Genomic DNA, 144,179 nt, shown 5'->3' with positions numbered 1-144,179 from the left:
GCAAATAATAGGTAGTAAATAAATGTTCCTCAGTTCCCTTTCCTTTCTCTTATAGAGAAATATAGTTGGGTTGAGAAATGAAGAAATCAAAAAAAAAAAAAAAAAAAAAAAGAAATGAAGAAATCAGAAGCTTGCAGACTACATCTGCCATTATTGCCATACAGGACAGGAAAAATAAATGAGTCAAGATTCAAAATTAGTATTGATAATCAAAAGTTCTGAGCCAAAACTACTAGAATGGAATAAAACAGGGTCAATGTAAAGACCTACATTTAAGTTTGGAAAATTAATCCTATTTGGTTAATGTAAACTTAGGAGAAAACTTGACTAGACAGTAAGTCATATCAAACAGATCTGGGGTTAACTACAAGCTTAATATGAGCCAAAGTGATGCAAGGATCCTAGAGAAATAATTACCTTGTTCTTGGTCTTCATTAACTCAAGAATAGTTTACCAGTAGTGATCTAAGAATAAAGATATCCCGGTGTACACCGCAATGGTCAAAGCACACTTGAAGAATCAGAACTAGATCTGGGCTCCATGTTTTAAGGGAAAATTGACAAACGAGAGTTCATCAGATCCAGGTGACCAGAATGGTGAGAAATTTGCACTATGCCACCCAATGACTGAAGGAATGGAGCTATCTCCCCAAACACTGATCCAGCCCATCCCCACTGCTCACTCACCAATGTCTACTCCACTAGCAGAACTCACAGTGTTGTCCTACAGTCCACCACACCTACTGAGGAGTAGGGTCATCTCTGAGAATCAGAGGGCTGAGATGCTGGTATCAGCTCCCCACTAATGAGGGTACAACCTCTTAACCTCTCTGGGCCTTAGTTCCTGGACCTATAAGATGATCTTAGTCCTTGGACTAAGATCTCTATGAATTATCTGGGCTGAAAAGTGAAATGATTCTGTGCCTGATAATGGCCCAGTCTCACAGATCAGATTATTGATAGCATGGTCACACAGCCCCTGAATTCTCTTTACAACACAGCTTACAACTTCTATCTCACCTGGATCAGTGTGACCCAAGGGTTTTCCATAGGGCATTCTTTTCATGAGCCTCTCACTTAGCAACAGGTCTTGGAATCAAAGTTTGAAAATGCTGCCTGGTCTCGTCTCCTCTTAAAGACTCACAACGTCACCATATCAAGAACCTGAAAAGTCCTGCAACCAAGAGACCCGTATCATTTTGTTCAGATTAACATTTTTTTTAACTTGCCATAAACCCTGTATTAAATATCTGTCAACAGCCTTACTTTGTCCAGCAATGACTTGGATTAATGACAACCAGTTCCTTCATCAGCATCATCAGCACAGAATAGTAGCCATTAGATAGTCAATACTTAGGTTACTCATGTTTCCAAAGGCTTATGACTTTCAGAATCACCCCATCCACCACCCACAATTCTAGACACACAGGGGCATCTACCCACTTAAAATTTCAACCACGAGCATACAACAGAGTCAGATTTCAGATTTCAGTCCTATCTAACATGCACAGTTATTCTCAGGTTAACAGTCTCTAAAAATCAGTTCTTTAAGAAGCTGTCTCACAAGAAATTTTTTAATGCTCTTTCCAAAAGTAATTCCTTACATTTCAAAAAGTTAGCCAAAGCCTCAGTTATCATTGTCTGTAGTAGTATTTAAAGTCAAAAACAAGAACAATAGATACAAATGAAATAAAGTATGAAGAAATTATTTTTAAATCAGCAGTTCACATCAGCACTGCTCTGTTGTCCATTATAGCAAGAAATTAATTGTAAGGGCAAACTTCAGGATACCCTATAGCAATAATCTATGCTGTCTTTATAACCCTTAAAATGGCTTAATAAAGACAAATTTAAGTCTTGAAAGGTTTCATTACTATTAAAAGAGTGGCCCATTCACAGTCTCTTTCAAAATGTTAAAGTGGTCTCCCTAGCCATAAAATTTAACTACTGAGAGACGTAATAGATTGCCTAGGGACCCACCTCGGATGGGGAATTGATGGAACCGCCATGTCTTTTCTCCTGTTGCTCCCCCTCCACTCATGTTTATTTCCTGTTTATCTTTAAATCCAAGTTCTAGCTCTGTCTCTCTTGCTTGAAATATTGCTCTTTCAATGATTTTTTCATGCTTGAACTCCTAGTGCTTCAGAGTGAGCCTAAAAGCATAAGTCAGACCAGTATGAATGAGAGGATATAAGGAGGCCAGCCTAATGAAGAACTATATGTTACAGACTGCTGGGGAAATGTTGGATAGATGGGTAAGGGGTGAGAGGCAGAGTTAAAGGAGCTCTAAAAACCAACTAAACAACTAAGTAATTTGGCTTGGTATATATAATACAGCAGTTCCCTTATACCAAATATCTTTCATTTAGTCATTATTATATAATTGTAAAACATTAGATTCAACTCTTTGCTTCTTATTACACATAGTACCTTAGGCAAATTATATAATTGTTCTGAGCCTTAATATATAGTTAGGATTAAATTTGACTGCAGATTTTAGGAGGAAATTTTTTTTTAATAAATAACAGTAGACTTTAACAGTATAGAAGTGTATTCCTTTCCAGTATAGGAGGTCCAGAGATATGCAGTCCAAGGCCGGTATGAAGGTCTGGCCTAAAAGTCCTCAGGGACATAACTCCATCCATTCTCAATTTGTCTTAGAGTGTAGCCTCATCATTATGGTCCTAAGCAGTACACATCTCTAAGCAGCAGGATGGAAGAACAGATAAGCAGCAGGAGTAAAAGGTATATATTAGCTGTCTCTTAGGGAAATTTTCCATAAGCTGCCATCTGATACCTACTCTAAGTCCCATTGGCCAGAACTTAGTGATAGCCACAGGGATAGATATAGGGAAGGATAGAAAATGTCATCTTAAGGCTGAGCACTAAGATACCCAGCAAAAAAGGAGTATCCATGGCTATTAAAGAATGGGGAAATAATAGGAGACAACCATATACAATTTACCTTAAAATAATGATAATACCTACTACATGGAATTTATTTGGGAGGGGGTCAGAATTAAATGAGAACATATGTACAAAGCACTTTACACAAAGCTTCATAAATGAGAATCCCAATCCTCCTTCTCCTCTATATTCACAAAAACCAACTTATCCACATGTACCTACTGTCTACCTTGCATCTTCAGACCCAGATACAATCATTAACCTTTCCAAGTAATAAATATACCACAATTTCTCCCTATTTTGACTTGTAGGTATAAGCAACCAAATACAAAACACTGCCTACTGCACATCTCAGCTTTGCACAACCATTCACACTATACATTGCAAAAGTGTCCTTAGAACAATGGGATACTAGCTGTAAGGGCCTGAACTTACATTCTCCTCTGGGATGTAAGCACCACAAGGGTGCTGATCTTGTCTGATCCATTCACACTGAAGCCCTAGAGGAATGCCTAGCACATGGTCAAGATCAATCAGTATTTTAAAGGAATTGACTTTGGAACTGTCAAATATAGACTACAATATAAAGCGTTGAATATTTAAGAGAGAAAGAGAAGGAAAGAGTGAGCTGGATACATCATTGTTGCGCAATAACATTGGATCAGTGGCAACATTGTGGATCAAGTGTTTAGAGAAAACCCTTCCAGTACAATACACTAAAAAATAGTTGAATCCATAAAAAATAAAATAAAAACTTTTTAAACATATGAATGAGAACTAGCAAGGTAGTAATAGTATTCTCTGGAGGTCAGAAAATTAAGGAAGCTCAAATCAGAAAAGTAAATAGTTGTGATGCTAGGGCCTGCTTTTGGGGTCTAAGAAGATAAAGCCCATGGCCTTATCAGGGTGCAAGTTTGAATCGATATTTCAAAGCAGGAGTCCATGAGGGTAAATACCCTTTTCTAAGTGGATGACCTAGGAAGAACCACCCCACAGTGGGTGTCAGTAGGATACATTATTATCTCAATCTCGGGTCTAGGTGAAGCTGAAGAAAGAAGGAAAAGAAGAAAGAAAGGAAGGGAGGGAGGGAAAGAGGGAAGAGGGAGGGAAGCGAAGGGAAAGAAAGGGAAAGGAAATGAGAAAAGAAATGAGTTAAAAGGAAGAGAGAATTTACCCATAAGAATTCCTAACTGTAAATCTGTATACTTAAGGGAGTTTGGAGTCAGAATTCAAACAACCTATATAACTCATAAAATCTCAAGCCAAAAATGGAATTTAAAGCAGTCTCAGGGAAGTAGTATCCTCAGCCACCTGATAGACCCAAATGCATTTCTCTTATGTGAAGGAATGTATTTTTAACCAGGCCTCAAATAAGTCTTACGAATAAAACAACCAAAAGTCACTAAAAGCAACAGGAAAGAAACCACAGTGAGTAAGTGTTGGCAGAAACAACAAACCACAAAGGATGGCAAAGACAACATTATCAGAATGATAATTTTGGAATTATCAAATGTAAACTATAAAATAAGAATACTCAATTTAAAGAAGAGATGGATAAAGAAAAATTGGAAGATTAATAGAGAATCAGAGACTATCAAAGTTGGCCAAGCAGATTTATAAAGAAACCAAATAATTTACTTTATAGGAATGCAAGTAAAATTATTGAAATTAGAAACTTAATGAAAAGTAAATAGCAGATTAGACCAGCTGAAAAGAGAATTAGTGAACTAGAAGACATACCTTGGAGTTCCTCTTCAATTAGTCCCTGAGAGACAAGGATTTGAGTACAAAGAGTTTATTTAAGAGGTGAAAGAAGACCAGTAAAGACATAAGTAGGGCACCTGGGTGGCTCAGTGTTTGAGCATCTGCCTTTGGCTCCAGTCATGATCCTGGGGTCCCAGAATTGAGTCCCACATCAGGCTCCCCACAGGGAGCCTGCTTCTCCCTCTGCCTGTGTCTCTGTCTCTCTCTGTGTCTCTTATGAAAATAAATAAAATCTTTTTTAAAAAGCCACAGGTAACTAAATGAAACAGGAAAGGTGAAGTAGCCAAATAAGGATATATCATCAAGCCAGTTACCACTATGGACAAGTGGAGCTTATTAATCATTGGAAGCTCTGGAAGCCAATCTAGAACACAGACCTCAGAGTTATTCCACCCAATGGCAAGGGAGCTGAGGTATTTCATTCATCTATCAATCATTGTTCCCATGAAGACATTGTCAGACATGTCAGACCTGCCATATGGGTGGTAAAGTGGGTTCTGGAAACCAGAGCAAAGAAATTCAGATGCTAGAAGTTAGAAGCTAGGCAGATATGCCCTGATGTGGTAACAATAAGGGGACATACAGAGATGGGGTATTGACATCTGCTATAGTTGTTTGGAAGATGTTGACTCAGAAGTGTATTGAGAGGTTTTAATGAAATAATAATAATAATAATAATAATAATAATAAAAGTAGCACAGCACCTAGTTTACAGTAAAACCAAGAAAAGTTGGTATAGCTATTTTTAGGGATCTTTGCCCCCTTTACTTGCCTTTTCTTCACTGTTTTTAAATATTTATTTATTTATATTAGAGAAAGAGAGAGCAAGAGTGCAAGTGTGGGGGATGGGCAGAAGGAGAAGGAGAGAGAGAATCTCAAGCAGACTCTCCACTGAGCACAGAGCCCGACCTGGGGCTCAATCCCAGGACCCTGAGATTATGACCTGAGCTGAAATCAAGAGTCAGTCACTCAACCAACTAACCCACCCAAGCATCCCATGCCTTCCCCTCATATTTTAATTTAGAGCAACCCCTCCTGCTCAGAAGGAGTTGACCCACTCCCCTCTTGAAAGAGCTTATAACCCAGGGTAGGATAATGAGAATTATCCCTATGCCTTTGGATGGTGTTACAGAGAAACAGGTGCCATCTTTCTCTGACATCACTAGTTCTAAAGTTGTAAACATAAAGCTGGCCTAGAACCTGTTAAGTGAGTAAATAAATAAATTCCTTTGCTTAAATTAATTTGAATTGAGGGCATCTGGGTGGCTCAGTCAGTTAAGAGTCCAATGCTTGATATAGGCTCAGGTCATGATCTCAGGGTCAGGGGACCAAGCCTGGCATCAGGCTCTATGCTCAGCACACTGTCTGCTTGTCCCTCTCTGCTCCTCTCCCAGCTCATGCTCACTCTCTCTCTCTCTCTCTCAAATAAATAAATAATAAAATCTAAAAATTTTTGAATTGCTTCTGTCACTTACAATCTGAAAATCCCATAAATTGATGCATTAAAAGCAGCTAGATCGATATAAATCAGCTATTATACCATCAAAACATCACTTCTTTTTCCTACACTTTCTAAGTTTAGCTAGCATGTGTTTTTATTACTTATTTTCCCATTATATAAATCTCATCATTTCTTAAATTCTTAACCATATGGATTATTTCTTTCAAAGGTATTTTTATTTTTTTTAAAGATTTTATTTATTTATTCATGATAGACATAGAGGGAGAAAGAGGCAGAGACACAGGCAGAGGGAAAAGCAGGCTCCATGCAGGGAGCCTGATGTGGGACTTGATCCCGGGACTCCAGGATCGCGCCCTGGGCCAAAGGCAGGCGCTAAACCGCTGAGCCACCCAGGGATCCCCTCAAAGGTATTTTTAAATTAATGTTTACATTTTTTATCTCTATATGTTTAACTTTTTCCATGCTCACTCTTAAGATTTTGCCAGTATGCTTGTTGAATAATTTATTAATTTAGAACTTTACCTGTAGATTACTGCTGCCCCAATTGACAGCCTGACTAATCTTAGAATCAACAAGTAAGTCACTCCCAGATTCCTTACCTTAACAAACTAAGTGAATGATGAATGTTTGTTGTTTTAAGATGCTAAATATGGGAGTAATATGTTAAACAGCAACAGATAATTAATATGATCTCTTGTTATAAATTTTGTTCCATTTTTAAACTAAAACTTTCCATTGAATAAAGGTATTTTTCCGCTTTATTTCTGATTACACTGTTGTCTTTTTCTTGTTTCCCTTTTCCTTCAGAAACAATTATTATTCAAAGAATTTGGATCTCTATGACATGCCATCCAACCTTTAGCTTTCCATTTATAATCTTTTATTCTTCGAAGCTATGTTTTTGAACTAGTTCTCAAATTTGCCCTCTACTAGGAGTCCATTTTCCACAGCTCCGGGTATTCTATTCACTCCTTCCACCCTGACATCTTTTAGCTGCTACATTTATTTTTACTGCAGTATTTTCTTGCTTTGGATTTTTCACATTATCTTTCCATAATAGCCTACTCTCCATTCTCAGAGGCAACGTTCCCTTATATATTTTTGTGCGAACTGAGCAGTTATTTTCTAAAATTGTCCTCTGTTTCTTATAGTAAATCTATTTTGGATGCAGGGAATATTCCTGAATCATCAGGAAGGAATAGCATCATGGTTAAAAGTGTGAATCTGAAAACGGTCTGCCCAGATTCAAATCCCAACTCTGTCACCCATCAGCTCTGAGACCTCAGATAAGTTTCTTTAAATCTCTGTGCTCCAGTTTGCCTATCTGAAAAATTGGGGCAAAGTAGTACCTGCCTCGTAGAGGTACTAAGCTAACATGTCAAGTGCTTAGAACCACCTCAGCACATGGTATGCGCTCAAAATGATTAGCTATGATTATCAGGACAATATTTGATTTGTGCTACAGGACATTATTGCCACCCAACCACTTCTTCCTAGAGTTTTCTCTGGCTACTCATCTTCTCACAAACCTGACACAGAGTTTTACCCTGGGCTCAGTAAGAGATTGATGAGACCGTATCCTAATATTTGATGAAAAACTAAGATTATTGTATACCTGCAACTAACATAACACTGGATGTTTAACTATACTGAAATTTTTTTTTAATTTTTTTCCATTTATTTATGATAGTCACACAGAGAAAGAGAGAGAGGCAGAGACACAGGCAGAGGGAGAAGCAGGCTCCATGCACCGGGAGCCCAATGTGGGACTCGATCCCGGGTCTCCAGGATCGCGCCCTGGGCCAAAGGCAGGCGCTAAACCGCTGCGCCACCCAGGGATCCCTATACTGGAATTAAAATTTAAAAAAAGATATATTTCATAATAACCATTAAAAAAACCTAATGTCACTCTTTGGTTGAGACTGAGATTTATAAAATGAAAGTTAACAAATTTTTTTGTATATTTTTGGGGGGGAGTTCAATTTACCAACATATAGCATAACACCCAGTGCTCATCCTGTCAAGTGCCCCCTTTAGTGCCCGACACCCAGTCACCCCGTCCCCCTGCCCACCTCCCCTTCCACTACCCCTTGTTCGTTTCCCAGAGTTAGGAGTCTCTCATGTTCTGTCTCCCTCACTAATATTTCCCACTCATTTTCTCTCCTTTCCCCTTTATTCTTTTTCACTATTTTTTATATTCCCCAAATGAATGAGACCATATAATCTTTGTCCTTCTCCAATTGACTTACTTCACTCAGCATAATACCCTCCAGTTCCATCCACGTTGAAGCAAATGGTGGGTATTTGTCATTTGTAACAGCTGAGTAATATTCCATTGTATACATAGACCACATCTTCTTTATCTATTCGTCTTTTGATGGACACCGAGGCTCCTTCCACAGTTTGGCTATAACGGACATTGGGGCTAGAAACATTGGGGTGCAGGTGTCCTGCCGTTTCACTGCATCTGTGTCTTTGGGGTAAATCCCCAGCAGTGCAATTGCTGGGTCGTAGGGCAGTTCTATTTTTAACTCCTTGAGGAACCTCCACACAGTTTTCCAGAGTGGCTGTACCAGTTCACATTCCCACCAACAGTGCAAGAGGCTTCCCCTTTCTCCACATCCTCTCCAACATTTGTTGTTTCCTGTCTTGTTGATTTTCACCATTCTCACTGGCGTGAGGTGATATCTCATTGTGGTTTTGATTTGTATTTCCCTGATGGCCAGTGATGTGGAGCATTTTCTCATGTGCGTGTTGGCCATGTCTGTGTCTTCCTCTGTGAGATTTCTGTTCATGTCTTTTGCCCATTTCATGATTGGATTGTTTGTTTCTTTGCTGTTGAGTTGAATAAGTTCTTTATAGATCTTGGATACTAGCCTTTTATCTGATAGGTCATTTGCAAATACCTTCTCCCATTCTGTAGGTTGTCTTTTAGTTTTGTTGACTGTTTCTTTTGCTGTGCAGAAGCTCTTTTCTTGATTAAGTCCCAATAGTTCATTTTTGCTTTTATTTCCCTTGCCTTCATAGATGTATCTTGCAAGAAGTTGCTGTGGCCAAGTTCAAAAAGGGTGTTGCCTGTGTTCTCTAGGATTTTGATGGATTCTTGTCTCACATTTAGATCTTTCATCCATTTTGAGTTTATCTTTGTGGATGGTGTAAGAGAATGGTCTAGTTTCATTCTTCTGCACGTGGCTGTCCAATTTTCCCAGCACCATTTATGGAAGAGACTGTCTTTTTTCCAGTGAATAGTCTTTCCTGCTTTGTCGAATATTAGTTGACCATAGAGTTGAGGGCCCATTTCTGGGTTCTCTATTCTGTTCCATTGATCTATGTGTCCGTTTTTGTGCCAGGACCACACTGTCTTGATGATCACAGCTTTGTAGTACAACCTGAAATCTGGCATTGTGATGCCCCCGGCTCTGGTTTTCTTTTTCAATATTCCCCTGGGTATTCGGGGTCTTTTCTGATTCCACACAAATCTTAAGATGATTTGTTCCAACTCGCTGAAGAAAGTCCACAGTATTTTGATAGGGATTGCATTAAATGTGTAAATTGCCCTGGGTAGCATTGACATTTTCATAATATTAATTCTTCCAACCCATGAGCATGCAATATTTTTCCATCTCTTTGTGTCTTCCTCAATTTCTTTCAGAAGTGTTCTGTAGTTTTTAGGGTACAGATCTTTACCTCTTTGGTTAGGTTTATTCCTAGGTATCTTATGCTTTTGGGTGCAATTGTAAATGGGATTGACTCTGTTAACAATATTTTTATTTTATTTTTTTTTTTTTGTTAACAATATTTTTAATCAGCAAATTACCTGTTTGGGCATCAGGCAAATATAGACTAGGGATAGTATTACTATTGCTTACAATTCTTCCCCAGCACAAATACTAGAAGGATGGGACTCTAGGAAAATGATCTCCTTTTCTATTATGTTCACATAATAGAAAAAATAGACTCAAGATAGATGCAGTTTCCTACAATGTTAAATAATACTCTTTGGGGATCCCTGGGTGGCTCAGCCATTTAGTGCCTGCCTTCAGCCCAGGGTGTGATCCTGGAGTCCCGGGATGGAGTCTGACATCAGGCTCCCTCCATGGAGCCTGCTTCTCCCTCTGCCTGTGTCTCTGCGTCTCTCTCTCTTTCTCTCTCTCTCTCTGTCTCTCATGAATAAATAAATAAATAATCTTTAAAAATAAATAAATATTATTCTTTATTCAAACTCCTTTCTCTTTTTTTATTAAACAATTTGATGACTTTGATGACTAGTTAAATAATATATGTGTATGTGTACTCATGTGTGTGCACAGAATACAAGGGACTTTGTGTAAGACAATGTTCAAACATTGACCATGTTCAATGTCTGAAAAAACTCTACACATTCTATAAAAGTTAACAGTCTTAATTATCTAGACACAATGTAATAAAATCTCAAATAACAAAAGGATACATGGACTTATCTATTCCTTTGCAAAATCAACCACTCTTGTGAAAATCATTATACTCTGTCTAAATGTAAAAGTGCAGCTACACAGAGGGAGGAGAATAAAATACAAATTCACCAAACTTCTTTTTCTCATCTCAAAAGCCTCAAAGTCTCATCCTACCATGGCTTCAGGCTTCAAGTCCAGAATCTTGTATCTATCTCAAGTTTGAATGTGACTCCTCTTGATTTGGAAACTTAGGGACTAAAAAATTATGTTAGCTATCTTACTACTCCCAACATAGAATAATGAAACAGGGTAACTGCAATTCACCTTTCCTTCTAAAATAGTGAAGAACTGTAGGCACACAGCAGTCACATTGAAATCCCCTGGCCACATGTTACCAGGTTCTCCCTATTCTGGGGGTGGGGAATATTCCTTCTTCATCCTAGTTCTGCCCCCTGAAGTAACTCCTGATCAAGTACACTCCATGCTGTTGGTTTTGCCCTCTGCCAGTCCTTCCTTTGCCCATCGTTTCATGGGCACTTCCAAAGAGGACATGGAAAATACACTACTTTTAGTGACTTAGCAAATTTTTCATCCTATCTCCTGTTTACGAAATGTTAAGATGGAGGTAGCATATTTTGCAGGTGAAGGAGGAATGGGAATCACTGTGGCCACGAGGACACACTGGTATGGCTCCATGATCAGTCTCAATTTTCATCCCTCCCTGAATCCACACCCTTTGCTAGGTAACTCTGCAGTCCTATAAAAGCAAAATCTATTTTCCCACACCTTGACTTTGGGCTTAGCCATATGGTTTGCTTTGACTAGTGGGATGTTAGTAGGTGAGTCCCAGGCAGTGATGACTCTCCCCTCACCACAAACAGAACAAGCCTGGGCTAGCCTGCTAGCCCCAGGAGGAGGATGAGAGGCATCTGGAGTTGAGCTTCCCCACCTGCCTGAAAGCATACTGAGGAGCAGACCAGCTGAACCCCAGCTGACACACAGACATATGAAAGCTAATAAATTATTATTGTTTTAAGCACTGAGTTAGGGAGTAGTTATCATGCAGTAATAGCAAACCAATGTGTCTGGTAAAAGAAATTACTGACATATAAGCCAGTCTAAATTTGGGAGGCTTAGCTAGTGTCATGAACTAAATTGTGTCCCCCAACATTCATATGTTGAAGCCTAACCCCCTATGTGACTGGATCTAGAGATAAGGGTGGAGCTCTAATCTGATAGGACTGGTGTTCTGAGAAACACCAGAGATGACTCTCTCCTCATCATGCACAGCAGAGAGGCCACGTGAGGACACAACGAGAAAACATCCATCTGCCAGCCAGGAAAAGAGGTTCACCAGAAATGAACCCTGCCAGCACCTTGATCTAGGACTTCCAGCCTCTAGAACCATGAGACAATAAATTCCATTAGTGAAGCCCAGCCCCAGATATTTTGTCACGGCAGCCAGAGCCAACTAGTACAGACTAGGTTGAAACAATATGTTAATTGTTATCAATATCCTATATCTGAGGAGGGAGGTTGGCGTTTGCTCCTGAGTGCTTCCAATTCTATTGAACTTCTCATTTGTAGGAACAAGGACTGACTCAGGTCATGCTGAGAGACTCTGAGTGCAAACTGGGAGAACTGACAAATAAGAGCAGGTAAGAAAGTCTTCAAGTGGCAATTAGTGGAAAAGGAAAGTTAATTTATTGACCAACCCAAGGGTAGATGAGGTACACTGTGTGCAAATCTGGAGACAGAACCTCTTAGTCAGCAAGTTGAGATGAGGATCCAAATTTGAAGTTGAGCTATTCGTCCGCATTTCTCTTAGTCTATTATACACGGATCCCTAAGTGAATTAAAGTTCAGCTACTTTAGGTAATTACAGTAACAGTTTTCCTCTTAGCCAGAAAGGTCAGGGAGAAGGAGAGGAGACCCACCACGTCCCTTTTATATGAAGCCATCCTTCTTCCCTTCGATCTCATTTGTCTGATAAACAGCTGCATTAAATTTAATCTTGAGCTGCTCTGCCACAGCTTCTCTTCGAGAAAAGATCCTCTGGGACTTTTTGCTCATTAAGCTAGTAGCCAACAGGAAGGAAAGAGGTGAGTTTGCCCTCCCTGGTCAAACTTACATCAACCTAGAGACAAGACCAGTAATCAAACAGCAACATTTGTTGAGTGTGTATCATAGGTCAGGCACTGTGCTAAGAATTTAACACACATCAATCTCTACTGTCTTGGGGCAAGTCCTCTTCCTCCCTAATAGTGGCATCTCCCTTCCTGTATTTGGGGGGAGAATGTGTCACCTCCATTTCCACGTAGGTGATTCTCAGATAGCCCTGATGAGAGCAAGAGATAGGTGTGGAGTGCAGAGTGGGAAGCACCCTGCATGCTCTGTCCCCTCCTGACCAAACGGTGTCCTATTAATGTTAACAGCAGCTTGGAAGACAGGAGGATGGGAGATGAGATGCTAAAAATAAAGGAAGTATTAGTGTTTTGTGGGCATGTTAATGGGGGTGGAATGGGGCAAATGAACATATAGGCCTAAAAGAGGGTCTCTCACATTGTGTATATCCAATAAATATACCCAATAAATCTTCATTACCTGCATGCATGAGCAAATGATTTTATATATAAAAATATATTTCAACATAAAATAGTATCTCCCCACTTGCTACAGAATCAGAGCCACTAGAACCCAAAATTTCAGTACCATAGCCCAGAAATCATCTTTACTAAGGGAATTTCCAATTTTTTAAATCCTGTTAAGCATGTTTCAGAGTTCTATATGCCTGCCATTGAATCTGAATTTATCAATCAGAATTCGAAAAAGTTTATTATAGTTACCTGTGTCTGATATTAAGAGCATCTACCCCATATTAAGGTTGAATTTGGCCAATTATCCCCATCCCCTCCCCCCCCAGAGGTCATGCTAGAATGACTCAAATATTCTGAGTACTACAATCACCAAGTTGTTCTCCTAACTCTTGACCAAAAGTGGAGCCTAGAGAAGACCATTAGAGGTGATCTCCCTGTTTCCCTGAGGATGGTCCAGAGAAATCCAATGTCTTATGGGATGCCTTGAGGTGCTGCCACTTACACAAGTTTTTTCCATGGACTCAGGTCCTGGGTCAGCATTCCAGATAAAATGCATGAACTTATCAAGGGTCCTAGCTAACAACTGGCCAAATGCATCCTGGGCAGGCCGACATTTCTCAATTTAGAAATACCAACACTCAGAACTGCCAAGCAAAAATTTAGTAGTTGTAGAAAACCATTCACACAAGGGGCTTAACCTCTTACCAAGGAAGCCCAGAGGGTGTAATGTTCCCAGTAGTATGGCATTCTTCTTCTCTGGGCTGGGAAAGCCCTTAAAGGCCAGTCATCTCAGTGCTGGGAATGCAAAAAGCAGGACTGGATGTGGATTTAAATCCCCTTGGGGGAGAGGCCTGGGTGGTAATGCCCCATTGGAGCATTCCTCAAAGTAACAAACAAACATACCATAAAAGGGACAAGAAAATGCCATTTGAACACAAATGACACATTTGTCAATTATGACACAGCCATACAAAATAATTGCAAGCAGTGGCGCCTGGGTGGCTCAGTCAGTTAAGTATCTGACTTCCACTCAGGTCATGATCACAGGGTGCTGGGATGGGCCCTGCATTAAGCTCCATGCTTAGCTGGGAGTCCGCTTCTCCCTCTCCCTTTACCCCTCCCCTCCTCCCATTCTACTCCTGCGTGCACTCACACACACACATGCACAAACTCTTTTCTCTCTCTCTTTCTGTCTCTCTCTCTCTCTCCCAAAATAAATAAATAGTAAAATCTTTAAAAATAATTATTATTATTGCAAGCAAATATTCAAAAGAATTAGTTTGGTGTAAATGCAGTGATCTGGAAATATCTCTGATATATACAATTAAACAAACAAAAACCAGCCAAAGTGCAGAAAGGTGAATATTGACCCCATGAGTATTTTTGCAAAGGATAGACAAATGACATATCATCTTACTAGTGGTGTGATCTTTCCTTCTGATATTTCCTCTCACTCTGTGACCTTTCCACCGTTTAGGCAGCAGTTAGAATCCCCTACACAGGGATCCCTGGGTGGTGCAGTGGTTTAGCGCCTGCCTTTGGCCCAGGGTGTGATCCTGGAGACCTGGGATAGAGTCCCACGTCGGGCTCCCGGTGCATGGAGCCTGCTTCTCCCTCTGCCTATGTCTCTGCCTCTCTCTCACTGTGTGACTATCATAAATAAATAAATAAAAATTTTAAAAAAAAATCCCCTACACAGAACAAAGATGTCAATTCCTTGCTTTTGAGTTTTTAAGTAGGCTTTTGATACTCCTGGCAGAAATAGCTCTGAGGGGTTCAAAAGCAAAGGCCTTTGAGTCTGAAGAAGATGAGTTTGTGTGATGCACATCATTTTATGCCACAAACTACAGATTTGGAGGAAACGTATGATCAGTTGGCAAGTTGGTACCGTTTTTGCTTACCCCTAGACTAAATGAAGGTTCCATGGACAACTTGAGAACAGAGAATTAAATGCTATCAAGTCTCTAAAAAAGGACCCTGTGCCCTGCCACTGCTGCCCTTCCCCATCATGCATCAGTCCAGGAAGGTCATGAAATCCCAGAGAAGCTGAGAGATCTGAGAGCAAATACTTGCTGGGCCTTGCTTCTGGAAAGGGGGCACCCAGAGAGGTGGCAAGCAAGCCAGAGTCCTGCATGACTTGGAGGCAGAAGAGCAGAGATAGCCACGTGGGGTAGCCCTGAGACATGGCAAATTTCCCCTTGTGTAACACCCACAAAGGAATGGGAAGAATCACATGTTTTCTGAATTATTCAAAAGGGACTGAGAAGTAGCTGAGAGGACAGGCCTCAGACATCTGGAAGCCAGAATGAGAAGGGCCGCCACATGCAGGGTTCAGCAACTAGACACTGAGCAGGAACAAGAACTGCAAGATGCAGGGTGGTAGGTGACACCAAGGGACACATGCATCATCCACCCCATACCTTGGCTTTTCCACCACCAAACCCGCAAAACTTAGTCACAGCTCCAGAAAAGGGAAGGGTAAACCCTGAAATGTCAGTACCCTAAGTTCATACCTCTCAATAGCAACTTAAAAATAGAATGACTTTCTGTTGTAGAAAAAAAACATTAATTACATTTCCTACCACCTGTTTTGGCCTGAAGTTTGCCACCACTTATACTCATCTATATGTAGACAAGTGTGTTAAAATTTTCTGAAATGGCTGACAGCAATAGAATGGAACTAGAAAAAGAGGATGGCCATCTGTATTTTTGCTTTTCCTCCCTCTCTACAATTAGTTTTTCAACCAGGTGCAATACACATAAATAACCCCATTTTGGGGGGGGCAAGGGTAGTGGGGCTGGGAACCACATCCAAGGAATTTGGAACATTGACTCCTTAACAGTTCACAAGGTTTTTGTGGCATCACCTAGGTAGGATGTGTCCCCAGAATTGTCCATTGGCAGTCACAGATTATTCCCTTCAAATCCTCTGAAGTCAAAACAGGCCTTTCTCCAAACTGACCAGTTTCTCTTGTTCTCTTGACCTCCATTCATTCAATTGCCACCAATCATTCCCAAGTTGTCATCATTTTTATGATGTCATTCCTAATACCAAAGGATGTCTACCAATCCTTGTTTACTGAATTTACCCCTGCTTCCTCAATTATATGCCTGAATAAACTCCAGGCACCACAGAACTCAAACTTTAACATCAGCCGTGACACTCTCATTTTGTTCATGGTGGGCCAGCACCATCACTACTTCCCCTTGGATAACTGTTATGGATCAAGACAATTCATCAGAATACAAAATAATTGGCAGAGAGACCAAGTAAACAACATGTATTGCAAAATACATTTGACTCAAGACAGAGTGACAGAGCAGCCATTGGATGAAAATATTTGCAGAGTAATGCATTAATGACCTTTGGCCTAAAACATAAAAACTGATGTATAGGGACACCTGGGTGGCTCAGCGATTTAGCTTCTGCCCTTGGCTGAGGGCGTGATCCCAGGGTCCTGGGGATGAAGTTCTGCATTGGGCTCCCTGGGGAGGCTACTTCTCCCTCTGCCTGTGTCTCTGCCTCTCTCTCTCTCTGTATGTCTCTCATTAATAAATAAATAAAATCTTAAAAAAAAAAAACTTGTATATAGAGAAGAAAGTAGAGCTGGAGAGTTAGCTCTCATTGGCAGAGAGCATATTGTGTCAGAATGAAAGTCTGCACCATGTTTGGGTCAAAATTCACAGAAGGGGCGGCTAGGGTGGCTCAGCGGTTTAGCGCCGCCTTCCACCCAGGGTGTGATCCTGGAGACCGGGGATCGAGTCCCGCGTTGGGCTCCCTGCATGGAGTCTGCTTCTCCCTCTGCCTGTGTCTCTGCCTCTCTTTCTCTCTCTCTCTCTCTTTCTGTATGTCTCTCATTAATAAATAAATAAAATCCTTTTTAAAAAAATTCACAGAGGGCACCCATTATTCCAAACAGGCCTACAGGGAAAAAAACTAGATTACAATCCGTTGCTTTCTGACTAACAAGAGATACACGCAGTATATCTAGCGGAAAGTCAATTAACATAAAGCTGGTGAATGCATTACAAGAGTGGTGAGTTAATTAACATAGGATTGAGGAGTTCATATACAGCTTAAGGAAGCAAATTCAATTTTCTATACAAACCATTTATGGCTTAAGTGAATGACTATAGTTTTCTACAACACATTTTTTTAACATTTTTAGTTATCCTAAGCTTTCCAGTTAAAGCATTACTTTCCCATGAAGTAAAATTTTAAAAGTACATAGTTAAAAATTTTAACAGAATGCCTTAGAACGCATTTTGCTGCTTCTCCTTGGATGTCAGCAAGCATGAAGAAAGGAACTGCAACTCTGATGACATGAAACAAAGCACATCTAGTTTGGGGGGGGGGGGGTCAAGTTTCTTTTTAAGATTTTATTACTTATTTGAGAGAGGGAACGCATGTGTGCACACACAAGTGGGGGCCAGAGGGAAAGGGAGAAGCAGACTCCTGAGTAGGTAGCCCGTTGTGGGGCTTGATTCCAGGACCCCAAGATCATGACCTGAGCCAAAGGCAGCTGCTTAACCCATTGAGCCACCTGGTGCCCCACAGCACATCAGGTTTTAAATTTGAACAGAACCTTTGCCCCAACAGTCTTATATCTAACAGAGGTCTTTGTTCCCTGTACTCTGCAGTTAACAAAATGTAAGATACTCTGACATTCTCTAGTTTACCTACTCCACGAAGACATGAAATAGAGCAACCCGCACTTAAATTTTCTTTTGTTTTTAAGATTTTATTTATTCATGAGAGACACAGAGAGAGAATAAATTTTCAAAGGACTTCCCTCAATAAGATACACCCTACCGAGGCTTCCCATAAATTAGAATTGGTGCTCTTAATTTTTTCTAATTTTATCTAAAGTGGATTCAAAGTTATATTTTTTGGTTTCTTTTGAAGCTTATAATGTTGCTTCCAACATTCAATACACTCATAGAATGAAACTGTTATATTAAAAATATATATATTTTATAGTGTTTTCTCTAATTGATTTTTTTTTTTTTTAGATTTTGTTTATTTATTCATGTAAGACACAGAGGCAAGGCAGCCCGGGTGGCTCAGCGGTTTAGCGCCACCTTCCGCCCAAGGTATGATCCTGGAGTCCCGGGATCGAGTCCCACATCGGGCTCCCTGCATGGATCCTGCTTCTCCCTCTGCCTGTGTCTCTGCCTCTCTCTCTCTCTCTCTCTCTTTCTGTGTGTGTGTGTGTGTCTCATGAATAAATAAATCTTTAAAAAAAAAAAAAACAAGAAAGAAAAACACACAGGCAGAGGGAGAAGCAGGCTCCTAATATAGGACTTAATCACAGGACCCTGGGATCACGACCTGAGCCAAAGGCAGACACTCAATCGCTGAGCCACCCAGGTGCCCCATCTAATTGATTATTTTACATACATACACATATCTATTTGGGAAAAATGTTCCAGAGACACACAGCGCTGTAAGAAATTAGCACTGCAGGAAGCAGCATTAAACTGTTATCCATATATTACTTTTCTAATTAAAAAAAAGGGGGGCACCCAGTAAATGCAAACATAAATATTTTTCTCTAAAATTGAAGGCCATTTTCCTTTTTTTAAAGGATTTGTATTTATTTATTCATGAGAGACACAGAGAGAGGCAGAGACCCAGGCAGAGAGAGAAGTAGTCTCCACGTGGGACTCGATCCCAGGACCCCAGGACCAGGCCCTGGGCTGAAGGCGGTGCTAAACCACTGAACCACCGGGGCCGCCCCCCTTGAAGGCCATTTTCAACATCACTGAAAATGTTTTCAGTCCCACTCATAGTTAACAACAGTCGTTCAGTTGTGTCCGCCCATCTTGGCTTTTATCCTTTATTCTGTATGAGCTGATGCCCTCCACAGGGGCAAAGGCACCTTTCGCACCTGACCTGGCAGACTTTCTCTTACCTACTCCCTCCCGGGCTGGAGGGATCCCCGGGCTGAGGGGTTGGCTTGAGAAGCAGAGAGAGCTTAGGGCAAAACGACTCCGGTGGGTCAACACAGGCGGGGACCCTAATTACCCGCAACGCTCCAGAGAGATGTTCCCAGGTGCCTGAGAATGCGGGCCCCAGAACGGGACCCGTTGGGGCGCTAAACCAAGGAATGGGAAGGGGCGGCCCAGGGAAGGCCTCGGCCCGGGGAGCGCCTGCCTGTCATCCCGCCCCCTGCGATCTCGCCTCCGGCCCAGAGGTGCACCCGCACAGCCCCACGCTCCGGGCCCAGCTCCCCGGACCGGCCAGTTTAACCTGATGCTGTAGGCAATGGGAACGTTAGAACCTCTGTAACGTGTGGTCTCTGAGAAAACCTCACCGCAAGCTCCTGGCAGGGAAGCTCGGCTCCACCTCAACTCACACTTCCCCTCACAGGGGTGTGCAGCTCGGACTACTGAGCAGTGGCCGCCCAGCCAAAACTCCTCTTCTTCCAACTTCCTCGTGTGCTGTGGCGCAGTGTCCGATCTCCACGAACGTGCAGCGGGAGCAGAACCGGTGTGTGCCAGGCCGGCCTGGGGTCATTAAAATGCTAGTGTGTCTCCTCCACACTTTCCTCCTCCTTCGCTGGCTGGCAGGAGCTGCGAGGGGACCTTGGGAGCTCTGTGTTAAATCTGGCAGAGCCTTGATGAGGAGCCTGCATCCCTTAGTGACTGCCTGGAAGAAAGCTTCCCGCCGACCAGGGACACCTGTTTGGGACCACAGAGAGGAAGACATAAACTTTTACTGTGTTGGAGCCGTTATACATTGTGAAGTTTGTAATAGCAGCTCATATACCCTAACAGTACGCTAGCCTACGCGCAAAATGTGCTGCAATGTTCTGCAAAAGGGCTCTTTCAGGTCCATAGCATCTCCCCTATCTTTCAGACAAGCCATGGTCTCTAACCATTTATCTGCTCAGTGCTCCAATATAACAAATCCCAATTCATCGCTAGGTCCTCTGTTTTCGGCTATACTGAAGTATAACCGCCAAATAATTTTAGTGTATTTAAGGTGTACACCATGATTTTTGATATACATTATGAAAGGATCCCCACCATAGAGTTAATTAACATATTCATCATCTCAAAAATTTATTTTTTGGGGGAGGGTGACAACATTTAAGTTCTACTCTCTTAGCAAATTTCAATTATACGATACAGTCTATAATCACCATGTTATACATTAGATCATCAGATCCTACTCATCTTATAATTCAAAGTTTGTACCCTTTTACCAACCTCTCCCTATTTCCTCCACCTCCCGAGTCCCTGACAGCCACCATTCTACTTTTTGTTTCTTTCTTTCTTTTCAGATTCCACGTATTAGTGATACCATGCACTGTTTGTCTTTCTCTATCTGGCTTATTTCACTTAGCATAATGTTCTCAAGGTTCATCTGTGTTGTCACAAATGGTAGGGTTTCCTTTTTATGGCCAAATAATATTCCATTACATATCTAGATAGATAGATAGATAGATAGATAGATAGATAGATAGATACACAGATACACAGACAAAGAGATCATATTTTCTTTATTCATTCATCTGTTGATGGGCACTAAAGTTGTTTCCATACGTTGGCTATCATGAATAATGCTACAATGAACACAGTAGTATAAATACCTCTTCGAGAGACTGATTCAATCTCCTTTGGATATATACCCAAAGGTGAGATTTCTGATCATAATGATAGCTCTATTTTTAATTTTTTGAGGAACCTCCATACTCTTCTCCATAGTGACTGTATCTGTTTGCATTCCCACCAACAGCGCACAAGGGTTCTCTTTTCTCCACATTCTTGCCAGCACATGTTCTCATGTCTTTTGATAATAGCCATCCCAACAGGTGTGAGGTGGCATCTCACTGTGTTTTTTATTTACTTTTCCTTGATGATTAGTGATGTTGAGGACCTTTTCATGTACCTGATGGCCATGTGTATAGGTTTTTTGGGAAAATATCCATTAGGTCCTTTGCTCATTTTTTTTAGTCGGACTATTTGGCTTTTAGCTACTGTGTTGTATATTTTCGTTCCTTGTATATCTTGGATATTAATCCCTTACCAGATATATGGTTTGCAAATATTTTCTCCTATTCTATAGGCTACATTTTCCTTTTGTTGATGATTTCCTTTGGTGTATAGAAGCTTTTTAGTTTGGTGTAGCCCCATTTATTTATTTTTGCTTTTGTTGCTTGTGCTTTTGGTGTCAAACCCAAAAAATCATTGCTAAGATCAATGTCAAGGGGCTTACCTCGATGTTTTCTTCTAAGAGTATTGTAGTTTCCAGTCTGATATTCAAGTCTTTAATTCATTTTGAGTTGATTTTCATGTATGGTGTAAGATAAGGCTCCAGAATTCACACCCAATGTGGGGCTTGAATTCACAGCCCCAAGATCAAGAGTCCCCTGTTCTATGGACCGAGCCAGTCAGGTGCCCCTTGGGGATCCAGAATTCAAAGAAAATCTCCAGGCCAATAGATTTTCAGAGGTGATCCTTGATTGGACACCACCCATGGTGTTTTCATAAAAGAATAAGTTTAGTTTTGTAATATGGTTGCTCTTGTTGGAATGAATTAATCTTATGCATGACATTGCAAATACATAGTGTGTACTCACTTGTGAATTTCAGTAAAGAAGTTCAAAATTTATTTAATATTTGCATTTGTGAGGGGAGGGGAGCAAGGTGAGAGAGTTGCTTTGACTTTTACATTGCATGCTGGTGAGCTGAAGACCTACTTTCTCTATAGACCATGGAAGTTCACAACCATTTGATCTGCGAATAATTTAATCCAGTTATCCATGGCCCTTTTTCTCTTCTGAAAGATTTATCCAACAAGCTAATACTACCTTTTTTAAACACCACAACAAAGGAAGAGGAAAAGAAAAAAAGAAGAGAAAAAAGGAGAGAAGGAAAAAGATTTTCTGAAATTAGAATACACACTGTCATCGCACACGGAAATAACTTAAGAGGCAGGGGTGCCTGGGGAGCTCAGTTGGTTAAGTATCTGACTCTTGATTTCACTCAGATCATGATTTCATGGTCATGAGATGGAGCCCCCAGTTGGGCTTTGCACTAGGCATGGAATGTGCTTATGGTTCTCTCCCCTTCTCCCTCTGCCCTCACCAAGCTCTCTCTCTCTTTAAAAAAAAAAAAAAAAAAAGTAGTACTTTAAGAGGTTTATCCAGAGGTTAAGTCAAACAAACCTAGATCTAAACCTGGGTTGCACTTCTTGTTAGCTTGTGCAGGTCTTTGTCATCTTTGACAGGTGAGAAAGTTAAGGTACAAAGATGTAAAGCCCCACAGTTTCAGAAGAGAAACTAGAAACCCCATGTGGCAGACCAACTGGACACTCAGCCTGGGAGAATGGAGTTGACTCTAGTTTCTAGTCTAAATGGATTCTGAACTTTGGTCTGCCCTTTGACCATGCCTTTAGCCATGCCCTCTCTCAAGAAACACTCAAACTTCCTTCCATCGTGGATACCTGGTCCCCACTCTGTATGAACAGCTGGGTGTTCAGATGGAAAGAACATTGCTGGCCCCATCTATGCTGACAACCTGCTGTCTTACCCAATCCCAACTGAACTTTGCACTCATTCTACTGCCATCTCTCTTGCCAATGACAGCTGCCAGATGTCAAGGCTCTCTCTCAACCTGTTCTCCACTTGACATCCTGTACACACACCATCCTGCCAGTCCCCAGGGTACACAAAAAGCATCTTGCTGCCACAGTACCATGAATCACCATGCATTGGTCTAAAACCAAGTTGATTAAGAAATACTGGACTTCTGGAGTAAAAAGAGGTCAAATCTGGGTGGAAAATGCTTCCTTTGCAGTAAACTATTGGTCAGATGATTTTATTTCTAATGCTCACTGACCTTGTTTGCCACTGTTCCCATGTAGGGAATGCACATTTGATCTTGTTTGAATGTAAAGATCTGTTTTCAAGTTGAGATTTGTGGCAGTGAGGTGAGAGTATTTTCACTGACTACTAACCATGGCGGCCTGATCCAAGAGCAGCTCTCTGTTATTTCACAGGAAAGAGATCCTTGAGATGTTGGGCTGTTAAGACTCATTACTGGTTGTCGCAGAGCTTCTACAGACAGTCGTTTGACAATCACCTCTGTCCCCCAGTGCTCAGATCTACACATGACCCAAGCCCTGTAAGTCCAGTGGCCAGTGTGCTGTCCCCTTGCTGCCCTGCGACTTACATTGAAGTTTTACAGTTGGTTCACCAATAAACACAGCCCGAAGAGGTCTGCTGGCTTTCAACCAGTGAAGCTCTCACAGAAAAACATTGTCTTTGGGGCTTTATCAAATAGAATGAGTGGATAAAAAATGCATAGGGGCAGGATAAACATCTCATGTCTTTATCTGTGAAGTAAAGACAACACTATCTGATAAGTTCATATAGGATTAGAGGAGTTAATGCATGGAAAGCACTTCGCATAGTGTCAAATGCATACTAAGTGCTGGCAATTTTTTCTTCATCCAGAGAACATAAAATGACCTATTGAGAAAGACACAAACGCAAAAGCTATAGAATAACAGTGTCACCTCATCCTCTCCCAATTCATGTATCTCTAATGTGGCAGTAGACTTGTTCTCCCTCCTTGGGTGACTTTACCTTCTCATACTGACAGCCATCCCCAGGAGACACACCCACCACCACCACCACCACTGTTGCAGCCTGGGCTCTCCAAGCCATAGCTACCAAGTAATGGGGCTTCTCTTTTTGGCCACCAGTCTCTCCTCTAACTTCACTAACACTCAATAGGCACTAAGAAATAAATAACACAATATGGGTTTATTATAAAGTGATTGTGGGAGTTCGGGCACAAGCGCTGAGCTTGAATTAAAATAAGCTGGTTGGGATCCCTGAGTGGCTTAGCGGTTTAGCACCAGCCTTCCGCCCAGGGTGTGATCCTGGAGTCCTGGGATCAAGTCCCACATCAGACTCCCTGCATGGAGCCTGCTTCTCCCTCTGCCTGTGTCTCTGCCTCTCTCTCTCTGGTCTCTGAGGTCTCTGTCTCTGTCTCTCTCATGAATAAATAAATAAAATCTTTTTAAAAAATAAAAGAAGCTGGTTGATTAGGTAGCTCGTGTTGGAAGGACTGTTAAATGGTTGTGCACATGTACCTGGTCCTCCCAAGTGATCCTGGACACTCCAGGTTTACCCCATAAAAGAAGGGACTTCTGGCCTCTCAGCCAGTGTATTGCAAGAGGGCCACTCTCTCCTCTGTGTGGTTGTTGTTACCTCTGCTGGACCCCACAGTCTGAGCCCTCCCCTGACCAGAGGAAGCTGGCACAGCAGTCACCTGCTCCCTCTGTACCATCTGTCCCCAGCCTGCATGGTAAGAGCTATGACCCTTACCTTCCCGTGGACTGGGAACCCTCCCCCACCGGATACAGGCTAACACAAAGGGATAAAGTACGTTGAGTCTGTGCTCTCCATGTCAGAAGGAAAGAACCCACTCTCAATAGTCACCTCTGGCCTAGAAATTCAGCCTTTACCTAGAGGTGATACAAATCAGATGTTTACAGGTTTACATTCCAGAGAAAAGGTGCCCAGAGACAGAGTAGAGTAGATACAGATCTGGATTGGCTCTTCTGACGAGCTTGGCTCCCAGGAAGCAAAATGTGGCCTTCCGTCTCTGAGGATAGATGGTTCTTGGCCGTACCTCCTGCAGGTGAAGTACAGGGAAGAGGACACCTGCAGCTGGGATGGCACAGATCTTTCCTGCATGCATTAGATTAACTGCACTTCCTTCAGTAGCCAGTTTTAAATCAAGACAGTTGACAATTTTAAATAATTTATTTTATATGTAGGTCATATAAACAGTTGCAGGGATGCCTTTGCAGAGGGCACGTTTCCTTTTCCCTCCGGATACTCTTTACCTCTGGCAGTTGTCAAGAACAAAGTCTCTGGTTTCACAAGTCAGAACACTCACCTGCCAGAACCTGGCCCTTGTGTGGAGGCCCAGCTCTGAGAAACCACCTTGCCCAGGGGCAGCTGAAAGAAAAGCAGGCCTTGCCGCTAAAGTCTTCATCTCTTTGCCATTCCAAACAGCAGGCAGCAGTGACTGCAGTCCTCATGGAGACTTCCTCACTTTCAAGTTCAGATGCAAGCAACTGCCTTCCTCAGAAGTGCTCATTCCAAAGCCAGTTACCGAATTTCTTCCAGAACCAACATCATAGCCACTATTTTGTAATAGTTTAGAAGAATGTGGTCAAACTCATTTATAAAAGTCTTTTTTCCCAAAATGTGCCAGACTACTGAGCAGGCTAAGGCATAAAATAATCATCCAGCAAGAGTTAACTCCTCAGCCATCTTTCTTTTCAGCCTCAAATCACAGAAACCAGTTCTCAAGTGCAAGAAGTCTGCGGCCCTGATGTTAAATTTGACTCTTGAGATCCTCTTGGGCCTTTTGTTGATCTGTGAATCTCTGGAAAGTGCCAGAAGAAGCAGTAATAATCCCTCAGCTGGCCATCATCCCTGTACATCTTCTCACTCCCACAAACGCAAACCACACCCTGCTGCCCACAAATACACACTTCCAGCCAATGGGAAGGCATACAGCTTGCATCTCACACGTTTGTCTATATAAACAGCTATTTCTGAATGAAAGGTAAAGCACAGGGGTGAGAAGAAAGGGAGAACTACTTCATGGCAAACAAATTATCAGATCTCAACTTCACACGTGTCTTTCTCTCTCCTTTCACAAGGGAAGAGATCTTCTTCCTCCCCTTCATTCATACACATTCCTTTTGAGCATAGAGTCATTCAACCAGAGACAATTTCCACAGCCCAAGAGTCTTCTCTTGGCCACATAAGACACCATGATGTTATTCAAATACTACACACAACCTAAGTGTTAAGGCTTACCAAAAAAACTGGCCACCCCAAGACCTATGATTTTTGAGGTCCAAATCATATCAAGAAAATATTGATTTTGATTTTGAAGGCCCTACCTCTTAAGCTGTCAAAAAACAAAAATTTAAAAAAAACTTTTGTCATTTGTTAAAATTCAGGATGATATAACTTGAAGAGGAAAAAAATGTCAAACTCAATGGAATAAATAGATCTAATATAGTAAATTTTTGGCTGCCTTAAATACTAGAACCACCATAACATGTTTTTATACTCTGATAATACTTTCTAAACTCTGCCTGCATCAGTCTCTTGTGGCTGCTGTAACAAATTACCACAAATCTAGTGGCTTAAAGAAATAAAAATTTATTCTTGCAGTTCTAGAGGCCAGAAGTCCAAATAAAGGAGTCTTCAGGGCCATACTCCTTGCAAAGTTTCTAGGGAAGATTCCATTCCTGCCTCTTCCAGCTGCTGGTGGCTGCCAACGTTCCTTGGCTTATCCCCACATCTCTCCAATCTCACATCTGTCTTCACATGACCTTGTTCTCTGTGTTTCTTTCAAATATCTGCCTTTCTCTTACAAGAACACTTGTCTCTGGGTTGAGGGATAGCTGGACAATCCAGGATGATTGCCTCATCTCAAAATCCTTAACTATGTGTGTAAATTCCTTTTTGCCTCATAAGGTAAAAATCATAGGTTCCAGGATTAGAATGTAGAATGAGGGGGACCACCATTCAGTCTACTACCTTGCCTTATTAATGTGATTTGTTTTTTGTCTTACAGTAGGTTAAAGCAGAGACTTGGCTCATACACACTGGCATCGCCCCCCATGCCCAGAACAGGACATTGTCCAGAAGGCCATTGAACCTGAGTTCAGTAAATTCATCTGAAAGTCTAAGACTGGACCAGCAGGAAAACAAAACCACTTCCCACAACACTGCCGAAGACGGTCTTTTCCTTTCTATCCTTTCTCAAAGGTCACTTTCAGAGGAGACTTGAGACCACTGGCGGATGGAGGAGAAAAATGTGGTCATATAAAAAGACCTACTAGTATGTAATAATAATGAGCTCCAAACTGTGTGTGAAAGTAAGAGAAACTACCACAAATTTGCAGATAGGTGACTTTGGAAAACTTAGTATTTAGAGCAACTCCTCCCAGTAGGAAAACCCACGTACCCTCCATTATAACAGAGGTACCAAAAGAGAGCACCATCAGGAATTTACAGCTTCACATGTTTATAGCCAGTGATGAACTAGGTGCAAAGCACACAGAGTATATGTCCACAGACGGGGGGGGCACTTAACAACAGTGTCCAACGCAGTGTCCAAGGCCAGGGGAAGCTGTGACTGTATAAAGCTGGGAGACCCTTCAAAGTCATTCTCTAAACTGTAAAGATTTATGATCTTAAAATAGTGTTAACCCCAGAAGTTGAAGCCCCACTGGAATAAGCTAAGAAGACAATGACAAGGCAACCTGGGTAGCAGGGAGCTGACTGTCCACTCCTAGCAGTGGAGGAACCAGTCAATCACAGGCTGAGTGGGGAGTGAAAGAGAGCCACAGGGCAGTGAGCTCTGCAGCTGAAGGAAAATGCAGTGTTAGAAAGGACAACATCCTCAACCTACCATCAGGAAAGAATTTCTCGAAGCAGGCTTCACCCCGCCTATTCATATTGCTAGCCTCCTATTAACAGTATCAGAATCCTCTGCATCAGACCAGCTCACCTCTCTGACTACATCATGCTCAGTCATAACTCCAAGCCTTTCCTCACGTCTCTCCGCTTCTTGCCAGGAATAACATCACTTCACCAATTCCAGGGGAAGTTTCAGGACCTCTTGTTTCAGGACCCCCAAGTCTGCCTTCTCCATGGATGATCCCAGGACAGACCTACCCACTTCCCTCTGCTCTAAATTGCTTGAGTGATGTGTGTCTGTACCCCTCGTTTTCTCTCATTATCTACTGCACAGCTGAGACGAAGTCTTCTATTTTGTTTGTATTTCTTTTTTTTTTTTTTTTTTAATTTTTATTTATTTATGATAGTCACACAGAGAGAAAGAGAGAGAGGCAGAGACACAGGCAGAGGGAGAAGCAGGCTCCATGCACCGGGAGCCCGATGTGGGATTCGATCCCGGGTCTCCAGGATCACGCCCTGGGCCAAAGGCAGGCGCCAAACCGCTGCGCCACCCAGGGATCCCCTATTTTGTTTGTATTTCTGCTCGACTTCTAACAAGGTGCTTTTCATGCAGCAGGTGTTCAGTAAACACTTGTTGAATTAAAGGCATTGTCCTGAAAGTTCAATTGAATCCAAGATTGCTGGTGACTCAGGAGCCCCCCCAAAAAAAGTCAAAAGTTGGTCTGAGGGAAATTTCTGACCAACTCCTCTTTCAAGACTCGGCTCCTCATCACTGCTGTTGATTGTGATTCAACATCCCTATTACATAGAATCGAACATGCCCTTCTTTGTACCCCAATGATCCCTGGGCTTGTTTCCATCACCATACCTATCACTGTTATTTACATTTACTTATATGAATCCCACTTCCTTCTGTTTGATTTGTAAGACTCTTGAGGGCAGGCACCATTTGGTTCGTGTCTGCATTGCTAACATTTAGAGCAATAGTTAGGAGCTCAGAGTTTGGGATTAGATAGGATGATTTTCCAGCCCTTCCTCTTACGAACTGTGTGACCTTGGAAAGCTTTCATTACTTAACCTCTCTAAGTTGGTTTCATTGATGGGAAGATTATTGAGAAGCATTATTCTCAAAAATTATCAAGATAATCATAATAATATTATTAATGCAAGTAGAGCATTTAATTCAGCATCTGGCACAGAGTTAAATAAATGGTTGAAAGTTCACAAAGCCTGATGTTTCACACTCTTCTTGCCTGTGCTACTGCCTTTCTAGAAAACTGTTCCCAAAAAATGATACGTACAGTTGCTAATTCCAAAATTCTCTCTCCTGCTTTCAGAGTTCCAACACAGACATTCCAAGTCCCACTGCTCTGAATAAGAGAGTCTTTGATTACAGAATGTCTCTGGCTTCTCCTTCCCACTGCAAGACCCTCTGTGACAACGATGGCTTGTCAGCATCTCCTGGGGTAGGGACTGGCTCACTGCCACTGCGTCAGCACCGGTGTGATGTCACTCATCCTTTTGCCCCTTAATATGTATCATTTATACCCAGATCTCCTTTTTTCCTTTAATCAAAAACAGAAGAATCCATCTTAGACAATATTAAAAGTGTAGAAACCAAACTAGGAAAATTTGAAGTGAAATTTCAATTCTCAGGCAGCCCCGGTGGCTTAGCGGTTTAGCGCTGCCTTCAGCACAGGGTGTGATCCTGGAGACCCGGGATGGAGTTCTGAGTCAGGCTCCCAGCATGGAGCCTGCTTCTCTCTCTCTCTCTCTGTATCTCTAATAAATAAATAATATTTAAAAAAAAAAGAAATTTCAATTCTCCTGAGAAATAACAGCTGCAGCACAGACTCTTAAAAGATCACTTAAGCCTATATGGAAAAAAGAATAACCCACTCCAAAAATGGAAGATATATGATTGTGTTTACCAAAGTGTGCAGTCCACACACACACACACACACACACACACACACACACAAAATAAGGTCAATTTTCCAGGAAAAAAAAGAAACAATTTCTTATCTAGAAATAAAATCAAGCTAATAAGTGAGGAAAGTAGTGAATTAATGAGAAGATTCAAAAATAATTTTTTTAAATAACCAGAATAACATAAAAAAGAGAAAAGTCAAACCACAAAACTGAAAAGGAAAAATGGATAGACTGGTGTTTAATAATTCAGCCAAGGAAATAAGGCAATTAATACTCTATAAATCTGTGTATGTATGCTAAAATGTCAATGCCATCACAGCAGTCAGAACAGCCAATAATCCAAACCAAAAAAATAATCTGCTTTGCACATCCAATGACCCAGGTGAGCTAGCCCTGCGTCAGCACTCCCTTCCCTACCTGATCCCAGTGGTGACACATAGCTGGCAGGCGCCTGCAGACTTCACAAACCCAGAGATGGAGCCCACTGATTCTCAACTCTGGCAATATGAGCTGATCTTCACTCTCTTTGCTCCCTGCTCCCCGCCCTGGTCAGCTATTTGGGTGCCCCATGAGCCACCACTGTGGGTGCATGCTGCTAATGATCATGCTTAATTGGGATGTTTATCACTGCAAATGCTAAAAGCCAGGTTCAACTGGGTCTAGTTCTGACTGCTATCAACGTAGGGTCTGAGTTCTTCTGCCTTCAAAGGGCACACACTGTGGTAATGACAAATGTCAACATGCTGCAGATGGTAAAAGCACAGTGTCAGGTTCTGAGTCATTTAACATTTTTATTAGTGATCCAGGAGAGTGTAAATGGCATGTTAATAGTATCTGCAAATCACGCTGTATGGGACAATGAGCATATAACAAGGTAATGTGGCACACAGTCTGGGGGCTCGAACAAAGGAAGAAAACCAAAAGTCAACTTGGTAAAAAAGAGATGAGTTAATAGACTTAGGAAGGATGAGACAAACCACAGATAATGGATGGGCTGGCCGACCCACACAGATGATGGAAACCCTTAGAGTGAGTCACACGGTCTGTCGTGCTTCTCACCACTCGGAGATGAACCCATCACTGTGGGGCCACTGTGTCTCTCTGAAGCCCAAACCACCGTCTGGGAGGAGCATGTGCTTTCAGAGTAAAAATAACTAGAATGATGAGTCTGAGCGGATGGGCATGAAGACAGGAGACTCTGGGGAGTTAAGAGAGGAAGAAGTCAAGGCCTTCTGCAAAGGTCGCAGGTAGAGAGCAAACATTCCCTCCCCTTCTTTGCAGTGCCTTTCTCTCAGTCCCAAGGTGAATGGAACCTCAAACTCTCTCTCTCAACTTGGTACACAAAAAGCATGCTTTGGGGTGCACAGCTATTAAACCAAGGTGTAGCATTAGTACAGCTTCTCTACCTTGCTCTCAGTCTCTCAATTATAGGCTCTCTCTCTGAGGGAAGCTCTTCTAAACAAAGAAATACACCTCCAGGATTACCCATAAGTCTCTCTCCTCTTTATAATCATCCTCTAGAGAACCCAGAGCTTTCTTCTCTGGTGTGGTGGGCGGGGGGCGGGGGGGGAGGATGTCTGTAACAAAAACGCCAACATGACTGCAAAAACTCTACAAGGGATGCCTGGGTGGCTCAGTGGTTGAGCGTCTACCTTCAGCTCAAGTCGTGATCCTGGAGTCCTGGGATGGAGTCCCGCATCCGGCTCCCCACAGGGAGCCTGCTTCTCCCTCTGCCCATGTCTCTCCTCTCTCTCTGTGTCTTTCATGAATAAATAAATAAAATCTTTAAAAAGATAAAAACTCTACAGAGAGGAATGGGGTAGATGTAGTGGGGGCCAGGGGCAAAGCAGGTCTGCTCTTACCTGTTCAATCTGCAGGTCTCCCAATAGCACCAATAATTTGCTATTAACAGCTTTTGAAATGTCCTGTTGCCATTGGTTTACTGCCTTATTCTTACTCCTTTGTCAGCAAGCCCATCCTTAAGCAATTAACACTTTCATGGAAAATAAAAGGAATAAAACTGAAAAGTGGTGGGAGTGAAATGCTATGAGTCCCAACCTGACCTGAGCCAGAGAAATGGTTGGGTTGATGTCTTAGGCATCATCCAAGATGATCTATAAAATAAGAATACTTTCGTTCTAACCATCCAATCCTCCCTAGACTCAAGGTCAGAAATAATGTTCCCTACTTTTTGCTTTTCTTTTCGTTTTCTTTCTCTTTTTTCTTAAATGTTGGTGTTATGACCCTTTATATTCAGAATCTTGAGGTACCCTGTATCTTCATGATAAGCTAATTCCCAAATTTACAGAAAGAAACATGAATGAACATTCTCTTCTTGAGACTGGCTTTGTTTAAAGAGATTTTTCTATGGGAAACCTGCAGCATTCAGGTTCTTGTGGGCAATGGAAGGGGCTGGAGAGATGAGGGGGACACTTTTCTGAGTCACCACAGGAAACATGGGGAAGTGGTTACTTCTGGAAAGATACCCAGCCCATGGTGTCTTAGTCATCTCCACTCTGCAAATGAGGTAGTGGTGCAGTCCCCCCTCTATGGGGAAACAAAAACTTAGCGGGAGGGCAGTTCTGAATTAGGAGAAAGCCCCGAAGTCTTCCATCGGCCATCGACTGGCCCAGCCTATGCCAGGAATCCTCATGATAGAAACTAGTTTCTGAAAATCACAGCTGAAGAAAGTCAGGCTTCTTCAAAGGGAAGACCAGCCTTAGCATGTAGTAAATGAGGATACTTGTGCAAAATGAATGAGACCTACCGAAGAGGCAGGGTCAAGGACGAGCTCAGGACCCGGGGATATGGACACATGTATGTTTAGTTTTGAAGCATCCCTTTTCCTGATAACATCCCTTTTCCCAATCCTTCTCTTTTTTTTAAATATTTTATTTATTTATTCATGAGAGACACAGAGAGGCAGAGACATAGGCAGAGGGAGAAGCAGGCTCCCCATGGGGAGCCCAATGTGGGACTCGATCCCTGGACCCTGATATTACAACCTGAGCCAAAGGTGGATGCTCAACTACTGAGCCACCCAGGTCCCCAATAACAATCCTTCCTGACATGGAAAATAGAATGGTTTCTATTTTCCAAACAACTCCCTGACTCATTCAGAGGCTAAAAAGTCATCTCAAACTTCATGTCCACCATCTAATTCATGTTCACCATCCCAAAGCCTTCTCTTCTCAACAAAAGGCAATGCTGCCATTCCAGTTGTTCAGATGAAAAATCTTGGAGTCTCTCCCTTGACTCCCACCTCCTCCCACTCCACACACACACACACAAACACACACACACAAACACACACCCTACATCTAACCCACCAGCACATCCTGCTAGCTGACCTTCCAAGTTCCCTGACATTCTTCATCACCAACCCATCACCCCTCCGAACCCAACTGGTATCCTTTCTTCCACACTTGCTCACCAGAGTCTATTGATTGCACAGCTGCCTGATGATCCTTTAAAAATCTAAGTCAGATCAGGTTATTTCTCCGTTCAAAGTCTCTCCACTGGCTTCTCCATCATTCAGTAAAATCCAAAGTCTCTACCTCGGACACCAAGTCCTAGCATGGGCCCCCAACTGCCTCTATCTCATCTCCAACCAAGTTATTCACCTTCCCCTTCCCAAACCTCCTGGGTGTTCCTAGACCCCTTCTCCTGCCTCCAGGCCTTTGCTCATCCCCCAACACTCCTTCGAATTCTCCAGAGATCCCTGATTATATGCCAGCTTAGTAGAGAGACGGTCCTTTAACACTGGATATAAAATAGTAACCTCCACCTACGCTGCCTATCCCAAAGCTTTACCAGTCTTTATTTTTTTCCAAAGCATTCTCACCACCTAGTGAATCTGTGTTTCTTATCTGCCTCCCCCACTATAGAACAGTGAGTTTCATCAGGATAAGTACTTTGTTTTACTGCTAAATCCCCAGCACCCCGAACAATGATTGATGCATCATAGAAACTCAACAAATCTTTGATGAGTGAATAGTATCTCCCATTTCTCTGTCTATATAGTTTCCTTGTTATTTTCTTAGGGTGATTTGTTTTTATCCACTAGAAAAGTCATCTTGAAAAATGTCTACTCGATCCAAGTTGGGCTAGTGGAACAGGTGATCTGTCTATACTAGGCATGAGAGCAGGGAAATTAGGCCCTGGGCAGTAGTGATGGTGACAGCAGGGGCGACACCAGCCTGGGATTCTAGAAGGATCGAATGGAAATGGAGGCAGATCCAGAGGGAAAAATAAGAGAGGACTCAGGTTAGCTCAGAGCACTAGTGTCTCCTCGTGTGGTTTTCCTCTTAAAATTAGACCCAGAAAGAGTAAGCAACTTGCCTAAGGTAACAGACATATGTGTTAGCAGAGCTGGAAATACTAATGAAATCTCCTCTCTGTGTCCTAGTGTTATTTCCCTTTAAATTGCACTTATGAAGGGTGAAAAAAATTGTTGTCAAAAAAAAAAAAAAAAACATAAGCTTATTTCATTTCTGGGTGTTAATTGATTAATCCATTTCAACCCTAACCCTTTTATGTTGAAAAGGGTTTTCAACAACCTGCATGAAAAAAAAGAAGGCAAGCTTATCTAATTTGCATGTGACACGAATCTGGGGGAGCATAGCTAATATCATGAATAACAGAACCATAATCAAAAAGATGTTGATGAGCAAGAGCAAAGAGCCCAAACTGACAAGATAAAATTTAGCAAAAAAATTAACTACAAAAACATAGGAAGGAAATATGACATGGCAGCAATGAGTACAAAAACTGTAGGCCACAGCAGAGGTTTAACCAGAGGAACCCGATGGTATACACAATCCTGAGCCCCAACCTCTCATTCAAGAGATTCTGATTCAGTTAGGCCCAGATATCTGTGCACCTTTTAAATGTCACAAGTGACTCAGGGTTATACTCCAATTTGAGGACCCCCAGTCTATAGCAAGATCAGGGTCAGTCACATGTCATGTGGCACCCATGAACATCAATATAGTCTTGGGCTGCATTAATAGAGATATAGACTATAAAATAAAGGTGATCATACTTTCTACTCTACATAGATCCAATTTCCTATTTATTCATTCATTCATCAAGTTTTGATAAGTGCCTATTAAGAGTCAGACACTGGATTTACTACAGTTAAGAGACAGACACAACCTATCCTAGGATTGGGCTAATTTTTCCTAGGAATCCTTGCCCTAGATATTTCCAAGTCTCCAGAAATGTTTATAATTGTCCACAATGCACTCTGACTTTTTTTCTCACTTCTTGGCAGGAAAATGGGAATTTATACTAAGCCCAAGAAGCCAGACTATACAACCAATGGCCTTAGTACTAATTGCGGAGGAGGGCAGCCCCGGTGGCCCAGCGGTTTAGTGCTGCCTTTAGCCCTGGGGTGTGATCCTGGAGACCCTGGATCAAGTCCCATGTCGGGGTCCCTGTGTGGAGCCTGCTTCTTCCTCTGCCTGTGTCTCTGCCTCTCTCTGTGTGTCTGTCATGTATAAATAAATAAAATCTTTAAAAAAAAAATTGCAGAGGAAATTTCCACCATGGCCAGTCTCTCATCCTTATGGAGCTATGATTTTTTTTTTTTTTTTCCAGTGAACAGAGAATGTTCCCTGCAGAGGGTAAAGCTGCCTGTGCCTGGAAATATTACCACTGTCATCTTTATAACCAGAACCACCAGCTCCCACACAACAACCTCCACCCCTCCACCCCCCCAACACCCCCCCCCAAGAGTCCCCTAGCTCCTGTTATCAAAATGCCCCCAGGGATCAGACGGGAGAGCATCTGAACTAGATAAGGCACAATGAGAACAACAACAACAAAAAGAATTTGATGAAAGAGATAGTAGAGAACGAGGATTCTTAACCCCAGGGACTGAGTGGATGGGGCAAGGGAACCAGGAAGAGGAAGGAGTCAGACTGAACCTGCTATTTCCATTCAGGGACTATGGGAGCAATGCAATGTCATCATGAGAAACTTCAAAATGAGAAAGAGATTTACACTGGGGGACGTGAGCAGGGAAGGACTGAGACAGGTAAATAAAGAATGCTAATTCCATTTTGGACATTCTGAGATTGAGGTCCTGGTAGACACCCAGCTGGAAACATCTAGTAGATGGTGAGGAAGGTAGAAGTGATCTCCACTGGAATAGGCTGAAATCAGGGGGTGGGGGGGGGGGACACTAAATAAATCATCAGATAACCATTTTGACCCTGGAGAGAACAGCTTCAGGAGAGATGAGGGGATGGAAGGTGAATTCAAGCATTAGTTAAGGACATAGTCAGAGGAAGTAGGAAAAACAAGACAAAAACAATACAGCCCTTTTTCTGATTATAAAAATTAATGCCATTTTTTTAAATTTTAAGAATGTATAAAGAAGAATATTTAAATTTCCCATACTCCCAGCCCACAGAGAATCACCACCATTAACATCTTGAGACAGTTCCCTCCAGACATTTTTCTATGCATCTATTAGGGTGGTTTGTATTTTTTATCCAAATCAGACCTTTTATATCCAAGTTTTGTACACCTGATTGCTTCATTTACATTATACCTAGAGAATTTTCCTATGTAATTCAATAGTTCTCAAATTCTGTTTTTAATCTTGGAGATTAAAAACCTCTTTTGCCTCAGCCAAAATTTATATAAGCAGCTAGGATAGTTGAGGTCGTTTCAAATCTCTCACTGTTGTAAAGATCCATCTCTCTCGATGATGGAAAGAAAAATAAAGACAGAAAGTTTGCTCCTGGGAGGGAAGAGTGATTTGAGGGGTTTTGTTTGTTTTTTAAAGTAAGAGAAACCTGAATTTGTTTGAAGACCTATCCAAGAAAATTTGAGGCAGGACGCTTTAAAGAGGAAATCTCTGGACAAGGTGTGTATTTATGGGAAGGTGGGTGCTGGTGAGCTTTTCCCCACCCCATGGATAACAACCCAGTAAGAAGCTACAGAACTGGTCACCGGGCTGCAGAGGACAGAAACATAGCCCTGCCTCCCTCCAATCTCTCTGGCCTCCTCTCCTGAGGGCTCCATATCCTGCTCAGGAAACCAGGGGGCACTGGGGGAGTGATCCTCACAAAGCTGCCCTTAGGGCTAATGAGATCACCTCTTCTGAGCTCCTTGGAGAAAGAGACTACTTAGATTCAGGAAAAAATACTGTCCTAATTATTTTGATAGAAGCAAAATAATTAAGGGCCACATTGCTTCTTCACTTCCCGTAGGACGATCAATCCAGGCTCCAGGGGCTCCAGCCTATTTCCTTTTCCCTCATTTTCTGTCCCTCACAGGAGCCTTGGGTCTGTTCTTTCCTTGCCTCCCTGGCTTTCCTGTGGTCCGCTCCCAGCCTGGTTCCTACCCTGTTCCAAAGCACCATTAATTAAGACCTTCGAATGCGGGACACCTGGGTGGCTCAGTGGTTGGTTGAGCATCTGCCTTCCACTCAGGGTGTGATCCTGGGGTCCTGGGATGGAGTCCTGCATCCAGCTCGCAGCAGGGAGCCTGCTTCTCCCTCTGCCTGTGTCTCTGCTTCTCTCTCTGGGTCTCTCATGAATAAATAAATAAAATTTTTAATTAAAAAAAAAAAAAGGCCTCTGAATGCCAACTTCTGAGTTCAACGCTCACGCACCAGAGCAACCCATGCTCTGTGGTTTGGTGACCGGATTCCCTCCGCAGAGGTTCTGTTTGAGCAAACCCCAGCTGGGGTTTTATTTGAGCATCAGCGTATCCTCCACCAAAAACTCTTGATATCTTTGTTTTTAAAACCAACCAAGTAGTGCATCACCAGAAGGAAAGGGAAACAAGTCTCCAAAGGGCAAACATCCCCTTGCATATCTGATTGTCTGAGACTTTCATGCCCGGGAGTAAATGTAGCAGCATTTATGAGGCCACGTGCACTGGTGGCCTCGCCAGTTTCCCGGAGACAATGCTGAAGAAAAATGAATGGGAGGCGAGGCCGCGCTATTCGGCAGCCACGAGCGCCCTCTAGTGTCCAATCGGAGGCCTTTACTCCCCCTACAACCCGACAAGAGGAATAAAAACACTACGAAGCCACAACTGAAACTAATGTAATGCTGTATGTCAACGACACTACCACAATTTTTAATGACCTTTGAAGCAACTCACTGCTACGCAGGGGATGGCCATCTCACAATATCCTGATTTTGCATTGCGTTACTATTCCCAGTCTAGGTCACACAGCGAAAAGCTGTGTGTTCTTTTGACAAATTATTCAGTGAATAAAAGATGTTTTTAAGGGAAACATGGGTCATTTAATTCACTATTGGGCGCCTGGGTGGCTCAGTCGGTTGAGCATCTGCCATCTGCTCAGGTCATGATCTCAGGGTCCTGGGATTGAGCCCCACATCCAGCTCCTTGTTCAGTAGGGAGCCTGCTTCTCCCCCTCCCTCTGCCCCTGTTCCTGTTCTCTAATAAATAAATAAAATCTTTTTTAAAAAAATTCACCATCCACTAGCAGGAGTCACCATGTTTGAACCCTGAGTCGAGTTATCATTCTACATAAACCCAGAAACGTTTCTATGGTAACACCCAGTACTGTCAAAATGGTGGAAAAACATAAACTCATACTGTGCTGGCGTCACCGTATGCTGGAAAGCAAAGTGACAATAAGTTTAAGCATCATGAAATATATTACTTTTTGATCCTGACTCCAGGAAATAACACAACAGGATTTTTTTTTTAATTACATAGACAGAAAAGTTGTGGGCCACAACTTTATTTGCAATTGCTTTTCACTATTATGTTATCCACTTATAATAATGACTTTAAAACCTCTCTATGTGTTTGATATGAAATGAAAAGCGCTGTTTATAAACTGCAATGTACAGGATAATTACACGTTGTAAAATGTGTATATTGTGTGAAAAGGTACTATTACTGGATTAGAATATGAAGTAATGAAATTTGAACATAGTTGTGTTGATGTAATGAATGACTGTTAGTTTTTTGTTGTTGTTGTTGTTTAAACTGTTTTTAGGGGCACTTGGGTGGCTCAGTGGTTCAGCATCTGCCTTCAGCTCAGGTCGTGATCCCAGAGTCCTTGGATGAGTTCTGCATCAGGCTCCCTGCAAGGAGCCTGCTTCTCCCTCTGCCTATGACTCTGCCTCTCTGTGTCTCTCATGAATGGATAAATAAAATCTTTTTTAAAATAAAGCTTTTTTTTAACTGCTTGTTAATAGATATCTAGCTTAAAGTGAATTTTTCAGGTCTACAAAATCCTTCTCCAGTCAAGGCTTAGTTGTTAACTAACTCTCGGCTTGTAGTCTGAGGCCAAATGATCATTTCAAGGCTTTTGTTTCTAAAGGCCAAGAAGCCTATTAACTGAAAATAATAAATACACATAAAAAAGAATAAAAGCAAAACAACTTATCAATAAAGCCACATTATATGAATTACACAAATGGCACAATGAACGTAAGGTTGGTACAAATAAGTTGGAATAAAATTCTTGAGAAAAATACAAAATTGTATTGTATCTTGAGAATACAAAATTGTACATTCACATCTCTTAACAACAGTTTAATCCCTGGTATAGGTGCATGGATCAGAGGTACATTTGAAGGGTTTCGTATCGAGGAAATTGTTAATTTTTGCTATAAAATTCCTGTGATTCTGGGGTTCCTGGCTGGCTCAGTCAAAGGAGCCTGTGACTTTTGATCTCAGGGTTGTGAGTTCAAGGCCCATGTTGGGTGTGGACGTTACTTAAGTAATACTTTTTTTTAAATGTTTCTGTGGTCCAGGATTTTTACAAACTAAGCTTAAATATTAAAAAGAGTGGGGTCAAGCAGACTTGAGCTTGCTCCTGGCTCACGACTCAGGATAAATTCCTGTGGTCTCAGCAATTTCCCACATGACCCAGAAGTATTTTCAAAAGTGGGGAAGCAGTAGCCAAAGCAAGACCATTGTCTAAAAGGCAGCTTTAGGATGGGCCTTTTGGAGAGAAGTAGCAATATCCAGTTCAAGATTTGTGACAAAGATAAAAATCCCAGACAAGTTTTGGTTCCCTAAAAGTTCAGTTTAAGCCACTGGAATGGTAATGGGACAGATATGAAATTACATATCAGGCTCAAGGTCATACAATCTAAAACAAATGACACAGCTCAGCTATCCAAATATCTCTAGAAACATGAAATGGGGACAGAGATCCACTTGAATGCCTAGTGAATGTTTCAGAAACAACCAAGCCAATCAAAGGCAGAACAAAAAAAACAAAAAAAAACAAACAAAAAAAAAAAAGTAAGGTATGTCCTTGAAGCAGGTCAGACTGTGGTTCAGAACAAATAAATCAATTTTGGCACAAAAAATTAATGTTCTTATAGATGCTTTCCTGGCTGAAACTCATATGCAAATCAATTTAAGAGTAGAAAGATAAGGGGGGAAAATGGAGATTGTTCATATTCAAAATAAACAAAACCCTTCACAAAGATAAACTTATTATACTAACAAAGAAACTCCTGAGGGAATATGAATGGTTCAGCACTGAACAATATGCATTCCACACACTATAGTTGTGGTGAGTGCAATATGCACCCATCACTGCAGACTCGGCTAATAGCTGAGCTGGAGTTCCCTTTACTTTCATGGTGTAAAATTCCCTGTGACTTAGACTCAGGAGAGAATAGAGCTTCATTTTCTTTTGCTGGAATAAATTCTACTCTTCGACTTCAGAACCACACTGTTCAGAGTTCTAGGCTGTTTCTTATACCCTCTTACACTCTAGCTTCCTTTCCCTGATTTCTTTCTTCCTTCTGACATCTCCACCTTTAAGAGTAGGGACTAACAGATGGGGGTGTTTCTGGGCAGGCTTCAGTATTATGCAAAAGCCTGTATCTTTTCTTTTCAAAGCTCTTTTCATCGCCTGTAAATACACCACTGAAAGCTCCCTGGGATCCTAAAGCTCACTTTAAATGGCTCACCTAGGGAGTGGATAGCAATAGGGGAGGTGGGGTAAATGGGGAAGCAGGTGGCCCCAAGCTGAAACATGAGTGTTAATCAGAGGGAGGGTTTAAAAGGAAATCTCTTTTTGTAGAAAAAGAAAAAGGCATCAAGGTAGCCAGCAGAAATAAATTGGGCTAAATTAGCAAATGTAGAAGAAATTGAACAGAACAGCCAGACCTTGTAGCAAGAGACAGGGTGGGGAAAAGGAAAAGATTAAAAGTAGAACTGTGGGATGCTTTGCATCTGTGACTTCAAAAGTCAGAATAATATCCAACTAAGCTGGATCCACATATGCCCACTGCTAATTGACCTGGTGATGCATCCGCCTGCTTTTGGAAGTGACTTTATGGTAAGAGAATACATTCCAAAGAGGAAAACAGTGATGTAAGTCTAAATGGTGTAGGAAATAAAGACAGAAAGAAATGTAGATAAAATTAAATGTCCATACAAACTGCAGCCCACTGACTAATACTTGAGGCAGGCAGAGTATAATGTTCTTCCAGGAAGCTCCTGTCTTGATGTTAGTGCCTTGCTAGAGGGATAACCAACCTTAGTTTGACAATAGCAAGGCCTCCTATATCTGGTGAGTCTTCTTTAGCATATGAAAATCCTTTTGGAACTTCCCTCATCTTTACGTCCTCCCATCCCAAAGTATAAAATCAGTTGCCCTCCCCTCTCCCCCCTACAATCAGTGGGCAGCCGGGAGCTGTGGGAAGCCTCAGAGAGCCGCAGGGAGCCACAGGGAGCTGCAGCTCTTTCCGTCCCCGAGTCCTATCTCCATGCTGCTTTACCAAAACGACCATTTTGCACCAAAGACATCTCAAGAATTCTTTCTTGGCCATCAGCTCCAGATCCCACCAAACCTCACCTATTTTCAAAAACTACATCATACATTCAGACTTTGTGCTGATTAATTGGCTACATGCAGACCTATTGGCTCCACCTTGGAGTGGGGAAGAAAAAAGAGAAATTTGGGGGAACTTGTACTTTGGGCAAAGAATGAACATGAAGACTGATTTGTGAACTAAAGGCAGAAGTGAGACTTCTGGGGCTGTTGATTTATTGCTTCTCCTACCGGTCAACCAAGGAATAAATCGTGTAATTATGCATCCACATCCTCTCCCTGTTCTAATCATCAGAATAGAAGGAACCATAGTCTGGGAAATAGTGGAAGATCATTCTCTCAGGGTCCTGTGTAATTGGCCTGGGTTAGAAACAATTTATATGGGCTGCTGTCAGATTGCACTCTACTAGTTAGAAGTTAGCTCAGAGTAATCAACAAAGAAATCAAATTTTTTAAAAATGATAACAGAGGCTTCAATAAATCCAGGCAAGAAACCCAAACTTCATAAAGTTGCTTCACAGTGACAGGAAGCCAGCCTCCTTCTATCTTGTTGCTCCACCAGATAGAGGCTTGACCTCATGATCCAAGACGGCAGCCTCTTCCTCCCAGGCAAGAAGACGAGGAAAGGTCCTCAAAATCTATTGCACAATAATTCCACTTACATTCCTTTGGCTAGAATTTGGTCACAAGGCCATACCCAAGGCCAAATGCAGTGTTCATTCCAGACAGCCATATGCTGAACTAAAAATCAGGAGTTCTACTACTACAGAAGGAGAGAACAAACAGTGGGAGAAAATTGGCCATTAAGGCCTACCATTATCCAGATGGAAGAGGGGAGGGAGAACAAAAATAAACGTACAGCAGCACGTGTTGACTTTAGAACATCAGGGCCCAAACAGAAGCTTAGAGATTCGGTTCATGTATGTTGTGATTTTAATGACTAATGTAGACCAAGAATCAACCTTTTTGAAGAAAAGTTTCTCGTTTGGCTACTACATAGCAGCAGGAGAGTGGTGAGGAGAAGAGGAAGCAGCAAGGGAGCAGCAGTGAGATGCTGGAAACCTGAGAAGACAGGCTTCTGGAGGATAGAGAGAAGCGAGGAAGGGAAGGTTAGCAGACCTCAAAAGCCAACATCATCATGTTTGTACCACCATAAAACCTCTCCAAGTGTTTTGGGTTGCTGATACCCCATCAATTTTAAGCTCCACCTCTGGCATCCTTACCTTCCAGAAGCTACATCCAGTGGCCTCAATGCCAGTCCTCATCCTTGAGGTAAGCCAACAAAAGATGTCAAGACCTAAAGAGCAAGCCCAGTTTGACTAAGGCCACCATGGCAGGACAGAGTGGTCCTATGGTCACAACCAACTGTGGACCACATGCAAGGTCTTATTCCTGTTGTAATCTTCAATGAAGTCTCCTACATTCTCTAACCGACCTTTCCCTACTGATTAAGCAGGAATAACATTTCTGCCCTGTGGTCATCTTAGTCACGGGAAGGGTAAAACTTAAGTTTCTTGGAGATAGATAGATGGGTTAGATAGATAGTTTCATAGAGAGACTTGCATATATAATATATAGATATTATACAGTTACATAATACCTATTTTATATATGATGTAATTATATTATGTAGTTACATAATAATTTATTGAATTATAATAATAAAACTATCATATAATATCTATATATACACATACGAAATATATATTGTGCATTAATATATCATTTCTATTTATATAAACATTAAACTATGGGATATAATATATATTTTTTGTATTTATCATATGTAATATCCAATATCCAATCTGTTTTTATATATTATATAGTTTTCATGGTTTCCACTTATCCGTGACAAAAACTAGGTCTAATAGAAAAGTTGGAGGCAGAGGAGAAAACGCGAAGGAATCCTACACCTTCCCTCCCCTTGGCCCTTCACCACACGCTAGGAGGCCCTCTCCAGCTTCAGCAGTTCCGCGCTCCCGTTGGCGGCCCACAGCTCGACTTCCCCGCCACGCACATTCCCTCGGAAGGAAGGCTTACGCCACAAACTAAGCTGTCCTGCAAAAGCTAAGGGCTCCTGCAAGGCACCGTGTAGATGCGCGCCAGCTGCTTCCCCGCCAGGCCCGGTCGCCGCTGCTGCCATGGGGGGCCTGTGACCTTACCAAGTAGTGCAACCCCTGAGGCCTGCTGCCGTGGGGGGGCCTGTGACCTTGCAAGTAATGCAACCCCTGAAGCCTGCTGCTGTGGGGGGGGGCCTGTGACCTTGCCGAGTAGTGCAACCCCTGAGGCCTGCTGCTGTGGGGGGGGGCCTGTGACCTTGCCGAGTAATGCAACCCCTGAGGCCGCTGCCGTGGGGGGGCCTGTGACCTTGCAAGTAATGCAACCCCTGAGGCCTGCTGCCGTGGGGGGGCCTGTGACCTTGCAAGTAATGCAACCCCTGAAGCCTGCTGCTGTGGGGGGGGGCCTGTGACCTTGCCGAGTAGTGCAACCCCTGAGGCCTGCTGCTGTGGGGGGGGGGGCCTGTGACCTTGCCGAGTAATGCAACCCCTGAGGCCGCTGCCGTGGAGGGGGGAGGGGGGCTGTGACCTTGCCGAGCGGTGCAACCCCTGAGCCTGCCATTACAGACGCACGCACGTCTGCAACTGCAGTGGCCGGGCCTCCCAGACACCCTCGGCGTGTGCTGGTGCTCTCCCCAGGGCCGCGGCCGCCCTAAGCGCGCGTGCGCCGGCCCCGTGCTGGCCTCCCGCCCATCCCCCCCTCCCCCGCCCGGCCCGGCCCGAGCTCCCTCCCGCGCCTCCTGCTCGGCCTCCCTCACCCAGTGGTCCCCACGGCCTCCGGTGCCACCACGACTTCTCTGCCATGCGCAGCGCGACCTTCCTAAGCAAGCCGGCGCTCCCGCGGGCCGAGGCTCCCTGGTGCCAGCGCCTTCCCGCCTCCGCGGCCTCGCGGCCTCCGCGGGGAGTCACCCTTAGCCGCACCACCTCGCCGCAAGGGCCGCGCCAGCGCACTGTGGTCACCTGCCCGGGGCTGGTCGGAGGAGGTCACGGAGAGGATGTGACCTCCGGCTGACCCGCACGCCGCCCCGGGCCGCTGGGGGTTCCTCCCCGCCCCGCCCCCCCCCCCCCGGGGCCCCGGAATGTACCTCGGGGCCACTCTCCCCACCGCCGGCGCATTCCTCGGGGCGCCGCCCTAGAGCGTCTGGGGCCTGCGCAGGACTGCACCCAGTGAGGGCCTGCGGGTAGCCTCGGGAGCTCGGCGGGCACTGTGGACAGCCCCCCAGCTTGCAGCGCCCAGGACACGTCTCCTAGGTAAGCGCCCTCGCTTGTTGTGCCTGCCACCTCCCCATCGGGGGTGCTCTTCCCCTTTCCTGGGTCTCCCCTTGCCTCCCCTGTGCCGGGGGGCCGGTGTCAGATTTCACCTGGGAAGCTGGGAGCCAACGGGACTGCAAGGCCCTGTACCCCGCATTTCCACCTCTGCCCTCCTCCACGCTCACATACCCCCAGAATTTGGTCCTGACAGACCATTTATCTGGTGCCAAAACACCTATGACCCACGATTCCAGGAGAAGCAGAATGCCTTGTACCAGCTGCTTTCCAAGAAACGAAGGAGAACGCACAGATCCATCTAGAGCAGTCAAGCCTGCTGACCGCCTTCCTTCCCCTCCTCATATCCTCCTTCCCAGAACCAGCAGCTACTCCCAAAATCCCTGAGTGTGCCAAACCTTCGGGTCACAGATTAGAATTTGATTTAAATCTCATAGATGAATGGACAAATATGTGCTAAACACCACGCCACAGAAAAATAAATCGTCTTCCAAAAATCTCACAATCAAGTTAAAGAGGCAAAAGTAGGGATCCCTGGGTGGCGCAGCGGTTTGGCGCCTGCCTTTGGCCCAGGGCGTGATCCTGGAGACCCGGGATCGAATCCCACGTCGGGCTCCCGGTGCATGGAGCCTGCTTCTCCCTCTGCCTGTGTCTCTGCCTCTCTCTCTCTCTCTGTGACTATTATAAATAAAAAAAAATTAAAAAAAAAAAAAGAGGCAAAAGTAGCACACATAAAATCAAGAAAAGAATGAATAGCATGAGGACATATAACAGCACAGAACTGCATGGTGTAGTCTGTAAATCAGTGTTTCTTTAGTACATATCAGAGCAGCTGAAAAACTTATTTAGAAACTTATTAAAATTTCTATTTAGAAAAAATAAAAAGCAAATCCAAACCATTAAAAAAAAATTCTATCTAGTGGTTCTGGAGTAGGCTTATGTTCTTTTAAAGAAAAATCTCAGGTGATTTTGATATAGCACAGAGCTATAGATTACTTAGGGTTTTCCTGGCAATCATGAAATTACAACTAAAATGATTTAAAACTGTTTCTATACTAGCCAGTTGGTTCCATTACTGTATCAATCACCACTTTTAGCAAAACCAACTACTCTATTTCAAAAAGAAATATCAAAGATGAGAAAAGTGCCACTCTGAAAAATCTCAAACACGCTCCTTGACTTAAACAAAAAACCTATTGTGTACCTCTGTGAATATGAGGCAAAAAATATATTCATCTTTTCTTTTGAGGGATTACTAAATTTTGTTGCTATGGGTGAATTGGGTATTGTGGGAAGTTACCATAGTTGGTACTGTGAAAACTCAGATATTTTTTACTTACTCAAGCCTTAGAACCTGAAAGCCTCAGTACCACCCAGCCACAACCACTGCTACTCTGTCTCCCCCAGGACCTTCAACACTTCACCAGCAAGATCCAGTTCAGCATCACTAGGAAGAAAAACGTTGATTTAAAAGAACACCACAATTTGTTTTCTGTCTGTATTTCCAGACCAAAACAGGTTCTCAATAAATGTTTTTTAACTATAATAATGAAAAAAAAATCCTCTAAGCTGCCCTAATTATTTTTCTGTCACTGAAAACCCTCTGAAAAGGAAAGAAAATAATGAGCCATTTTAGGATTTATATGAATTTTTCGGTTGACCTAGAGGTAGAGGATACCTCCAGCTTCTTGTCGTTTTGATCAATCTCCTCTGCTTCCAGGGCCAGAAATGCTCATTCCTCTGACCAAACCTGCCCCAGCCACACCCAGAGCAGCCAACTTGGTGACCTCTCCTAAGTCATGGACAGCTAGCTACTTGGGAGCTGTGGCCAGTCCCACCTGCTCAGAGAGGGCCATGCAGTTCTAAAATGGAAGAGATTGTTATCATCATTTCACCTTTCAGAGACCTCCTCATTTTACAGGTAGAGGAACAAACACCCAGTGATTTAAGGTCACAGAGCTAAAGCCACCCCTCCTGGAAGTCAGATAGGAGAAGCCTCCATGCCCCCTGCAGCCCAAACTCGGTCTCTCCAATCTTCCTTCTTTTGGAAGGAAGGTCACAAAAATGAGAGTGAGCCCCACAGCCTTGTTATGACAATATTTTCAGCCCTGCTGGGGGCCCAGTAAAACTTGTTCACTAGTAGAAAAGAAACTAAATGACTTCTAGTGAGTGAAAATCACTTCTCAAGGAGACAGAGGATGTCAGGTAGGAAACCTGCACTCATGGGATCACTGTCTCCGTGCACAGAGCCCAGAGCTAAAGGAGCCAAGGGAAGGTACCATCCAAGCAAGGGAGCAGTCCAGGCTTTGGTTTAAGGTTTCCTTCTACGGATGGTAGGGAAAGAGGAGCTCCCAGAAAGGAGGAGGGTTTGGGAATGCTCCGTCTACACCTCCAAGGTCTGGCAGGGCCAAGTGCTTGAGCACACGGAAGAGCATCTCAGCAGCCCAGGCAAACCCAGAGTAGGTTTGGGCAGTCAAGTGCTGGCAGGGGCAGGACCAGGAGGTTGGCCTCCGGGGTCTAGTGCCAGAGGTGAGGGCAGGCAAGGAAGGAGGAGGCTCTTTCCGCTGACTCACCTCCTCCCCCTACAGCTGCTCTCCCTCTCTTACTCTGCTCGCTCCACTCCCACCTTTTCCCGGTTTGGGTTCAAACCTTAGCAACTAGCTCCAACAGCTAACAACACCTGCCCACTCAAAAACCTGGCGTGCCATCAAGGGACCGGCACAGAATCTACTATTTTGACACAGCATCTTCCGCTGAAGCCAAGATGTTTGAGAGAAAGAAAGAGCTCAGTGGGCTGGCTCCTGGCAACATGGTCGCCTCATAAACTCTCATTTGCATTTGCTTTCCCAGGTCCCCCATCCCCTGCCCCAGTCAGTGGAGCGCACAGAAACAGGTGGCAAGCATGGACTCTGGCAGATGCACCATGCGCCCACAGCAGATGCAACGTCACTTTCCTTGCAGGTTTCTTGGCACCTTCTGGCCCTTCATGAGCCAGCACCTCACAGGAGCTTGCTTCCTGGTGCGGGATTCAGCCCCTTCAGTATAATTGTCCAGGATGTGTCACTCACCCCGCAAGAACTAACGGCCTGTGCTTTCTAGGTCACAGGAGCCTCTGCCTACACCTCACTGCCTATAGCTGCTGCCAGGTCAAAGAGACATGAAGGACAGGGAGAGAGAGGCCCAGCTCATGGAGGGCTTGAGGAGGAAAATGAACATCCCAGAGCAATGGCAACAGCCAAAAGGAAGACTATGCACCCCTCTGATGTCTCCAGATCTAACCACTTGTCCCACCCTGGACACACCAAATGATGCCCATTTTCACACAGCTCTCCCCACATTCATCAGCTGTCTGGTTAAAAAAAAAAAAAAGATTTTATTGTTGAAATGGCTATTGAATATTAGATTTCAAGTCACTGGAACTTTCTGTGTGTGAGGTCAAGTGCCTGATCTCAAGACATCTGGGTTCTCATAGGAAAAACGTTACTATAGGTAACGTAGGTGTAGTTGGTTCATGCACCTACACCTTTTTTTAAAATTAGATTAAATCTAATGAGACCCTACTTTCCAAAGGTGGTAAAAAATCTAGTGTTTGTCTTATAAGAACCTATGAACCTTATAGGATCCGAAGAAACAGAGGTCCTTGATCATCCTCAAGATGATGCTTTGCTCCTAATCCAGGATGTATACTACATGTCTTCCATTTTATTGAAGGGCGGGGCAGTTTTATTCCCTCCTCTATGCCAAGTTCAACCATGAAGGGGAATCTCTTAATAACCAGTATTCAGACAGTCTAGCAGCCATTGCCTTTGTATGTCTTTCCATCTCTGAGATGTTCAATTCAAGTAATTCAGCTCTTCCCTGTTTATAGAACCCACAATCCTCTTTCAAACCCTAGGGGACTTAGCCACTGCCTCCCAAACTTCCAGTCCTCAGCTCAAATAGCACCTCACTTCTATGTCATATGTCTTCTTCATAGCACTGATGACTATCTGAAACCAATGGATTTATTGAGTATGTGTCAGTTGTCTGTGTTCTTCAGAAGAGCATAAATTCTATGAGAGGAAGGAACCTTATCAATCCTATTTGCTAATATATATCTAATACTTAGAAAAGTGCCTGGCATGTGTCAATAAGTATCTGTTGAATGAATAATTGAATATGCCAGGTCTTCAACCTCTTCCTTTTCCTATACTATCCAACATTCTTCTGCCAATAAACTCTACCCCTAATGGATCTAGATCTTCAAACACAGCATAACTCGGGGATGGAAAAATGGGAGTCTTTCCATTCTTTCAAACTGAATCCATAGCAGAAGAAAACTCACTTATTACACATATTCATACAGATATACCTATAATGTCAGGATTATTTTTAGGAAATAGGATTAATTAGGGACTGAGCTGGACCACATCACAAAACTGATCTGAATTCAACAATTTGCTGAAAGGTGATTCAGATTGGCCTTAAGGTTGCTTTCACCTATGTTTGCTATCCAACTAGCCAACAAGCAGCAAAAAGAATATACATGAGCATAAATATACAGATGAGTAGAATACTTTCTGTTGCCTTCCTAATGCCCCACACTAACGCCCCACAATTGAGTGGTTTCATCAGGTCAAGTTGAGCAAGGCAGAAGAACCTAGAATCATTCATTGACTTTCATAGGAACTTTCTAAACCATATGGAACAACTTCTGCTGCATGGTTATATACATCTACATTCTATTTCCAACAGTATCTGTGGGCCAGTTCAGGTGTGGACCAGTTGGCCTGGCCACAACCCACTGTAGGGATTACAGTAGAGAATAGCTTGGTATCCATCTAACTATCGGATTATTCTTTGAGTCTTGAGTAATGTGACATGGAGTATAGGAAGAAGAAGATGCTTTCAAACCTATGAAGTGGTTTTGTTTAAAAACTTGGAGAAGATACGGCCCCTGGCTGGCTTATCAGTAGGGCATGTGACTTCTGATATCAAGGTTGTAAGTTTGTGCCCTACATTAGATGTAGAAATTACTTTAGAATAAAACATAGTGGGGGATGGGGCAAGATGGCAGAGGAGTAGTGTCCCCAAGTCACCCCACCAATTTACCTAGATAACTTTTAAATCATCCTGAAAATGTACAAATTCGACCTGAGATTTAAGGAGAGAACAGCTAGAATGCTACAGAGAGAAGTTTCTAACAAGTACAGTTCGTTTTTAGCCACTCTGCACTGAGTAAAATACTAGAAAGAAGAACTCACCACAAAAGAAAGAATCAGAAACAGTACTCTCTGCCACAGAGTTACAGAATTTGGATTACAATTTGATGTCAGAAAACCAATTCAGAAGCACAATTATAAAGCTACTGGTGGCTCTGGAAAAAAGCATAAAGGATTCAAGAGACTTCATGACTGCAGAATTTAGATCTAATCAGGCCAAAATTAAAAATCACTTAAATGAGATGCAATCCAAACTGGAGGTCCTAACAACGAGGGTTACTGAAGTAGAAGAAAGAGTGAGTGACATAGAAGACAAGTTGATGGCAAGGAAGGAAGCTGAGGAAAAAGAAACACAATTAAAAGACCATGAGGAAAGGTTAAGGGAAATAAATGGCAGCCTCACAAGGAAAAATCTACATTTAATTGGGGTTCCAGAGGGCACCGAAAGGGACAGAGGACCAGAAAGCATATTTGAACAAATCATAGCCAAGAACATCCCTAACTTGGGGAGGAAAACAGGCATTTAGATCCGGGAGATAGAGAGATCCCCCTCTAAAATCAATAAAACTGTTCCACACCTCGACGTTTAATAGTGAAATTTGCAAATTCCAAAGATAAAGAGAAAATCCTTAAAGCAGCAAGAGACAAGAGATCCCTAACTTATATGGAAAGAAGTATTAAATTAACAGCAGACCTCTCCACAGAGACCTGGCAGGCCAGAAAGGGCTGGCAGGATATATTCAGGATCCTACATGAGAAGAACATTCAGTCAAGAATACTTTATCCAGCAAGGCTCTCATTCAGAATAGAAGGAGAGATAAAGAGCTTCCAAGATAGGCAGAAACTGAAAGAACATGTGACCACCAAACCAGCTCTGCAAGAAATATAAAGGGGGACTCTATAAAAGAAAGAGGGAGCCCAAAGAAATAAGCCACAAAAACAGGGACTGAATAGGTATTATGATGACACTAAATTCATATCTTTCAATAGTAACTCTGAGCGAGAATGGGCTTAATGATCCCATCAAAAGACACAGGGTTTCAGACTGGATAAAAAAGCAGGATCCATCTATTTGCTGTCTACAAGAGACTCATTTTAGACCTAAGGACACCTCCAGCCTGAAAATGAAAGGTTGGAAAACCATTTACCATTCAAATGGTCCTCAAAAGAAAGCAGGGGTAGCAAGCCTCATATCAGGTAAATTAAAGTTAATCCCAAAGACTAGTAAGAAATGAAGAGGGACACTATATCATACTTAAAGGATCTATCCAACAAGAGGACCTAACAATCATGAATATTTATGCCCCGAATGTGGGATCTTCCAAGTATATCAATCAATTAATAACCAAAGTAAAGACATACTTAGATAATAATACACTAATACTGGGAGACTTCAATATGGCGCTTTGTGCAAATGACAGATCTTCTAAGCACAACATCTCCAAAGAAACAAGAGCTTTAAATGATACACTGGACCAGATGGATTTCACAGATATTTACAGAACTTTACATCCAAATGCAGCTGAATACACGTTCTTCTCAAGTGCACCTGGAACTTTCTCCAGAATAGACCACATACTGGGTCACAAATCAGGTCTTAACCGATACCAAAAGATTGGGATTGTCCCCTGCATATTTTCACACCACAATGCTTTGAAACTTGAACTCAATCACAAGAAGAAATTTGGAAGGAATTCAAACATGTGGAGGTTAAAGACAATCCTGCTAAAAGAGGAAAGGGTCAACCAGGAAATTAGAGAAGAATTAAAAAGATTCATGGAAACTAGTGAGAATGAAGATACAACCATTTAAAATCTTGGGGATACAGCAAAAGCAGTCCTGAGAGGGAAATACATCGCAATACAAGCATCCCTCAAAAAATTAGAAAAAACTCAAATACACAAGCTAACCTTGCACGTAAAGGAACTGGAGAAAGAACAGCAAATAAAACCTCCACCAAGCAGAAGAAGAGAGTTAATAAAGATTCGAGCAGAACTCAATGAAATAGAGACCAGAAGAACTGTAGAACAGATCAACAAAACCAGGAGTTGGTTCTTTGAAAGAATTAATAAAATAGATATACCATTAGCCAACCTTATTAAAAACAAAAGAGAAAAGACTCTAATTAATAAAATCACGAATGAAAAAGGAGAGAGCACAACCAATATCAAGGAAATAAAAAATGATTTTAAAAACATGTAATGAACAGCTATACGCCAATAAATTAGGCAATCTAGAGAAATGGATGCATTTCTGGAAAACCACAAACTACCAAAACTGGAACAGAAAGAAATAGAAAACCTGAACAGGCCAATAACCAGGGAGGAAATTGAAGCAGTCATCAAAAACCTCCCACGACACAGAAGTCCAGGGCCAGATGGCTTCTCAGAGGAATTCTATCAAACGTTTAAAGAAGAAACAATACCTATTCTACTAAAGCTGTTCTGAAAGATAGAAAGGGATGGAGTACTTCCAAACTCAATCTCTGAGGCCAGCATCACCTTAATTCCAAAACCAGACAAAGACCCTACCAAAAAGGAGAATTATAGACCAATATCTCTGATGAACACAGATGCAAAAATTATCAACAAGATACTAGCCAATAGGATCCAACAGTATATTAAGAAGATTATTCACCATGATCAAGTGGGATTTATCCCCGGGATGTAAGGCTGGTTCAACATTCATAAAGCAATCAACGTGATAGATCATATCAACAAGAAAAAAAAATAAGAACCATATGATCCTCTCAATAGATGCAGAAAAAGCATTTGACAAAATACAGCATCCATTCCTGATCAAAACTTTTCAGAGTGTAGGGATAGAGGGAACATTCCTCAGTATCTTAAAAGCCATCTACAAAAAGCCGACAGCAAATATCATTCTCAATGGGGAAATGCTGGGAGCCTTTCCCCTAAGATCAGGAACGCGACAGGGATGTCCACTCTCACCACTGCTATTCAACATAGAACTAGAAGTCCTAGCCTCAGCAATTAGGCAACAAAAAGAAATAAAAAGCAGGGCAGCCTGGGTGGCTCAGTGCTTTGGTGCTACCTTCAGCCCGGGGCGTGATCCTGGAGACCCAAGATCGAGTCCTACGTCAGGCTTCTTGCGTGGAGCCTGCTTCTCCCTCTGCCTGTGTCTCTGCCTCTCTTTCTCTGTGTCTCTCATGAATGGATAAATAAAATCTTTTTAAAAAAAATTTTTAAGAAATAAAAGGCATTCAAATTGGCAAAGAAGAAGTCAAACTCTCCCTCTTTGCAGATGACATGATACTGTACATAGAAAACCCAAAAGACTCCACCCCAAGATTGCTAGAACTCATACAGCAATTTGGCAGTGTGGCAGGATACAAAATCAATGCCCAGAAATCAGTGGCATTTCTATACACTAACAATGAGACTAAAGAAAGAGAAATTAAGGAGTCAATCCCATTTACAATTGCACCCAAAAGCATAAGATACCTAGGAATAAACCTAACCAAAGAGGTAAAGGATCTATACCCTAAAAACTACAGAACACTTCTGAAAGAAATTGAGGAAGACACAAAGAGATGGAAAAATATTCCATGCTCATGGATTGGAAGAATTAATATTGTGAAAATGTCAATGCTACCCAGGGCAATTTACACATTTAATGCAATCCCTATCAAAATACCGTGGACTTTCTTCAGAATTGGAACAAATCATCTTAAGATTTGTGTGGAATCAGAAAAGACCCTGAATAGCCAGGGGAATATTGAAAAAGAAAACCAGAGCTGGGGGCATCACAATACCAGATTTCAGGTTGTACTACAAAGCTGTGGTCATCAAGACGGTGAGGTACTGGCACAAAAACAGACACATAGATCAATGGAACAGAATAGAGAACCCAGAAATGGGCCCTCAACTCTATGGTCAACTAATATTCAACAAAGCAGGAAAGACTATTCACTGGAAAAAGGACAGTCTCTTCCATAAATGGTGCTGGGAAAATTGGACAGCCACGTGCAGAAGAATGAAACTAGACCATTCTCTTACACCATCCACAAAGATAAACTCAAAATGGATGAAAGATCTAAATGTGAGACAAGAATCCATCAAAATCCTAGAGGAGAACACAGGCAACACCCTTTTTGAACTTGGCCACAGCAACTTCTTGCAAGATACATCCATGAAGACAAGGGAAACAAAAGCAAAAATGAATTATTGGGACTTAAGATAAAAAGCTTCTACACAGCAAAAGAAACAGTCAACAAAACTAAAAGACAACCTACAGAATGGGAGAAGGTATTTGCAAATGACCTATCAGATAAAGGGCTAGTATCCAAGATCTATAAAGAACTTATTCAACTCAACAGCAAAGAAACAAACAATCCAATCATGAAATGGGCAAAAGACATGAACAGAAATCTCACAGAGGAAGACACAGACATGGCCAACACGCACATGAGAAAATGCTCCACATCACTGGCCATCAGGGAAATACAAATCAAAACCACGATGAGATACTACCTCACACCAGTGAGAATGGGTAAAATTAACAAGACAGGAAACAACAAATGGCTAGAGAGGATGTGGAGAAAGGGGAACACTCTTGCACTGTTGGTGGGAATGTGAACTAGTACAGCCACTCTGGAAAACTGTGTGGAGGTTCCTCAAAGAGTTAAAAATAGACCTGCCCTACGACCCAGCAATTGCACTGCTGGGGATTTACCCCAAAGATACAGATGTGGTGAAACGCCAGGATACCTGCACCCCAATGTTTCTAGCAGCAATGTCCACAATAGCCAAACTGTGGAAGGAGCCTCGGTGTCCATCGAAAGCTGAATGGATAAAGAAGATGTGGTCTATGGATACAATGGAATATTCCTCAGCCATTAGAAATGACCAATACCCACCATTTGCTTCAACGTGGATGGAACTGGAGGGTATTATGCTGAGTGAAGTCAGTCAGAGAAGGACAGACATTATATGGTCTCATTCATTTGAGGAATATAAAAAATAGTGAAAGGGAATAAAGGGGAAAGGAGAGAAAATGAGTGGGAAATATTAGTGAGGGTGACAGAACATGAGAGACTCCTAACTCTGGGAAACAAACAAGGGGTAGTGGAAAGGGAGGTGGGCAGGGGGATGGGGTGAGTGGGTGACGGCACTGAGGGGGCGCTTGACAGGATTAGCACTGGGTGTTATGCTATATGTTGGCAAATTGAACTCCAATAAAAAATATACAAAAATAAATAAATAAAAATAGTAAAAAAAAAAAAAAAAAAAAACCTTGGAGAATAATAGAAATTGAGTGTGCAGAGAAGAATAAACCACAAAAGCAAGCCTAGTTCAAAGGGAGGCTGTGGATAGGAGTTTGCATAGAGCCATCTGGTGGAAAATATTGAAAGCAACTAAGAATAATAATCAGTGCAAATCTGCTAATGAAATCTAATACCTGAAATGGTGACTGGAAAGGACCTTTATTTTTTACATATGATGAAATCGAGACCCAGCAAATTTAAGTGCCTTGCTTAAAGCTGAAAGATTTAGATAGTGGCATTATTAAACTGGTCATCCTTGGATATGATGTAAAAGCCCAGTGTGCATCAAAAAGTGGAGAAACTGGTTTTGAAGAAGCTTGATTATCACGGGATTTGTACACTACCCTAAAACCTTTCAACTCTTGCTTCCTTCTTAAGCCGGGAATCTAAAAGGATCCATCAGGATCTCCTAGGTGGTCGATTCTCTACCTGATGGATCTTGGAGATCACACAGCCAGATTCCCAGCTATGAATCACAGCTTCACTGCCCACACTAAAGGACCCCCCATAGGGAGGGAAGCACCCCATCTAGGGTTAGGTTTGTACACTCAACACCACCTCTTGCCACTAGTGGTAATGATGAGATTCCAAATGAGGCAGTCCTATCCCAACTTCAGAAGAGTTACAAGTATTTTACCTTGTTCTCATTTAGTTGAGGGAAGGTTCTTACTTAGTTTAGATGTCTATGGGCCTGACACTTGCAAAATGGGTCCATTGTGAACATGTTTTTGTACACATGTGGTCATAGATTTGTTGTTAACATCAGTAGGTCCTACAGATTACTGTGCAGAAAGGAATAAACATTATTACTTATTTCAGTGGAGATACTCTCTGAGGCCCAATCTCAAAGACAAATAACCAAAAGAACAAGACAGTAAGAAACTAAAAAACTCATGATTCTTAGCCACAACCCATAAAATCCATTCAGGCTAGCCTAAGCAGTAAAGGAACTTGCTGAAGGATATCAGACAGTCAGCAGAATTACTGGGTGAGGTGGAAGGCCAAGCACGGAAGCTGCATGAGCAGGAACAGCATCCAACTATGCTGTGGAGGCTTTAGTGAGGTACCATTGCCACACTGCTCTGAGGTTTCACTTTCCCTAAGGAACCAGCCAGCTCTCACCATTCTAACCAAAAGATCTTTGTCCCATGTAGCAGAACTACTATGCATTCACCAAAACTCATGACTAGATTATATTTCTTTTACTATTAGGTGTGGCATGTGCATGAACTCTGGCCAATGGAATGTAAGTAGATAAGAGGTATACTGCTTCCAGGAAAAGTTTGTAAAAACCTCCTGAAATGGTCCTCTCTTGCCTCTTCCATTGTCTAAGTCCCTGAGAGACTACATGGAAGGCTGCTCCACCAAGAACTCCCAGATTTTGATAGGAGTAAAAACTAAGTGTATATTGTTTTGATGCTAAGGATGAGATTTATCTGATATAGTAGCTACTGTTACCCTAAGGATACCACTCACATTGCTCACTTCTAAATTAAGTCTTACATCAGCCCAGGTTATATGCTATATCCTAACTGCAAAAGAGCCTTGGGATGCAAATTTTCTGACATCATTCTTGTGAAAGCAGGATTCTGAATGTGTACAGTTACCAAGATGTAGAGAGATTACTTAGAGAAATTATAAATGAAGCGCAATCCCTATAGAAAGGACCAAATAGTCCACAGGAAATGAAGCCCAAATTGCCAGTATATATATATGAAAGGATTGTCAATTTCACTAGTCATTATGGAAATCCAATTTTATACCAAAAATAGACCATTGTATAATCATTACATTACAAGAATGTTTTATTTATTTACAAATTGGGTAATTTGGAATTTCTCCAATTGTGGAGAAATGGGTTCTTTCTTATCACCTGGTCAAAGTGTAAATTATCCCAAGCAAAGCAGACATTATATAATAAAGTTGAAGATGTACAAACAACGCTACCCAAGAGGTCTGCTTCTAGACATATATCTTAGCAATGGAGTGTCACATCAACAGATAAGTGCTTCAGCTCAGAAATGACATATATTGCTTTTTTTCATATTCTTTGGCCAGAACTAATCACACACAAGGGGCAAGGGAAGATATTCCTCTCACATATCCAGAGGGGGAAGAAAACTGGAGATAAACCCACACTAGAAATCTCTACCACACTTTTCAAAACACATGAGTGTTGAAGCCTTTCTTGCATCTTTTCTCATCTGCAAAGAAAGCCTAACTACAATACCTTCTCACAATGCTAAGACTTGTTGTTATTGAAGGGTTGCAAGAATTTTTATTGAAACAGAACCCATAGTTGATGAAAAGGACATTTTTGTACAGCTAAATATAAGAAAGGTAAAAAGTAAATTCCAGTGATGAGATCAGAGTGATTCATCCCTTGCCCATCCTGTAAACCCAGTCTCTGATAACATCCTGTCCTCTGTTGCATCTGAGTGTCCCAGTAACCTACACGTAAAACCAATTCTCAAGAATTCTTGATCAAAGGCACTTGGGTGGCTCAGTCAGTTAAGTGTCTGCCTTTGGCTTAGGTCACAATCCAAGTGTCCTGGAATTGAGTCCCACATCAGGCTCTCTGCTCCCTGGGGAGTCTGCTTCTCCCTCTCCCTCTGCCTGCCACTTCCCCCTGCTTGTACTTGAGCACACTCTCTCTATATAAATAAATAAATATATTTTTTTAAAAAAGAATTCTTGATCAATACTAGCAGTGTCTTGTTTGAAGTGGTCCATCCCAGGAAGGCATCTTGATATCCATATGTTGAAAAGCAGCCAACAGGTAGCAGTGATTGGGCCTATGAAGTCTATAGATACGATCATATAGATAGTCCAAGCTTAGACAGGTCTGTACTATTGAATCCACACAATCTCCTAGACAATTTAAGCTAACAAATCTGCAAAATCAACTGCCTTCCACCTCAATTAAAATTCAAATTAAGGTGATGTTTTCATACTTGGTTCTCACACCAGCACCTAGCTTAATACCCACTTGGCACACAGACACTTTGTTAAATAAATGGATCAATCCATCAATCAACCTGGATAATCATATGCATACCATTGGTATCTGGTCTACAAACTAAATTCCAGGATAAACACACAGCCAATAAAATCACTACCAAAGCTAAATGGTTGTATATGTACAAGGATTTTTGTCCAAATGCCAAGGGGAGATGGAGGAGGAAGATGGGAAATATCCCAGCTGGCACAGCTTGATATACCCCACTGCCAAAGGAAGCACGGAGGCAGAAATGGATCTTTGTGCCAATTCAGTGAATTCAGAGGCTGAGAGATTTCATCCCAACTCTCCTCATGAATGACTGAAGTGAATCATTATTCTGTGTTCCTGTTTTTCTGTCTTTAATAAGCAATGCGAGACAGAGGGAACTGAAGTTCTCATCAGCTTCCCAAGCATGCAGGAAGGAAGAGCTTTTCTGGCTGAGTACTAGGATCTCAGCTTGAAATGCCCAATTTTCCTGCTTCACTTGTAAGTTGAGGTAAAAATCCATCCAGATGAGAAATTACAAATTTACCTGTATAAAGCACATATACCCCCCAAGGTCTCAGTGATTGAAGTCCAGATCCATCTTGATCTTTGAAGGAAGTAGTCTCTGAACAAAGTTTTCACAAGACTGTGGAAGGATCATAGCCAAGCAGAATTACCTAGATATTAATGAGTAACTGCCCTAGAAGGATACAGGCAAGAAAAGCTGTTGCTATGATAAACAGCAAAGAGAGGATCCTGGGTATATCCCCACTCAATTCAGATGACAGCTACACAAGTGTCTAGTAACCCAAATTTCTTCTCAGATGCCTTCTTCTCACCTTTTACCCTCTCTTAATCTATAGTTCAGGTTCCCCTTCTCCTGGCTCTAGATTTTATGCTATTAGAGATTTCCTCACTCGCAGTCAGCTAAAAATAATTCATATTATTATAGCTACCACCTCCGAAGCACTTACTATGTGCCAGACACTGTGCTAGTGTTTTACATTACATCTCTCTTCACACCCCCCCATTCCAAGAGAAACATCATTATTCCCTTTTAACAGATGAGGGAGCTGAGACTCAAAGATGTTTGCTGGAGAATTCAAGGATTTGAGCTCACAGAGCAAGGAAAGTGTATAGCTATACCTCAGCTCTTCTGTCTTTAAATATATATATATATTTATTTGACAGACTGAGAGAGAAAGCACGTGCACAAGCAAGGGCTCAGAGTGGCAGACAGAGGGAGAAGGAGAAGCAGGCTCTCTGCTGAGCAAGGAGCTCGATGCCTGGCTCGATCCCAGGACCCCAGGACCCCAGGATCATGACCTGAGCCAAAGGCAGATACTTAACTAACTGAGCCACCCAGGTGCCCTCAGCTGTTCTCTCTTAAAGGTCATATCAGGTACTCCATTCTCATTCCCACGTCCAGGAATTGACTATTATCCTTCCCCAGTGCATTTGCACTTTGAAAGACCACCACCCCATGTTGGGGGTTTTGTTTTCTAAAATGAGTTATTGGGTCCACCTGGTCTGCCGGCCCCACGCTTCTCGCTTCTCCGCGAGCCGGCTGCTCGGTAGCCGCCACCGCTCAGGTCCGGAGGCTCGCAGCGTTCCAGGCTGTCGACATGTCTATGCTGGCTGAGCATCAGAGGAAGCAGAAGTGGGCTGTGGATCCAAGAAACACTGCGTGGAGCAATGATGATTCCAAGTTTGGCCAGAGGATGCTAGAAAAAATGGGGTGGTCTAAAGGAAAGGGTTTAGGGGCTCAGGAGCAAGGAGCAACAGATCATATTAAAGTTCAAGTTAAAAATAACCACCTGGGACTTGGAGCTACAATCAATAATGAAGATAACTGGATTGCTCATCAGGATGATTTTAACCAGCTTTTGGCTGACCTGAACACTTGCCATGGGCAGGAAACAACAGATTCCTCACACAACAAAGAGAAGAAAACTTTCAGCCTCGAAGAAAAGTCCAAAATCTCCAAAAAACAGTGTTCATTATATGAAATTCACAAAAGGGAATGATCTATCATGTCGGAGCAAAACAGATCTTGACTGCATTTTTGGAAAAAGACAGAGTAAGAAGATTCCTGAGGATGATTCCAGCCCTGCCACTCCAGATGGGAACTCATCCTCCACTACAACGACCAGTGCCTTCACCATCCAGGAGTACTTTGCCAAGAGGAAGGCAGAGCTAAAGAACAAGCCACAGGTCATAGCAGCAGGGCCTGACTTTGCAGAGACCCAAACGGAAAGAAAAAATGGAAAGAAAAGAAAGAAAGAGGCAAAAGATAGAAAAGTGGAGATATACACCGTACCCAAGGCCAAGAAGAAGAGACACCAAGTTGAGTGGCAGCTTGGAGACCCTTGTTGGGACAAGAATTCTGGTGTTTCTGCTGAAAATGGAGAAGATTGTGTGTGGCCACCTCATGTCCAGGACATTACCCTAAAGTCCAAGAAAAGGAGAGAAAAGAAAAACCAAGTTGAAGTAGCTATGGACGCTACATTACATGACACACCTGTGAAGAAGAAGAAGAAAAAGAAGAAAGGTTCCAAATAAATTCTCTCGAGCTGGGGCCTTCCAGCCACTAAAGCTGTCGGGCCCTGTGTGCAAACCCTTTTGGATTGAAGTCAGAGCAGAGTTCACCCGAGAGAGTTTGTGCACATCTTTTGACATGCCCGGGGGGTTGCTGAGTCTCGCCCTCTTACCACAGTTTTCCTACCACATCTCTGGAGAACTTTCTAATGTCCCAAATCATGGCTCTCATAAACAAATATATTTCTTGTTAGACTGCAAAAAATAATAATAATAATAAATAAAATAAAATAAAATAAAATAAGTTCTTACTCATTTAGTGACATCCACTAAAATATTTCCAGATGCCTATATAATCTTGAGGGTGGTAACAGATGAAGTAGCATTGGCCAAAGTAGATCTAACTACTGAAGTTAGATGGTTATAGGATTTTAAAACGTATTGCTTTATAATATATTAGAATTCTTCTCAAATAAAATGCTGAAAGAGAGAATAAAGGAGGAAAGAAGCTGAGTTGAAACTACCAGCACACAGAATTTATTTATTTTTATTTTTTCAGTACACAGAATTTAAAACAGAATCAGAGAAGGGATGCCTGGGTGGCTCAGTGATTGAGTGAATGTCTGCCATTGGCTCAGGTTATGATCCTGGGGTCTTGGGATCAAGTCCAGCATCAGGCTCCCCACAGGGAGCCTGCTTCTCCCTCTGCCTATGTCTCTTGTGAATAAATAAAATCTTAAAAAAAAAAAAAACAGAACCAGAGAACATTGTATTCTAAAAATTGAGCGAGCAAACATTAACCAAAAAATGGATGATAGTAGTTATCAACTGAAATACCCCAAGCTTATAGACTGCAAAAAAATATTTTTCCCTGCCCCATAGAAGGGCATCATACAAAGTTAACTGAAGTATTCATCACATACTAATGATGCACATTTATCACTGGTTGAGTTGTAGTCTGCAGAACATTTAGAAAAGAGGTTGAAACATTAAGAATGTGTCTGTTTTATCTGCAAGGAATAGAGGTTCCTTCCTGAACTGGGGTCTGTGTAATAAAGGAATTACCACAGCCCTCACAGTACAGTGACTGAATCCCCTAAGTCATCCAAATCCTGACTCTGACTTTACAGATTAGGCAACCATCTGGTATTAATTTAGTTTCATGAAAGAGGCAATATACCACAGGATTCCGCTATGAAGTGACATCGGTGAAAATGGCAAAGGAGGGAAATCTACAAGTCCATCTCTCCATAAAAGTGATGAATAAACTGGCAAAATTTGTTAGAATCAACTTTCTCAGAATACTAGAATTTAATCAGCACATGGGAAATAGGGGTGCTTAATCGAGGAAAAAACAGCTGAATCCTGGGAAGTGCACATTGTGGCATTTGTAACTTACCCTGGCTCTATCCTCCACCCCAGCTTGGCAATGTCTTGAAGACAACAGCCCACATTCCCAGTTCAGTCTGCTAGTACTAGAGGGAGCAGGGCAGGCCTTATTCTTGAAGATTGTGGTTATTTTGACCAGTCTGGTAGTGCCCTGAAGGACTAGCTCAAAGGGCTTGCCACGATCTCACAGAAGTCAGAACTTTCCCAGAGCTGAGACAGTTACCTAGAGGGAGGAGGTTGTTGGGTGGGGGAGGGAGGGCATGTTTGTTAAGAATATTTCAAGGAAAACATATTACCTGATGCCACCTAGAGTAAAGGATAAAATTTGGAATGAACAATAAACAACAAAACCTTGGGAGCAAAGCCTCGTATATAAAATGCTTTGAAGAATAAGGGCTTTGAAAAGTCCCACAGGAGGCACCTGGGTGGCTCAGTTGGTTAAGTATCTGACTCTTGATTTCTGCTCAGATCATAATCTCAGGGTTGTGAGATGGAGCCCCATGTCGGGCTCCACCCTCAGTGAGGAATCTACTTGAGATTCTCTCCCTCTTGCTCTGCTCCTTTCCCTGTTCATGCACTCTCTCTCTCTCTCTCACTCTCTCTCTCTCAAATAAATAAATAAATCTTTTAAGAAGAAAAAAGGAAAGAAAGAAAGAAAAAGAAGAAAGAAAGAAAGAAGAAAGAAAGAAAGAAAGAAAGAAAGAAAGAAAGAAGAAGAAAGGACGGAAGTAGAAGGAAGGAGGAAGAGGAAGACGTAAGGACAGGCAGACTGCCGTACGCATAACGAGACCAACCTCCCTCGCTCGCACCCCTCACCCCCTCCCGCCCTCCACTCCGCCTCCCCATCCCCTTTCTTTCTTTCGCTCTTCCTTTCCTTCCTTCCTTCCTTACTTCCTCCTTCCTTCCTTCCTCCTCCTTCCTTCGAGTGACCCACCACTTTCCTCGATCTGAAGCTACACACATGCTCAGGGCTGAACACATGCTCAAAAAAGACCTGAGAAAGCTCCAAGCTCCCACCTGTGGCTGATGTTCAGGCTCTGCACAGGCAGGAGAGGAAGGCTAAAGCAGAGTTGTAAACTATCTGGCCAAGCGTTGATGGCATGCCCAGCACGTTCAGAACCCACCTCTAAGAGGGAGAGATTTTGTTCAGGTTCTCAGCATTTAAAGACATAAGACATCTCTGTAGAATTGCTGATCGACCACTAAACTAGCAGAGTAGAAATTTCAGTAGCCATGCGTGACCAAGAATACAGACTCTCTAAAATTAGTTCAGGAAAATCACTAAACAAACAACCAGTACAATAAGCAGCAACAAAATACCCTACGGGGGAGTAGAGAGAATAATAGGGGAGAATCTACTGAGTGGAGTTGCCATGTTCTAATATTCAACATGTTCCGCTCTCAATAAAAAATTACAAGGCACGAAAAGAAGTAAGAGAGTAAAAAAATAGGACATAAGGAAATTAAAGAAGCTGTCCCTGAGGAAACCTAGGCATTGGACTTACTAGACAGAAACTTTAGATTAACTATTTTAAAAACACTTAAACAGGCAAAAGAAATAATGTCAAAGAACTCAAGGAAACCATGAGAATGATACCTTACCAAATAGAAAATATCAATAAACAGAAACTATTTTCTTGATATTTATTTATTTATTTATGTATTTATTTGAGAATGTGTGCATGAGCAGGGGGAGGGAGAGAGAGAGAGAGAGGGAGAATCCTTAAGCAGACTCCATTCTGAGTGTGGAGCACCAATGTGCGGGGCCCAATCCCAGGATCCTGAGATCCTGACCTGAGCTGAAACCAAGAGTTAGACATTTTACTGACTGAGCCACCCAGACACCCCAGTAAACAGCCAGAAATTATAAAAAGATGAATAGAAATTCATGAATAGAAATTTTTTAAAAAATAAAGTACAATAATGAAATGAAAAATCCAGTATCACTACTAAGGAAATGAAAAATCGAAACCACAATTAGATACTCCTTATACCTCCTAGGATAGCTGTGATTTTTTTTAAAAAATGGAAAATGCCAAGTTTTGGCAAGAATGTAGAGAAAGTGAAACCCTTATGCACTGCTGGTGGGCAGCGCCTGTGTGGCTCAGTCAGTGAAGCAAGTCTAACTCTTGGCTCTGGCTGGTGGTCATGATCCCAGTGTTATGAGATTGAGTCCTGTGTTGGGCTCTCACACTCTGCCCCTCCCCCTGCTCATGCTTTCTCTTTCTCTTTCTAAAATAAATAAATAAATATTTTTTTTAAAAAAAAGAAGAAGAATGAAAAATAAATGTAAAATGGTGCAGCCACGGTAGATAAGTTCGGCAATTCTTCAAAAGGTTAAACATAGGGCGGCCGGGGTGGCTCAGCATTTAGCACCGCCTCCAGCCCAGGGCCTGATCCTGGAGACCCAGAATCAAGTCCCACGTCGGGTTCACTGCATGGAGCCTGCTTCTCCCTCTGCCTGTGTCTCTGCATCTCTCTCTGTGTGTCTCTCGTGAATAAATAAATAAAATCTTTAAAAAGAAAAGAAAAGGGATCCCTGGGTGGCGCAGCGGTTTGGCGCCTGCCTTTGGCCCAGGGCGCGATCCTGGAGACCCGGGATCGAATCCCACATCGGGCTCCCGGTGCATGGAGCCTGCTTCTCCCTCTGCCTGTGTTTCTGCGCCTCTCTCTCTCTCTCTGTGACTATCATAAATAAATAAAAATTAAAAAAAAATATATTAAAAAAATATTAAAAGAAAAGAAAAGGTTAAACATAGAATTACCATACAACCCAACAATTCCTCCCCTAGGTATATGCCTAAGAGAATTAAAAATGTATGTCGAAATAAAAATTGTACACGTGTTCATAGTGGCATTATTCATAATAGCCAAAAGGTGAGAACAATTCAAATATCATTAATTAATGAATGGATAGGGACGCCTGGGTGGCTCAGTGCTTGAGCATCTGCCTTTGGCTCAGGTCATGATCCCGGGGTCTGGGAATCAGAGTCCCAGATCAGACACCCCACAGGGAACCTGCTTCTCCCTCTGCCTATGTCTCTGTCTCTCTCTCTCAGGGTCTCTCATAAAGAAATAAATTAAAAATCGTAAAAAACAATTAGTGAATGGATAAACAAAATGTGGCATATCCATACAATGGAGTATTATTTAGCCATATGAAGGTGTGAAATACTGGTGCATGCATGCTACAACATGATAAGCCTTGAAAACTAAGGAAAGAAGCCAGACACAAATGACGACCTGGTTTGTATTACATGGTTCCGTTTATATGAGATATCCAGAATAGGGAAATTAGTTGGAAGGGCTAATTAGTAGTTGCCAAAGGCTTGTGGGAAGGGAAAGTGGGAAGCGACTTCTCATGTATGAAGGGTTTTCTGTTACTATTTCATACCTTTCCACTCCACTAAAACTCTGACTTTCTCCTGTGTTCCGCCCTCAACTGGTGATCATTCCTCATACTTCATGAAGAATACAGAACCCACTGGCCAAGTCTTGTGTTTCAACCACCAATCGTCCCTTTACAACTACTTTCTTTTTCCTTCTGTTACATGGAAGGAGTGCCTTTCTGTTAATAAAAAATACGTACTTCTCCACAGCTTCTCTGGACTGAATCATCTCTCTGCTCAAAGCCTTACTCTATACCTAGATGTTAATACAACTATTTCTGAGCCATCATGGGTGATCTGGTTTTGTTTTTATCCTTTTGTTTATCTCTATTACAGACATTATGATGGATAACTTATATAATTTTCTTAAGAAGTATTTAAGAGAAATTGTCACCTAAAAGTTCTGACAGGTTTAGAGATGTGGTAATGCCCCCTCTGTGCTTCAAGTCAGCATTCAGCCTCCATTCAGTTTTGGGGTAGGAACAGAAACTAAATCTTGCCAGCCATGATGCTAGAGGAGGCAAAGTCTTGAGATCATATCAAGTGCTACAGAATGTAATAACGATGCCTTGACAGGCCATATATTTCAAGCCTCTCCCATAGCTGATTTAATTGTCACTAATTTTCTAATTTACCTTAATCATAAAAACTGAGTTGGAGAGGTTACCTAATCACTGATCTCTAAGCGAGGAGTGAATTTAAAAGAAGGCAGACAGTATTTGAGAGGCTCTAGTGTGGGAGGGTTTGCCTCGCAGAGCTGCTTTTCTTGTCAGTGAATCACACAGTCAAATTATAGGAGGAAGTGACAGAAATTAGGCTAAATTCCAAGTCCCAGTGTCAGGAGGTTCTTCATCAACCCTACAGTATCAGCTCTCTGTTTGGCAAGGGATGCTGCTTCTAATTACACATTGCTCCCTGTGGGCCACCCAACAGGACCTTTATTTTCTCCACCGTTACTAATCAGCTATCCACAGTTAACCAGAAGATCAGATCTCGAAGTATGTAAATTCACTCTCAATTCTTTCTCCTAATCACTCAGCAGGACACCTTCGGAGCTCACTAACAAGGTGCCCAGCCAAATAACTAACAAGCTAGCCAGCTGCTATTCTTAATGATCACTTCCAAAATGGAATTTTTTTTCTTTCAGATACACGGGCCAGTTCAATACACTGAAATGTATAACTTTCCTGCAACTTTCTAGCAAAACTTTAACTAAATTAGGCAAAGTTAAAATTGAGTAACTAAATTAAAATAAAATTAAGGAAATGCCCAGCCAACGAGGAATTCAGATGGGCACAATTCAACACCTAGGAATTTTTCTGTATGTCCCCAGAGAATGAGCCCGCATCTGTAATTCTGTTATCAAAATGTCTTCCTTCTGACATTACTTCCTCTAACAACTTCAAATTAGTATTCATACTCTGAAATGAACCATGTGAAATTACCAATCTTTGATGATTTTTGACCTAAAATCATGGCAACTTCATATAGTTCAGCCTAATGCACAGGCCTTCGGAGGTCTTTTGGAGGCAGTTGAGTTTTTTCAAGCAGAGAGATAAGTAATGATAATAATAATTATAATAACTAACATATTATTGAGATCTTTCTACATGCCAAGCACTATGCTGATATATATACCCACTCATTCACTGCTCACAATATTTGAACACTAATCTCACAGATGTGAAGACTGAAGCAAAAAGAGATCAAGTAAGTTGTTAAGTGTCATAGACTGGCAAAGGCTAGATTCAAACACAGGCTTTCTGACTGCGCAGATATTAACCCCTGCACAGACTTCCTGCAAAGTTTCTATTGATGATAAATGGGGAAATAAAGTAAAAAGCTCCTAATGCTTCCATAAACTTTCCTAACCATTCAAACTTCTTTTTCACTTAGAGCCTCTAAAGAATAAAGTTACATACAGATACTAATGGTGAGTCTGTCACTTGCAACAGACTTCTTAAATTCTGGATTTGCAGATTTGATAAACTCAGTTCAGCGGTATTGCTTATAATGAAAAATCTAGGGCTCCTGGGTGGCTCAGTCGTTGAGCATCTGCCTTTGGCTCAAGTAGTGGTCCTGGGGTCCTGGGGTTGAGTCCCGTATCAGGCTCCTCAGAAGGAGCCTGTTTCTCCCTCTGCCTGTCTCTGCCTGTCTCTGTGTCTTTCATGAATAAATAAATAAAATATTTTTTTTAAAAAAGAATCTACTGAGATCTTCATAGGGTTAAGAGACCAGACAACAGAAGATGGAGAGAAAAAAAGAGCACATGCATAAGTACATGTGTGTCATGCACCATGCATCTGTGTAAGTGTGTGCTATTGATGTAAATTAGTCTGTGATGAATGGTATAAAGTGCTTTGCTAGATCAAATATAATACTGAAAATTTCTAGTTTTATTAATAGGACAGACTCAAATATTCTGAAAACACCTCCCACCATTAACACAGAAGAATGCCAGGTGAAACATCATTTTGGATAGATAGCTAAGCTCACAGGAAAGTAATAGAAATTCCCAAAGGCCAGAAAGGAGGAGGTTACTAAAAACCAGAGCAGTATATGATTAAGCTGCTGTGGCAGCTACTCTGGATTGGTGGGCTTTATTTACACTTTGACTAATCTAGAGAATGGGGTTTTGATGTGCACTTGGTAACAAAGCAAAAAGTCTTGAAACTCTCAAATAGAGAGTTGAAACTGGGCCCTGCCTACTCTCCCTCCCTTAATAGTGGACTAGAAAATCTCTTTCTACCAGCATAAGGAGATGGTGTGGAAGCTTGTTTCTTTTGGCCTAGATTCTAAGCAGGGGGACCTAAAAGTCATTTCCTCATTGGAAACTCAATTATGGATCAATGTTACATCAGAGTCCAGGAACTCTCAGGCCAAAATCAATACATAAATAGCTTGTAGGATGGTTCCATCACTGGAGCACTTGGCAGAAGAAATCTACACAAGAGGGACATGCACACACCACTATTCCCAAAAAAAGCCCTGCTGAAGATGAGCTCATAATATAAAATTACACAATTCAGTACTTAATAACCCATCATGAGCAAGAGCCACCAGAGATAACAAGTATGTAATAAAGTTCAGGTAGAAGGAAATCAAGCCCTGAGCTTCAGATACTCAAATAATTGATCACATGAAGACTATAAAATGATTAATGACATTTCAGAAAGGAATTAAAACATAAGCGAGGATAAGACTATGGAAAAATGAAATGAAAATGTGATCACCGAAACTAAAAAACCCATTAGTCAAATTAGGCAGCAGATTAGACACAGGTGAAGAAGGAAACAGAGCAAAGAACATAACTCAAAATGTAACCAAGATAGAAGATGGAAAGTATTAGAGAGTTTAAGAGACACAGAGGATAAATGAGAAGATAAACATATGTCTAATAGGAATTCCAGAAAAAATAGATGTGAAAGATGATAGAGATGGCTGAGAACTTTCTAGAATTAATGAAACACATGAGTCTTCAGACTCAGGAACCACAAAAAAGTATCAAGCGGTTAATATGGATATAAATCTTAATACCTCATCATGTTATAATAAACTGCAAAACACCAAGACAAAGAAAATATTTTAAACACCAAGAAAAAGAAGAGATTACCTACAAAGGAATGACGAAAAGTAGGCTTTTCAACAACAGTCGAAACAAAAGTGTAGGGGCAGCCTGGGTGGCTCAGCGGTTTAGCGCTGCCTTCAGCCCAGGGCATGATCCTGGAGACCGGGGATCCAGTCCCTCGTCAGGCTCCCTGCATGGAGCCTGCTTCTCCCTCTGCCTGTGTCTCTGCCTCTCTCTCTCCCCCTCTCTCTCTGTGTCTCTCATGAATAAATAAAATCTTAAAAAAAAAAAAAAGAAAAAGAAAGAAAGAAAGAAGAAAGAAAGAAAGAAAGAAAGAAAGAAAGAAAGAAAGAAAGAAAGAAAGAAAGAAGAAAGAAAGAAAAGAAAGAAAGAAAGAAAGAAAGAAAGAAAGAAAGAAAGAAAGAAAGAAAGAAAGAAAGAAAGAAAGAAAGAAAAGCGTATTTCTCCAAAGGGAAAAAGAAAATCATTGTTACCTAGAACTCCATACAGAGAAGCTAAACAATCAATAAAAAAGGGAGGCAAATGAAAGACATTTTAAGACAAAGAATGAGAGAGTTGACATCTACCAAACATTGACTGAAATGAATTCCGAAGGCTATAATTTAGAAAAAAGGAAAAGAAACTAGAGGAAAGAAGTAAAATGCAAAATGTGGCTAAATGTGGATAAATCTAAACAGCATGATGGTGTCAGCTAGACTGGCCACGGGGTGCCCAGGTAAATCATTACTTCTGGATTTGTCTGTGAGGGTGTTTCTAGATGAGATTATCATTTGAATGTGGATTGCCTTCCCCAGTATAAGTAGGCAACACCCAACCCATTGAAGACCTGAATAGAACGGAGGAAAAGAAAGGAATTTGCCCCTTTATGCTTTCTGCCTCCTTGGATGAGTTGGGACTTCTCATTTCATCTTTTCCAGCCCTCAGACTGAGATTTAAACCATCTGCTCCCTTGGCTCTCAGGCCTTCAGATTCAGACTGAATTACACAAATGACTTTCCTAGGTCTCCAGCTTGCAGACAGATCTTGGGACTTCTCAGAGTCCATAATTGTGTGGGCCAATTCCTCACAATTGTATGAGCCAACTCTTCATAAGGAGCCAACTCCTCAATTCCTCAATTTTTGAAGAAAAAAATCCTTAAGCCCCCCAAATGGAAACTATAAGAAATCTGTGTCCTCAAAACATATGCAATGGTGAAAGATATATAGATATAGATAGATACAAGCACACATATATACATATATTTATGTGTGTGTATATATATATCATATATTTACATATATATATTTACATTTATATATATAGATGCATATATATATATATATATGAATGTATCTATCTCCTCCTGATTCTGTTTCCCTGGAAAACCTTGGCTAAGTAATCTACATAAAACAATAATAAAAAGTGATAAATTTGCAGGGGAACAAATCTTTGTAGAACTAGAATATTAAGTAAGTCTAACATATAATTGGGAATGATTTAAGATGAAAGGTTCTTTAAAAAAAGATGAAAGTTTCTTTACATACATAGTTCTGGAGGAGGTTGGTTATCTCAATTAATTTTTACTTATTTAAATAATCTCTACACCAATGTGGGGCTCAAACTCACAACCCCAAGATCAAGAGTCATGTGCTCTTCTGATTGAATCAGCCAGGTGCCCCAATTTCAGACTTGCTGAAATCAAGACGCAAGTTAAAAGTAATAGAACTTGAATACATAACTTCTAGTTAGCTAAGAAGAAAAATGTGAACACCTACTGTAAGACAATCGCTGTTCTAAGCAATGTAGATACAGAACAATACAGACAAAAATAGAAAATATATAATAGGAAAAATAATAAGGTAAATTAATTAGTAAGTTAGGAAGTAATACATGCTCGTGGTGGGGTGGTGTGGGGGAATTCAACAGAGTAAGGAAGATGCAAAGTCCCAGGGCAAAAATAGGTACTTAAGAAATTTTAAATAAAGTTATTTGGCTTCGTTATTACTGATCCCCAAATGTATTTGGACCCATGCTAGGACTGTACTTCCCTATCATATACACATTAGGTATAGCCACATGACTCTCTTTGGCCAGTGCAGAACAGAAATGACATGTGTTATCCCTAGACAGAAGCTTTAAGAATAGTACATGATTCCCCACATGCCCTTCCCTCTGCTGCAGCAAGAACATGCCAAATGGAAGCTTCCATCAGCCAGAATTCTTGAGTAACTGTAATGAGCAGAAGCCCTGCCAACCCGTGTAAGACACTTAGTGCAAGCTATGTGTTGATGGAGGAAGTGAGATTCAGGCAGGAATTGTTTGTTACTGCAGAACATCCTAGCCTAACTGCTGCGAGTAGTTAGCATAGACCTCACTGAGGTCTTGAACCTGAGTAGTAGCTTGAATCTGAGTGGCAATAGTGGAAAGGACGAGAAGTCATCAGAATCTGGGTGTATTTTTACACAGAGAAAAGAGTTCAATCCTATATGACTGAATATGTGAGACCAGTGACAGCAGACCACATTGGTTCTAATAGTATGTCAGGCACGTAGTGTGTGAAAAACAACTCTATTATAAGCAAGCCTTATATTCTGGTAATGGTCTGGGAGGAAATAAATTATCTAGCAGGTCTGCAATAGCATAGACAGTCCATTAAATAACAAAAGTTAAAAGAGAGAGTTCACCGCCCACTATACTTTGATTAGTGGAGCATTATTGCCCTCTAGTGATGAAAAAAAAATGGACTTCGAAAAAGCCTGTATGTGGCAACCAATGCTGGTGAGAAATACATATTTTGAAATTATGAGCTCTCTTTGTGCCATGACAGGCTACTTTAAAACAACTTATTGATGAGAAATACCATAAGAAATTACATATCAGGGAAGATAAAATCTGTCATTGTTTGGCAAAGTTATCCATAATCTTCAAGAAAGCACAAAATCTTCCTGAAACCCATTGGTTAGAGTACCAGGACTATTGCAGGTGTACAAAGTAGTAGTGTCTACAGTAATAACAACCATACAAAACCTTTTCTTGTATTCTGTAAAGAAAGATTATGCAATTTAATGAATACAACTGGAAATTCCTGAATTGAGTTTTTTGTTTTTTGTTTTTTGTCAATTGCATAAGTGCAGAATGGTAACAAACTTCTTGTCTGCAGTTCATGTGAAACAGAGTGGAATTTTTTTTCTTATCCTCCTCATAAGCTGAATATGAAGTAGTAGAGAGATGTAGCTGCCAAAAAGGAAGTAGCATATCCACTTAACTTTGTACTGGTATAACCAGCATGATTTATATAATCCAGTTGAGGAACAAATATGGTTTTATCTTTTATTTTCCCTAATTAAACTGGGCCAGAACCCAATATTTTAGATTATTTTTTAAAGTAATCTCTAGGGGCGCCTGGGTGGCTCAGTGGTTGAGCAATCTGCTTTTGGCTAAGGTCGTGGTCCCGGGGTCCTGGGATCAAGTCCCACATCAGGATCCTCACAGGGAGCCTGCATTTCCCTCTACCTATGTCTCTGCCTCGCTCTGTGTCTCTCATGAATAAATAAATAAAACTTTTTTTAAATAAATAAAGTAAAAAAGAAAGAAAGAAAGAAAGAAAAGTAATTTCTATGCCCAGAGCACCTGAGTGGCTCAGTCAGTTGAGTCTCTGACTCTTGATTTCCGCTTGGGTGGTGATCTCAGGGTCCTGGGATCAGAGCCTTGTGTAGGGCTCCTTGCTGGACATGGAGCTTGCTTAAGATTCTCTCTTCTCCTCCCTATGCTCCCTCTCCCTACTCATGCTTTCTCTCAAAAAAAAATTGGGGGGGCACCTGAGTGGCTTAATGTTTGAATATCTACCTTTGGCTCAGGTCATGATCCGGGGGCCTGGGATTGAGTCCCTCATCCGGCTCCCTGCAGGGAGCATACTTCTCCCTCTGCCTATGTGTCTGCCTCTCTCTGTGTGTCTCTCAGGAAAAATATTTAAAAGTAAATAAATAAGTAAATAAATAAACATATGCTACAGAGATCTCTGTATGTTCATTATTGCATTGTTGAAAATAGGAAAAAAATTTTAAATGTTTAAAAATAAAGGAATGGGGGACGCCTGGGTGGTTCAGTGGTTGAGCATCTGCCTTTGGCTCAGGTCATGATTCCGGGGGGTCGTAGGATCGAGTTCTGCATCAGGCTTCCCTCAGGGAGCCTGCTTCTCCCTCTGCCTATATCTCTACCTCTGTGTGTGTGTGTGTGTGTGTGTGTCTCATGAATAAATAAATAAGATCTTTGAAAAATAAAATAAAATAATAAAAATAAAGGAATGGGCAGATTAAATTATGCTATAACTACACAATGTAATAACACTATGCAGCTATTAAAAGCAAAGAGATCTATTCTTTAGGAGAAAAAATTATTGATATCATGTGTTATTTCTAGAATAACCAAAACCCTGTCAACAGAGATACTTCTAGGTAAAGAGGCCACACTGAGGGGAGCACAGGAAGGGCTGTGTGAATTAGGGCAGATGCAGACTTCTTTTGCTTTTCTCTTTATATCCTTCTAAACTGAATGTTTTATAAAGATTTTGTATTACTTTTATTTCTTAGTTATGGAATATGTTATAACCTAAATTATGTTATGATTATAACTTATTTATATTATGATTATAACCTAAAAGTATTCATTACAAATTAATTTACCTATATTATTTAACCTAAGTAAATATAACTTTATTTAAATAATTTAGCTTAATAAATATTCATAATACCGAATATTTTAAGGTAAGGAGAAAAATTGTCTTTTCTCCACTGGTATTATAAGGAAAACTAGAAAAGATTGTGCTGAGAAAAGATAAATATCATCAAACCTAGAACAATGACCACATGGTAGGAGAACCTGAAAACTAGGGAGAGTAAGAATTAATTGAATGTGTTTGGGATGTTTACCTTGGTCAAAGAGCTATCTTCAAATATGTAAAGTAAAGGAATTCGACTCTCAAGTAATCAGGAAATAGATGATTTGGACCAATGTCATCACACAGGGAAACTAGTAATACTGAACAAAATATGAAAAGACTTCTTCTTGAAGGCATCATAGAGCTAACAAAATCATGAACATTTACTCCTTCTGGATCCAAGAGAGGACAGAGGCCTCTGTAAATTATGTGGCTATAGTACTCTAGTTGCATTTCATCCACTATGAAATGCATTCCTTAGAAACAATGTAGTGTGGACTGCTGTGATGCTGAATAGAGCATTCTGTAAGCCCACGTAGTGTGGTTTTCCAAGAATCATTGTGAGTGGCAAAGGGAAATCCAAATCTAGAGTAAATGTTTATTCTAATGAGAACAAACCGTAACAGGGGTGGTCTAATGTAATCAAGGTGTCACCAGGGGGCTGGCTGGTCCCCCCTGGAAATGGAACCATATCCAGAGCTCAGTATTGATCTCTGCTTTTGAAGACTAGGCACTCGGCACTGACTGTGGCCAGATGAATTTTGATGAGCAATAGCCTCTGTTGCTAAGTCTATACATAACCTTCATCCCCATAACCCCCCATCATCACTTTGTTCATGAACCGTTTGAGCAAGAATAGGGCTTGCTGAATAAAGAGGCTGAGTCATGGCCATAGAAAATGTCATAGAAGAGCCTCCGCTGCTCAGGTTGGTCTTTTGTGAGCATTTATAATGGACCGAAAAATTGTATTTGTTGTTGTTGTTGTCTGTTCAGGGAGGACCATTCACCACTGAGTTGATTTTCTGAACTTCTGTGAACTGTCTCCTCATTGCCACTCAGGAAGCTATATCCCACACCCAGCAGTATTGTGTTTCATTCCAATCTCAAAGTGGAATGACCCGGTGTGGGTGAGACATCAACCAAGTAAAAAAAGAGGACAGGAGACAAATCTGAGAAGACACACAAGATGGTACCAGTCCAGTGATTTGGGAGTTCTGGTGCCCAAGAAAGGAATGCTTCACCAGAAAACACTGTCATGGTGAACTGAAACCTGAAACTGTTCTCTCACCAGTTTGGGCTCCCATGCTACTGAACAAACAGGCAAAGGAGAGGATCACGATATTGACTTGGGTAATTCATCTAAACTACCAAGGAAAAATTGGGTTGCTGCTACTCACTGATGATGAGGGGCACTATGCCTCTTTGCACTCCTTATGCACTAGTTCTTCAGGCCTATGGGTGCAACAGCCCAATTGGTACTTGTCCTGTTGTATTATACCACTCTTGTGGTTTCCCTCCATCTGTCCACACCTTTGTAGATAGTCCCTTTATTAAGCCCATCTATTTCCTGCTGGGACTCTATGTACTATTCTAGGCACTGGAGATAGAACCATGAACAGAAGTAGGGGGAAAAAATGAAAAAATAAAAAAAATTCCTGCCCTCATAGAGCTAACAGTCAAATGAAGGAGACCAATCAAGCAGCTTTCCACACCCAAAGGAACCCCAGAAATGTCGCTGTCGATTTTTTTCTCACCCTCTGACACACACATCTCTTACTAAAACATTTAGAATAGTCATTACTTCTTACTTACCAGGTCCAATCAGCATAATATCATCACTGCCACAGATTAATGTGATCTTATGGAAGGGAAAAGTGATCAAGGATCCTGCAGACTCAATTATGACGTGGGGCTGGAGCATGGACATACCTCTGAGGTAGGGCAGTGCAAGTGTGTTGCTAGTCTTGCAAACTGCTTCTGGTGGTGGCTATCAGGGTACCAAGGAAAAGTATTTACCAGATCAAGCGCTGCATAGCAGGTGCCAGGAAATGTATCCATGGACTCAAGTAATGAAACCACATAGTAGTTGCAATTGGAGTCACCATCTAGTTATAAATATGATGATTCACTATTATTCTCCAAGAGCTGCCCCTTTTCTGTACAGGCCAAATATGCAAGTTGAATAGGAATGTGGTAGGAATCACCAGACCTGAATCCTTTAAATCCTTGATGGTGGCACTAATCTCTGCAGTCCCTCCAGAAATGTGGTATTTCTTTGGTTTACTGTTTTTATTCCCCTTTAAAACTGAGGAATTTGTCTCTCAGTTCTAAAGGCTACAAGCCCCTCCAAAGGTGCTAGGGAAAAATCATTCTCAGGCCTCTTTCCTCATTTCTGGGGCTTTGCTGGCAATCTCTGGTGTTCCTTGGCATATGGCAGCATGACTCCAATGAAGACTGGAGCCTCCCTGTGTGTGCAACTCTTGTGCCCACATTTCTCCTTTTTATGATGACATGAGCCATGTTAGATTAGGGGCTCACCCAACCCCGTATAACCTCATGTTTTTTTTTAATATTTTATTTATTCAGAAGAGACACAGAGAGAGAGAGGCAGAGACATAGGCAGAGGGAGAAGCAGGCTCCATGCAGGGAGCCCGATGTGGGACTCGATCCCAGGACTCCAGGATCATGCCCTGAGCCAAAGGCAGACACTCAACCGCCGAGCCACCCAGGCATCCCCAGTATAACCTCATGTTAATTTAACTAATTACACCTGCAATAACACTATTTCCAATTAAGTTCACTTTCTGAGGTATTGGGTGTTAGGGTTTCAACATACGATATTTTGGGAAACACAATTCAGCTCATGACACATGTTAAACACATTTTCTGGGAGCTTTCTGTGTCCCTCCATTTCATCTTATTTCCACTCTCCTCCTAGCCACTGTCATTTCTAACTGAGATGTTTTTCCTTCCCACTAGGGCCCCACACACACACACCCTCGTGGGGCCTTTAATCCAGTGTCCACATTGCAGCCACCAATGTCTTTCCATTGTGCAGGTAGAGGCAGTTCTAGAATTTCCACTTGGGCCTTTCCTACCATGACATTGTTCACTCCCCAGCTCAGGGAATCGATGTGCAGATTCTCCCAGCTACAGAGTAGGTCTGTTCCAACTCTGCATTCCAGCACTGGGGAAATGGTTCCACAACACACGCAGGGACCCACTAGACTCACTAAGGGATCTAAGCTAAAACTCCAGTAATCACCTGCTCTGGCCAGTGGACCACAGTAGCATTTTGGACCTCCTAGAATTAGTGTCAGCTCAGGGACTGTGGCCAGTAATCCCCCAAATATCTGAATATTTCCCTTTCCACAATACACAATCTCCCTCGTAAATGGTCATAGGTCCTTTGGGGCAGGTTGGGGAAAAGATTTAACAATATAAATTTCAGCAGTTGAAGCAGAGTTAGGCTTCTGTTCACTCAGCCTGGAACTCTTCCACTTCTACAGCTCAAGCAAGAATTTCATGGACTCCTCACCTATTTCTTTTCTAGGTACACTATAATCAACACCAATGCCTAAGTCTCTGTGAGTTAGAGAATTCAGTTACTCTGACTCTGCTGTTTATTACTATAACCAAGCAATGTTGTCTTTGGCAACTAAGTGTCATTACTTGGCCCCCTGTTACCATGGGATCACATTAACCTCACTGCATTTAGGGATCCCCCCTTGATGGAAGCACTCCCCACTGTATTTTCTGACCTACAAAGAGCAACCACAGAGCTCAAGGTAGGTGGGGCCCCACACTCAATTTATTTTTTTTAAGATTTGTATTTATTTATTCATGAGAGACACACACACAGAGAGAGAGACAGAGAGAGAGAGAGAGAGAGAGAGGGAGGCAGAGACAGGCAGAGGGAGAAGCAGGCTCCAAGCAGGGAGCCCAACATGGGACTCGATCCCAGGACTCCAGGATCACACCCCGGGCTGAAGGCAGAGCTAAACCACTGAGCCACCGGGCCTGCCCCCTCAAATTTATTTCTGAAAGGTGTCTTCCTCTAGACTCTCCTAGAGTGGGTCTTACATGATAAATCCACCCTAACATCCCAATCCCATTAAGCCTTTGGATCCTATCCTCTACAATATACCTACCAAGGCAGTTGTGGCATTTTGACCTTAGTGTGGGCCACCTTTGAATTCATATCCAGCCAACTAACCAAACTGTTAGAGCCCTCTCAAATCCCTTGAACTAAGATACTGAATCCAGAATCTGTTTTGTGGGCCCGTATCAATAAATTTGGCCTAATTCAACTTCATATTTTTCCACAATTATCCTACATCCTTAAGATACATTCCCACATAGTCACCAGATTTCTATCTAAAGATTTGAAAAATTATGCAGTTCTTTTGGTATGCAGTGCACCTTGTGGATTATACTTTGTACTTCACCCTTTGGTACCTGCTGGGACAGGAGTCCACTTACAGTTGAAGAAGCAAAATAGGGTGGTGAGGAGAATCAGTAATGCCTTGCAAGGAACACCTCTAGAAAGGACCACAACAGGTGTTCCAGGCAAAGTGGGATTAACATTCTCAGACAAGGGTGGAAGTGTTACTTCTACTGGCAAAAAGGATTCAGCAGAATTTAAGAGTTCAACAGCCCAAACTTTATTGGCATCTCCCCATATGTCCCCATTCCACTTTTCAGGCTCCCATTCTGTCCTAGCCAGTGCCCTCACTTTAACAGGAGACATTGCTTGAGGTTGGGAATTCATGTTGTTAATTCAGCCATTTACAGGATGAGACTGTGGGTTTGATTTTCAGAAGTCTCAGTCCTATGGTTAAGAAGGGTTTCTTTCAGATAAAATATAAAAAGCTTTCAGGTCATTAATGTGAAGCTTCAGCTGGGAATTTGAAGCACTGAACTCAGACTTTTTCTTCTTTGTCCAGCTCAGTTGGGAGCAACCAGCCAGTCCCATCCATTTTGGTCGAACCTTGCTTGACTAAAATGCTCTAAGGTCAGATTTGAAGGGGTATATGCACCCCAATGTTTATAGCAGCATTATCAACAATAGCCAAACTATGGAAAGAGCCCAAACGTCCACTGACTGATGAATGAATAAAGATGATATGGTATATTGGGGGCACCTGGGTGGCTCAGTCAATCATCTGACTCTTGACTTGGCTCAGGTCATGATCTCAGGGTTATGGGATCAAGCCTCACATCAGGCTCTGTGCTCAGCAGGGAGCTACTTGTCCCTCTCCCTCTGCTCTTCTTGCTCATGCTTTCTCTATATATAAATAAAATCTTTTTTTATGTGGCATACATATACACAGTGGAATATTAGTCATCAAAAAATGAAATCTTGCCATTTGCAAGTACGTGGATGGAGCTAAAGTGTATTATGCTAAGTGGAATAAGTCAGAGAAAGACAAATACCATATGATCTCAGTCATATGTGGAATTTAAGAAAGAAAACAGATGAACATATGGGAAGGGCAGAGCAAGAAGGAAAGAGGGAAACAAACCATAAGATAGAGAACTGAGGGTTGATGGAGGAAGGTGGACAGTGGGATGGGTTAGATGGGTGATGGGTATGAAGGAGGGCACTTGTGATGAGCAAAGGGTGTTATATATAAGTAATGAATCACTGAATTCTACTCCAGAAACCAATATTGAACTATATGTTAAATTAAAAACTGACCATTTTAAATGCTAAATCAGAAACTCTCAGGGTTGGGCCAAGCAATCTGTATTTAAAGCCCTCTAGTGATTCTGATGCTCCTTCAAGTCTAAGAACCACTGATTCAACAGAACAGATCAACAGGGAGGAACAGCAGTTGGGAGTCAACCACAATGTTTTATTACAATTAGCCAGTATATGTTGCTTACAATGAAAGAATCTTAGGAGATTCATCATACATTAAAGGTTCTTAGTAGCAAACAACAGAAAATAACTCTACTGAATTGGGCAAAAAAGGAATTTATTAACATTTGTATTAAATAGTTCAAAGAACCAACGGGAAGGCTGAAAAACCAGGCTTAGGAAGCGGCAGGTTTTCGGGCATGGGCATCTAGGTAGCTCACAACCCAGCCAACACATACCACAGCAATTATCCAGTTAATATGTCTTCCTAGGAGGGGAACCTGGGTGGCTGAGTCAGTTAAGTGTCTGCCTTCAGCTCAGGTCATGATCTCAGGGTCCTGGCATGGAGCCCCATGTTGGGCTCCCTGCTCAGCAGGGAGTCTGCTTCTCCCTCTCCCTCTGCCTCGCCCCCTGGCTTGTGCTCTCTCCTGCTCACTCTCTCTCAAACAAATAAAATCTTTTTAAAAAGTACATCTCCCAAGGAAGTATCACCAGACACTCACCAATACCTCCACTAAATCTTTGACTATCACTGCTGGGAATAATCTCTGAACTCCTCTAAGGTCTTTGTGCCATTGTCTCCAAAGACTTGGAGGAAGCATCTGACAGAAATATTGACAGAATTTAGTCACATGACCATGCCCTAGCTGCAAAAGGCAGGAAGAAGTAGTATTTGGCCTTCTTCCCTAAAAAGCTTAGAGTAGTAAGAAAGATCTACACTTAAGAGACAATTACAGCAAAATGTACTAAGTACAAATAGTGAAAGTGTGTACAATGTGTTATGGAAAAACCATAGATAAACTTAAGACAGTCTTGGAGGACTGGGGTCAGAATCCAAGAGATCAAGGAGCTTCAGAGAGAAGCATTCATGAAACTACAGAAACACATCTAACTGGTTAAATTGCCAGCAATCCCATCCTAATATCTGAAGTCCTGCCGAACCATCTTGTGAGTAAAACTATAAAGTTTCACCTCTTTCTCTTTTTCATGCCCACCCACCAAGGAAGGCCCACCAAGCTCCCAACTTCAGTACCTTTCTTTCCCTTGGTGCCATCCCTACTGGGGACTATCAACCCACTAATGAAGCCCAGTTGTATTGTCTTTCATTCTGAGTCTTAGATTTCCACAAGTAACAAAGAAATGTAAACATATAATAAAGGAGGAGTGGGGGTTGGGGGTGGACGATCTTGAGCCCCACTGCCCAGTTTCTTTCCCTTCCTTCCCTCCAGTCTTTGAAAGAGCCTCAAAGAACACCGCTAGTGTTCCTGAGAGTAATCTAAAGCCACTATTCACTCATTATTTTCTTAAAATTCCAATGGACCTCAAATAATGCGTCCAAAAGTAGAAATTGAACCTGAAACTAATGTAACATTGTCTGGCAACTATACTCCAATTAAAAAAATCACTTCATTAAAAAATGAACAGCAAATTCAATGTGCAGATCACTATCACTGGCACAATCTACAGCAGTTTTAAATTAACAAATTTTTACTTTGCTCTCCAAGTAAAACATACTCAGTTCAAGATTATTGATTCCTATAGCAAAAAGTAAATTAAAATCCAAAATACTAATAAGCAAATGGGGAAAATGGTAATAAACTGGATTTTCTTTTATTCCATCTCCTTTTATAAGGAGAAATGGAGTAAGGATTTAGTGCAACATAGTTAAATATTTTTTTCCTCTGTGACATAATTGAAGATTTCTACCGAGTTTTCCTGATGAAAGGAAAGGGCAGTTTATTTAGCCCCTAAATCATATTTTAAAGAATAAACAAAGTTTTGTTTTTAAATGATTCCTAAAAGGTAAAAATAAGCCTTTCAGGTTGCAGAGCTCAACTAGGACAAATGGTGCAACCTTTGTGAGTTGGGAGGCTTGGAGATTTCTTCTTTTTTTTTTAAGCCATTTTTTCACAGAGGATTCCTTCCACACCATTTCTGAATTACTTTTTTGAAGACACTTACTGAGGACTGGTAGCTAAGGCAAGAGTACCATGGGAAATTAGGGAGATAGCATTACTGCGTGAACCCCTTTTCCTTTGGGAAAAAAGGTCAAAAGGGTTACACCATTTTGTGTCAAAGCTGGTAGAAAGAATAAGAATTAAACCCCTTATTTGTTTTTATTTTTCCTGTCATTTTAATGTAAGATTGAAACAGTCAGCGACAACAACATTGGAGGTCCCACAGAGGGCTGCATGCTTTTGCAAGTAAGACACCTTTGTTAACACATTTGAACTTAATGAATATGGGGGTTTCAAGCATTTTTGTCAGCACACAAATCATTCACAACCACCTTCTAAGATACTTATTTTCTACCTTTTCCAAAAAAAAAAGGGGAGGGGTGTCATTCTCACTTACTTGAACCCCACCACCACTGAAGGATTCAAAGCTCCTGGACTCAAAAGTGGTAAGAACACACAGGTAAGTATAACTGGTAGTCCCAAGCTTGTTTGAAATGTCTGAAGAACAGTAAACACTACACAACAAATACCAAATTGATTATTATCGTTTTTATAAAGTAACGATTAAAACCCTGTAAGACTGACACTTTCTGTACCCAGGGTGTAATAGTCATAAAGCCTTCATTCTTAATGATATCAGGTTTTAGAAATTAACATTTTTTGAAAGCTTTCCAAAGTAGTCATCGCTTTCATAAACTATACACACAAGTGCACATTACACTAACATACGATTCTCTACAGAAGCATCTTCTCATCTAGTAGCTCTTACGTCTCAAGTTATAGAGCATAGAAAGCAATAAGGACCAAAAACAAACTCCCCTTCCCCGGTTGTTAGCAGGTAGTACTTGGTTTTTTTGTTTTTTGTTTTTTGTTTTTTAAAGAAAGTGATGAAAAAAATCAGAAATTTTGCTTCCAGCGTTTGACTTCAACTGTTTACTTTCTTATCGTCTTCTGGTACCACCATATCCTAAAATGAGAAGAGTAAAATTTATATTCACTTTTAAAGATGCACTGGCATTGCTTATAAAACTACTATAGGAATACATTTGTTAACAAATGAATAAAAAAACATGAGGGAATGAGGGAGCAAGTGGGGACCCTCCCAGTCACCCAGGCATCAAGTTGACTAGACTCCAACATGCTGCTTTTGGGAAACCAAAGAACAGGTATCCTATGGTAGGACCAACATGGTATGGGCAATACTCAATGTCTAAGCCAAAAAGCAGAGAGGCCAATGGAGCCAGCCATGCCCTGTTCCTATCACAACTCCAGGGACAAGAGAAATACTCTGGGGGCAAATTTTAGGCTTCCAAACGTAAATGTTACTTAGTCCACCTCCCCCCCACACACACACATACTCAAATGCACTAACAGTTTACAAGATGACAAGTGTTCCCATCTGGAAAGTCAAATTTTTTTCAGGTTTTCCTTTAGGCTATTTGGTAATGTTTAATGATTTTCTTCATATAAGTCCCAAAGACTTCTAGTTGATATTTATGGGGTTGTTTTTACAATTTTTGTTCCCACTAAGAATGAGTTTTCTTGTTGTGTTATGTACTATGTAGCTGTATTTTTATATATCCTCCCAATCACTATGTCCCCTTCTTCTCCTTCAAAGTAACCACTACCTTAACATCTAACACCATAGGTTAGCTTTGCTTATTTTTAAAGATGTATATAAAATATGAATGTTGTAATCATATTCAAATATATTCCTTTGTGTCTGGCTTCTTTCTTTTCTTTTTATATTTGGTAGATCTATCTACATTATTTCATACAGCATTTATTCTCTCTCCCTGTTGCATTCCACTATATGGCCATGACTCAATTTATTCATCCAGTTTGCTGCTGTTGGCTACATGGGTTTTTTCTAGTTGGAGGCTATTTGGAATAAAGATGCTATGAACATTCTCGTACTTATCCTTCAGTGTACAAATGTATGCATTTCTGTTGACATATATCTGAGAGTGAAAATGCTGAGTCTTGAGTATATTTATGCTCAATTTTAGTAGGTAATGCCAAACATTCTTCTTTTTTTTTCAAACAGTCTTTCAAAGTGATTGTATCAATTTATATTCACACTAGTACTATGAGAAATTCACTCTTATACTTTAAAACATATTTAAGTAAGTCTTCAGTCATTATCAAGAATGAATATCTATTCTATAACTTTCCCCTGCTGAAGAGGACGAACGAAATCCACAGCAATCTATTACTACTTCATTACTCATGTCCTCCCATCCTCTGTTAATTAGCTGGATGTTTAAAAACAAATAGTTATTTTTAAATTTTTTATATTATATCTTTGCTTTTTACAAAATTCCCTCTTAGCATATAGCAATAAACATTACCACTGTTATTTTTGACAATTATTTAAATTAAAGGATGGATTTATTTATTTACTGGATTTTACCGAATTTTAAAAGTTCAAACTTCTACCTAGAAAATTCCATCTTAGAGCTTAAAAAAAAGAAACCTAGAGGTCATAGAATTAAACATTTGTGGAAACCAACGTTCAGGAAGGTTTAAGGTAAAACCCCGCTTAGCAGCAAAAGTAAGTCTAAACCAAATCCCTGTTTGATTTTTAAAGAATGTTTAGATGTGAGAGGAAAGAACGAATCTGATCTATATTTTAATCTCAGTTAATTGTGCTATTAATATTTCTGATGAGTATGCCAAATAAAACTATTATTGCTAATATATAGTTAATAACCATCTTCTTAAGTTTCAAAACTATCTCTGTACTTCACTGCTACATAATAGGAATTTCTGTGTTTTCACTCTTACCTGACGCTGTTCTGGTTCTTGTCTCTGAGCTTGATGATGCCGAATAGCTACCCGAGGTTCCCCGAAGTGGTGAGTAAGCACGGCTATTCCATGTGCTGGAGTAGGAAGGAGGATGAGATGGGTAGTACCATGAGTCTGAAAAGGGTGTTGCTGCTCTATTAAGACATAGACAAATATCAGGCATTTTTCTTGTGACTTTTAAATATCTTCCTATTCCTATATTCTCAGAAAAAAATACCTTTAACAAGTGTTTTTCGGGGATCCCTGGGTGGCGCAGTGGTTTGGCACCTGCCTTTGGCCCAGGGTGCGATCCTGGAGACCCAGGATCGAATCCCACATCAGGCTCCCGGTGCATGGAGCCTGCTTCTCCCTCTGCCTGTGTCTCTGCCTCCCTCTCTCTCTCTGTGACTATAATTAATAAATAAATAAATAAATAAATAAATAAATAAATAAATAAATAAATAAATAAATAAAGTGTTTTTCCTCATTGTTCTGGTATAATATGAAATAAATACATACTATTTGTATTTCTGATATTGTATAGTCACTGCCATGGGGGGCAAAGTGACAGGAAGAAAAGATTCTTTCTTCCAGAATTCATTCAGATAAAATCTAAAATTACTACCAATAATAATGAAGACATCCCGGGCAGTCTGGGTGGCTCAGCAGTTTAGCACCGCCTTTGGCCCGGGACATGATCCTGGGGACCCGGGATCAAGTCCCACATCAGGCTCCCTACATGAAGCCTGCTTCTCCCTCTGCCTGTGTCTCTACCCCCCACCCCACCCCACCCCTCTCTCTTTCTCTCTGTGTCTCTCATGAATAAATGAATAAAATCTAAAAAAAAAAAAAAAAAAATGAAGACATCCCAAAATCTGGCTCCAGGCCCTGTTTCAGCTTTTTTTCTCTTATCATTCTCCTACCAAGCCAGACTGCTAACTGCTCCTCAAATACTATGTTCTTTCCTGTCTTCTCATTTTCTCAGATGTTTAAGTAAACAGTCTTTTTCCTATCTCATAATATCTTTAAGGATGACATTGGGAAGAAGAAATATAATGAAAAAAAAAAAAAAAAAAACCAACACAGACAACAGTACTGATGAAGTCCGTACAGCAGAGAATCTGATTTAATAGGATAATGTCACCATAATTTATTTTCCTTAACAAAACCAAATCCAGTCAACCTGCAAACCAAAGAAGCCTCTAAAGAAAAGTGGAATTAAAGGGCTAGTGAGATCAATGCAAAGCATACCTATTGCTGCCAAACAAATATCCTAATATTCCTCCAGTTCCCAAGCCAGTCCAGAACCCTGGTCCTGAATTGTCAAATCCTTGTTGTCCTGTGAAAGCACTGCCAAAACCAGAAGTTGCACCATGTGGTCCTAGAAATAAAAAAATGATTATATATCCTCACTTAAAACACAGCCCACAAAACCAAAAAAAACCATGGCATTTAAAATATCTTATTTGTGCTATTTATTATTAATACTCAGCCCTCAACTCATAAACAAGTTACAGTCAAAAAGTGTATTTTTTTAAAGAGGGGGTGACTCTTGATTTCGGCTTGGGTAATGATCTCAGGATTGTGGGATTGAGCCCCACATCAGGCTCCCTGCTCAGCAGGGAGTCTTCTTGAGGTTTTCTCTCTCTCCATCTGCCCCTTGTTCCCTGCCACATACTCTCTCTCTGAAACAAATCTTTTTTATTCTTTTAAAAAATATTTTATTTATTTATTCATGAGAGACACAGAGAGAGGCAGAGACATAGGCAGAGGGAGAAGCAGGCTCCTCACAGGGATCCTGATGTGGGACTCAATTCCTAAACTGGGATCACACCCTGAGCCAAAGGCAGATGCTCAACTGCCAAGCCACCCAGGCATCCCAAATAAATCTTTTTTTTTAAAGGTCATTCATACAATACTGATCTATAACTAAGGAGCACCTTTCCCACAGACATGGCAAAAGAGGGATATATTTTAGAAGGAGGGGGGGATAGTTCCCTCCTGTAAAGTTACGTTTGTCCTGCTCAGGATCAGCTACTGAAGATGACGCCCCCCCCTGAGTTCCTTCATTTGCATTATGAACATCTGTAAAAGCTTCAGGTGTTGGCTGTACTTGAGTGTCTAATGGATGAATCCAAGTGGAAGCAGCAGCCAGATATTTTGGGAAGTCAGAACTTAAAGAGACCAAGAAAGTATCTTCTGCTTAGAAGAAATTTTTCTTTTTTTTTTAATTGAGGTATAGCATACATAAAGGAAAGTGTGCTAATCTCACATGAACATAATAAATTTGTACATATGTACCCATGCATGTAATCACTACCTACATCGATAAAACATTTCTAGGACCCCAGAAGGCTCCTTCATTACAATTCCCGATACCTACCCACATTAGAGATAAGCATTACCCTGAATTCTCTTACCATACTTTAGTGTAACCATTCCTGAACTTTATATAAATGTAATCATATACTACTCTTCTGTGTCTGGCACAAAATTATATCTTTGAGAGTCAACCCCCATTACTGCATTACATCAGTTTTTTGTTTTGTTTTTTTTAATTAATCTATAGTATTCCATTGTGTAAAAAAAATCACAATTTGTCCCATTCTTAATGTTTTGTTGTCTTTTTTTTTAAGATTTTATTTATTTATTCATGAGAAACACACACACACACACAGAGAGAGAGAGAGACATCAAAAGACAACATTAGCAGAGTGGGAAGGCAAGCCACAGACTGGGAGACAGTATTTGTAAAATGTTATTTCCAACACCAGGTATTTATCTACAATATGTGCTGCCCAAATAAGCACTAGAATATGTAAAGAACTCTCCTACAAATCTGAGGAAAGACACACAACCCAATTTTTAAAATGGACAGAGACTTGAACAGCCATTTTATTATAGAAGATATCCAGATGTCCAGTAACAATATGAAAAGGTGCCTGGTATCATTAGTCTTCAGGAAAATGCAAATTAAACCACACTGAGTTAGTTCATTATTAACCACCATATAACCACCATATCAGCTAACTTTAAAAAGACAGAGTAGCAAGTAATGGCAAGGATGTAGGAGTTGAATGGTACTTGATGGTAGGAGTTAAAATAGAAAATACTTTGGAAAACTATCACTGCCTACTAAAATTAAACCTCCTCCTCCCCTATGACCCAGCAGTTCCATTCCTCAATATATACCTAAGAGAAATGTATGCATTTGTATACAGAAAGACATATACGGAATACTTACAACAGTTTTATTCATAACAGTCAAAAACTGGAAGTAGAATGTCCATAAACATTAAGAATGGGGGATCCCTGGGTGGCGCAGCGGTTTAGCGCCTGCCTTCAGCCCAGGGCGTGATCCTGGAGTCTCAGGATCTACTACTTCTACTTCTCCCTCTGCCTGTGTCTCTGCCTCTCTCCCTCTCTCTGTGTCTCTCATGAATAAATAAAATCTTTAAAAAAATTAAAAAAAAAAAAAGAAGAAGACGACATATCTGCTTTGGTTTCCCAATCCAACTACTTTGTATTTCAGAAACCAGCACAAGATTCACTATCTCCCATCTACCCTATTTAATGCCATTAGAGAAACATACCTGTGTATTCAGACTTAAAGCCCGAGGGAGGGGGTCCTGCTGAGTTGGTGAATCTCTGATAATGATAGGAATTTGGAGGATACTCAGAATAAGGTGGAGGAGAATCTTGACCATCACTAAGGAACAATTTATAAACTCCATAAGCAATAGCAAGTAGTACCAGAATGGTAATCAATCCACGGATGCCACTAGAATCTGGGGAGTACAGCTTGTCATAATAATTAGAGAAAGAGTTAAAGCCATGGTTTTTCCCAGACTCTCTCAATTTCTTCAGGCCAAGTTCTGTGTAATCTAAGTTATACTCCAAGCCACAGGAACCTCTTAGTACATACTGGTCTTCAGAGAATTCATAGCCTTCACAGCTCACCATAGTTTTTCCAAATTTATACGCAATATCTAAATCGGTCTTACATTCCCACTGTGAAGAAAAACAGAAATAGGTTATTAGAATCAAAAATTTTTTTTCATTTAATATGTACTACTTGGGCTATATAGCTGTCATAAAACTGCAAAACAAAGTCAGGGAATGACAAAATTTAAAACAGTGAGTCCTTCTGTGTCAGGGAAAAGTAACCTCGGGATTTCAAAGCTAGATACTAAGTACCTGAGTGTTTATTACTATTCCTTAATCTTTACATATATATGTAAGCAATTCTTTTGTACATATTAAACACTTCACAATTTTAAATGTTAAGCAAAATTTTTAAATGTCAACTTTTTGCACTGTTTTTCAAGATGTTTTCTTTAAAAATAAAGGTTTGGGGGGCACCTGGGTGGCACAGTCAATTAAGCAACCAACCAACTCCTGGTTTCCACTCAAGTCATGATCTCAGGGTCATTAATTGAACCCCGCCATAGTAGGCTCTGCACTCTGCACTGAACACACTCCGCTTAAGACTCTCTCTCCCTCTGTCTCTGCCCTACCAGCACCCCATGAGTGCTTTCTTTCTCTCTCTGAAATAAATCTTTAAAAAATAAATAAATAAAAGTAAAAATAGACTTTTTTTTTAAGTTAAGACTCAAAACTCAGCATCATATATGAGTATCTGGTAACTACATATAGTATCCGAGAGATTATATAACCTTCTGAGAAAAACTTTCTGCACAAATTTTATAATACTATCAACTAACTTTCCATGGTCCAATCCTGTAAGTCAATTCTCTTAAAAAAATTTTTTTAAGTAATCTCTACTCCCAGCATGGGGCCTGAACCTCACAATCCCAAAATCAAGAACCACATGTTCTACCAACTGAGCCAGCGAGGTGCCCCATTTCTTAAAAAAAAAAAAAAAAAAAAAAAATATTTACGATATTTAGAAAAATGCAAAAAGAATTCATGCTATCCTCAAAAATTTCTACCTTAAAGTCCACTACCCTTACCTGTTTACTCCCTCTCTTGCTCTCTCTTAAATAGATAAAAATCTTTAAAAAAAAAAAGTCTGAGTTTATTTTGAGCTAAATAAGTAATATATTTCTTTAATAGCATTTAAAGAGACACAAGCTAAAATAGATCTTCTGCATTTCTTTAACTTTTTGGCCAAATTATCTTCCTCTCCCAAATTTCAGATATGCTATTGTATTTTTTTATAACAGCTTTATTGAAATATTATTCACCTATCATACATTCACCCATTTTGATGGTTTTTAGTATATCCACAGTTGTGCAACCATAAGCCCAACCAACTTTAGGATATTTTCATCACCGCAAAAAGAAATCTCTTATCCATTAGCAGTCACTCATTTCCTCCCAAACCTCCCAGCCCTAGGCAACTACAAATCTTTTTTTTTAATATTTTGTTTTTGTTTTTAAGATTTTATTTATTTTTTCATGAGAGAGACAGAGAGAGAGAGAGAGAGGCAGAGGCAGAGGCAGAGGGAGAAGCAGGAGCCTGCTTCTCCCTCTGCCTATGCCTCTGGACTCTATCCCAGGTCTCCAGGATCAGGCCCTAAGCTGAAGGTGGCGCTAAACTGCTGCGCCATCCGGGCTGTCCTACAAATCTGTTTCTATGGATTTCCCTATCCTGGACATTTCATACAAATGCAATCATATAATATGTGACTGCGCTTCTTTGACTTAGCACAATGTTTTCACACATGTATAGCATGTATCTGCCCTTCACTCTTTTTATGGCAGAATAATATTCCATTGTATGGATATACCACATTTTGTTTATTCATTCATCAATAATGGACATTTAGGATGTTTCTGTTTTTTGGCTATTATGAATAATGCTGCTAGAAACATTTATGTACAAATTTTTGTGTGGACATGTTTTTAATTCTTTTGGTTTTATACCTCATAGTGGAATGACTAGAGCATATAGTAATTCTATGCTTAACCTTTTGAGGAACTGCCAGTCCAAAGTAGCTGTACCATCTTATATTCCTAAGAGTCCACAATTCCCAATCATGTTAACATTATTTCTCAAAAGTAGGTTGGTATTCTTTGAGGAATGACAGTAAAATGACAACTAGCAGAGATCGCTGACCCCTACTCCCAAGTATGTATAGTTTTAAAAATTTACTATCTAAGAAGAAAATTCCAGTGAATATTTCCAGGCTTTAATATCAATTCATTTCTTTTGGAGTATGTTCTTCCAGAAAATGAATAACTGATTTATATTTATATATTTAACTTGAGATTTTTCTACATGTCTTTCCAAAATATACAAGTAATATCCCAATAAACACTTTATTGAATAAAAATTCGAGTTAGACTTAATCAACATAATGAACATTACCTGTACATCATAACCATCCCAACCTTTGTTCTGACATTGTATGACTTTTGGGGTGTAAGAATCACATCCAGCTGTGCCTCCAACACATTTCAACTGTGGGATTGGATCCAGCCTACGAGAGGTGGTATAGCGGTCATGATGGAGGGTAAGAGCTTTTATGTCCCGCAACAATATTCTGTCTAAAACAAGAACATAGATAAACAGGTAGTAAGCATACTGTCATAGAAAGTCATCCTAATAAAACCCGTCATAGGAAAACTTTCAAAAATAAGTGGGTGTACAATTCTATATTGTTACTCAAGCAAGAGGGATGTCTTGATTTCAAAATATTTACCTCCCAGGTATCAATTCTCAGTAAGATAATGAAAGATATTCACCACCAAGAGAAAATAAAACAGAGAAAGACATAAACACCAGAGGACTAAAGAAAGAATAATGGCATACTGAGGGACAAGGAAACCCCAAGGAGAATGATAAACAAAGACAGCAGGATGACAACCATAGGCCAGGCAGAGAGTAAGAGTACTGCTCAAAAAGGCTACCAACAAAATTCCCTGTTGCTACCATACCATCTTTTTTAAAACCTACGGAAAGAATGTCCAGGTGAACCCAGCTTTGGTTTTTATCTGTATTTGGTTTGTCTTGACTTTGAGTTGATGGAAGTTCCTCCTCTTCCCCCCCCCCCACCCCGTGTCCTACTACCTGGGATCAGATGAAGGACACTCGTATCACTCCATAGAAGCATTCTGGCTTTAACCTATTCCTGACTGCCACAGATAAACCACGGTAACCTGAGAAGCAAAAGATAAAGAGCATCCTACTCCTTCTGACCATACTTCTGCCAGATGTACAATATTGGACTACTAGAGCTTTCAAAAGATGCCCTAATTATGGGGAGTCCTGTGTTTCCCATATCTTTCCGCAGTGATTTCCCCAAAAGCAGCACTTAAAATCTCAGGAAACCTGAAGCCAGAAACTTTTTTCACACTGCTAAGAAAACAGTTGTCAGTTTCTCAAAAACTTTTAGGGTTTTACCACAAACGTGGGTCAAAAAATCAGAATAAAAAAATTATTCATTCAAAAATCAGTTAAGTAGCTACCTCCAGGAAAGGAAATGTACTTAGGAAGGAACATGCAGAATTCTTCTAACGTTCTTTCTCTTAACTGAATGGGACTACATTGATGTTCGTTTTATTCTTCTTTAAACTATTCATGTATTTTTAATTTATTCATTTTTATATATGATATATTTCAAGATTTTCTTTTAATAGTGAAACCCACTCTTCCTCCAATTTCACATTTCTGTGATAACCCAAATTAACAACCTAATAAATACTTTTTTCTTGCTTACCCAGACACATATACAGGGGTTGTTTTGTTTATTAGTTTATTTTTATAAAAACTGAAACATACAGTCCACATCATTCTTCGCATGGTTTTTCCACTTAATCATACATTGTGGACATTCCCTCCTATCAGCAGATATAGATAGTATTTATACTTATTTACCAAAAAAGGACTTAATAGATGCAACTAAGCTGAGATTATCAGCCGCATTCTCACCAAAATGTAATAAAACTAGAAATATGACATAGAACATATAATAACATATATAACCAATAATGAAAAAACAGTTGAATATCAGTAGCAACAAAGAAAGTAAATTTCGACTACATATACCAAAATATACTATTAAACCTATAGTAGTCTAAACAATATAGTATTGGCAGAGGATTAGAAAAATTGATCATCATACACAATGTATAAAAATTAATCCATGATGGCTAAAAACTTACCATAAAACATACTACAAATAAAAAGTACTGGAAGAAAGCACAATAGAATATGTTTATGATCCCGGTACGGAGAATTCTTCCTAAGAGACCAAAAATAAAAGATTCACCAGCAAGATAAAGACTATAATTGATCAAATTATGTTCAATGTATGAAAATCCAGAATCCATAACGATACTCAAAGAGAATGCCAAAACCTCATTTGTCACTAAAAGTTACTACCTAAGCCCTTACTCTGAAAATCAGTAATTAAAGATTAAAAATTAAATTTTTATTCTTTCCCCTAGGAACTGTAATCTTAAATAGCCTCAGGGAAAACGGAAATTTCAACTTCACTGAAGAATGACACCTAATAAATGCAGAAGAAATGACAGAACTAGAAAAAGTCATCATTTTGTAATGCCCAAAGAAACTGATTCAGACAAGGATTTATTAGTTTTAAAATCATTAAGAGACTGGATATTGGTATGGTGCCAAGTAACATTACAAGAGTGCTTTCTGTAAAAATGTAATTTCATAAGGGTTATAAAGCCATTTTTAATCTACTACTTAATCTTAGCATCAATAATGGTAGAACAAATTGATATTACACCATCTACTATGATGTAATCCCCAAAAGTGTTTAACGTGAATTTTATCAATCCTTTAAACTTAACATCCTGTCTACAAGAAAAACAGAAAAGAAAAAAACAAGATAAAACACCACGAGAAAACAGAATCCAGAAGGTAGGATATTCTAAAGAACAACTGGGTCCACCCCCTCAGCAAAGCAGTATCTTAAAAAAAAAAGACTGTTCTACATTTAAGAAAACTTAAGGGAGAATACAATCAGATGGGATGCACAGGCCAGGACTGGATCTTGTTTTAAGACAGTTTAGACATTTCAGGCACAATTGTGACATCTGAATATGGAATGGATAATTAGTTGATATTAAGAAATTAAGATTCATTTTGTCAGGGGTAATGTTACTTTTACCTGTGGGGGAAAGTTCCTTTTTAATAAAGGGCGGGGATAGGTTATATTGAAGGATTTAGTGATGGCCTCTCATGATGCCTAAAACTGCACTGACATACCTGAACCTTAAATACAGAGTTGAAAGAAAACAGGAATATGTAAAGAAGACAACTTTCCACCAAAATTTAAAATATCTTTCCCATAATTCCTTCAGTAGACTGACTAGAATGACTTAGCACCCAGTAATTCTAGCAAAATGAGTATTTGGCTTTCCCAGTATTTACAAGGAGGTAGACAAGGAGAAGGTAGACCATGACTTCTAAGTGATCTTCCAATAGTATCTATCACACTTAGTGCAAACAGAAGAATTTTATTTAGAGTTTCTGGGCCTACAAAATCCAGAGAAATTCCCAAAATACAATCATGGTATAATAAGAGAATGTGATAAAACAGCTAGATATTTTATCAATTACCAAAAGTCAAAAGTTTTTTCTTTTCTTTTCTTTTAAAGTTTTTTCTAAACCTGTAATATCCAATTAAAAATGAAAATAGGAAACCTATCTCAAATTAGTGTCAAACTACATACATACATAAAATATCTGGAAATAAACTTAGGATCAATATGTGATCTATATTAAAAATACATATGTAATAAGATCTAAATAAATACAATACACTTCCCACCAGGAACCAAACTGGGATTTTTGGAACCAGGAAGAAATTATGTTAAAGGTCCTGTGGAAAAACAGATGTCTATAAATAACCAAAAATTTTTTGAAAAAAAAAAAAAAACAAAACTGCTTTACCAGACAATAAAACTTACCATAAAATTACTATAATCAAGATAATATGGAATTAGAACAGAAATAGGCAAAGGAGGAGGGGATGGAGTAATTGGGTGATGGGCATTAAGGAGGGTAATTGATGTAATGAGCACTGGGTGTTAAATGCAACTGATGAATCACCAAATTCTACCCCTGAAACTAATAATACACTGTATGTTAACTAACTTGAATTTAAATTTTTTTAAATAATAATAATAATAATAAAAAGAAATAGACAAGGGAACTATAAAACAAAAGAAAGCCCAGAAATAAATCCAGATACATGTGGGAATTCAATAGGAGATAAATGAACTTTTTTGGAGTACATGGGTGGTTCAGTAAGTAAGCATCCAACTCTTGATTTCACTTCAGGTCATGATCTCTAGGTGGTAGGATCAAGCCCCCCACGGGGCTCTGCACAGGGCTCTGTATGGGGCTCCAAGCTCAGCTGGAGACAGATTGAGATTCTCTCTCTCCCTCTCCCTCAGCCCTCCCCCTGCTCATGTGGGTGTGTGTTCCCTGTCTCTCAAATAAGTAAAAAAAATCTTTAGGGATCCCTGGGTGGCGCAGCGGTTTGGCGCCTGCCTTTGGCCCAGGGCGTGATCCTGAAGACCCGGGATCGAATCCCACGTCGGGCTCCCGGTGCATGGAGCCTGCTTCTCCCTCTGCCTGTGTCTCTGCCTCTCTCTCTCTCTCTGTGTGTGACTATTATAAGTAAATAAAAATTTAAAAAAATAATAAAATAAAATAAAAGTCGGGCAGCCCAGGTGGCTCTGCGCGGCCTTCAGCCCAGGGCGTGATCCTGGAGATTCGGGATCGAGTCCCACGTCAGGCTCCCTGCACTGAGCCTGCTTTTCCCTCTGCCTGTGTCTCTGCCTCTCTCTGTCTCTCATGAATTAAAAAAAAATAAATAAAAATAAAAATAAAAGAATTTTAAGTAAATAAATAAGATATAAAATAAATAAAATAAAATAAAATAAAATAAAATAAAATAAAATGTCACAGCAGGTCATTTACACTTCCTCTCCCTTCAAGTTTCTGATCAAATGTCACCTCAAAGGTCACCTTTTCCCTGACCAATGTATAATTTGAAAGTCCCACTTCTGCCTGTACACCCTGTCTTCCTTCCTGTGTTATCATTGCCCATACTGCTTTTCAAGATATGACATGGTACCTACCAATTTGTGTATTATCTATTTCTCCTCAATAAATGTAAACTAAGATGCTCAGTTTTGTTCACTGCTATATTCCCAACACCCAGAAAAGTGACTTAAATATAAAAGAATTCCATAAAGAATTCTGAAAAGCCAGGTAATCGCTTTAGAACTGATACACTTTTTTTTTTCCAGGCAAACTATTCCTCTATGTTAGCTAAAAGCAAAGTAAGTGCATCCAAAGTCAAAAAAAAAAAAAAAAAAAAAAAGGAAAAAAAATACAAATTAGGGAACGATTATTTTTTTACTATAAGGCTTGATAAAACTTAACCTAATAAAATACTTTCACAGAAAAGTTCCTCAAAGTAAATTAAGGTAAAGCAGAATTTACTCCGCAAAATATTTTGGTGCTTTTTGTTCCAGAACAATAGCTTATAGAGTAGATAGACTAAGGGCTACCAAGAAGTGGTTCAGCATTAATTTAAATTTGGTTCCTCTTTTAAAATCCCCCCCCCCCCCCACGACTCTTCATCTGTAAACATCCTTTTCTTTACTTAAGAATTGAGGGTTTGAGGCGCCTGGGTCGCTCAGTTGGTTAAGCCTACCACTCTTGATCTTGGCTCAGGTCATGATCTTGTGGTGGGGACAGAGCCTCAGGGCTGGGCTCCCTGCTCAGGTTCCTGCTTGAGATTCTCTCCCTCTCTCTCCTTCATCTCCTCCCCCTGCACTTGTGCTTACAGGAGAACACACACTCTCAAATAAATAAACCTACAAAAAATTTTAAAAAGAATTGAGGGTTCAACTAATGTTTCAATCCAGTTTTCAAACTATAATTCTGATCACAGTGTCCTCTTTAGGTACAACTTTCTAGGAATACATAAATACATGGACATTTAAATCCAATTTGGCTTTTATTACTAATAAAACATCCACATAAAATGAGTTACTCAAAGTCAAGTATTTGCAAACAGCAGCTTCTCTTCCATTTCAGCATTCAGAAATAAAATAGGATATTACAGAAGTAAATCTGTTGCTTAAGAAACATGGTCATTTCCTATCACCCAAGTCACAAATACAATATTGATACTTCTCATGCTTTTACATTTTCATTCTCCAAACAACAAAAAAATGTTTTAACTATTCAAGAGTCATTTTTATGTAATTCCAATTTGACAACATACATCATTAAATGGAAATCTGTATGTTTGTGTACATATACATACATAATTTAGGGCAGCCCCGGTGGCTCAGCGGTTTAGCGCCACCTTCAGCCCAGGGCCTGATCCTGGACACCTAGGATCAGGTCCCACATTCGGCTCCCTGCTTGGAGCCTGCTCCTCCCTCTGCCTGTGTCTCTGCCCCCTCCCCCTCTCCGTGTCTCTCATGAATAAATAAATAAAATCTTTAAGAAATAAAATTACACGGAATATTATTTATCCTGTAAAAATTCTTAAGAAAATTCTAATAACAGGGCAGCCCGGGTGGCGAAGCGGTTTAGTGCCGCCTGCAGCTCAGGGTGTGATCCTGGAGACCCGGGATCAAATCCCGCATCGGGCTCCCTGCATGGAGCCTGCTTCTCCCTCTGCCCGTGTCTCTGCCTCTCTCTCTCTCTCTGTCTCTCATGAATAAATAAATAAATAAAATCCTTTTAAAAAAAAAAGAAAATTCTAATAACATAGTAAAAAAAACTTTTCTCCAGAAACCACTCATCATGTATCACTTTTTAAAATCCAGTGTGCGGTGAAAAGCAATGGAAAAGCCGACGCATAACGAGATGAACTTCACTCCAGTGGTCAGAATAAGCAGCTTGGGTTCTGCTCACAGCAGGAGTACAGTCTACGGTTCTGCTAACCGACCTGCAAGGTTTGCATCCCTGCCCACTAAGCATGACTCACAGACTCCCGGTGCTGTGGCAACGGTCAGCCGTAGCAACCGGCAGCCATGACAACAGGCAGCGAACATGACATCAGACAGCCATGACAACAAAGCAAGAAGAGCAGGTGAGTGTCGAACTTTCCAGTTCATCTTAGGGATGAGGACTGCAGTCCGAGAAAGGGGCCGGCAGACAAATGTTGGGAGTCCAGGGGAGGGAGAAAGGGGACAGAAAGAATACAGAGCCGTCCGCCCCGCCGACTCCCTAACAGTCCCCGCTTGTCCCGGAGGACGTCTAGGGAAAGCACAAGGGCCAGGCAGGGCGCAGATGAACAGAGATGAAGATGGAAGTGAGCGTTAGAGGCGCAGGTGAACAGAGAGGACGACGGAAGGGAGCAGTTAGGGGCGAACGGCAAGGATCGGCCGCCGGGCCTCGGGGCGCTAGCTGCGGGCGACAGAGAGGGCCGGGTGAGGACAGCACTCACCAGGGTCATTCCAGCCGAGGGCAGGGCCCGCGAGCGGCAGAAGCCAGAGGAGGAGGACAAGAGCGCGGCGTCCAGCAGCTTCCGGCCCACCGCCTGCGGCCATGGCTCCAGGGGAAGGTAGAGGGCGGCTGCCAGGCGCTCCAGGGCCGGAAGCCTGCGGCGGAAGTCCGCGCGCAACCGCACCGCGACGCCGGGAGCTCGGGCCGCCGCGGGGGGAAGTCTCCCCGCACAGCCGCAGCGAAAGTCCGTGCGCAAGAGTTACGTCACTGCCACTGCGTCGCGCGGGAGAACGCGAGGGGACGCTGCAGGCCCCGCCCCTGGGCCTAGGCCGGCTGGGGGCGGGGCCAAGGGCAGGACGCTCCCGCCGGGGGCGGATGCAGAAGCGGGACGCTGGGCGCTGGGGTGGGAACGAGGGACGCGACCGTGTTGCGTCTGGTCTGCGGCTCCGAAAGGTTCCGAGGGAAGGTGCCGCGGTTGTTGAGAGTGAAACCTGCGTGCGGGGGAACCTCGGTGGCTCAGCGGTTTCGCGCCGCCTTCGGCCCAGGGCCTGACCCTGGAGACCCGGGATCGAGTCCCACGTCGGGCTCCCTGCATGGAGCCTGCTTCTCCGTCTGCCTGTGTCTCTCTCTCTCTCTCTCTCTCTCTCTCTGTGTGTGTGTCTCTCATAATAAAATCGTAAAAAAAAAAAAAAGAAACCAACGTGCTGAAACCTCCATAACCTTCCTGAGAAGTTCCTCTGCATCATAAAACTTTGTCTTCAGGACCCAACATAGGGCCTGGCACATGACTCGTGTCCCGCTACTGTTTGCTAAGATTTGGGTGAAAGGTAGCAAGGAGATAGGCTGTCTAGTTTCAGAAGCCCAGAACTTTTACCTATCTCCTGGTACGTGGAGGCAGTAAGAACTTACAAAATACCAGGAGGAGAAACTACCAGCTAAAGAGCCAGAGAAAACAGTTCTAAGAGTGTTATCTTATGTTTGAGGTCTGACGGCCCTGGGTTTCCCTCATTCATTCAACAAATGAAGGTTGAATGTCTAACAGCGCCAGGCACTGTCTTAGGGCATGGAGGATACAATGTCCCAGTACTTGTGGACCTTACACTGAAGTGGGATAGAAAAACAACATTAAATAATCAGTAGGCAAAGGTAATAGGCAGCGATAAATGCAGTGATGAAAATCAAACGGTGTTACATTAGAGACGGAGAGGCAACTTCAGGGAGGCATCTCCTTCCTGAGGAAGTGATTTTGAAGTTTGAGACCTGAATGAGAAAGAACCAGTCATATAAAGGTCAGGGGAAGATCCTTCACGGCTTGGAGAACCGTGGGTGCACAAGCCTAACCATGTGTTTTGAGGAACAGTCATTCTTTTAAGTCAGCCAGTAACTTTATACAGGGAGCATCCACCAATACCTACAAGTACCTGCCAGGCATTGTTGTAGGCACTGGGGATACAGTAGTGAAAATACAAAATTCAGGAGGTGGGAGAGGCAAACGAGCCCACTTATGACTGAAGCAAAGTAAATTAAGGGAAGAGCAGAACAAGAGGAGGCTGGGGGAACAGTGGGGGCTTGGAGTGGGACCAAGGGAGACTGGAAGAAAGATCATAGAAAATTCTATTCTCAACATGTTAAGTTGGCAGCGACTATTAAGCATCCAGAAGGCCACGTCAAACAGACACTTGAATATACAAGTCTGCATTTCGAAGCTAAAGTGAGCTTGGTAGTCATGTTATCAAAATGAAGATGGTATTTAATGCTCAGGAAAAAGTACATAGGAATGCATGGGAAGAGAATTTAGATAGGCAAAGAAGGAGGCCCAGAACTAAACTAAGAGAACACTATTATTTGAACACTGGGCAGAAGACCATCCTAGGAAGAGTCTGAAAAGTAACCTCTGGCAAGGCATGAGAAAAGCCAGGAGACTAGCTGTATAGTTGCCGGGAGAAAGAGGATGATCAACAGTGTCCACTGTTGTTGAAAGGTTGAATCAAAAAAGTCACCTTTGGATTTTGCAATGTAAAGGTCATTAATTACCTTAAGAGAATTGCTGTTATTTGAAATCACATGATTTGCCAAGTATAGTTATAGACAGTGATGAACAAAACATTAAAGTCAACCAACTTACATTCTGGTAGGAAAGAGAGTCAACAGATAATATAGTTCAGTTAAATAATAAGCACATTGAAGAACAAACCAGAGTAACACACACACACACACACACACACACACACACTCTCTTAAATGCAGAAAACAAACTGGTGCTTACCAGAGGGGAGGTGACTGGGAGGATGGGTGAAATAAAGGGGATTAAGAGGTTTCCGGTTATAAAATAAATAAGTCACAGAGATGAAAGTACAGCATAGGGATTATTAGTCAGTAATATTGTAATAATGCTGTTTGGTGGCAAATAGTCACTACACTTATCAATGTGAGCACTGACTTACATGTAGAATTGTTGAATCAATATGTTGTATGTCTGAAACTAGTATGTTAATTATACTTTGATTTTTAAAGATGTTATTGATTTATTTATGAAAGAGTGTGTGAGGGACAGGGGGAAAAGCAGAAACAGAGGGACAAGAAGACTCCATGCTGAGCTTGGAGCCCCAGGCAGGGCTCTACCCCACTAACCTGAGATCATGACCTGAGCTGAAACCAAGAGTCAGTCACTTAACTGACTGAGCTACCCAGATGCCCCATACTTCAATTTTTAAAGAAGAAAACATCATAAAATGAAGTGCTATAATAAATAGGATGTCCAGAAAGTGTACTAAGAAACTACCATTTGACCTGAGACCTACATAATAAGAGTCAGCTTCTTAAATCATCTCTGTGACACATCAATAGGAATATGTGAACCTGATTTGGGTCCTGATTCAAAGAAACTAGAAAATAAATCACATTTATGAGACAATTGGAAATTCTAACACTGACTAGGTATATGATTTTAAAGAACTGTTTTTTAGGTTTCATAAATGTACTATGGTTATGTTATTCAATGGTTCTTTTAGAAACATACTAAAATATTAGAGATGAAATTATTTCTGGAATTTCCTTCAAAATAATTTTGAGGAAAATAATATGGGAGGTCGGGGAAGAGGATGGGAAGTATAGACAATATAACATTGAACATGTGTTAAGCTTTGAAGGTAGTTGATGGTACCTGGGAATTAATTATACCATTCTGATTCCTTTTTATATATTTAATTTTTCCAGAACTTTTCAAAACTAAAACTAAAAGCTTCCCTGAAGTTTCTCTGACTTGATCTGTAAGAATTAGTAATTCCCAGTACACAAAGTTGTGGAAAGGATGAAATCGGATGTTTTTATAAAGCACAGGCACATACCAGTTTCACAACAAACAACAGTTCTGTTCCTCTCACCCCCATCCCCATCTTGTGAGTTAACTTTGGAGGATAAGAAGCTATTCTGAGTAACTTTTGAAACTATGTAAGGTAACACTGATTAACTATTTTGTTAGAATACTTAGGGAACCTTTAAAGGATATAACATCAACTAACGTTAAGGATTCGCCTTAACATTGATGGGATGAGTAACTGGGTATCATCCTGTAGTTGGCAAATTGAATTTACTTATTTATTTTTTAAAGATTTTATTTACTTATTTATGAGACAGAGAGAGAGAGAGAGGCAGAGACACAGGCAGAGGGAGAAGCAAGCTCCATGCAGGGTGCTTGATAAAATTTTAGATTCCTGGGCTCTGCCCACAAAAGTTCTGATTCAGAACTTCTGGGTCTGGAGTGGGTCTCAGGAATTTGCATTTTTAGGAAACATTCCAAAGAATTCTGTCGTAGGTAGCTTTTGAGATACATTTGGAAACTGTTTTTCAAGTCTCAAGTGCCTCTAGACATTATCTGTAGACCAAAATTAGTCCTTAGGGTAGTGAGGGTTTTCTTGCTAGTAACACTGTGGTTCTCATAGAAAAGTCAAAGGAACATAATCTCATAAGATTCCATGAACATGGAAGCAAAAGAACATAGACCCTTCTAACCGGAAGAACAATCCCAGTTGCCTGTTACTATCATCTAGGATGAGTATCTGCAATACCCAACCCAACTGTCACAAGAGGAAACTAGCACTTAACTCAGCTACTGGGACTTGTGGAAGCCCCAAAAGGCTTCCTCAAATGTGATCTTTCTCCCTATGAGCCAAGCTATAAGTCTGTGAGATAAGAACCGATCACTCTCACCACCACCAATACCATCACTGCTGATGAGGTATCTCTGTTATGTTCCCTCAATCATCCTGCTTTCAAGGATGAATACTGTGGAACAAAATGAGAAAGATGCTAATGCTATTTGGGATGAAAGCATTTACTTCTCCAAGAATTTCACCTCCTTTCAAGATGGTTGGGAAGAAGGATGCATATACCTGCTTCAGTTTGGAGAAGAGCTGGTGGTTCACAGACTGTCTCAAGCGGCAACATTTCTACAGCATATGTTCAAGTGTGCCTTGTGTTTTTGCTACTACAATCCTTAAATGGAAACTCTTCATGATTCAGAAGGCTCCAGAATTTTTTGCACTAACTTGAAAAGGAAAAAAAAATTCTACTCCTCCACAAAATATCGATAGATTTATTGGGGGCATTAAGCCTCAAGAGATCTGTTTTTTTTTTTTTTAATTATGATTCAACCCTGAAGGTAGTGGAGAGCAGCAGGGTAGGATGATGCCTTCGGGGGGAGCCCTGGGTGGCTCAGCGGTTTAGCACCTGCCTTCAGCCCAGGGCCTGATCCAGGAGTCCCAGGATTGAGTCCCGCATCAGGCTCCCTGCATGGAGCATGCTTCTCCCTCTGCCTGTGTCTGTCTCTCTCTGTGTATCTCTCATGAATAAATAAATAAAATCTTAAAAAAAAAAAAAAAACTTTAGTTCCCAGTACCTCTCATTTTAAAACGTTTTGGAAATCTCTCTTCTAACCATTCACTCAACCAAGTTTTACATGGCAGTTCATCTTAGCCTGGTGACTGAAAAGATTGAAAAATTCAAATCTCACATCAAGAACCTACACTCGGATTTTTTTTTTTTAACCCTTTGAAAGATTCTCATGGCTCAGGAGAGGAGGAAAATCCTAATATAGGACTCTGTTGTCCTACCCTATAAGCCAGAACAATCCCACTAGCCTCTCCTCTCACCAACAGACCGAACTCCTGGGGCCCAGTTTGCCTCCCAAGCTCAGCATCCCACCTGTGCCCTTCAACACACTCTCTTCCCCCATAACGGTTTCCCCCTTATGTCTTCTAGTTACACCCCTGTTCATCCCTCTGTTGTCCCCTCCCTCGGGAAAATCTGATTTAAATCAAAGGTTTTCAAAGGACTATCTACCCATCTCCCTAGCAATGATCATTGTTACAATTTTAGATTTTGTGTGCGTGTGCAAGCTCCTCCAGGGCAGAAGCTGCACCCAGTTTTTTTTTTTTTTTTTTTTTTTTTTTTATGATAGACATAGAGAGAGAGAGAGGCAGAGACACAGGAGGAGGGAGAAGCAGGCTCCATGCAGGGAGCCCGACGCGGGACTCGATCCCAAGACTCCAGGGTCGCGCCCTGGGCCAAAGGCAGGCGCCAAACCGCTGCGCCACCCAGGGATCCCCCGCACCCAGTTTTGTGCACCTCGGTACCTCGCCCCGTTCCCCAAACAATGAACGTTGAACACATTTGCAGGGTGACTTTAGTAACTGTGTTTGTGCCTCTGCTTTCTCCCCCCGCCGCCCCCCGCCGCCCAGCTTTGCTACGGCCCAAAACGAAAAACAAGCAGCGCTGTTGGGATTTGTATTCAGATCGGTATTCGTCTCCTCTCCATCTACGGACGTGGGAAGCTGGGAACCGAAGCGAGGCGACGCCGCCGAGCCGGGGAGGGCGGGGGGCCGCGCGGCCGCACGGCGGGCCACGGAGGGCTCGGCCCCACCGCCCCCAGCCCGGCGCGCCCCCCGCGCCCCCGCGCGAGCGCGAGTCGCCGGCGGAAGTGCTGCGTCGCGCACTTCCGGGTGTTGTCTGGCCGCCGCCGCCGCCGCCGCCGCCGCCGCGCGTCTCCCGTGTCCCGTCTCCCGGCCGCCGCCGCCGCCGCCGCCTCGCGTCCTGGAGCCAGGAGCGACGTCACCGCCATGGCCGGCATCAAAGGTGGGCCTGGGGCGCAGGGCGCCGGAGGGCGGGCTTGGCCGCCCGGGAGAGGGGGAGGGGGTCCGTCGCGGGTCCCCGCACGCCGCCGCCTCGGCCCGGGCGCGCGCGACGCGGGGGGTCCCTGCGCTTGGCCGCCGCCCGCCGCCCGCCCCGCGGCCCCCGCCTCCGCCCTCGCAGCCCGCGAGCCGAGCTGGGCGCGGCGCCCCCTCCGCCCCCGCCCGCGTCCCCGGTCCCCGTCCCCGTCCCCCGAAAGGCCGGCGCGGTGGGCGGCTTCTGCGTCGGCCCCCGCTCGCTGCTCGTCTCGGAAGCCTCCCTCCCAGCGCGCGTCGGCCCCGCTACGGAGAACCGAGGGGTCCTGGGCGTGCGGGAGCCCCGCAGCGCCTCGGGCCGTCGCTCGCGTTTTGCAGGAGTTTGCGTCCGAGAGAGGCGAGCGGGCACTGGTTTTGCGGGGCTTGAGGCCCCAGGGGATGCCAGTTACGGGAAGTCAGGTGTCGTCTCCCACTCGGCTTGGGGTGCCGAGCCGAGCCGAGTCCCTCCGGAGCGCCCTGGAAGGACTTAGGGACGGCCCTTTCCTGGACCTTGGCCGCCACCTCCCCCTCTTGGGACCTGCGCTCCCCGCTTTCACAGGCTTGCGAAACTGGTGCGTGTTGGTTTGTGGGGTCCGTCCGAGCAGGTAGAGCCTGTAAGGGACCCCGAAGTGCTCCTGTCCTCCGCGGCTGCACGTTGACGCTCTGTAGTTGGGTTCGTTGAAGGACTAAAACCGTGTTACGGCTTAATGGGAAATTGCTCGCTTATTCACATATTTTCTTTAGGAATTACGGCAGCTTGCACTCTTTCGTATTATTTGGTAGTTTTTGTTGATGTGATTAGAAGGAGATACCGTTGACAGCCTTTTCAACTCTTTGACCACCAATTGCATTGATTTCCTGACCTGACGGCTTGGTACAAGGGGCAGGGAAGCAGGAGAGCTCTGATAGTAGTGTTGGGTTTTTTTGGTTTTGTGTGTGTGTGTGTGTGTGTTTGTGTGTGTGTTTCTGTGTAACTTCTTTCCTTCAGGACAACTTTTATTGAGCTTCTTTGCCAGAGTCACATTTTTGCTGTATCTGGTTTATAATTTAATGTCTGAAAACATTTCATTTCCGATGTAAAACTTTGTCATTAGATAAGCAACAAAGATCATTTTCAACTTTTATTTATTTATTTATTTTTTTGAACTGTGATAGACCTCTTTAAATCCCTGTATGGAAAGGTAGTTTGGGTAGAATGCTGTGGTTTTTAAGAATGTTGCCAGTTTCCCGATTCTTCCCAATTTCTTCAGTGTCATCAACGGAAGTCTCCCTCTGAAGAAAATAGCTTTGTAGTTTCCTTTTCCAAATTTAGGAAAATATTAACCAGGCGGAAGTATCTCAGATGGAATTGTGCTAATAAACTTTCGGTTTCCAGAAGATTTTTCTGATTGTTAGGACTTTTATCAGGACATTTTCTTTCGTTGGCCTGTCTTTGTATTAGGCAGGAGTGCTGCTGTAATTGGAGACCATCATTTATTTCTTAAGCCATTTGCTAATATTTGGTCATATGTTAGATTTTTCTGGGAACTCCCAGGTTAGGGAACTGGCCCCTGCTAGGCTAATTTCTTTGTAGTCACAGAATCAGCACCCCGTCTCTGGAGAGTTTAGATAATTGGGCTGTTCCATCCCTAGCCTAGAGGCTTTGGGAGTAGAAACCAGACTCAGATATCTAAGTTTTGCCCTCCAAATGTTTCATCACTCAGTTACAGTATAAATTCTTGCCTTGTTGATGTGTCATATGGGACAACCATTCATACACAAATGATGAAATTTCTATATAAACCAGCCTAGTTGCTGATTTCATAAGACTGGAGAAACTTTGTAAGTTTTGAGAACACTTTAGAGTGATATGTTTAACCCCACTGATTTTTATCATATCCAGTGTGACTGGGAGGTGGGATGTCACAGAAAGCTATTTTTTAATACTTAAATCTTACCTTGTTTTCATTTTTAATTTTTTAAGAGATCATCTTTTATTGACTTTTTCAGAGTGTACTCAAAGAATTTAGACTTTCTTTTTTGGTAAGAACATGATTGTTCTCTGTCATAGAAGAGTTACCCTCAGACACCATCGAGCCCTAAAGCTATTGCCTTTTGGCCAGGATTACCACAAACCAGTATGCTTTTTGAGACTTTTCTGCCTGATTCAAGAATTTTTTTCAGTTACCATTCTCTTCTGAGAGGGCAGATCTTGCTTATGTGCAGTTCTACCTCCTATTTGTCATTTGCTTATGGGAAGCAAGATTTTTAAACTTAGAAAATTTTATGTTACGAGTTACAGGTAACAATGATCATTTCTGGGTAGAGAAAGTGACTACTCAATTTTGTTCTGGCTACATGAATTGCTATTGAAAAAATATGTATAAATGAACATAGGTAGCTCTTTAATTTTTTTTATTCTGCTGAAATTCTCACACAACAGTTGTTGACTGAATAAGAGCCTAAGAGCCTAAGGGTCTGTTTATAAAGAATGGTAGCTTTAGTGTATGGGCTTTGTGACATCTGTTGTGCTCTGTAGTGACCCTTGTTTCTTCCAGGATTCTAAATTATATTCTGGATAAATGGCTTCTGAATAAATAAGTTATTATTATATAGTATTTATAGTGGTGAATTTAGCTGTTGGGCAACTACATTCAAAAAGTGAAGATGGTTCCCTGAAACTAATATAACACTGTATGTTAGTTATACGGAAATAAAAAAAAATTTTTAAGCGAAGATGACATTTTACTTCTTCAGCATGTCTTGTTACAAGTATCTTTAGTGTTCAGAGAATTATTTGCATTTTAGTTCTAGTCCAAGTCTCATTTTTTAAAAAGATTTTATTTGTTTATTTGAGAGCAAGAGAGCACAAGCAGGAGAGGGGCAGAGGGAGAGGGAGAAGCAGACTCCCAACTGACCAGGGAGCCCGATGCAGGGTTCCATCCCAGAGTCCTGGGATCATGACCTGAGCCCAAGGCAGACACTTAACTGACTGAGCCACCCAGGCACCCCCAAGTCTCATTTTATAGAAGAAAGAACTGACACTCAGCTACGATTATGTAGGCAGCTAGTTAAGTGGCTAGTAGGGGCTAGGGATCCATTGTCTCCTGACTTTCATTTATGTGCTGTTTTTACCCTGCTACTTTGGAATGATCTTCCTATCCTCTTCCCTTCTGTTCGTTTCTCTCATTTTTTTCCCCTTGGGTTTTTTACTCATTCTAAAATATTTATTATGCAGTGTTAAGAGCTGGGGTGTGAGCATGAACAGAAAAACTTTTTCCCTGCTGTGGTGGACCAAACAGATTATAAGGAAAAACAGATACAGGGGTGCCTGGATGGCTTAGTCAGTTAAGCATCATACTCTTGATTTTGGCTCAGGTCACGATCTCAGAGTCATGGAATCGAGCCCCACATCGTGCTTTGCGCTCAGCACGGAGTCTGCTTGTCCCTTTCCCTATGCTCCTTACCCCACTTGCACGTACACTCTCTGTCTTCCAATCTCTCTCTCTCTCTCTAAAATAAATTAAATCTGTATTTTAAAAAGGAAAAAAAAAAAGGAAAAACAGGTATAAGTCATTATAAAATTACAGCTATCGTAACTGAGCAAAGAGAATGTATACAGTGCAAGGAGGGCCTCTGCACATGCATAATCCTCTGCCTGGGATACTCCCCTGCAGATATCCACGTGATTTGCTCCCTCATTTCATATAAATCTCTGTTCAGATGTCACCTCATCAGAGATGTCTTCTGAGGCCGCTCTGTCTGAAATACCACTCCCATCGTCGTACCTTACTTGATTTCTTTCATAGCACTTAACATTAATTTTCTAACTTTATTTTTATGATTTTGTTCCCTGCTAGAGTATAAGCTTCGTGAGAGCAAGAGCTTTAATTTTTTTTTCATTGCCTTATCAAGAACAGTGTGTGAAAACATATTAGGTGCTCAGGAGATATTTGTTGAATAATGAATGAATATATCTAATAGGAGGAATTGGTCTAGCAGGAGATTTGAAAAAAAACTTCAGTGAGGAAGAAATGATTGAGCTGACATCTGAAGGACATAGAGGAATTCACTTGGAAGAAAGAGGAAGGGAATGGAAGAATAATGCAAGCTCCCTGCATGTGGAAGGACCTTGTCTGGTTTCTTAACATATCTCCAGCACTTGTTATGTATTTAACTCTCAGTAAATATTTCTTGAATGAAATGAATGAATGAAAAAGTTTCCGAGATAGAAGGGACATGTATAAGGGCCATGTGGGTGAGGAGCCTGCTAATTTCCGGGAGAGGAAAGGCCAGTGTAACCAAAGTGCAGAGAGCAAGGCATAGTAATATATAATATAGGCTGGTGTTAGGAGAGTGAGCAGGGTCACATTTTGAGGGTCTATGAACAAAACAAGTGGTAAACTCAGTATTTTTCTCACAGTTTACATTGCATTTCATTGTAAACTTGAAGTTACTTGCTGTAAAATAAAAATGCAACTCTTTTTCTTTCTTTTTTCTGTAACTGAAAATATAATGGCACTAAGGACTAGGGAAATGTGTTCAGAGTTGACATGATCTACATAGGTGATCTAAATGAAAACCAAATCTACTATCTTACCATACCATGTGAGTGGGTGTCTGTAATTATAACCATTTTAATCCAGAGAAATCTGTCAGTAGTACTGGGCAGGATTTAACCCCTTTACTGTTAGTTTTGGTTTGTATATGTTAGCTTTTCTTTTGGTAACTTTTAGACCTTCCGCAACTCTTTTGAAAAATAAGATTTCTGTTAAGGTTAATGTACTGCCTCATTTAAAACAAAAAACACCTAAGTTATTCTCTTAGCCAATGCAGTTACAGAAAAATACAAGTTATATAGAACTCTAAATAAATAAATAGATCATTTGTATCTTTGCTTAATTCTAGGCCATCAATTAACTATGCCTATTGAAGAAAGTTTTTTGTACTCACTAATAATATGTGAAAACATTTTATAAAATATGTTTTGTGTGTGTATAACTTTAGAAACTATGTTTTATCTGTAGAATGCATCTATTGCTTGTGTTAATATCTTAAAATAGTGATACCAAAGAAGGATTTATACCCATTATCTTGTGCATTTTCCAATGTGTAGAAGGTTAGGGGATGAAACCCAACTATAGTTTTGTAAGCTATTTAAAGGTCTATATCAAAATTAGTTGATTAAAATTATTAACTCCAGATATCCTTGGACACTTTTTTCTTACTAGTTTTGAGCACATTGGGTGTATATGCAAGAAGCAGGAACTGATCATGAGAGACTTTCCCAAAAAATAAAGTTCTAAAGTCCAGTAAAGCTGAGAATGCAGTTTCTGAACATCCTGCTTTTCAAACTGTAATGATCTGTGGAGTAAATATAACACTAATTACTGGAGGAACATCGATCTGGCAGGCTAAGATACTTATTAGAAATAGAGCCAGTAATGAGGGAATGTGGTAGTGTGTTCATGATGGGTCAGGGCTCTGAAAATCAGTGTTGCTTTATTTTGCTTTGAAGATGACACAAAAAACTTATTCAGAGACTATAGATAACTTAGAGTATAATTGAAGATAACTCACTTTTAATGCATTTGTTTTTTTGTATTGTGTTCTGTTTTGCCTTTTGCTTCTGGGATCCCAGGTAATGTTCAGACTGCTAACACTGATATTAAAAATAATGTTAAGTTTAATTAATGTTTGTATTTGACTCTATTTACTTTGCAGCTTTGATTAGTTTGTCCTTTGGAGGAGCAATTGGGCTGATGTTTTTGATGCTTGGATGTGCCCTTCCAATATACAAGTATGTAAAATTTTTGTGTTTTTGAGTGTTTGAGGGTAAAATTTTTCTACTTTTAAAACTTTAAGAATTTTTTGAATGAAAGCTTCTACTGTAGAAGTAATCGTGAGAAATGTTCATTGACCAAGGACAAACCTTTTTAAAAGTGCAAAAAATGCTTTGGCTATTGCACTACTGTTCAGTTTTAAGTGCCTATTGATAAAATTAAACATGAGAAGATTTTAAAATGTCTTTTCAGCAAAAAATACCAGAAGCAGAATTAAGAGACAGTTGACTCAGAAAAAGTTATGTAAGCTATTATTTTCCATAGGGTAGAAAGAACTTTTAAAAATTAATAGGATAGGGACGCCTGGGTGGCTCAGCGGTTGAACGTCTGCCTTTGGCTTGGTGTGATCCTGGAGTCCTGAAGTCCTAGGATTGAGCCCCGCATCGGGCTCTCTACATGGAGCCTGCTTCTCTGCCCTCTTCCTATGTTTCTGCCTCTCTTTCTGTGTCTCTCATGAATAAAGAAATAAAATCTTTTTTAAAAAAAGGATAGATAAGTGAGAAAAATACAGACAACTAAATAAAAAAAATGCACAAGTATGAAAAAAGAACTGCACATTTACTAATAATCACATGAAGTTATATTCAGCCTCTTTCAAAATTAAATTAAATCCTTTGGCAGAGATAAAAGCTATGGGTAGACAGGCACCGCCGTGTGCAGTGGGGTGAAGGAATAGCTATGTGCAGTCATCTTGGAGGCCAGTTTGCTTATAGCTCTCAAAATGTGTATATTCCTTGAACTAGTCATTCCACTTAGAATTTTCTCATGCAAATCTCCTGGCAGATGTTTGCAAAGACATGTATATGAGGGGGGATTCTCGGTATACATGGCAGCCCGGTTAATAACAAAAGCCCTGGAGGCATCCTAAAGGCCTGTCAAAGGAGAAATGGTTTAAACTATGGTATGTCCATCCATCCATGGAAATCGTAGGCACTTTTAAAAAGAATGAGGAAGAGCTGTAAATCCTAACAGGTAAAGGTGCTCAAGATACATTGTTAAATGGAAAAATGCAGTGATTCATGTTGCTAAAATTTATCTGTATGGAAATATGGAAGGACCCACAAGAAGGTCATTAGGAGAGTGGAAGGAGAAAGGAGGGGAGATATGGGCAGCTTGGTGTTTCCACTTTTGTGCTTTTGTTTTCTTTTTAACTTTTTATGTTGAAATGATTACATACTATCAAGAAGTTGCAAAGATCACTTCTCTGCCTTTTGGCTAAGATCAAGTGAAGAAGTTGCAAAGGTAGTACAGAGAGGTCCCCTGTCCCTTCACACAAGCTTCCCCCAGTGGCCCTGTCTTACATAACCTTACTTGTATTATCCAACCCGGAAATGACATTGGCACAATACAAAGCTAGATTGCACATTAAAAGCCACCTATTTTCTATATTCTGGCTGAAAGTCTTCAACATTACTTTCAGTTCATTTTCTACATTTTGATTTTAGTGTTTTGGGAGTTCACAGTGACCGAAGCAGAGTTTGGGGGTGTTCCAGCTTTAAGCCAAGAAAACTGTCATTCATTAAAAGTTAAGGGCATGAATTTTGCCTTTTAAAAATTACTGTGCCAATATTTCTATTTTCCATATGCTTCTTTATGTATAACTTAAATAATATTTTTGAATTTTGGGCCTTGATTCCAACTGTTTTAGTTTATAAAGCATTTTCTTCTAATATAAGAAATTTTTAATCATTGTGTCACAACTGGCTTTAGAAATACCATGACTCTAAATGTTTTTCTTTTCAGTGTTCAGGTTATTGTTTATTTTTAATCTATATCATGTTTTGTACCTTGCAACATTTCTTTGGTCCTTATTTTTAAAAAGCATGTATTATGTGTAGAAAAATGACATAGATAGCAAAAACTACATTAACTTATTTTTTTTTTCCTAGCCAATACTGGCCTCTCTTTGTTCTGTTTTTTTACATCCTTTCACCTATTCCATACTGCATAGCGAGAAGATTAGTGGATGACACAGATGCTATGAGTAACGCTTGTAAGGAACTTGCCATATTTCTTACAACAGGCATTGTTGTCTCAGCTTTTGGGCTCCCTATTGTGTTTGCCAGAGCACATCTGGTAAGTAAATATATTTTTCTGTTAACGATTTTACATTAGACTGTGTGTTAAAATTACCTCAGGAAAAAAGATTTTGATAAATGACATGAAAAAGAGATGAGAGACATAAGATCCTAGAGGATAGAGATAATCTTTTGTTGTCATTAACTGATAAAAATGATATTGGAGAGCATGGCTGGGGTCTGCAACAACAGTTGGCTCACCAGTACTTCACTCCCAGAACTGGGCACATCAGCTCACCCAGTGCTTCCCAACCACAAGCCACCCCCTCTGTAACTGTTGAAAGGCCTAAGGGGACATTATGTGTTCTCTGCAAATGGGAAAGTATGAAAGAGGGGAAGGGGTGCTGGGCTTCATATGCTTGTCTCCCTCCCAGACTCGGCAATCAGATTCACTCCTCCATCTCTGAGGAGGTAGAAAAGCCAGGGCCCTTCCAAATGGTGAGACAGGTAATCCCCTTTGCCCCTTTAAAAGAATGTACATGAATGTGTTTTCGTCTCTAGTACTTTAATCTGCTCTCTAGATAAAATTAGATTTACTGAAGAAGAGTTGGAGCAGATTTCTTTACAAACCAAAAGTTGTATATGTCTGTGCTGCCTCTTCAGAGTCTAGAAGTCGAGCTGTTGAATAATTATCATCTTCGTGACTTTGTCTTTTTAAAAGAAGTAAATTAAAAACAGCAATATAGAAAAGACCATTACGTCTTCAGTAGAGTGAAAGTTATTATTACAAATTGTATCTGTTTTAGATCATGATTGGCTTTCAACTAGTCTTGATTTACTTTTCATTCTCTTTTTGTTTTTCATGTGTCTATTAACTGTTTGTCTTCTTTTCCTAGATTGAGTGGGGAGCTTGTGCACTTGTTCTCACAGGAAACACAGTCATCTTTGCAACTATACTGGGCTTTTTCTTGGTCTTTGGAAGCAATGATGACTTCAGCTGGCAGCAGTGGTGAAAGGAATTACTGAACTATTGTCAGATGGACTTCTTGTCATTTGTTGGCCATCCACGCACACAGAAGATGGGGCAGGAATGCTGAGTGGTACAGCAAGCCTCTTGGGGGTATTCTAGGTGCTCCCTTCTCACTTTTATTGTAAGCATACTATTTTCACAGAGACTTGCTGAAGGATTAAAAGGATTTTCTCTTTTGGAAAAGCTTGACTGATTTCACACTTATCTCTAGTATGCTTTTTGTGGTGTCCTGCTGAATTTAAATATTTATGTATCCCTGTTTAGTTTTTTTTTTTTTAATCAGTATGCAATGTTAAGCCTTTTTAAAATGTAATAACCATTTGCATTGGTTAGGAATTAGATTTCTGCTGGCTATTACTGGGCTAAAGGATATTTTTTGTCTTAAAATTATTTAACCTCCATTGCAAAAAGTTAAAAGTTTTCAATCAGGATGACATCACTCCCAATTTTATGCAAACATGCAGACTGTTGGTATACCTTATAGACTGTATACTCAGTGCAAATATAGCTGCATTTATACCTCAGAGGAGCCAAGTATTAATGCCCGTGCCCTCCATAAGGGTTGCTGGTTTTGCCAGTGAGCAGGTGTTTTATGAATTGAAAATTATCTTATGGAATTGCTACAAAGGAGTGCTTTTCTTCTCAGTTGATAGAAGAATTTATTGTTAAAGGTAAGCGTGTAAAACCAGATTTCTGAGATGGTTTTTATTTATGTTTATTATAGTTAAAGTAGAGTGAGTTGCATTGTGGGAAGAAACGACGTTGAAATTCCATTTTTTTGAATCCTCTATTTATAAGTGAAATGTTTGATCCTCTATCAGCCTTTCATATTTTACCATGGATGAAATGGACTTATGTGGAACTACTACTGATAAGGGAAAGTTGTATGTTTGCGTCACCTAGACCAGAAAACCTTTCCCTGCTTCCTCCTTTTAACTTATTTTATACATTGTATATATTAAGTAAAATAACTTTTCAAATATAGTTTAATAACACTTAAATTAGAGGTGTTTATCTCACCTGGAAAGTAATTGCTATGCCATACATGCCGAGTGCCCCCTGCCCCGCAAGGCCTTGACATGATTAACAAGTGACTTTGTTAGTCTTGCAGAGAAGTGACGCATTAACAATTTAAGATTTAGACCATGGTAATTGTAGTTCTTATTCTCTAAGGTTATATCATATGTAATTTAAAAATATTTAAGACAAGTTTCCTGTATACCTCTCAACTTCTTTGATTTTTATTTCATCATGATAGATATGCTCTTTCCTTTTAAATGACATTTATTGTGTGAATTAATGCAAAGTAGCCAAATCCAGCTGTATAGCAGCTTCAAACACAGACCTGACCAAAAAATTCCCAGTAACCAGGCATGATCAAATCATAGTGGTCATTTGCATCTCAACAATTATCAGTACCTTTTTCTAGAGCTAGTGATGAAAATGTTCAAGTTGGTTCAACAGTATGTTGTTGAGGATATTTGTGTGTTTATTCAGTATACTTACATAAAAACTATTTTGCCTTCAGACAAAACTGAGTGATCATGACAGCTACCTTTTGTTGTTTTATGAAGTTTATTTCTCAAGAAAAGGGGAACAAATTTTGGGTTTACTAAAGATGCTTGAAGGCCACAGGTTTTATTGCCAAAACCCAAGTTGTGACTTTCGCTGTGAGATGGGAAGCAGAATGAAGGATTTGCATGTGGCTGTCCCACTTAGTAGGCTAGAAACAACTTGCAGTGTTATAATTATATAAACCTAAGAGGAAGGTACAGGTACACAGGAAGTAGCTGGCCATACAGTTGGGAACTCAGTGCCTGTGATCTACTTGATTTTTTTTTTCAGGAAGTACATATTCTGGCCCTTCCCCATTATCTGTTCTAGAATATCAGTGCAGTGCACTGCTACTGTTTTATTCACTTGGCCATAGACTCTTTTTCTAACAGCTGCATATTCTTTCTGTATACGGATTGCATTGGCAGCATTGTGTCTTTCATCTTGCACACTAGCTCGACATAGTGCTGTCTCTGATTTCTAGGCTAGTTTGAGGTATGAGTTTTCCATAGAATGTGCACTGATACTGCATTGCCATTCTTCTATGGAAAGAAAACTTTTGATGATGAAACAATAAAGATTTTAAATATCTATTTTAGTTTGTGGGTGTTTTTGAAGTGAAAATATACTGTGCACTTCAGCTCTTGAAGTGCCTTATTCATTTTAATAACGTGATGTAAAGCAAGTATGACATTAGTCATTAATGTTAGACTTGAAAGAGTTTCACTTGCAAAATAGAATTGAAACCATAGTAATGTTACGGTGAAGCCCTATGATTTTGTGCTATGATGAAAGGATTGGTAAACTGGGGAAGTAGAATTTTTACCTAACCCTTTACAAAAAAGCCATAAATGATTTTGTTGATATAAAAAGACTGTTGATAATCTAAAGTCAAGGTTGTACCTATTCTTAAATTTTCAGATCTTTTTTATGACTGTATGTTTTATTGTGTATTTATCGCCATTTATTATTAGAGCATTTTGCAAACATTTCCAATAGTTAAAGGTAAAAAATCAGTGTGGTATAGTGTGAACAGAAAAAAGTACTGTTCTCTTTTGTCAAACATGAATCTTGTCCCAGACTGTCCTAATTATATAATCTCATTATATACTTTAAAAAGTTTAGGTCACAGTTTCTTAGTGTTTGCTCTAATATGATTTTTGGGGGGGTAATGTCAAAATAATCCAGATTTCTACAGTAAACTCTGGAATATTTATACTGAATGTGACGAGATTCATAAGTTTCAGGTAACTAAATCAGCACATCAAATTTAACAAGCAGTCATGCAACATTACTGTTAAGTGATATGTACATTTTACATCTCAGGATGTTTTATGGTTTATAAAATTGGTGGAAAATTCAAAATCATGTTTCTTCCATATAAAGCCTATGTTATCCTTTCTCTTGGTGAAGATTAGGGAGTTCTTATTTTATTACAGGCCTCCTAATTTTCTGGCATTCCCAGAGAAGAGAACATATCCTGTAAAATAAATATTCCAGATAACTGAAGTTTATCTCAAAAAGAACTGACATTTGTTTTATTTATTTTGGTCAAAGTATTAAATGAGTCATATACTTTTGTACTTTCTAAGAATATATTAAGACATTTTGGGTTTTTCTTGGTAATTTAGGATTATCATGAATTATTTCTCCCTCTTTTAAAAGGCCCCAGACCTGTATCTTTCTGGAATTGTGTTTTTGCTGGCTTTTCTTAGAACTCAGTTTGTTCCTAGCATGCCTTAACTACTTTTGTTTCTAATTTTCTTTTTCTTTTTTTTTAAATTTTATTTATTTTAAGATTTATTCATTCATGAGAGGCACACAGAGAGAGAGAGAGAGAGAGAGAGAGAGAGGCAGAGACACAGGCAGAGGGAGAAGCAGGCTCCATGCAGGGAGCCCGATGTGGGACTCGATCCCGGGTCTCCAGGATCACGTCCTGGGCCAAAGGCAGGTGCCAAACTGCTGAGCCACCCAGGGATCCCCTGTTTCTAATTTTCCAAACTATAGTATATTAGGGGGCATCTGGGTAGCTCAGTTGGTTAGGTATCTGTCTCCTGGTTTGGCTCAAGTCATGATCTCTGGGTGCCCGGACTGAGCCCCACGTTGGGCTCTGTGGTAGGCAGGGAGTCTGCTGGGGGGTTCTCTCTCCCTTTCCTGTCTCCTCTGCCCCTCTCTCCACTCGTGTGTGCAGGCACTTTCTCCTTCCCTCTCTCTCAAATGGGTGGATAAATCTTTAAAAATAAATAAATAAACTATAGTACATTGGGAGGAATGGAAAGTTGCCAGGGGAAAAAATGAGGTAACCAAGCAGACTGAATCAATTATGTAATATTTCTATTCACAATACCTCAGTGGGCCTAACTAGGTGCTCCCACCTCTTCTACAAATGAAATAAATGCTTTGTGATGAATCTTCTTCCTGCTGAAAGGGCTTTAAAAAAAAAAATAAACTGTAGCTGTTAAACTGTATATACCAGACAGTGGGAGGCTGTGAGAGGAAACACAGATAAGGAAGGAGTGACTGCTTCGAGTCCTCTTGCTAAACTCGAGGAGTTACCCTGAACATAGATACTCCTAGGCCTCTAACTGATTTAAGAGAGTTTCTATCTCTCTTCACCATTTGTTTTCAGTTGTAGAAAGTCTAGATATGAAGACAGTTTTACAGTTCACTTTCACTGAATATTTTGATCCAGTCTCTTGAAGATTATTTGAATCCATCCTTGGGCTTAGGACTATACTCTGTAGTCACAACAATTCGGATATTAATTGTTAACCTTGTAAATTCCTATCAGAGGGAATAAAACATCAAAGTCAAAAATGTTTTCACAAGTGAGAAACTAGGACCATGAAACATTCCTTTTTCAATTATAGTTGTTTTTTTGTTTGCATTTAGAGGGAGTACTCACAGGGGGAGATCAAGAGCTTTTGTTTCAGAAACCAGTAGAGTAGATAATACTAAGAAAGAGAAACTTTGTGGCAGCTTACAGCCATAGAAACCATCCAAAGAATAATATAGAATGAGACTGAGTGTTTCCATCTCTGTTTATAAGAGCATTACTATTTAATAATTTAGTTATCTTGATTTATACTGTGTCTGGCATTTTAATATCAGAAGTATCTTTTTCTCTTGGCTAATCTATATATTATATAATATGTAAATATAGTTATGACATAAAAGTCAGTGAACTTTTGTAGATCTGCGAACATCCAAAATAAAACATATTTCCCTGAAAGCTAGGTGTACTTACATAGAACATTTGAGGATTGTCTCTAAAAGTGTTCACTTTTGAACAACTTTCTAGGATTAAATTAAGATGGATGGATTTAAATTCATTTTTGTCATGCTCTAAACTGTCAACTTCCCAAATAAAGAATCAGCTCTAATACCTAGTTAATGAGTATATCAGTGAAGAGGAGAGTATTAGTCTCTCAAGGATTTTTTTTTAAAAATGGTTTTGAGGGATCCCTGGGTGGCACAGCGGTTTGGCGCCTGCCTTTGGCCCAGGGCGCGATCCTGAAGACCCAGGATCGAATCCCACGTCGGGCTCCTGGTGCATGGAGCCTGCTTCTCCCTCTGCCTGTGTCTCTGCCCCCCCCCCCCCCCTGTGACTATCATAAATAAATAAAAAAATTTTTTTAAATGGTTTTGAGCTGTCCATACTAGAAAGGACATTTGTCATTTACAAGCATAAGTGGCCTTATTAATCTAGTGCTTAAAATTGTCTTCAAAAAATAGATTATTATAGGGGCACCTGGCTGGCTCAATTGGTAGAACATGTGACTCTTGATCTCAGGGTTGCAAGTTTGAGCCCTGTGGTGGGCTTAGAGCTTACCTTAAACAAAATACATACATATAATATATATGTGTATATATATGTATGTGTATGTATATATATACACACACACACATACATACACACATATATATGTACACTTATAAAAACATCTTCCAGACACTGAGCAGAGGGTCCAACTAATTAGATAGAAATGGCTTATACTTCACCTTAGTATGTCACTGAGATAATTATGCTGAAACTCTGTGTTTGGTTCAAGCTTTTTATCTAGAGAAGTTCTTTGTTCCCAGTGGCAGCTGTATCCCACATGACAACATTCTAGGTACTATTGGGGAATAGAAGAAAAATAGGAGCACGGTCCCTCTCTGAACTAGATAGAGACTCAAAATATCAAAGGAAGCTGATTCCTATACTATGCCAAAAGGGAAGTGTGGGGGTTCACAGGAGGAGATTTAGGAAGCAAAAAGGAGGTAGAGGGTCATTTCCTGTTCTGCTTTGGCTTGTTTCTTGATGGCAGGAAGGGTCTTGGCAGCATGAACCTTTCTCTGGCGCATCATTGTGTGTGGTGGTGTCTCTTAGGCTTCCTGGGACTCCAGGGAAGTTGGAGCAACAGAAATGGTGGGGGGCACTTCTTGATTCTGACGTTCTCACTCTGGATCCCAGATACAACAGAGACATGAGAGGTGGTGAGATTTAGATTGTATTTTAAAGGAATAATCAAACAGATTTGCTGATGATCTGTGTTGGGGAAAAAAGAGGAGTCAGGGGTGACTACCAAGTTTTTGATTGTCATGTCGGGATTAGGGGAAGAAGAGGTAGTGAGGAAATGTTTGAAAACAGTAATGTCTAGGTCAGTGGTTGAGCGTCTGCCTTTGGCTCAGGTTGTGATCCGGGGGTCCTGGGATGGAGTCTCACATTAGGTTCCTCTCGGGAAGCCTGCTTTTACCTCTGCCTGTGTCTCTGCTTCTTTCCATGTATCGCTCGTGAATAAATAAATAAATAAATAAATAAATAAATAAATAAATAAATAAATCTTTAAAACACACACACAACAACAAGGTCTAGACCGTATGTCCAAACTGCTGGTTCGTCATAACCACATTATCTGGAAGTGACATCATTGTCTTATTTCAGACCTTTACCAGACAAAACAATACTATCTACACTTCATCCTTGTCACTACTTTATAAATTCCCGAGGGCTGACACTGTAGCACACATCTTGGCCTAGTGGTTACACAGTGAGTTCTTAAGTCAGCCTGCCTATACTGCATAATGTGGCTGTCATGTTTAAAAGGGACATGCAGAGGGTGTACAGTGATTGAGATTGTTAACGTTAGCTGTTATTACTGTTTCTTACCAATTCTCTGTACTGCTAAGCAGTTCCCTCTTCTCATGGAAGTAGACAAACTAAAAAGCAAACAAAACATTTTAGCAGTCCAGTCTTAATAGTATATATTGCTAACAGGAGTCACCCCATCAGCCTCATAGTATCTCTTGGAAATGCTCCACCTTCCTGGTTTCAGGTCCTTCATTGCAGTACTTCAAGGTAATCAGGATGACCCATTGATTATCTGATAAATGCTGCCAGGGTGCCATAACATGCTTCTGATGGGTTATGTATACATGATCCTCCCTACCCCACTCCTGCACCAAACCTGAAAGACGATACATTTTTTTTGTTTTTAAAGAACAGAGAAAAATATTGCCGAGCTTAAAACATGAAGGGGGAAGTCTTGGTAGATCTGAAACTAAGAAATCCCTGAGAAAAAGGAAACATACATGATCAAATTGAAGAATAAAACTGTAGCCTAGGATGCTAATGTCAAGCACATGAGAGGATACTACCATAAAATATGGGAGCCATGCCAAGGAGGTCTTGATCACCACAAGTGGTAGCATCCAGAGGCAGGAGGGGGCTCAGAGAGGCAAAACACAGGCAATTTACTGAGGGATTATTTAAAGTGCAGTGGAGCAGTCAAGCCAGCAGATCTTTATGCATCCCACGTACACACCCAGCCCCATTTCACACCTTCCAGTTTGAGTCGGAGAACATGTTTCCTGAAGTAGCAAAAATGGGAATACACAAGTCCAGAAGGCCAGCCACCTGGGTACCCTGCTCAGTGGCACATCTTTCTTCTCCCTAACTTGCTGAAAACACTACCTCTTCCCTTTAGTAAGGCTGCACAGCAAGAGCAAATGGTCTAGCCAGGGGTTCTCAGTAGCAAAGATGAGCACCCACTGGAAGAAGACAAACTGCCAGAACTGACCACTGAGGAAACAGATAACAGAACCAAAAAAAAAAAAAAAAAAAGCTCCATGTTTACAGTTTTGAGAATTGAAGCCTCCAAAGACCATACCAAGTGGTGTGCAAAATCAGGCTGAAGAAGTTACAGAATATCTTACACATATTGCATCCAAATCCAACTAGTTTACCCAGGACAACTATTTTCCTTTTTCCTCAGAGGTTCTTCATCATATCCCAATGGATTTGATTCAGAGACACATAGTATAATCTTATGGATAAAACTTTTCCCCCAGCATATTCTCCCTGTAACATCCTGTCCTGTGGCTGTGAACCTGGAACCCGCTATCTGCTTGGATGGCAAGGAAGGGAAAAGCTATACCTGGTATAACACATCTTATATGATGTTTTGGATTCCCACCTGAAACACTGCATAGCCCACCATAGGCATTTATTCCACAAACATTTTTGGAATCCAACACCAGGACTACCAAATAAAATGGAAAGTGAGATGAGAACAAATGAAAGTATCTTGGAGATCCCCACTACATTATACCTACCAAGTAGTTGTGTGACTACAGAGGAAGTAGTAACAATAGCAAAGGGAGGATATAGAATGCTTCACAAAGAACATGGTTGTTGGGACTTCTGGCTGGCTCAGTCAGTAGAGCATGCGACTCGATCTCAGGATCGTGCATTTGAACCACATGTTGGGTGCAGAGATTATTTTTAAGAAAGAAAAACGGTGGGGGGATCCCTGGGTGGCTCAGCCATTTAGCGCCTGCCTTTGGCCCAGGGTATGATCCTGGAGTCTCGGGATCGAGTCCCACATTGGGCTCCCTGTATGGAACCCGCTTCTCCCTCTGCCTGTGTCTCTGCCTCTCTCTCTCTCTCTCTCATGAATGAATAAATAAAATCTTTAAAAGAAGAAAAAGAAAAATGGTGGTTGATCTTGGTCTAGGATGATAATAAGGAACCATTCAAGCCCTCAACCAGTGCGACAATGTTCATATTTTCATATTTCTCCTCCAAAGTATTTCTGGGAATCCTCGGAATGCGTATGTTACACAAATTGGTCGTGATTGTTGCTTGTAGCTCAGCCAGACTGGCACTGGACTGGATTTCACTTCTCTGTAGCCATCTTTTACTTTAAAATTGCCTTTTCCTTTCTCCCTATATCCTGCATTCCAACCACAGATAAAGCTCTCTCTCTTGATTCTGCAAGGCACATCTAAAATCAAGCTATAACTTTAAACAAACCTTTTACCAAAGGCCTGAGGGAAAGAGATAGGAATTGCTACACAACCCTTACTGCTCCCCTACCCCCCAAAAATCAAAAACTGATCATCATACTCACTGTCTTCTACAGTCTGTTGGCCATGTACTTGCTTGAAGGTTGCCCCAAGTCTTCCCTAGCTCTAACTTTTGCCAAGTTGCAGGTAGCATTTTACCTCCCGTAGAAAGGAAGGATTCTTGAATCCCTTGTGAAAGGACTCATGAGGTCCCCTTACGTGAGTCCAGACCCCTTGCTCCAAAACAGCATGATCACAGTAATACATCTCTGTCCACAGAAGACAGGGTTCTTCATAATTAAGCACATTATTCTTTCAGCCATTTTAATCTAAAAGGAAGATTTTGTTTTGAATCCTGAGAAAACATCAGATAAACCCACTTTGAGAGACATTCTACAAAACAACTGGTATTCATCAAAAGTCATCAAGGTCAGGAAAGGCAAGGAAAAGCTGATTAACTCACAGATGGGAAGAAACTATGGAGACACAACAATTAAATGGAAATGGAATCCTTTATTGAATCTGGAACGGAACAGAGACATTGGGGGAAAATTGGTGAAATTTGATTAAGATCAGTAGTTTAGTAGTTAATATTGTACTGATACTAATTTCATGGTTATGTAAGTTGATAACTTTAAGGAAATCTGGGGAAAAGATATATATGAATTCTCTGTACTATTTTTTGCAACTTTCTGTAAGTCAAACTATTTTAAAAGATTTTTAAAGTACTGTTAGCGCCCATCAGATCAGCAAAAGTATGAGTCTTGACAGTATCAATAACTGGAATGGACATGTAGCAAATTAAACCCTCAAATACTGCTAGTGTAAGTATCCATTGGTACAACCACCTCGGAGAACATATAGGAATATTTGACAACAACTAGCAAAAATGGAGATATGTAAACATCATAACCAAGTTACTCTATGAGTAGGAATGTTTGGAAACCCTCATACATGCACTCAAGGAAACTTGTAAGAATGTCCATTGCTAATTATTTTAATAAATACTTGGAGGGAAACGGAGACTGGATAAATAAATTATAGTACATTCACATAGTGGAACAGTATACAACAGTGATAAAAGGAAGGGATTAGGTCTCTATGCACCATCATGGATGAACCTATCAAGGATTGTGAATGAAAATTCAAGTCACACAATAATACTAGATGATAATACCATTTATATAAAGTTTTGGGCAGCCTGGGTGGCTTAGCGGTTTAGTGCTGCCTTTGGCTCAGGGCATGATCCTGGAGACCCGAGATCGAGTCCCACATCGGGCTTCCTGCATGGAGCCCTCCTTCTCCCTCTGCGTATGTCTCCACCTCTCTCTCTGTGTCTCTCATGAATAAATAAATAAAAATCTTTAAAAAAAAAAAGAAATGGAAAACATGTATATAAAGTTTTAAAACATGACCCAAAGACTACATATTGTTTTGGGATAAACTTTGACATTAAAAATATAAAATACAATCTATTCTGAGGTGATAAAGTGGGGATAAGTAATAAGGAGGAATTCAGGAAGGACTTCAATTGTATCCTCAATGTCTTAATTTTTTAACTTTTCATGGTACATACACAGATATTTTATTATATTATACTTTACCTTTGAAAAAAAATATTTTATTTATTTGAGAGAATGAGAGAAGGAACAGGGGGAGGGGCAAAGGGAGAGGGAGACTCGCCGTTGAGCATGGAGCCCCAATGCAGGGCCATTCCAGAATCCTAGGATCATAACCTGAGCTGAAGGCAGACACTTAACTGACTGAGCCACCCAGACGCCCATACTTAACCTTTTTTTTTGACAATTACTTTTAAAGATAGAAGAATGTCTTATAGGGAAGTCTTACAAACAGATTGAAGGTTTAAAAAGAAAAAGCAAAATATATGAGCACACAATTTCTGAATAAAGATCTGTAAATTAAACAAACAAACAAAAAAAGATCTGTAAATAGATGGTCAATAAGGAATGTATGGAGGGGGCATTATTCTTGTTAGTAATCGACTCAATGAAATGTTATCTTCAATATGATGCTTTATACCACTTATAAATATGACAAAGACTTTTACGAAATTATAATACCCAGGCAAGGCACATGAAATGATGATCACTCTCACAGATTTTAGGTAGGAGTGTAAATGGTACAAACATCCTCAAATGTGGGGCACTTGGCTGGCTCAGTTGGTGGAGCATGTGACTCTTGATCTCGGTGTCATGAGTTCAAGCCCCATGTTAGGTGTAGAGCTTACATTAAAAAAAAAAAAAAAACAAAAAAAAACTAAAAAGTCTCAAATGTAATTTGGTGATAAACACTAAAATCCTCTAAGTATGCATACTCTTTAACCTATTAACTACCTGAATAGTAATCCCTGGGAATTACTTAGAGCTAGAAGATAGTCATCACCTTATTGGTTATAGCAGTGAAAAATTAAAACAATGTTAAGGTCATGTAGCAGACGTTTGATTAAATAAGTGATGAATGTATCATTTATTAAAAATTACATTGTAGGGACGCCTGGGTGGCTCAGCAGTTGGGCATCTGCCTTCCGCCCAGGGCATGATCCTGCAGTCCCGGGATCGAGTCCCACATTGGGCTCCCTGCATGGAGCCTGCTTCTCCCTCTGCCTATGTCTCTGCCTTGCTCTCTCTATGTCTCTCATGAATAAATAAATAAAATCTTAAAATAAAATTTAAAAAAATACATTGTAAAAATGCAGACTTAAGAACACTTTATAATATATTAAATTGAATAAGGAGGCTAGAAAATACAAATGATTATAATCCTAATTTTTGAGACTAAGTGCACATATGTAAATACATAGGAATGCATATGTGGAGAAGGTTGGAAGATTTGTATTAGTTTGGTTAGGCTGCCATAACAAAGTCCCACAACCTGGGTATTTTAACCAGTAGAAACTTCAGAGCACCTGGCTGGCTGAATGTAGAATCCAGAGCATGCGTCTCTTGATCTCAGGGTCACAAGTCTTACCCCATTGGGCATAGAGCTTCCTTTAAAAAAAATGAATAACAGAAATTTATTTTCTTATCGTTCTGGAGGCTGGTCCAAGATTATGGGATCAGCAGGGTTGGTTTCCTTTGAGGCCTCTCTTTGATTTGCAAAAAGCCACCTTCTTTCTCACTGTGTCACCTCCCACCCCACCCCACCCCCGGTCTATGCAGTCTATGTTGTCTGTGTCCTGATCACCTCTTATTATAAGGATATCAGTCCTATTGGACTAGGACCTATCCTGTGACTTCATTTAACCTTTATCACTTTTTTAAAGGTCCCATCTCCAAGTACAGTTACATTCTGAGGTACTGGGAGTTAGGAGTTTAACATCTGAATTTTGATGGAACATAATTCTGCCCATAATACCTATATGTCAAAATTATTAACTAGGTAAGTCTCAGTAATTTTAAGAATGCTTTTTTATTAAAATGGGACTTACTGGACTAAATGATAAATAGGACTCTTTCAATCTCAGTTGAGGTCCCCCGAACCAAGAATGGTACAAAGGTGGCAATTTCTTTCTTCTTGTCCTGAAATGTGGTGCTAAGACACATCTATTCAACATGCACCCACTTCCTTCCTGTAGAAGTAAAATGTGGAGGTCAAAGAGTAGAGAAGGTGACCCTTTGAAGAGACCCACTTTGGAGCACTGTAGCATTTCTCCCCTCCAAGGGCATGAAGGGAAATTGCTTCCTCCTCCCTCGAGCCAAGTGAGAAGCAATTTAAGGGAACCACTCAGGGAACTTGACATGTGTCGTCTGAGCTTGGGCAGCACATGTCCTAGTATGAGAGCTTTGGTTACATCATCCTGAGCTAGAAAAGCAGAGGAAGAGATAATCAGGGTTGCATAGAAAATGAGCTGTTTCCACGGGCAAAGACGGGGACATATCTATGGACCAGATGTGGTCTGTGGAGGAGAAAGCCAGCCTGGAGCTGTCTGGAATGGACTCTTCCCAAGTGGGCCACCTGGAAAGTAACCCAGCAAAGAGATGGCCTGCTGGAAGCTCAGAGACTGAGGTATGAGTTGAAAGTAGCTAGCAGAAGAATGCATTGATGTTCCACCAAGAACTGGACAGACAGAACTGAGGAACTCATAGAAGTGCCCAAGAAAGAGCTTGGAACATCCACTAAGCCCAGAGAATGCCAGTGACAGATCTCAAAAGTCATGGGCACCTAAGACCAGCCCCAGTCTTTCACGTAATCCCCTGTCCTCTGGGCCCAACCTAATGGAATTAAAAGCAATTACTAGGGAAGGAAGATGGGTGAATAAAGAAAGAGCTCTCCCCTCCCTCTCTGCGGGCATCTCAGCTGGAGCAGGGAAAAGGGAAACTCTGCAAGTAGAATGTAGATCAGCATCTGACGGTCACCTTGGGGTAAACTAGGCTATTATTTTATTTTATTTTATTTTTAAGATTTTATTTATTTTTATTTATTCATGAGAGACACAGAGAGAGGGGCAGAGACACAGGCAGAGGGAGAAGCAGGCTCCATGCAAGGAGCCCGATGTGGGACTCCATCCTGGGACTCCAGGATCATGTCCTGGGCCAAAGGCAGGCGCTAAACCACTGAGCCACCCAGGCATCCCTAAACTAGGCTTTTAAATCCCAGAACATGGAGGGGCACCTGGGTGGCTCAGTGGTTGAGTGTCTGCCTTCAGCTCAGGTGGTGATCCTGGGGTCCTGGGATTGAGTCCCGCATCCGGCTCCCTAGAGGGAGCCTGCTTCTCCACTCTGCCTATGTCTTTTCCTCTCTCTCTCATGAATAAGTAAATTAAATCTTAAAAAAAAAAAAATCCTGAACTGCTGAGATCTTTGCATTTCTTGTAATCATGACACCTCCTAGGAAATTCTGCAATAAGCATGCTTGGGTGAGTAGAGCCAATTGGGGCATAGATCACAGAAAATAGCTGGGGACCTAAAATGAATTCTTTTATGGACCCCCTAAATCTTTCTGCTTACATCTATACCCTATTGAGTCCGACTCCTTGAATACAGCAGTGTCATAAAGAATTCAAAGCATGCAATCACGTCCATCCCCATTTACTACCCAGAAATGACCAATATTAACATTAGATGACTATCATTCCAGGCATCTTTCTATATGTCCATCTATCATATGTTTTTGGTTACAAATAAAACAGAAAACTCTCTATAATTTAAGCCATGAGAATAACAACAAAAGGAACATTTAGGAAGATTATGAACTAGTTCATAGAATCTATGGAAAAGCTGCAAATCTGGTCTTGAAAAGGACAAAAACTAGGGCAGCTGCCAGAGTCTGTGGAACAGATGTTAATGATCAGATAAATAAGCCCCGGGAATTTTTCATTCTGTTGTTATGCTCAAGATTTAAATTCTTAGCCTAAAAAAATTTTTTTAACAATGAAGACAAACTACTGGAGGCAGACGCTGTTGTCTGTTTACCCCACAGCTCTTTCTCTTAATTATTGCCAGCAGAAACACATTTTGTTTGGGGGACTATGTGTGTGGGTGGTTACAGGGAATGAATCATGATCGTTTAAAGAATGATTCACTAATTTTACCTGAACACCTTAAAAAGATCTTTCTCTTTCCCTGCAGATTAGTAATTCCAGGGTAAGACTGTTTGAAGAGATCTTCATCAAATTGCCCAATATGAGACTAAGCCCATGGTATTCACCATACCATTCATAATGATTTAAGAACTCTGATAATTCAACTATAAAAAAAACAAACAGCCCAATTTAAAAATGGGCAAAGGCTTAAACAGACATTTTCCAAAGAAGATATACAAAAATTCAATAAGCATATGAAAAAACTGCTCAACATAAATTATCAGAAGGGAGATGCCAATCAAAACCACAATGAAGGGCAGCCGGCCGGCTTAGTTGATGGAGTATGCAGCTCCAGTCTTTGTGTTGTGGGTTACAGCCGCACGTTGAGTGTAGAGATTACCTAAAATAAAAATCTTTTGGGATGCCTGGGTGGCTCAGCAGTTGAGCGGTTGAGCATCTGTCTTCTGCTCAGGGAGTGATCCCAAGGTACTGGGATGAGTCCCCCATCAGGCTCCTCCTCCATAGAAGAAGCAGGCTCCTTCTCCCTATGCCCATGTCTCTGCCTCTCTGTCTCTCTCATGAATGAATAAATAAAATCTTTTAGAAAAAATAAAAATCTTTAGGAAAAATACAATGAAATACCACCTCACACCCATTAGAATGACATATATATAAAATATATACATATATGTATATATATCCAACATGGGGCTTGAACTCATAACCTTGAGGTTAAGAGTCACATGTTCTACCAACTGAGCAACCAGACACCCCTAGAATGACTATTTAAACAAAACCAGGAAAAGCAAGCGTTGACGAGGATGTGGGAAACTGAAATGCTTGTGCACTATTAGTGGGAATGTGAAATGGTGCCATGATGTGGCAGTTCCTTAAAAAGTTAGACATAGAATTACCATATGATCCAGAAATTCACTTCTAGGTATACGACCACAAGAACTGAAAGGAGGAACTCAAACTGTTATTTTTACACCAACATTCATAGCATCATTATGCACAGTAGCCAAAAGGTGGAAACAGTACAAATGTTCAACTTTTTTTTTTTTAAATGTTCAACTTTTTAAAAAAATGAAATCCCCCATGGGGAGCCCGATGTAGGACTCAGATCCGGGGACTCGATTCAGGGACTCGGGGATCAGGCCCTGAGCCAAAGGCAGACACTCAACCGCTGAGCCACCCAGGCATCCCAAAAGATGAAATTCTAATTCATGGTACAGCACAGATGAACCTTGATGACCAGAACCTCAGTGAAAAATCCAGACACAAAGAGCAAATATTATATCAAGTACCCAGAATAGGGAAAGTCAGAGACAAAAGATAGAACAGAACAGTGGTTACCAGGAACTGGGGGGATGGGAAATGGGGAGTTACTATCTAGTGAGTACAGGGTTTCCATTTAGGATAGAAACATTCTGGATATGGATGGTGATAATGGTTCCAGCTATGTGAATGTTCTTTTTTTTTGTTTTAAGATTTTATTTATTCATGAGAGACACAGAGAGTGAGGCAGAGACACAGGCAGAGGGAGAATCAGGCTCCCTGCGGGGAGCCTGATGCAGGACTCAATCCCAGAACCCTGGGATCACACCCTGAGCCAAAGGCAGATGCTCAACCACTGAGCCACCCAGGAATTCCATGAATGTTCTTAATACCACTGAAGTGTACACTTAAAAATGGTCAAAATGGTAACTTTTACATTATGTGTACTTTACCACAACGAAAACAGTCTTAAAAAGTGATGACTATTAATCATTGTTTTTTATAAGTAAGGTAAGATATGTGTGCAACTTGTTCAGAAAATTAAATTTTGCATTGTTGCAAATATGTAATATACTTGCAATTTCTTGAGGCAATCATGCCACTTTACTTTTAATGTTGTATATGAAGCCAGTTCAAATGAGATAATAAAATTATAAATAATTGTCATTATTACCAATTGCTTTTGTCCCAGGCAGGGTTATAAAAAGGGTCCAAATAGTTCACCCCCTTGAAGCAGATTCTGAGTGAGGGAAAATCTGTTCATTGATGCCTACTTCACAACAAATAAAAGAGAATAGGGTGGATTCAGATCTCCCCAGACATTTGGGAAAAAATAGAAGAATTAGAAATATCATAAGACTGCAACAGGGATTATGTGGTATTATTTTGGTTGTAGAATATAAAGAGGGCAAAATAACCCTTTGAATGATTTTGCAATAAGATAGATGTAAAAAGAAATGAGATTTACTGTCTTCTTTTTTAAGATTTATTTTTATTTATTTATGATAGACATAGAGAGAGAGAAGCAGAGACACAGGCAGAGGGAGAAGCAGGCTCCATGCTGGGAGCCCAACGCGGGACTCCATCCCCGGACTCCAGGATTGCGCCCCTGGCCAAAGGCAGGCGCCAAACCGCTGAGCCACCCAGGGATCCCCGAGATTTACTCTCTTAATGAATTTTTCAGTGTGCAGTACAGTATTGTTAGCTATATGCACATTGTTGGACAGCAGATGTCTAGAACTTTTTCATCTTGCATTAACTGAAGCTCTATACCCATTGAACAGCCACTCCTCATTTCCCCCTCTCCTCCAGCCACTAGCAACCACCATTCTGCTTTCTGTCTCTATGAGTTGGACTACCTTAGAACCTCTTAGAAGTGGAATCATACAGTATTTGTCGGTGACTGGTGGATAAGCTGTATACTGTTCAATGGTGACCAGCATTCATTCCCACCACCTTCCATTACAGGGGTCTTGAAACTCTATTTTTCAGATTCCCTTGCCTCCAGGGTCCTGTGTTTGATCTCTATAATCTTTCACCATGCTTTCAGAAACCTAAGGAGAGCAAAAGATGTTCTTCCTCTGCCAACAGTGGTGTGGAGGCTTAAACAGATGTGAGTTTTCTCAAGGGTTCACAGGACTCTGCATTCCACTGCTTTTAAGCAGATGCAAGGAATTTGTGACTTTGGCAGTGGTTTCCTGACCTGTGGTGTTATTGGAAACTTTCTGACCTCTGGATTAAGGTATGGAGTTTCTGGTGGAGATCTAAGATTTTGCTCCCCCAGGTGTCTCAGTGATTTGGGGGAGGGGTCTTATCTTAATAAAAGAATCAACGTTAGGTGTCAAGACGATTCAAAGGGAAAGAACGGTCTAGCAATGGTGCTGGAACAACTGGATAAACACATGCAAGGGAATGAAATTGGACTCCTACTTCACTCTATCTTCAGAAGTTAAATCAAAATATATCATAGACCTAAATGTAAGAGCTAAACTATAAAAGTCTAGGATTTACATAAGTGTAAATCTTCATGACCTTGGATTAGGCAGTGGTTTCATAGATATTACAAGCAACAACCAACCAAGGGAAAAATACAAATTGTGCTCATTAAAATTAAAAACTTTTGTGCTTCAAAGGATACTATTGAGAAAGTGAAAATACAACCCACAGAATGGAAGAAAATATTTGTAAATTATATATCTGATAAAGATTAAGTATCTAAAATATTTATTTCTTTAAAGATTTTATTTATTTATTTGACAGAGAAAGAGCACAGCAGGGGAGGCAACAGGCAGAGGGAGAAGCAGACTCCTCACTGAGCAGAGAGCCTAATGCAGGGCTTCATCCCAGAACCCCGGGATCATGACCTGAGCTGAAGGCAGCTGCTTGAAAAACTAAGCCACCCAGGTGCCCCAAGTATCCAAAATACTTAAATAACTCTTAACAACTCAATAGCAGAAAGAGCTAAATAACCGAATTCAAAACTGGGCAAAGCATCTAAATAGACACTTCTCTTTTAAAAAGATACAAATGCTAACAATCATATGAAAAGGTGTTCAACATTATTGGTCATTAGGGAAATGCAAATCAAAACCACAATGAGAGGGGTGGCTTGTGTGGCTCAGGTGGTTGAGCATCTGGCTCAGGTGGTTGAGCATCTGGCTCTTGGTTTTGGCTCAGATCTGATCTCATGGGTTGTAGGATAGAGTCCCGCATTGGGCTCCATGCTGAGCAGAGTCTGCTTGAAGATTCTCCCCTCTGCTCCTCCCCCAACTCTCTTTCTCAAATAAATAAAATCCTTTTAAAAAATCTCAATGAGATACTACCTCAAACCCACTAGAATGGCTAGAATGAAAAAGATAAACAAGTGTTGACAAGAATATGAAGAAATTGGAATCCTCATACATTGGGAATGGAAATATACAATGGTAGAGCTGATGTGGAAAACAGTTTGACAGTTCCTCAAAAAGCTAAACATAGTTACCATATGACCAGAAATTCTGCTCATAGATATATACCTAAGAGAATTGAAAACTTACATCTACAAAAAAATTTGAACACAAAAGTTCATAATAGCATCATTCATAATAGCCAAAGAATAAAGTATCTTGGTTTTTTCTTTTGTGAAGTGTTAAATTTTATTTTCACCTTTTTATTGTTTTGGAATCAACTGCAATTGACAAAGCTCACATAAAATATAACTACTAACACTTCACCTCTCAGGGCTGAACCCTGGGATTACTGGGAACCAAGTTTCCTGCACTATCTGCTATGTTAAAACATATAGAGAAAAATCTGTTGGAAGTGACTTGAATCTATAGTCTAATAGCTGGCATTTTAATCAGGATTATTACTAGTGATCACTTTATTCTTTTATAGCAATCAGTCATTACAATGCTCATAATCTATTGGTCTCTATGTGCTTGTATGAATACAGTGGCCAAATCTATTCTTTCACACCTACTGAACCTGCTTCACCACCAACCTGCTCCTCATTGTTAGATCCCTTCTCTTTTACTCAGGCTTGGCAGGCTGGCCACCAGAGCCTCTTAGGTGACCTGAGAGAGAGAGTTCATTGCCTGCAAGAGATCATTCACGTGGGCTGAGTAGCATCCTATAGGCAGAGATAGAACTTGGCTTTCTTGGTACTTTCCTCGTTTGAAATATTTACTACTTCTTGCCCAAACTCCTCAAAATTCTTCATCTGGGACTCCTTTGCCATGTTCTCATAGAATTGATGAATCAAGGATTGATAAATCAACTGGGTGGATGTTTGTCAGTGAAGTCTCCCTGTAGTTTGCTTTATAAAAAACTACATGGATAGAAAACAAAACTAAACCAAAATGGATTGTATCCTTTGGAGAAGTTTAACAATTAGGTTGGATTGCTAAACCTGAGATACCCATTTAGAGCCACTGGCTGCCTATTGGTCATGGCAGCTGCCAAGAAATTTAAAAGGGGGCCAGCATGGGTGAGTGGCTGCATATGCTTCAGGGGGACAAGGCTGCCCTGTGAGCCTACCTTACCCAAAATAATAGGTTGAAAGGTGAACTGGAGTTTCCACAGAACATTTCCTAGGCAATGCCATTTCAAGAGACAAATGATGGCATCTACAGTTCTTTGGTCCTCTTAGGAAGGAAAACTTTACAGTTTTTTGTTAAATATTTTCAAACTAAGCTTTGCTAGCATTCTGAGCTTTACAGTTATTATGACTTATCCCATTTTTAGGGATTTCTTAATAAATCTCACACAAAGATACTTTCCAACAACTGGATGAGGTCCCATGGGTGATCTGTAAAAGCTCCTACCAACCTTGTTAGAGTAATTTGACTGATAAAAGGTAGATGCCAGGGGACAGCTGGGTGGCTCAGTCCGTTAAGCATCCGACTCTTGATTTTGGTTCAGGTCATGATCTCAGGGTCATGAGACTGAGCCTCACATCAGGCTCCACACTGGGCATGGAGCCTGCTTAAGATTCTCTCTCTCTGTAAAAAAAAAAAAAAAAAAAAAAAGATTCTCTCTCTCTCTCCCTCTGTTCCTCCCCACCACATGCACTCTTTCTCTTAAAAAATGAGAAAAATGAGAGAGGTAAGTAGGTGCTATTGGACATGTGTCAAAGGGGATTTGAGAGGCAAAGGGCAAGGTCTTGGGAGTGACATCAGTAATTGAAGGAAAGGGAAACCAAAGTTGCCAATTGTTGAGGAAGCAGCTGGGGCAGGAGTCAGGGACTCAAAAATTAAGTCCTAACAAAGGAAATGAAGATTGAAAGAAGATACATTCTCTGTTGTCTGCTCTTGGATCCTGAGATCTCTTCTGCGCAGACAGATGGCCCCTGGGTCTAAATCTCTGGCTGTGACTTTTTTCCTTAATTAAAACCTTTACATCACATTGTTCTTTAAACTGTCCAGTATAAACGAAACACTTCTGTAGGATGCCAATAGAAAAGGAAGGAAGTAGATGTCCTGGTTTTAACCAGAGGAGGAGAAATTACCCCTGGCCATCAATGAGGAGATAGATTTGGAGACCAAACTGCACTATAAAATATTTTATTAACTACTTTTATTTTGAAAAAAATTTTTAGAGAAGAAGAGAAGTAGGGAAGGGGCAGAGGAAGAGGGAAAAATAGAATTTCTTAAGCAGGCTCCACACCCAGCACAGAGCCTGATGGAGGGCTTAACCAACTAAGCCACCCTGGTGCCCCACGACTACCTTTAAAACATTCTGTCATAAGCATTTTCCTAATCAATAAAAACGTTCACATAAGAAAATTATTGAAGTGTAATATACACTCAGAAACTTGTACATAAGTTAAGTGTACAGTTTGAAGGATTTTCATAAACTGAACAGATACATCTACATGGCTAGCTCTGCAGAAGCAGTGATTTTTAATAGCTCTATCATAATCCATCATAATTTGCTTAACCATTTCTAATCCTGACCATTTTTTATGATCAATCATGCTGAAACAATATTTTATCTTTCCTCCCAAACTGTAACACCACTGCCACCATCCCCGGTGCCCCTCTGGGTTGGATACTAACGATGTCCTTCCAGTGCTTATAATGGTCTTAGATTACTTTAACATCCCGTTGGCTAGCGACTGTTTAACCTTGACCATCCCCAACCCTGGAAAATCCTGTCTGTCCATGTTATCTCCTCTAGGCTATTGAGTGTGGTGAGAGAAAGTACAGAACCATTCCAGCGAAGGCCACTACAAATTCATGCCATCCGTTCAAGGCCCTCACTGTTGTGGTATGTTCTGTGTGTGAAGATTGGGTTGTTTGTTTGCCTTCATGTTAGTGAATAGTATTGACAAAATATTCTAAGTGATGTACAACTTCTTAGTATTATTTTTGTCAGGTTTTAAAGATTAGAAGCTCATTTGCAATTTTATATTTTGAAAAGAATGCAAATGGTTGGTTTTGGAAGCTTAGATGCTTGTATAATGCTTCCTATGGTGGAATAGATAGGGTGAGTGGATGATTTTAAGTGGGACACAAACATTTTGTACATATTTCTTTTAGTGAGTCTGAGAATAAAATATAGTTAATACAGTAAACTGAATTCTCTCCAATGCCATTGCTTAGAAATAGGATAAGTTTTTAAAAGTAAGCTGAGTTAAAGTCAATTTAAAGAAAAACTGTAATTATGTAACAGGCCGGGTGGCCCACAGATGCACTGTGAAAGCGGCCATGAAATGACACGACTTCACTACCACTTAGCGGTCTTGACAGCTTTCTCTTGGGGTCCTAATAGAGGAAGAAACAGAGTTATCTAGACTATGCCAAGAAAAGAGAACCAGACCCTCAAAGCTGTACGAAAATAGGGCTTACTTCATGTTCTTGGCCTCTTTGTGTGACATTATCTCCTGGGTCAGTTTTGTGCAAAGCAGTTATTATGGAAGCAGTTATCATGTGTCAGCCAGATTTTCAGTTTATTAACATATTCTGAGATAATAGCAGCCTTTCCATTTTGAGACCAAATTTTTCAAATTACTTGTGGATGAGGATGAGTCTCTTTGTTATGTGAACATGAGTTCATGTAACAAACTCTCTTTGTTACGTTATATAATGATAAGATTTAGAGGTTTTTTTTTAAGGTTTTATTTATTTATTCATGAGAGACACACACACACACACACACAGAGAGAGAGAGAGAGAGAGAGAGGCAGAGACATAAGTAGAGGGAGAAGCAGGCTCCCTCTTGGGAGCCCAATGCAGGACTTGATCCCAGGTTCCCCAGGATCACGATCTGAACCAAAGGCAGAGAATCAGACACTGAGCCACCCAGGCATCCCAATTGAGACGGTTTTTTAAGTCATCTCTACACCCAAAATGGGGATAGAACTCATGACCCCAAGATCAAGAGTCACACGTTCTACTGAGTGAGCCCACATGCCCCTGATTTAGGTTTTTGTTTTTGTCTTTCTAAACTCACAGTCCAGGATCAAATGGACCTGTTGGACATTCAATATTTGGGTGTCCATGTGTGTATTTGGGTGTGCCATTTGGCTCATAGTACCTTATGTTTTTATCACCTTATTTTGCTTCCACACCTAAACTAAGTCCTAAGGGAAGTCCCAAGGGAAGAAACCATATCTTTGTCTTTTTTTTTCTTTTCTTAAATCTTCAGTACCAGTATAATAGCTTGTTAAAGTAGACATACAAATATCTATGGGCAGACATCAGGTGTATACATCCAATACTTGAAAGAAAAACCCTAGTATGGAAAAGTCCAAGCATATGCATCATGAACACACCATCTAGAACTTCCTAAACCCTGTTTCGTGGATGTATAGGAAGGCTGGGGAAAGATATCAGTTAAATGTATGCTTCCTCTTTCCTAATAGAAAAAGCAAAATACAATACACCACGGGGAAGACACTGTTGTAAGAATTACACAGCAGCCAGAGAGAGGAGAGGCTCCTGGCCTCCACGGCCAGCATGATATAAGCAATGATGAGCTGGGCGTGGGCCCAGGTGAGAGCTCTATAGAACAGCCGCATCGGCCAAGATCTGATAAACAAGCTGGCAAAGGTGTGAATCAGGTAATCAGCTTCCACCATCAGAGCCCAGCAGAGGAAACCAAACACCTGTCCTGGATGGAGTCCATGCCACCAGGCGGAGAAGGCGAATGTCTGCAGCAGTGGCCAGGCCCTGCCCTGCTGGAATACCAGGCGTCTGAGCCACCGTGCTGTGCTTTGGTTCCACTTTCTCGTGAACAGGGATATCCTGTGGGTTGTTTCCAGTGTCCAGATGTCCGCATCGGAGATGGATCCCTCCTCACCAGGGCTCTGACCAAAACCAGGTCCAAAGCCCGCTGCATGTAGGAGGGCGTCATCCAGGATCCAGCAGGAGTAGTAGGTGAGTTTGAAGAGCCCGGCTGTGGACCACATGACAAAGATGCACTGGAGCTGCTGGCAGTGGGTCAGACCTGCTCCTGCGGTCAAGGTAATCCTCAGGATTACCTTTAGGCACTCGAGGCCCAGCATCTGCAGACCCCTCCAGGGAAGAACCCAGACAGAGCGCCTGGGACACAAATTCCTGGACCTTTGAACGCAAGCCTGAAATTTCTGGAAGGAACACAGGGGGCCTCCTAGGAGAGCTGGGAAAAAGAGCAAGTAGCTGAAATAGGGGAGTGCCTTACACAGATGCTCAGACAGAGAGCTTCTGTCCCTGAGGCCTCTTGATGCTCCCTCCACTTTTCCCTCACAAATGTCCAGAGAGAGGGATGTGACCCTCTGGGTCAAGAGCATGAGGGAAGAAAGAGTGATGCAGAACCTGAAAGAGATTTATTTAAAATGTAAAAATGTTCCATATTCCTTTCATCCCATTCCAATCCCTCCCACATGACCCTACAGCAAATAGCTCTGAACAATGAAGACCGATGTCCTGCCCTGCAGTGTCCCCACAAAGACTCTTGGAGTAATTCAGACCACAGGCTACTCTGGTCAGGATCAAAAGGTAAATCATTAGTCAGGCAACTAAAAAAATGACAAGGAATATTATGGGGAAATATTCTAATGTTCCTAAGAGTGGCTTATACAGATTAGGATCAGAGACCCGGGAGAAATTTGCCATAGAAGAAACAAAAATTTATTATTGAAGGGACTCTAAGAAGATGAAGATTTTAAATATGAACCAGTCCCTGATAGTAAGATTCTGCAGGCTTTGGGATCTGTGCTCAGGAACGGTGAGTCAAGCTAGGGGTTCAGGGTGTGCACTGAGTCATTAGCAGTTTGAGTTGTGTTCTTAACCAATCACCTGAACTGCTTCTGCTTCAGTGTCACAAGGTAGAGAAGATCCTGCTGGCAAGGCTATTATGGAGAAAATTAATGAAAATTATAAGATGCCTTCTACAATCAGGAACGCTCCCCTGTGGAGAGAAAATTGCACTGTTTCCCACCTGCTGCTGTTTCTGTGAGTCTGAGGACAACTCATCTCCTCACCTGACTTATCCAAGCAGTTAGCAAGGTAGCCTCCAAACGCCACCAACCCTTGTTTGTACACCTGCTGTCATGGGCTGAATGTGTTCCCCTCCAAATTCATATATTGAAGCCATAACCCCCAGTACCTCAGAATATGACTGTATTTGGAGATAGGATGATGAAGTTAAAATGAGGTCACTGGGGTAAACCCTAATCATATATGACTGGTGTCCTTATAAGAAGAGGGGATTAGGACCCAGACACCCGCAGAGAGAAAACCAGATGAGGACACAGGGAAAGACAGCTGTCTACAAGGCAAGGAGAGAGACCTCGGAAGAAGGTGAACCTGCCAACACCTTGACCTCGAACTTCCAGGCTCCAGAGGAAGTAAATTTCTGTTGTGTGAGCCACCCGGTCTTCGGTACTTTGTTAAGACAGCCAGAGCAAACTAATCCATCTTCCCATTTTAGCTCTGGCTCAGCCCTCTTCCCATCGGCCAGATCCTGTTCAGCTTGCTCCTCTGGCCCCTATCAGGTCCCAGCTTCCTACAGAAATCCTAATTCACCACACCCTAGTTAGTAATCCCCACTCCCTACCCACTTGCCATCTTGCCTCTTCTTCCAAGAAGCAAACCCTAAAGCCTCTGGTAAAACGATGAAGATAAAGAAAAGAATTCCGGCTGTGGTAAGGATGGCAAAATGAGCAAACCAGTGGCAAACTGAAATCAGAGAGGTGACCCTCCTCAACAGGTCTCAGCCCTTGTTCTCTGAGTGACCATGGACCCACAACCACTTGTGATAATAGAGGAAGCCATTGACCACAGGCCCCAAGATTGCAGAGATACCTGATTTCCCCTAACCTTGGTGATGTCACCGACTTATGAAAACAGTTCTCTAGACTATAATTAGTGTCTGATTCTCTTTCCTAGACTGGGTAACCACCCTTCCTCTGGGAGACTGGAACAGCTGAGTCTCAATGAAAGCAAAACTCTTGCTCAGCAACTTCCATGGGAAGGCAGCAAAGGTTTACAGTGGTCCTTCCTGGTCCTGCTAACGGGGAGGAGAGCTACTGGCTGTGTGTCCAAACCACCCACTCTGAGCTGAGCAAACTGTGCTTAGTCACCTCCAGGCAGGCCTCATCTGTGGGCACTGGGACTCCTGCTTCAGCGCCTTTTTCAGGCACAACGATAACTAAAGCTAAGTGCGAGACACTGTGCTACACAGGCAACACATGGTAGTTATTTATAGGCATATAATTACACTTATATTATCTCGAACATGAGTCTTGCAAGACAGCTATTGTCACACACACACACATATACATATACACATGCACACACATTATTTTTTTTACGAAAAGAAATTAAGGCTGAGAGGTTAAATGACTTGCTTAAGGTTGCACCGCTCAAATGGGCAAGATTTCGGATTTAAACTCAATACCCAAGTTCTTTCCACCTCCACCATGGTGCAAGCTAAGCCTTGGTTGCTTTCGTATAGCCGAATGAACAGGCTGCTTTACCTCACGGAAGGACGTTCTTGCAGATAATACTCAGTATACTGCAGCCCCAGGTGACACAGCGTCTGCCAGCCCATCTGAAAGAGGAAAGCCCACCTGTGGACATCCTGTGGGCCCAGCGAGCAAATCAGAACCGTGGCACACAGAGCAGGGATGAAGACCAGCACAGCAAAGGGACCCATAGCAGCTAAGGCCAGGGCGGCCCCCCCAGCCAAGAGAAAGAGGTATCTGAAAGAAAAAGGACATGTGTGAGACTGATTTGGAATGGTGTGACAAATGAGTCACTCCCGATATCATTCTGGATACTCCAAAGGAGCTAAGCCCCATGTAGCACCTAAAGAAGCCATACTGTTATCACCCCAAAGTCTTTTTGTTTTTCTGAAGGAAAGAACCAAGGGAGAAAAAGCCAGAGTCCATTCGAAATGACTATCTCAGGAGATAATTTTTTTTAAAGATCTTATTTATTTATTTATTTATTTATTTATTTATTTAATTTATTTATTTGACAGAGAGAGAGAGAGCATGAGCAGGGGGAGGAGCAAGGGGAGAGGGACAAGCAGACTTCCCACTGAGCAGGGAGCCCAATGAGGGGCTCGATCCTAGGACCCCAGGATCATAACCTGAGCTGACGGCAGACACTTAACGAACTGAGTCACCCAGGCGCCCCTCTCAGGAGACAAATTTTGATTCCCACCTTAGTGATCCTGCAAACCTCTCTTTGATGTCCACCACTCAAGTGGGAACAATACCTGCCCCTGATAATCCTGTGGGTCACAGCTCCAGAAGGTTTCCTGATGGGGATATCTTAAAAATCTAGTGGCTTATTGCCTGAATGAAAAGTGTTGTGAACCTAGCCAGCTGAGGATCTAGGAAAGCTCTCTAGACATCACTTCATCGAGATGAGGCTGGCTCTTCCCTTTTTTTGCTGGGTTACATTGCCCTGAACCATTCCACAGACAGTGGGAAAGGTGACGCCATGCCACTCTCTAAGTGTTTATAAACTCAATTAGAAAATCTTTATAGGTGCTCTTCACCCTCCTGACTGCACTTTAAGATCATATGAGTTGGTGGGTTTTTTAATGTTGTTTGTGGAAACTTCCTCCCTCGGAAGCTGGTAGATGACCTGAGAACGTGCAGAGACCTGGGGGATTTCACATTATAAGGACTCAGTTCTGTCCATAGTATATGGAGGTTGGTTGGTTGGCTGGTTTTACAAAGTTCGCTGTTTTGTTTTTGTTTTTGTTTTTAGTAATCACTACACCCGACATGGGGCTTAAACTCATGACCTGAGATTAAGAGTCATAGGCTCTCCCAAATGGGTCAGCCAGGTGCCCCCGTTTGTTTTAATTGGTACCAAATTAATAAATCTGAATGAAGAGGTGTGAAAATAGGTACTGACTACTCAGGGAAAGGAAAATTGAGTCAAAGAGGCCTATGTTTTGTTGACCATCACTGGGTATATTCCATGGCTCCGTGGCACAGTGACACACACACAGTGGTGAGAGTGTCATTCTTGGGAGGGATTAGTAGGCTCCCCAGTGTGAGAAGCTCTATCACACAAGGCAGGGGCCATTTCTGTGCTTCTCTTTGAGCTAACCCACCCCAATCAATGCTGTGGGCCAAACCTTCACCTCCCTGCCATGGAAAAATAAGGGGTACACATATTTCTTACCCAGCAGAAGTGGAAGCTGGAAGTAGCAACTGCCCTAAGGCTTTGTAAACATTAAAATGTTTACACATGTACAATGTAGGCTACATGGTATGTTGAGTGCTTATTTTATTCTAGGCATTGTGCTAATAATCCCTTTCTAAGAAATATCTTTATTTATCCTTAAAATACACTCATGACATAGGCATTATTATTTCCATTTCACAGATCAACCTGGAGAGAATTTATTCACATACACAAGGACACTCAGGAAGGGAGGGACCCAGGACCCATTAGGCTGACTCCAAAGCCAGAAATCTTAACCCTCTGGGAGTTAACTTTTGTTTTTGCACTTGTTTTGCTTTATTGTTTGTGATTCTTTCTCAATAGGAAACTTTTTTACAACCACCCTCCCATCTCCTAAATGAAGGAAAGGCTATTGACCAGTTGTGAACTTGTAGTAACTATAGATTGTGTATGTAATAACATACCAAATTCAGAAATTCTAACTGATTATTAGATACAGCTAGATTTTACTTAAAACCCCCAATGTATTAAAATGTTAATTTCTGGGATGTCTGGGTAGCTCAGTGGTTAAGCGTCTGCCTTTAGCTAAGGTCATGATCCCGGGGTCCTAGGATTGAGTCCCACATCAGGTTCCCTACAGGGAGCCTGGTTCTCCCTCTGCCTATGTCTCTGCCTCTCTCTCTTTGTCTCTAATCAGTAGATAAATAAAATATTTTTTTAATAAAATCTTTTTTAAAAAAATTTAATTTCTAAAACAAGTGAATTATTAGGAGGTAGCCCTTTGGCAATGGATTTTCACTTTACAAAAGGATATTCCGCAAACTTCTTTAAAAACAGAGACTATCTTGAGCGCCTGGGTGGCACAGTCCATTGAGCATCTGACTCTTGGTTCCAGCTCATGTTTGATCTGGGGTCATGAGATCAAGCCCCAATTTGGGCTCCATGCTCAGCAGGGTGTCTGCTTAAAATTATCTCTTCTTATCCCTCTGCCCCTCCTCCCTGCTCTCTCTCTCTCTCTCTAAAATAAAATAAGTCTTTAAAACGGGACTGTCTCTCATGTATAGAATCTACTAGCTATACAAAAATCATTTCAATCAAGTTATCAAATCTCTAGTGACAATAATTTTTAAATCCCAGATTGAGATATAGTTAATCTAACATATTTTTTGACTTATTCCATTTCTCTGAGAAACCATACAAAGGCATTTTTAAAATCACTTAGTTATATATTTAACAAAATTTAATTTTGTTGAAAATGATAAAATTCCATGAACTTAGGACTGTTCAAGAATATGGAGGACATATGGTAGGGATATAGATGTATCTGTTTGGGGAATTCTTGTACCATCTCAATATCTATCTCTCCCTAGAGTTTATTTTTATCCTTTTCCCATTTAATGTAAACCTACCAAACTTTGAGTCAATGCAGTCATGATGTCAATTTCCAGTTCCATTTCACTCTATCAGGGATACTTATAACCAAGCAATCAATAATCAGTGATAGTGATAATCACTTAAAAACAACCATATAATTAATTATTGAATCTTCATGTCTGCATCCCAATCTGTGCTTTTTGATCTACTATGGTATTCATAAATGTAAGAGTAAAATTAGTCCTTAAGCCTACCTGGCATGGATGGAAAATGAATCCATAATGCAGAGATAATTAAACAGAAGTGCAAAAGGAAAAGCAGCCCCTTGATAAAGTGATACAGGATGAAGGAAAAACAGCTGAAGCCAATCCATTATGAACCGGGACAAAGATACTGTCCTTTTCAGAGTCCTTAACAGGTGCCTTTCTGTAAGAGAAACCTCAAGCAGGCTCTCTATGATCTTTTTATATGGCTCAGGAAGGCCTGGGTGAATACAGAACAAACAAAAGGGCTGGCAGGAAGCAGTATAAAAGTTGACTTTGTGATAAAGGGAACTGCACTATAGAAACCAAAACACATTTGGGTATTATATTAAGAATGTACAGAAAACATTGCTTTCAGAAGTTCTCGTTTTGTTTAGTTTACATACTGCATTGTTTGCCTTTCCAGTCATCTGACTGTCATATTTTCTTCACTAAGCTCATGAAAAATCTTATTTTCCAGTTGTGAACAGATAGCCAGTCTGCTGGCAAAGGGGAGCAAGGACATGAGCATGAGGAAGGGAGGCAGGTTCTCAAAGAGCAGAAGGATTCCTCCTCCCAACCATCGCTGTCCTCCTTCTGCTATTTCTTTCTCTTTTTTTTCATAGTACCTATCACCACCTCTTACGTATCTATTTCTCAACTAGTTTGTTGTCTGTCCCCAGCTATAATGTAAGCTCTAAAAGGGAGAAATTTTGTTTTGTTTATTGCTGTATCCCCCGCATATAGAACCGTACTGGGCATATGCTTTATACTCAGTAAATACATATGAAACTTTAAAAGGGTTTAAGGAAGTAAAGTGTAGAGAGGAACATTTAAGATGCTTTTCTCCAGAGCATGGTCAAGAAATACAAGAGACTGCCTAGAAGCAAGACAAAAACAAATCATCTCTTGGCTAGTAGAGTCCATCTACTGAGCCCAGAGTATTAGAGTGATGTACCTGACTGGCCATTTTTCATCTCTGAAGACACATGCAACAGCAAGCAGCCTTAAATAAAGGACAGGAGAGTACAGCCTGATACAAAAGCGTCTTAAGGGCCAGGACCACCTCTTAGTGAGAGATAGCTATGCAAAGAAGGAAAAGCAGAGAGAGAATCTCCTATTAACTAAGGGACTCTAAGCTAAATCTCATCTGACACTGAACTCCTTGATTAAAAAATTAGGAATAGGATGGCTGGGTTGCTCAGTGGTTGAGCCTCTTCCTTCATGATCGCAGGGATCTGGGATTGAGTCCCACATCAGGTTCCTCACAGGGACCCTACTTCTCTCCCTGCCTATGTCTCTACCTCTCTCTGTGTGTCTCTCATGAATAAACAAATAAAATCTTAAAAAAAAAAATTAGGAGCATCTGGGTGGACCAGCCAGTTAAATGTCTGCCTTGGGCTGGGGTCATGATCTCAGGGTCCTGGGACAGAACTCCCACATCAGGCTCCCTGCTCAGTGGGGAGCCTACTTCTTCCTCTCCCTCTGTCCTGCCCTCAGTTGTATTCTCTCATTCCCTCTCTCTCAAATAAATAAAATCTTTTTTTTAAAGGAGATATAATAAAGCCTGTCTCAACAGAATCATTATGAAGATTAGATAAAGTATGTAAAAGCATGGAGTCTAAAGCTGGTTGATGACTGTAGTTGAAAGTAAAACAATTGGATAACAATAAAAATGGCAGCATTATTGGGCTACCATTTTATGATAGATTGGTGCCAGGCACTAGGAATATAAAGATGAATAAGACATGGCCCCTGCCTTCAAGCAGCTCTCCATCTACTAGAGAGATGGAAATGGCAATGAATACTTTCATCCAAGAACTACAGGAGCTGTATACCATGGATATCCAGTAGTGTTAAATAAAGAAGCAATTATCTGCGAAGA

At 41.0% G+C, this 144,179-nt stretch overlaps 4 protein-coding genes across 6 annotated transcripts; 2 read left to right on the top strand and 2 right to left on the bottom strand.

Annotated features, from left to right (window-relative positions):
* Positions 1 to 59,756: 59,756 nt before the first annotated feature.
* Positions 59,757 to 60,900, top strand: LOC100686745 (PIN2/TERF1-interacting telomerase inhibitor 1-like). Its single transcript, XM_038559233.1, is given in 2 exon segments — positions 59,757 to 60,150; positions 60,152 to 60,900. Coding segments are annotated over 2 exon segments (936 nt in total). The 5' UTR covers positions 59,757 to 59,790; the 3' UTR covers positions 60,728 to 60,900.
* Positions 60,901 to 79,604: 18,704 nt separating this feature from the next.
* On the bottom strand, positions 79,605 to 98,060 carry SARAF (store-operated calcium entry associated regulatory factor). 3 transcript variants are annotated; one of them, XM_038560208.1, is made up of 6 exons: positions 97,794 to 98,060; positions 90,710 to 90,888; positions 87,969 to 88,386; positions 85,627 to 85,756; positions 84,376 to 84,470; positions 79,605 to 82,555 (listed from the first exon to the last, which is right to left on the bottom strand). In XM_038560208.1, the coding sequence occupies exons 1-6, from the start codon at positions 97,894 to 97,896 to the stop codon at positions 82,530 to 82,532; spliced, it is 951 nt and encodes a 316-aa protein (XP_038416136.1). In that variant the 5' UTR covers positions 97,897 to 98,060; the 3' UTR covers positions 79,605 to 82,529. The 3 variants fall into 3 exon arrangements, with proteins under 3 accessions (XP_038416136.1, XP_038416135.1, XP_038416137.1); XM_038560207.1 differs by having other exon boundaries at positions 84,376 to 84,530; positions 97,794 to 98,058; XM_038560209.1 differs by lacking the exon at positions 97,794 to 98,060 and adding an exon at positions 92,506 to 92,530 and having other exon boundaries at positions 84,376 to 84,530.
* Positions 98,061 to 103,796: 5,736 nt separating this feature from the next.
* Positions 103,797 to 115,007, top strand: LEPROTL1 (leptin receptor overlapping transcript like 1). Its single transcript, NM_001290092.1, is given in 4 exon segments — positions 103,797 to 103,924; positions 109,696 to 109,771; positions 111,704 to 111,890; positions 112,729 to 115,007. Coding segments are annotated over 4 exon segments (396 nt in total). The 5' UTR covers positions 103,797 to 103,908; the 3' UTR covers positions 112,846 to 115,007.
* A 20,585-nt stretch (positions 115,008 to 135,592) lies between these two features.
* Positions 135,593 to 142,507, bottom strand: MBOAT4 (membrane bound O-acyltransferase domain containing 4). The gene is given in 3 exon segments (NM_001201331.1): positions 135,593 to 136,841; positions 139,007 to 139,231; positions 142,307 to 142,507. Coding segments are annotated over 3 exon segments (1,308 nt in total). The 5' UTR covers positions 142,426 to 142,507; the 3' UTR covers positions 135,593 to 135,877.
* Positions 142,508 to 144,179: the final 1,672 nt, after the last annotated feature.

Source organism: Canis lupus, chromosome 16, assembly GCF_011100685.1.
Source record: "Canis lupus familiaris isolate Mischka breed German Shepherd chromosome 16, alternate assembly UU_Cfam_GSD_1.0, whole genome shotgun sequence".
NCBI classification, from domain to species: Eukaryota; Metazoa; Chordata; class Mammalia; order Carnivora; family Canidae; genus Canis; species Canis lupus.
The sequence above is the reverse complement of the archived record's forward strand: the minus strand, read 5'-3'. Positions and strand labels throughout refer to the sequence as shown.

Excerpts from the sequence above, each read along its gene's own strand:
- SARAF (XM_038560207.1), bottom strand. The coding sequence starts at position 97,896 with ATGGCCGCAGGCGGTGGGCCGGAAGCTGCTGGACGCCGCGCTCTTGTC. Across the intron at positions 85,757-87,968 it reads CTTTAAGTCTGAATACACAG|GACCACATGGTGCAACTTCT; the intron begins GTATGTTTCTCT and ends TTTTATTTCTAG. Across the intron at positions 82,556-84,375 it reads AAGAACCAGAACAGCGTCAG|GATATGGTGGTACCAGAAGA; the intron begins GTAAGAGTGAAA and ends TTCTCATTTTAG.